Source organism: Accipiter gentilis, chromosome 5 (genome assembly GCF_929443795.1).
Source record: "Accipiter gentilis chromosome 5, bAccGen1.1, whole genome shotgun sequence".
Classification (NCBI taxonomy): Eukaryota; Metazoa; Chordata; class Aves; order Accipitriformes; family Accipitridae; genus Astur; species Astur gentilis.
Window position 1 is genome coordinate 15049214 of NC_064884.1, and position 125287 is coordinate 15174500.

General features: G+C 43.8%; 3 protein-coding genes across 3 annotated transcripts; all 3 read left to right on the forward strand.

The window, feature by feature from the left end:
- The first annotated feature begins 1381 nt into the window (after nucleotides 1-1381).
- LOC126038870 (estradiol 17-beta-dehydrogenase 2-like) lies at nucleotides 1382-14480 on the forward strand. The gene is made up of 3 exons (XM_049801236.1): nucleotides 1382-1774; nucleotides 12520-12639; nucleotides 14036-14480. The coding sequence occupies exons 1-3, from the start codon at nucleotides 1432-1434 to the stop codon at nucleotides 14137-14139; spliced, it is 567 nt and encodes a 188-aa protein (XP_049657193.1). The 5' UTR covers nucleotides 1382-1431; the 3' UTR covers nucleotides 14140-14480.
- Nucleotides 14481-32412: 17932 nt separating this feature from the next.
- LOC126038868 (D-beta-hydroxybutyrate dehydrogenase, mitochondrial-like) lies at nucleotides 32413-54267 on the forward strand. Its single transcript, XM_049801234.1, has 4 exons — nucleotides 32413-32758; nucleotides 41218-41370; nucleotides 44181-44311; nucleotides 47132-54267. The coding sequence occupies exons 1-4, from the start codon at nucleotides 32431-32433 to the stop codon at nucleotides 47477-47479; spliced, it is 960 nt and encodes a 319-aa protein (XP_049657191.1). The 5' UTR covers nucleotides 32413-32430; the 3' UTR covers nucleotides 47480-54267.
- Nucleotides 54268-58396: 4129 nt separating this feature from the next.
- On the forward strand, nucleotides 58397-75107 carry ANKEF1 (ankyrin repeat and EF-hand domain containing 1). The gene is made up of 10 exons (XM_049801216.1): nucleotides 58397-58562; nucleotides 62261-62647; nucleotides 63123-63322; nucleotides 65386-65535; nucleotides 66256-66379; nucleotides 67968-68790; nucleotides 71626-71852; nucleotides 73123-73301; nucleotides 73794-73937; nucleotides 74982-75107. Exons 1-10 carry the CDS (start codon nucleotides 58397-58399, stop codon nucleotides 75105-75107), a joined length of 2526 nt encoding a protein of 841 aa, XP_049657173.1.
- The last annotated feature ends 50180 nt before the right edge of the window (nucleotides 75108-125287 follow it).

The window sequence follows — 125287 nt, forward strand, 5'->3', positions numbered from 1 at the left end:
AGCAACTTCATCTCAGAAGTGCCCGGAGCTGGATTGCTGTGATAGCACAGTGCTACTGATCCACGAGATGGGACCTGCACGTTTGTGCAGAAGACAAACAAGAAGGACTAGTAAAACATGTGGATCATGCTGACAGCCTGTCCCATGCTCCCAATACCTTTCCAGTTAGAGCGGAGAACAAACACAACACCCACCTGCAACACAACACACCCTGCCGCGCACACCTTCTTGGGGGGACCCTTTACATCAATCCACATTAAAAACAAAAATAAAATTAAAAAAAAGGAAGATACTATTTAAAGAGCAGGTTCTGACATTGAGGTTTTAGCGGTGATCAGCAGTACCTCCACCCTGGACAAGAAGGGAAAGGTCTTGCTTCCAACATCAGTGGCTGCTTCAGAGAAAGCAGTAAGAGAGCTGGCAGCCGGGAAGCTTATGTGGGAGCTTCCCTCCTGACCCACTGCTGGAGTTTAGTTGAGCCTTGACGCTGCAGTATTTACCTTTGCCAGTCTTGCTCCCAAGTCTACCAGGCTCTTCCCAATCCTGCAGAGGCTACGACTGTAGCACAGAGCCCTGCTGTGCTCCACATGCAAAGGGCACTGCTGCAGTCGGGGATAAATACGCCCCTGACAGTGGCACTGCTTTGCCTGCCACTTTGGTGGCCTAAGAAATGGCGGGACCCTCCCTAAAATCTCTGTCCTCAAGCAAAAAAGCTCTTTCTCTAGCACCCAGCTCATTTCTCTCATCTCTGACGTGACTTAAATCCTCCTGGACTGATGCAGTCCCTTCAGCCAGGCAGCACAACGCTCCCGGCGTGGCATGTTTTACAGCAGAATAAGAGCTGGTTGCATGGGGCAGGGTTCCCAGTTTTGTGCCTGCTTGGGTCCTTTCCCAGACTTACTGAAACTGCCTGCTTTACAGCAGTAGCTAGAGTGGTAAATTTAAGTCGTAGCATGCCAAGCAGATATGGGGATTATTTCTACTCTGTGGCTTCCCAATGCCACACACACACTACTTAAAGAAATCCCTTAAAAATGGCTGCTTCAAAATAACCTATATGCATCACTGTCCCTAAAGATGACACATGATGAAATGCCCTTACAAAATGAATCCTTACATTTCAGCCTAGCAGAGCATCCAAGTGCACAACAAAGCCAAGACAAATGCAGCACTGCTCTCTCCTGAAAACGTACGTGGTTTGAAAATCTCTGTTGTTGCTCTATCCCAGAAAATGACTCATCCTCCCCACGGGGTTTTGACTTGCCTCTGCATGTTTTGCAACACTTCCTGGCTTTATAACAGCATGGTTGCACACGGTGACTCCTAGCAGTTTTCTCGGCTCGCTTGTAAGCGAGGCAGCGGCTAATCCTTCTAACGATGATATTCTTCTTGCAGTATTTCTTCTTGCTGGCCACAGACTTATTACTCGCGATGACCCTTTCCTGCCTCTTTTATGCCTTTGTATGCTTTTCCATCGCATTTTTGACCTGCTTCATTATAATTTTCTCCTTCGGCATTATGGAGAGGAACATTGATGTGAAAGGGAGAGCAATTGTAATTCTTGTGTCCAACAGCTCCATTGGGAGGATGTTTGCAAGGAATCTGGATAAAGCAGGTTTCAGGGTGTCTGCTGCACACTGGCCTCCTCGAGAGGAGGGGACAGCTACGGAAGAAGAGTGCTCTTCAAGCATGGAGGTAGCCCAGCTCCATATGACTGAAGATGAGTATCAGAAGACAATGAAAACCTTCATAGAAAGCCACTTATCCCTGAAAGGTAATTTTTAAGGCAAACTTGTGGATTGTGCCTACAGTAGAAATCAAAATGCACAAGATTATGAGATCATTGTAGTTCATCAGCAAACAAGGGAGGCAAAAATGCTTTAGGAAATGGGTTATAACACTCTAACTGCATTGCATTTTGCTGTGCAAAACAAAAATTTTGCTTTTTCCAGGGGAAAGTGCCTGCTCTGGTGGCTGTGAAAGGCCCCAGTAGACTCCAGTCCCTGGAGGAAGGCAAGGTAGGCCAAGGAATGAGGAGGAGAAGGTCTCACCAAGGCACAGAGGGCTGGACTTACCCTGGGAGAAATCACAGGGATGAACAAGGGGGAGCAGAGACTCAGACACTGACCTGAGGTGAAGGGATGTATCTGATTTTTAACCTCTTCTGGATTAAAAAACCTGAGGTCCATCTTGGCTTTTTGCCTGCTGTGGCATTCATAAGAAACAGTCAGGTTAGAGCTTTGGCTGGCAGGCTGGGGCTGTCTCTCTGAACCACACTGCCATCATTTCTGTGGGGACTGAGAGCAACCTGCAGAGCTCACCTGGGACAGCACGAGTCAAGTGTCCTACTGAGGGGGCGGCTGTAAGCACTCCTGCTGAGGAATCTCCCCAGTTCTTTCTAGGTGCCAGATGAAGGGTGCCAATGGGCAGGCTGGCTTATGCCCTAGCTGAATTAGCTCTGCTATCCAGGAGTCTCTGTCCTCGCAGCCATAATTTTACACCTCTTGGGAGTGACAGAAAATTCAACCTCAGCCATCAGGGCTGTAACCTCACTGCCTGCCAGGACTATGGGGTTACAAGGGAAGAGGCCAACCCTCCCCTCCACTGTGAGCCTACCTAAGGTACATTTGAGCAGTGAAGCTCTCCCAACTGCTTCCCCACACTGCCTCCTTCCTTCTCCAGCTTCTCCATCCCTCTCCTCCTTGCTCTTCTCTCTGTGGTTTCTCTGAGGCTCCCTTTGAGGTCTCCCCAGGGCAGCCTCTGTGCGTACTCACACTGAGCCAAGATCTCTGAGCATCCACATCTCACCATGACAAATAATGAGACCCTTTGCACTGCTGTCCAGCACTGAAAGCTTTCTTTGCGGTCCCAGGCTCTGCAGAGGAAGGACAGTTTGGAAGTCAGAGCATGCACCACGAAGCCTCCCCTACTGTAGATAGCCTTCAGAGAGGTGGTAGGGAACCCTAGCCAATACCTGCTGCTAGCTGCAGCTATTCAGGACCCAGTGGCACAGGTTATCTCACATTGCTTTTCTCCTCAGAAGCATCCAGCAGACCAGACATGTAAGAGGTCAGATCCTGTACGACTCTGCATGGCCCAGGATACATCCCCCCATTCACTAGCAGCCCGCAGGCTCCAGGAAAGGGTGCCCTGCACACAAACAGAGGGTTTCAGACCAAACACTCAGCTGCCTGCATGAGCATTTAGACTAATTTACACTAGTAAAATTATTCTGGTAAAACTTGCCTGTGCGGACAAGGCCTAAACGCTCACAAAGGTAAGTATCAGCATAGTCCTGCTCTGGAAACAAACAACAGAGACTTTCTTAACAAGTAAAGCTCTGTGGGAGCTGGTGATTTCCGTGGGCCCAGGCTGTTTTAATTAAATGAGGATCTGGCCCAGTGATATCTGAGGCTTTTGCTTTTGAATACTTTGATCACTGGGCTCGTTAAGGGCTTTTGCAGGTTTGGGGGGGTTTTTGGTTTTGTGTGGTGTTTTTTTGGTTTGGGTTTGTTTGGGTTTTTTTGTCAGGGTAGTCTATTGTAGGATCCGTGAAGTTTTACATTTAGGATCTCCTGCACAGTATTCACATCACAGATGGAGATGTTAAAATGTATTTCCCAAGCACTGACCCAATTGCATGGGAGATCAAAGCACTATGTCAGGGAGGGGGGGTGGGGGTGGGGAAGAAACATCACAGTTTTCTTGGATTTCTTTGTTAACAGTTTCGAGTGAGTGCTGGTATTTATTCTCCAAGATCTGCTGTAATATTTTTGGCATGGGTTGGGTGAACATGAACACCAGCCACCAGCTGACTGATAATAAAACAATTTAAACCAAATCAAAAGACTACATTGATAGGTCCCCACATGCAACATGCAGTTTGTTCAGCAGGATCTGGACAAGGAGAAGAAAAGAGAGTTTGTGCTATAGGGACAAGATATGGCAGAACCATTAAACAACTTTCTCCATTTAAAGATTCCTCTTACACACTTCATGTGTATGCAATTTTTGGTTTCCAAAGAAAGGGACTTCTGTGCTAGTTTTTATGAATTTTTTTTTAATAACTTGTCCCCATAGGAAATTTTTACCATTATATCTTTGCAAGTGTAAGTAAAAAGATACTTGTTTGATATAAACACAGCTTTTGAAATGCATCCTAAATGCCTTTCAGAGTAACACAATGGAGACAGAACCCTCTAGTCATGGTTCCTTCTAGAATTAAAAGGTTTATGACAACTAAAATAATCTGGTTTTTATTCTAGTACAGGCTCAGAGACCCAAATTTTCAGGTAGGCTAATGCCTTGATTTTGTGGTGGCAGTCCAAATAATTAAGGTGCTATTAGGTCTAAAGAGATTGTAACACAAAGATACAGAGAAATGCAAGTCAGTTCCCTTCCAAATTCATAGTTTGTATTGTGATAGCTTAACTTGGTTCATGAAAAGTCTTGGGTTCTTCTGGCTTTGAGCTTTTGGTGCCTTTAGATCAGATGTTTAAACTTTCTTTGTGACCAGAAGGTCAAAGAGGTAGAGGGAAAAAGGGGAGAGGAGTCTTGATTGCTCACCTCCAGTAGCTGAGCTTGTACTATCAAGAGCTTGTGCTGCAAGAGCTCTTGGCATCCTGTCCAAGTGCTCTGGGATTGAGCTGCTTGAGAAATTCCTGCACCGTGTTGCTCTCTGGGCACATTGCCTGGTAATGCTGGCAATTGCTTCATGACTTTCAGGATTGACTGCAGGGAGGCTGGGGCAGGGCAAGGAGGAAAAAAGGCAGAGATGGGCAAGACCCAACAGACAGCAACCTGACCTGACTCAAGAAGAGTTCAGACAATCAGAGCACTGGTCTCATTAATTGCTGTAGCCTCTGTTGCTGCAGTACCTTGGGGTTCACCAAATCACACAGGCACAACAGACATGGGGCTAAGTGAAATCAGTATTTACTGTGCCATGCCCAAAGACTGGCTGTCTCTGGCTTTGCCAAGAAGAGCAAGCCCCACAAAGCTGTTAAGTGACCCTGTCCTGCTAGCCTGCACAGAGTTCAGCTCCCTGAATTAAACTGCCAGGACAAGACAGAATGGAGAAACCACTGTTTCGCATCTAGTCTCAGCCTTTCTCATGGCTTAGAGATTATTTGAACTGTGTTTTTTTTTCTTTAGCTGCACCCAAAACACTTCCAGTGTCTTAAGAGATCCTGTCTTCTCCTTTTAGAGTCTTTAATGTCCCTCAGGTCTTTTTGCACTCTATGCTGAGCTCTGCCAAACTTTATAACATCTGTGAGTCTGTAGATCACCTATTGATAGTGCATAGAGCAGCCACGATGGCAGGGCACTCAGGAGACCTGCCACCCTTCCTTCCTACCCTTACTCCAGGGACCAAAGTTGGTTTCCCACTACCCTGTCACACTTTTCTCCACTTTTTCTCTCCCACTCCTCACAGTATTTCATACTGTGCTACCAACCATCATGCATCCCACTTGTTTCCACCTACTTTTTCCTTCCTTGTTTTATTTCCATTCCTCTGTGATGCCTCAGGTTTCTGCAGGGGAGACAATGCTCGATTGAGCAGTGCCTCCAGCTGCACAGCACAGCCTCCCTCTGATCATTCAGATCTCTGCTATGCTGAAGTTGCTTGCAAGAGTCCTGCTCATTTTCATAGGGTCAGGATTTCATTCCTTGTACCTGAATCTCAGCTAAGACATGACCACTGCTGGATTCTTTGGTACTTTATCACCTTCCCTCCATCCCTATCTGTTAAATAGGAAGGACAATACCTTTTTCACAAGCAGAGAAATAACCGATACAAATTAATAGCGTTAATTCCTAAGTTATCTTAGGTCCCATATCCGAAAGACTGTCTCACCCCGCACTTCACCACGGTGTTTCAGACCAGTGGGAAGTGCTTGTTTCCAAACCTTGTTCCTAGGACTCCAAAGGGCCTGGAGAAAGCTCCCCGTGCAGACAGCTAGACCAGTGGAAGTTAAAGGACTGTCATCCTTGGCCATCTGTTCTCATCCCCAGGATGCTGCTGGCAGAGTGGCTCTCATAACCTCTTCCTAAGTTAGTCCAGGCAAGATCACCTGGATCATTTGATCAATTTAAATAGGTAGGTTTAGTTAATCCAGCTGATTACTTTCTTCTATACTTCATGGGACACTCACACAATCTCTTCCTTGAGCAGAGCTGCGAGGGCAGTAACACCAGCAGTGGCAAGTATAGCTAATCCTGGGCAAGGAAGGGTGTCCACAGCTGCGGTTGCTTGCTCAAGGCTGTGTACTGAGGTGCTGGCAGGACTAGAGTGCTGAAATATTAAGGCTTCTAGCGGCCCCATGGCTTCTTGGAGAGCTTCCACCTCTTCTAAATGTCAAGCTGTTTTTACAGTTCTGTTCTGCAGTAGGTAGCAGTGGTAGACGCTCTCCTGGTACATTTACTTAGCTTGCACCTCTCCTTCAGCATCCACCTACTTTGATTAGTCATACAGTTTAGTCCATAGCAGCACAGTTGTGACAGAGATCCGGAAAGTGAGACCTTATGGTGGGCCTGAACCAGACACAGAGATATTTGAAGCGCTCCCTTGTGGGGTGGACGCACCATAGAAATTCTTTTCCTTCCTCAGGATGTCAATGTGGTCAATCAAATTATTTTATTAGAAGGTAACCCTTCCTTACTTTTCCATGCTACACTTATCTTAAGATAAAAGGCTAGGCCACACAGTCATTCCTAAACTCACAACAGAGGGAAAGTTCAGCCTCCTTTTGCAATAGTACAGGTTCGTGCATGGCATGAGCAAGGAAGAATCACAACAATCTGCCATTCCCACTCACTTCAGAGATGGATTAAACAGATGAGATAATCATTAACTGCAATAAACTACAAGGGAGTAGGAATTATGAATGAATAAAGCAAACGCAATCATATACTCATGCAATTTTAAAGAGTACTGCATTATTTAACTTCACTCAGCTACAACAGCTGCAGGCCACCTTGGATAAATCAGGCCATTTTCCAGGCTGTAAATGACCATGCTTGGAGTTACGAGTCAAATGATTAATTTTTTGTAGCTATGCTTTTGTGCCTTTAATATGGGTTATCCAGAAGTCTTCGAAAAACTGGCTTGCAACTATATTGCCTTCCTATCTCTTGGGGATTTATCAAAACTAGACAAGTACTTTCATTCAGCACCCATCAGGGCTATGAAACAACCCAGACAGAGAAAACTGATCACATTCTTAAACTATAGGTTGGGAGGAGTTATTTGTTTTAGGATGAAGGGAAGCTTCCCATTCAAAGTTTCTTTTATAAAATAAGAATCTAAGCGTCATCTATACTCGATGTGCTTTTTAATTTTTCCAAAAGAAGCCATGCATCAACACCTCTGGATTTTTTTTTGGGAGGCCAGTTTTCACTTCCCTGAAGCACTTTTGTAATTTCTTATTTCAACAGACAACTTCTCTGCCAAGAGCCAAGCACCCTGGACATACACATAAAAACACATGATCAGTGAGTTACACAATCCAGAAAAGCTGCAGCAACACTTCTCCTCTGTCCCCATCCCCTTGCTCATGGCCAGCAGGCAGAGCCCACCTGGGTTCAACACCTCCATCCCCCACATCACATTGCTACTGCTGACACTCTTGCCTGCTGCTGCTGGACCGAGCGGGAAAGCTGTGTGCTGGAAGGGGCTGGCACTTCAGACCCTGTCCAGAGTCCTCAGGAATCTGCACGATCATGGTTTTTAATCCTGGCAGGGATCAGTCTGGTCAGCTAGCCTGACCTGTATTTTATAGGCCAGAGAAATTCATCAAGATTTCAAAAGAACAAACCAGACAGCCGTCCATGTGGAAATACGTGGGCAGGGAAAGGGGGAGCTGAGCTGTGAACAGCAAGTTGGTTTGTTGTGAAATGCAGCAGGTAGCCGTGAGACCCACTGTGCACATCAGCACTTCTTTTATCTGTTTGTCGGTGGCTGGAGGATTTTTGTTTGCAAACCAAGATCTTTAAGCAATAATTAAAAATGCATCTTGGTCTGCCATATATTAAAAAATGGTTTATTTTATTTGCATGTATGCAGAACATGTTGCCATGCTCGCCACTAATGCCAGCCATGCATATAATATTATGGAAGGAGAAGGAGGTGAAAGAGCCATATGCTGCCACGACCTTTTTTAGCTTTCTTCCAAATCTTACGGTTGCAGGCAACATGAACAGAAATGGATCATTTCTCAAAAAGAAACCAAACAAGGCCCAGGTAGTTGGATACTTACATTATACTGGCTCCTAAATTCTGCCAGAAGCCTTCTTTAGCATTCTAAAGCAACACCCTCCTCACACTGCCCCCTCTTAGCTCATATGCATTTTACTCCCAGGGTATAAGTTTATCTTACAACAAACCCTAGACAAGAGTTTCATTTCCAAGCTTCATCAATCATTAAACCACACAAGACTGAAGAGTATTTTGAGAGATCACCAGAAAGATATCTGTATTTATGACATGTCATTCTTTAAACAATCAATCAACACATTTTCATGCAATTGCAGTGGTAGGATTAGAGATGCAAGGTAAACTAAAAACAAAAGTATCTGGGAAACTATTTATTTATCACTCATGCATGATGATAAACTAACCTCTGATTCTGTAAGTCATTGGAAATATTCACAGATGTAACCCAACCTTTACACTAATTTAAAAGTGTCCCAAACAAGAGCTTAACTTTGTACCAATTTAGCAACATTGTTTTCCATTAATCAGAGTTGGACAGCTTCCAATCAGACAAATATTTTTGAAAAATACCAGGAGTAGAGTTCGAAGAGTTCTACAGATCTATTTCTCCCTTTGAAATAATGCAGCTTGTCAGACAGGGTATTTGAAGCATGTGTGCACCTCTTATTTTTTTTTTTCCTCCACCCCTCACCTCAAGCCTTCAGGAAAATTTTCCAGAGGACAGTTTTGACAGGGAAAGGGAACCAAGTGAAAGAAAAGGTTTCTCCAACTCTGGCTTCCCATGTTACAGTGTTTGGAGACAGAAACCTTCTGAACACTTCTAAGACATATGCTTAGAGACTTAATTTAAATTATGTAGTAAGACTGAACATGCATAAAAATTGAATAGTTCTATGTATGATTATTAAATACTTTATTGATACATAGAAATAAATTATCTATCTTATTACAGAACTTCCGAGTAGATTATTTATTTATTTTAAATCTACTGTCTTGAAATTTCCCATCCAAACGACAAACTGTTTTCCCAACACTTATTATGCAGCAAACTCCCAGGTAACACAGAACAATTGCTGTGGCATTTTCAGTAGGAAAAGGTAAGCAGAAACAAACTCTTCTACAGAGTTCTCCTTGCTGCAGGACAGAGGACTTGGCCAGGCTTACGGTCAGCTCAGCCCCAGGAGCTTCACTTTGGCACTAAATTGTTCCACTGGTTCTCTGGGGAGGCTCTGGGAGGAAAGGTCCAGCAGGTACAGCCTGTGGTACCAAAGCTCTTAAAAAATCCCAGCACAGAGATGAATTTCACCCCACAGTAGGTTGATTTAGTAACATTGTCTTCAAAAAAATTGCAGCAGTTCAGACGAGGCAACAGTCTGTCACCAGAGGTTTAAAAATCAACCTGTTTTTTCAGGTCTACTGAATTATAAATGCACGTAGTGAAAACTTCTTAGACCTGATGCTTTCCTACAGTTAGTCAAATGATTTGTTATGAAGATATTGTCCAAAAACCAGAGTCTTCCTTCTGTTCTTGGGTGGTTTTCCCTAGTTTCTGGGACTACATTTATTAAGTATTCGCTGCTGTGGTTTGGTCAAACAGTTTGAAACTTATGAGCTATCCAATATGAAATTATCCTGCTAAATAGCTGTGCCAGTTAGCATTCATTTCTAACCCCAGACTACAGGGAGTTAATTTTTTAAAACAGCAGACTGATGAATAACAAACAGTTATTTTCAATAATGAGTAGTAATTGTATTTCCTCCCATAAAATGTTTGTCATCAGAGAACCGTTCCCTGTGGTTAAAACAGACATTTATGCCTGTATATCTAACTGGTGCTACACCTAACTGCTTTCCCCATTTTCACATAGGATTTTCCCCATAGGTCTCAGCATTCTTGTTTAAGTTCCATTCTGCCTTGTCCTAAATGTGGAAACACAACATACACACCGCACAAGTTCACATAAGCCTTAGACCTGTGCCAAGAAAGTTTTGATTTTTCTAGCCCCTGCAAATCTGTTTTGTATTTGAACTGCCCTTTTACTGTAAAAGTCCACGTGCCTGTCCTCCACTAAAGCCTTGATTTCTTCACTCCCATTTTAAGTGGTCATCATTAAATTAATTGATATGTCATCAATATAAAGCTAAAACTCCTTTCAGGTTACTTGCCTTCCACTTCTTCCCCCTGGCCATCTTTACAGTTTCATATTTACGTATATTAAAAATGCATTTTCTATCTTTTCTTGCTACCTGAGACTCGCACAGAATCTGGAAAGCTTTTAGTCCTCATCAGAGGTTTGAATTTCCATCCTGCTTTCAGTTTATGGAGACCACATTTTCCAATGAGTAAACACACTCATGGAAAATTCCTGAGCAGTTCCAATAACCATACCTACAGTGTTGACTAATTCACCAGGTAGCAGACTGTAAAGGGAGGGACTGTGCCCTTCTTATCCATCCATTCAAGAACAGCAGACTTCAGTGTTATTTATATAAGGTCCAGAAAATAAAAATATAGGCAGAAATAGGAGACTAAATTACAGCCTTTAAAAAAAAAAAGTGTACAATACAACAGAAGCAAAGTCCCCAAGTGTTTGGATGCTGGAAAGAGAGGTGGCAAGAGGAATGCTACCGTCATCCATTTGCTCTCTGCATCTCTCTTTAGACCTCTCTAGCAGATTTTTTTATTCATGCCACCAGCTCCAGGGCACAGGTTATGTCTGCTTGTGTCAATCATGTGGATTCACGCTGTCTGATGCAAAACGAGGCAATGCATCGACTCTGCAACTAAAACATGGGAGAAGGTAAAAGAAGACTTCAAGTCTTATCACCATTTTCTGAAAAGCAGAGAGGCAAAGCACTGAAGCAGAGAGGACTAGCGACAAGGCAAGTCTTTCTGCTCACTCCCAGAGGGACGTGCCACAGACCACGTTTAGCCCAAGCATAATTACAATACATCTGGCACTGCACTTTATTAATCAGATATGACAAATGAGACATATGATAAATATCTGATATAGGAGAATGACATAAGGAGTTAAACCATGGGACAGACAGTTGGGTCCAGGATAGATGTGAATCAGAGGTTCAGTCCAAGCCACTTTTCTCTGGGCCCGCATTACAGGTATGAATACACATTTAACAGGAGCTGAGCTCCACCCATGGTGCCTTTTGCTACAGCTTTCAGATATCTTTACAGCTTTCAGCAAACACAGCACAGAGAAGGACAGTTCTTGGCCAGAAAAAATCACCCAGAGCTTTCCTTGGGCTCCCACTGCAACACTAAGGAGATACTTTCCCTAATACTGTATTCCAGCCCTCTTTCCCTAAAGCGAGGCAGGTCTCTTCTTTGGGCGGGAAGTCACCATCTCCTCAACCAGCAGCCACCCTGCCCCTCTCCCTCACATGCACTGTCTGGAGACAACTTGGAGCAGCCACCAGATTTAAAGGAAATACGGTCCCTTCAGTAGACATTGCATTGTTATGGGTCAGAGCCCTTTGGCACCCTGTTTTGAAGCTAGGTAAGCAAACAAACAGATAATATCCCCTCTCGAAGATTATTCACTACACCACAGACAAACAGGCCCCAGTTCTGATTCATTTGCCCTACAGAGCAGAAAACTTTTAAACCTGAATTTGTCCCTGTATGATATTCAGATGCAATGGCTTACCATTACGAAGTGAATAAGTGCCTTAAAGAGAACAAGTCCCAGCAAGTGATGGTTTCTAATAAATGCCATTTGATTTTTCCTCAAGAGTATTTCTTGGAAAAATACTTTGCTTGCTTTGCTTCTAAGAAAACTAATTTTGTAATGTTTGCCTGATGAGAAAATTGATTGGACCTTCAACAAATAATCTGATATCACAGCATGTTGTTAGGCTTTTTCAAGTGCATTAGGTTGTTCATACAGCAGGGCTTTCTCCTATTTATTCTGTACGGCCTCTTCATATAACTGATGGAAACGTTTCTAAAGCTCTCATAAAAATAACTTCAAGCAACCGATTATAAAAAAAAAGATTTGAAATTCCAATAGAATATGTAATAACAAATTTCAATGGGCACACGGAGGAATCACAGTCTTTCAACGAGCTCTACTTCTAATGCTGTAAGTCTTGCAAACTACGGCCTCCCTCCTCCCCAGTGTGGATGGCTGCTATAGACCTCATTGCATTCAGGTTTTTAATTAGAATTATTTTCAAGTGGCAATATTTCACCTGTACCTGTTATGTCTTTGAAGAAACATCATGATGTAATCCAAGAATGAGCTGTACAAATTAACTTAGCTCATACCCTGTTAATCTGGCAGGCATGTATGGGCTGATGAAGAAGCCATCAATCCTGATATGGGAAGAGGAGGAACCAGACACATGCAGGTTTCTTGACAGAAAAACCTCTTATAAATGGAAGAAGGTTTTCAAGGCTCCAGGTAGGAACCACTTGTAGCAGTCAAGTACAATTGAACATATAGCGTTTCTCTGACAATGTCTAGATGAGGGGGAAAATGTCTTGAAAATGTCTTAGCCGGTAAGTTTTTTTTCCTTAACACGGTTTTCAAAACTTCAAAACCAAAGTCATCATTTGTGGCCACTCCTCACTAGGGTTTGCCATTGACAGCTTAAAACGTGTTCAAAGGTGTTAGCTAATATTCTGGAAAACTCTTGCTCTCCCAGGCTGGGCTTGTAATTAAGACTACCTGGGTAGTATAGAGCCAACATGCAGAATCAGCTCTGCAAAGTCCCCACTGTTGCAGCAACCACGTGAGCTTCTTCCTCCTGGCTTGGAAAAAAAATAAAACCTCACAACTCCCATGAACAAAATAGAGCTCAGTAGCTGGCAGCACTGAGCCTTTATCAGGTGGCAGAAATTCTCTTCCTGCTTAGCTCTTCACACAGAAGTTACTGCTGCTTTAGCATTCACTGAAAGAGGTTTGTTGTCAGGGCTAGCTGTTTATAGGAAGAATTCCTGATTAGAAATAACCTGATAATTAAAGCGTGACTTCAATCTATTTATTACATGTGATGTTCATTTATACCTACTTATTTACATTATAAATTTGTTTGCCTTATGAACAATATTATTTAGTTGCATGCTAAGTCTCCTCTGCAAGACTTGTCAGCATTTGAAGGTGTTTCTCAGGCATGTAAGAGCCTTGACAGGGGAAGCAGACTCTGGCCTCGGGGATGTCATGACTCTGGCTGCAGAGTCCCAGTGCACTTTCATTTCTTAGTAGAGAGAAGAATGACCAAAAAAAGCTGTAAGAGCAGGCAGCTAAGCTCTCCTTCATGAAATAGCAGAAAAAGTAGGTATCTTCTTCTCCTTTCCCAGGTGGGAAGTATGGAGTATATCACAAATGTAGATGGGTAAATACCCAAAGATCTGCTACCTAACTCTCTGCATCACCAGCTCTACCATTACTCTCTACAAGCCCCAACTCCAGATCCCAGACAGCCAGCACTGGGGGGATCCAGCATTCATGGCCACCCTGCTAACCACCGACTCCTGGCTACCATTACTTAGTTCGCATTTGAGGGGTACAGTGCTCACTTGCACAGTGTGGAGGGAGCTCAGCTTGTGAGCAGGCCCCTTCCCCACCTGAGCCCTCCTCCTGCTGTCCCCACAGCCCTTGTGCAAAGGACGCTGGGGTAGGAGTGGGATGGGGGAAGTAGTGCCTCTGGGTTGTTTGCTCTGAGAATCCAAAGCCCATAAAGGCTGTGCTGAAAATGCCTTTTTTTTTTTTTTTTTTTTTTTTTTTTTTTTACAGATTAATGTTCTCTTTTGCTATTGAATTAGTGGTTGAAACAGAGGCACTTTTCTGTTTGCAGCCCTCTGTGTCGCAGTCCTCTTTTGCCCACTGAACTGTGCCCTGACTTTCCTGAAGAAAAGAAGTCTGCAGCTCCTTGTGCCACTGCTGAAGTCCAAAAACTGAGGTGAAACAGCATGCTCACAGCTTAGTTACATGCGCCTGACAGAGCTAACCAGCATCTCCTGCAGCAGCAGCTCTTACCTCTGCTGGGAGAAGGAAGGGTGACCCAGCTGGTAGGAAGAGGGCTCGGGAGGGCCAGGAAAGCAGCCCACGAGCAGCCTCCTGCCCCCTCCAGCACTCTGACACCTGAAGGATGCTGCCTTTCTGCACCAATCTGGCCCCAAGGAGTCCAGCCCGGGGCACAACCAGGTGCAACCAGCCACCTGAGGGACAAAGGAATACAAGCAAAATTTGGCCTAACTGGTAAATGCTGTCCTATACTATTCTAATCAGCTGTAAATGCACAGCTGTCAAGAGTGGTGCATGTTCACATATATACAGATCTCATGTCAGATCAAGTGATGTGAACCAAATGTGCATTAAATAACTAACATAAATACTGACATAAAACCTTTTGCAAGGTCTGTCATTGGCTTTGGTGGTGGGTGTTTACCCAGAGCTCAGTTCTGCTTTGCAAGTACTGCCTCCAAAATCACTGGGAGAGCAAAGGGACAGGCTTTCCCAGCAAGGAGGCACAGGTGGTGCTTTAGAGCCTGCTGCTTTGACAGTAAGTATTCCGCTGAGCTCTGCAGCCAGAGCTACAGCACATTTAGATTGGTAGCAAACGCAAGAACAGCCAGCTCAGTCTCCAACACTGGAGGCAGAGTGTTAGCTGCTCTCCGGCATCTCACTGGAATTTTAAGAGGCATGGTAGTTGCTTTTAAAGGGCAAAACCAAAAATATCCTGTAGCTTGTTCATTGCTGGATCATCTCTCCCCCATTCCTGCATTACCACTACTGCAGGCTGTGATGGCTCTTGAATTACATCTACTGGAGCACATGGCTAGGAGAACAACTGAAACGGCAAATTCCCCAACGTCTCTGCTCAAGACAAAGCACTCAGAGCCTGCTGTGATTCATTGATCCAGGCTTTAGAATGGGGGGGGGGGGGGAGTGTCACAAAAAAAAAAGGCAGAAAAAAAAATAGTAAGACAGCAAATGAGATGGATCTCCAGGTGTCCCCACTGGTTGGTCTAATCTTTTCTTGCTAAAGGGGAGAGGGTCCCCAGCTCTCCATCTAGCACTACCTTCAGGTGTCTACTTCTCAGTAGCATCTTTGCTTTGACCTTTCTGAGTTTTGGATCAGGGCCATAAAGTGTGCTGTAGATGTTACGTTGAACATACAGGTGGATATAGTCTGTTCTCCCCACTGCAACGTGTTCACCAGTGGCTGCTGTAACAGCAGTGATACAGTGCAGGTGTGACGAGGGAGTAAAATGGCAGTATGAATGAAGTCAGTTGAAATGACTGAACAGCACTGAAGAGCTAAAACTCTTCCGATGTCTGTCAGCCAGGAAAGAAACCCATGGAGCGCTCACGTTAATACTGGCATGCCACAATGAAAAAATGCTACAGGAAGGAGCATAGCTGGGATCAGAAGTGACAAACTCCGGCAGGAGAGGATTATGAGTGGTGACTTTAATTGCAGAAAAATGAAAAACTGCAGGTGAAGACAGAAAGCACCTCCTGAACCATGAGATAGGTCTCCAACTCCCTTGCAAGTCTGATCTGTAAGGAAAAGAACACCAAGACACTGAAATTTTGGGTTGCATATTACAGTGCTGTACTGTACACACAGGGATATGCACATACAGAGAAAAAACATCTGAGGTGAAAGGAAATAAAGGAAGAACTCTGCTGGGAAGAAAAATGCTAAAGCTTGGTTTTCATTATCTAAAGCCACAACTCGGAACTGTCCGACTGATGATAAGAGATGTCACCCACCCAGGGAGCTGGATCCAGAGAGGAAAAGGAAAGCTTTCAAAACAGCTTCTATAAAACATTAAACCAGCTTAATATCAAGCCAGACTGAAAACAAACAATTTAATTCCAGAACATCAAAGCATGGGGAGAGAACATGCTAAAGCAGAAAATTCCTGAATGAAAAGCTTTGGGTTTTAGTCTTTACATATTTGGCCAGTAACCAGTTACATGAATAATGCCAAAGCCATATATTCTGAAGAATGTCCCAGGAAAGGTTTCCTTTAGCCAGAACCCTGTTTTGAGCCAGAGTTGTCAACTCCCTCAGTGCGTAATCCCATTCTATCCACATAACCTTGTGCAATTTCGGCTGATAACCATTATTTTCTCCTCCAAACTACGGCAGGGGACACATGTGGGCTGCTACATGGCTATTGCTTTTCCCCCAAAGTGACCTTCACTCAAAGGATGATGCCTGCTTTTATACACAGTAGTATTTATGGTCTGAAATTGGAGACATTATATGAGCAAAGCTCCTGAAGACTTCAGTGGAAGTTTTGCTTGCCTGAGGACTTGGGGATGGCCTACATTTGTTTATAAAGCTTTCCAGTCCATTGGGATACAGAGAACTACTGCGTACAAGCATAAAATTATGACTGTGAGGCAATACCACCATGAGATAAATTATAATGTAACTGCACTTAAAAGCGTGTTTAACACAAATCAGCTATATCAAACTAACACTGAAGTTATAGACTGCTGAAGCTGACTAAGGGATCTGAATGCCCAGCTGCTTTTAATTTGAGTGGGAATGAGGGATTTGAATTCCTTAAATAGTCTTTAATGTTTCATCACTAATGTATAACATGAAAAAAAATTAGAGTAACTTGCTCTTAAAGCTTACAAACCTAGCCAAAAGATTGTGCCGGCATCTTTTGGGACACACACACATCTCTCCCCTCCATACTGCCATTAAAACTAGAGATTTTCAGAAATCTCTGAAAATATTCCAAGTTTTTATTAGAATTTTCAGAAAAAAACCAATTCCAACAAATTTTTTTCAATAGATCACTTTGAGCCATTAAAAAAAAGTAATTGGGCTATAAGTCCGTCTAAAGAACACAAACTTTAGCACCAAACCCTTTGCCCTACAACTCAGAACAGAAATAAGTGATCACCCAAGACCTGTTCTTTCTCCCCAAACCCAACTGCAATACTTCCTTTTTTTTTAACCTTTTTAAGAAAGCACAGAATTGGACTTCAAAAATAATAGTTTTGCTTGGGCAACACTGTGGAATTATTTCCCATCAGAACCAAAACGTTAGTGGTGATGGAGAAACAGAGGGAAGCTGGTTACATGAATACATCCTTTCACCATTTGAAAATATGTTAATAATGAATCTACAAGCTGATATGATTCCTTCCTGAATGTCTGTGTGCCTGTCAAAAGATACTAAGACAGAATCCCCCTGGGTTAAACACTCCTTGGCATTGTCATTCTCTCACTAGAAGTCCATCTCAATTTTTTGGGGTACTTTTCTTCAGACTTTCCTCTCCTAAGCAGAGGTTAGCCACACAGACAGCTCCACTGAAGCCAGAGCCCAGTGTGCAGGTACTACTCACCTCCACAGTGGACACCTGGGAGGTGTTTCAGACAGCTAGGGCCCCTGAGGTGAGAAATTTCCCTATATGTGTTTACTGTATTCTAGGAAAAACATTCAGGGGAGGAGAAAGAGTGAGGAGAGGACAGGAAAGCAATATAATAATGATTAGTGTAATGGGATTTGCTATTCTTGTTAATAGTTTAATCAATATAAACATTTACTGAACCCTCTTATGTGCTTGCCACGATCAAGTCGCTTTATATTTAGCCTAACACTCATAAGCCCTGGTTAGCATCATCTGCATCTCTACTACCCATTTACTTCTGCAACAAAAAAAGCCAGGACTGGGATTTCCCATGCCTAAACACCCAGCCATGCACAAGTGACCTCCTCAGCCACGTGCCATGGTGTGTGTCCTGGGTGTGCTAGATACACCAGACACATGATATGGAGATGACGGCTCTCAGGATATGTGAGACTTGGTCTATATGAGCAAGTTAATTGCATAGGTGCCATGCTCCAAGGCACCACTTGCATCACACTCACAGATGGAGCCATGTGTCCTTCTCACCTGTGCTGGAGACAGCCCAACACTTCTAAAGCTTTGTAGATCACACACAGTTGGATCCTACGCTTCTCACACAGTCTTTCTTCGAAGGAATGACTTATTAGCAGCCCCTGTTTTGAGAGTTCATCAATTAGATGCTGAAGATATGTAAAAGATATAAAAATTTACATATATGGAGGGACAAGGCACAACTGGTGGCAGGGTGGGACAGCACCAGTCCCAGAGAGGTCACTGTGGTGAGGGTGGTAGTGCCACAGTGGCTTTGCTGGGTTTTGTCCTAGAGCAGTTGTATTTGCTATTTCATACTATGGCATTTATGATATATTATTGGTATCATACCACAGGCCACAGCATATGTTCTAAGGAGCCACAAGCCTTTCTTACAATCCTTATTCTTTAGCTTGATTTTAGGCAGAGAAAGAAAGATTGCCTTAAGTTTTGCTTTCATCTCTCTAAGCAGATAGCGCTAAAAGCATGTAAAAACATCCTGTTGGTGTATCAGTATAAAGCTAATTTTAAAGCCTTATAACTGGCTTTGAAATAAGCTGAGAAACTCCAAACTGAAAACTGCAAGGGGAGGGGTGGGGAATCTACTAAAGGCAGATTTATCTGCAGAATAGCCCTCCCCATTGCAGAGCTCAAGGGGGGGGGGGGGGGGGGGGAAGGGGGGGGGAGGAGGGAGGGCACTTTCCCCCATCCAAAAGCCTTTCCCCATGACCTCATGACAAGGGAAGTTGTGCCATTTAGAGATGCTAGTATGTGACAAGACACGTGTCACTGTAACAGCAAATGCCACAGGCAGCATCTGTCCAAGGAGCCTAGATACCATGTTCCAGAATACAAGAACTCTGAAAACGCATAGTTGCAAGATTAGTTTGCTGTAATGCGTCTAATTTATTTTAGCATTTCCTAGGGACAAAAAAAAATTAGCAAAAAACCAACTATGGGTAATGCTGTTGTATCAGCTCTGAGAAGCATGAAAAAAATACAACCCCAAGAAACACATCTTTTGGGTGGGTGGATTTTTTTTTTTTAATTTTTTTTTTTTTTTTTAGAAGCAGCAACCAACAACTTTCCATTGTGCCGCTTGGATGCACTTTGCACTGCACAGTATCACAGGTCAACTCATGCCCAAGGCAAAGCCCAAAATACTGTTTCCCATTGGAGCTTCAAAATTGTCACCTTACAAACATATTCAAACAGACACAAATACTGATAACTCAGCAAGACAGAAAAAGCTATATGCTTCTAACTAGGATTTAATAAGAACAATCCTATCCTGCCTAGGGCCACACCAGAGCAACAAACCTCAAACACTGATCAAAACCTTAAATATCCACTGCTATGGCCAAATACTTGTGTTAGGAGTAGAGGTCTCCAACTCCTTTGTCTCTTTTCCAATCGATGCAAGAACCTGCCCCCTGTATAGACAGCACAGTTAAACTAATAGGAGCATTACAGAGCGTGACATAGGGAAGAGAGAAAGCCAAAGGGTTTGGTGTCCTTATCCAGTGTTCTGGGAGCCATTTACATGCCAGACAAGCTTTAGGTAACTCTGCTGACCCATCATCTCACAATATTTGAACTTGAACATCTCCATCAAGGCTTAAACTTACATGCAAACCTGAACCTTTTCAGGAGTCTGGATTTGGGAAACTGAGGTCAAGCCCATCAGATGTGGGTTATTCCACCAATTAGTCAGTTCTAATGAGGAGAATGCAGTGGAACTGCTTTCTTGGGAATTTGTCCCTAAATCTAGTACATATATAAATAAAGCAATGAAGCAAGAAGTAGTAGCTGACTTAAAGTGTTCTGGTAGATTTTAATATCTCTTTTCTTAAAAATAAACAAGTGACTAGATGAAGAGCATTACTGATCCCTGCAGGTAACAGGAACAGTTTTCAAAGAGAACACCATCACAATAGTTACAGTATCAGATGTGAAGTGAAACCTCACCTACTGGTTTCCTACTTGCACATTTAATGGAGTTGTTATGTGCAGACAACTGTGAGGAAGAAATTAGCTTTGAGAAAAATAAAAAGGGAGCTTGAGGATCCAGAAATTAACTGGGGGCGGGGGGGGGGGGGGGAGGCAAAACATTAAGCAGACTCTGTGAAGAAGCACAGATGAAAGGAAAAAGCCCAAATGCTAGCAACACTAGTAGCATTCGGCAGACCATTAAATGCTGAAAATATCTCTATAGTCAACTTGTCTGCAGTATATAAGGCTGTCATCTTCTGCTGTTTGGAAAGCTGTAAGAAGCCTGCTCTGCATTACTTTCCTCTATCAGCCTCTGAAGCCACCAACATTTAGGGGCTGTGGCAAAGTAGGATGAAACCAACTTTTAGCTAACACACTAATTAACAAGTGAGTTTCAAGTTAGATATTGTGATTTATTAGTTGCTTCATGCACTCTCCTACCCTGCTCCTCTCTGTGCTTACACATTTAATACTTCTCAGGGCCAAAGTGAAAAACCTCCGGATATCTATAGCTGTAGTGCTGAGATGACAAGATTCCCTTTCCATCAATATGATTATTGGCACTGACTTAGTTAAATTAACCTTGATTTATGCTGGTAGATTAGTGTAAATTAACCCTAGCAGAACCAGAGGTCTAGAAGGGATTTCCAGAGGACATTTAGTCCATCTACCTGTGTAAGAGAGGACTTACATAGGTCATTCCTGACAGACAGAGGTCTAGCTTATTTTCAAAGCGTCAGAGACTCACCTCTTCCAGGGAATCTGCTTCAGTCCTTCACAATTCCTTAGTATCAGATTAATTACTAAAAATAAAGTGCCCTGCTTTTCTCTTGAAGCAGTTTAGCCTACAGCTTCTTGTCTTAACTGCTCAGGATCAGGAAGACCAAATCATTCCCTTTTTCCTTTGCAGCAGCTGACAATGTTTTGGAAGAGATGTAGTCTCCCCTCAGTCTCCCTCTCCTAAGGATGAAACCCCCTCAAATCTTTCCTGGCACATCAAGTCTTCTAAACCTTTGATCAGTCTTACTGCTTTCCTTTTCATACTCAACCGTTGCCCAGCTCAGTCTTGAAGTACGCTGGCCAAAAGCAAGCGCTGTGCTCCTGTTTGCTGGCACAGAGCTGTCTGCAAGGATTACGGCACTTGCCATAGTGGCAAGAGTCCTGCACATACATTTGATGTGCCTTTTCTGCACCAGCATTGTTTATTCACGATCAGCTTGTGAGCCATCAAAATCTTTCATCCTTATTGATAAATCAACTACACACATAGTATTTGTTCCCCAACCTGTTATAACTATATAATAACCTATATTAAGAGTTTATTACAATACATAAATCTATATTCAGCAGAGGGACAATGCGCCATCCCAGCTGAATGGCAAGCTGTTTGTTTGGGGTTTTTTTTACTGCATCTCTAGCTTGCAAAGATCATGCTGAATTCTAATCCTGGTGTGCTCACAGCCTTTTCCAACATGGTGTCAGCTGCAAATTTAAACTGCATACTCACTCTTCCATCAGCTAGATCACATACAGAAACAAAAGACACGCACACAAAATAGCCCCCTCAGAACCTCACTCAAAAACATCCTTCTATCAGTTTTCCAACCAGTTTTGTACCCCAGTATTTTCATCCATGCCATCCATATAAGAGTGCATATTAAACAGCTCCAAAATTCAAACCAATCTCAGGGTGCTGTCCTATTTTAGTGGGAAATTAGATTGGTTTGAATCTCTTACATCTCAAAAAAATCTACACTGCCTGTTACTCATCCCTTCAGTTTCTTCTAGGTGCTCACAGATTGTTTGTTTGGTTATTTGTTCCAGTGTTTTTCCAGGAACTGAAGCTAAACTGACAGGTCTATAAATCTAGACCTGCTTGTTAGCACCATTTTTGTACCGATGAGCTCAAACCTGTGCACAGTACTCCTGGGCTCTGCTCCAACAGACCACTTTAGCACACATTTAATTGAAAGAGTGAGAGACATCTGTGGCTATAGAGGGGATGAGTCACATGCTTAATGCTACACGTGTGTTTGGAGGTTTTTCTAGTTCCTAAGAATGGATACATTAAAAAAAAAAAAGGCATAACAAAGATGTGTTTTTATACAATGCTTGTGACTTTAAGAATGCAAATGCCAACAAATATTAAATATCAGTCTCCATGGATGACTGAAAAGCAGGAATCATACTCTGTTACCCTGTGGTCATCTCTGGTATGATGACTTCTTTTGCTATTGTGCTGCTTTATTATCTAGTTTTGTTAGATCTTTTTCAAATCTTCCTTATCTTAATATCTGTTACATTATACCTCCGGCAACTTTTTCAGCCTTATTAGTCCTTTCTTCTAGACAGTTAATGAATTGATTAGACATCAGTTAGTCTGTCATGAACTGCCATTGACACCTCTCGTAGCAGGTTTCTGTGCATTTCAAGTGTATTTTTATGCTTCTGAAAGACAGAGTACTGACAGCTCTGGAGAGCTAGACTAATCTCACTCCTAGGTCAACTCTGCCGAGATCAGTTCAAACCCACAAAGCTATTAAACCCCACACTTCCTCTCCCAACTTTACGATTACCTATAGCAACATCCCAGGAGGAAGCAGCATATTGAAAATGGTCCAACATACGATGGGCTCAGCACACAATGGTGGGGCTCAATAGGAGTCTTCTACTGCTCTCCGTGCTCTCCTCTAACTTCAGGAAGCCTTTCCCAATCTCCACGTCAGACATGTAGCTTAAACACAGCCCTGGATCTGACTGATGATGCTTTATCAAATGAACCATTTACACCTGTTGAGTTGCCTGTGGGCTTGACTCTCCACACTGATAGTCACTCAGCTCTACTCGATGGGACTGCCAGTCCACTGGCTAATTGCCATTTGAGCAGAGTCACCTGGCTAATCAGGTGCTGAGCCTCAGCACCTAACACCCCTCTATGCTTCCCTCTGCTCAGTTTCCCCTGTTTCTATTACTGCCTGCTGCTTGCTTCTGAGCCCATGATGGATGTGGCTAGGCTTTCTTCCATACCTCTTCTAGCTAATTCCTTCGTTCTCTCCACACAAGTCATTTCCTCAGACTAGCAAAGGGACCTCAAAGCACGCTGCTTATCCCAGACTAAATTTAGCTTATGCATACAGAATTGGGGAGGAATTCCAGCTACCAGAGCTCTCTTGCAAGTTAATTATTCTTCAAAGAAGTTTTAGGCAGTCCCAGAGAGCATCTAACTATTGATTTTCTACTCTAATTTCCCTGCAAAATGTAATCATTCTCCTCCTGTCTCGCACTGTCACTTGTCTCTCAGAACAACCTGGGAACAATAAAAGAATGGAACAGAAGGCACCAAGAAGGGCACTGTCAAAAAATTTTTTTTAAAAAAAACAAACTCTGTACAAGCAGAGTCTGTAAAAGCAAACCCAAGAAATGCATGTAGACACTGCTTAATATTCATCAGCCAGTGTACTGCATAACTGAAACCCAAATGTAACTGTTATGAAAATTCAGGCTAGAAGGAAATCAAATGGAGACAGCATTCTAGGGTCTTGGCATTTCAGAGTTTCTCATTTCTGGATTTCTAGCATAAACATACCACAGAGGGAAATGGTATTGAATATATTTGTTGCTTACAAATGGCTACATTTGTATATAAATTCACTCCTTAAAAAGAGAGAAGGATTTGGCAATAAGATACTCCAAGGAACTGGCCTAGTATAAATCTTATTGCTAACACATGATTTTACGGAACAACAACAAAATAAAATTGGAATTGTGACCAGCAAGTCTAAAAACCCTGTTGTGCAATATTAAGCTGTTTTTTTTTTCTCCAGCTCCCTGTACAACAAAGCACTTGATGCATGATTAACTTCATGAACATTCAGAATGACTTTTGACTTCAAAAATTTAGCACCTTTAAGTTTACCTGCATTCTGAATACTGAGTATTTAAGCACATGCTGACTTCTATGCTGCTGTTTAATTCCTCTGTGTTTGCTACAAAATCCAGCCTACTTAAGGATACCATCGAACAATTCTTCAACTCTGCCAAGTGAATCTGCCTGCTGAGGGATGGGCCGTCTCTAGAGGGGCCAGAACCACTTTTATTATAATCACACAACACAGCAAGGAAGATAGGGGCTTGTTAGGAGAGACCAGGGGAAGTAGGTTAGGCATACAGCAGTACTACTTTGCCCACATCTGTGCTGACAAAACTCTGTCATGTAACTTAAAGTCACTCCCTGAGTATTTTTAATCAGGAAAGGGCTGCACAAAGCCAGTTCAAGAAGCTGCGTTTGGGTCTCTGTTGACCCCTGCCAAGTCTCTGCTCTTCCCTTGTAGTACAGGCATGACAGGGTAAAGAAATGATTTTGATTTCTTCCATGTCTAGGATTAAAACCCTGCAGGGCTAGGGACAAATGTTGGTTCTGAGGCTGCACTATCCAAACTTGAGCCTGGTTTAATCAGATTTTGCCAGCCCCTTTCCTCTAGATGTCAAATGACAGTTCAGAAGGGGAAATGAAATGGTTTGGAAAGTAGAACACAAAATTACAGTTCATGGTAGGGTTTTTTTCTCATTTTCTTCAGAAATTTTCAAGTCCTTCCTATTTCCCTTAGGAAAATAAATACTTATTAGAAGGTATTTAATGAAAGAAAGGAAAAAGCTTTCCTTGACTTAAAGAAAAAAAGTAGCTGAGAAAATTTAGGTAAACTGTGTCCTGTTGCTGCTGCCAGGCAGAGAAGTTGGCGCTCAGAAGACAGCTCCTTTTGTATGTCAACACTTAGCTATGCATCCTGGCATTCATTATTTAACAGCCTCCATGTGACATATAGCTTTCAGAAACACAATATTCTTCAGCAAGCCAGATAAGAACTCGGCTTCAAAACATTCCCATTGCTAACTGAGCAATGGCTTCGATTCTCACTGATCTGAAACATGACTGTGTGGACGTCCCTGTGTACTGTCAGAGCAATGCCAGTGGGCTCTGCTAGAAAGGAAGCTGGTTTCAGAGATAGAAACATCATCTCAGAACTGAGCCATTCTGTGGCATGTTGTCTGAATTTGCGTCAAATTCCTGTTCCCTGTTCTTCTGGCACCCTTGGAAATCTGCCAAAAACAAAAAACAAATGCCAGAGGAAGGGAATGGCCAAAATCCACATGCAAATTTTATAATTAAAACCTTAAATCCGAACTTCCAAATCCAAGTGCTTAAAGTTATGTTTTGACATCCCCGTAAGGAGCAATAAAAATGACCCAGTTTAGAGTGGCTCTGAGCAGCTGGGGTCCTGTCAGTAGGCCTTGAACATTCACTGCGCTGCTCCAAAGCCTCTCCTTTTCATTTGGGGCCCGTTCAAAAAGTGGGCATTTGCATGATGGCAAGAAGAAAGCAGAAGGACCTAAGCAGAACCCAGCACTTTAGGATTTAAAATACATCTATTTTCACTTTCCCAGCATTAAGAGGACTTTATTCTATACCTTTGGGCACCTGCATGCCAGGAGATGAGGGCAAGATGCACAGATGCTGCAAGCCAAAAGAGAAGATAAGCTGGGAAGAATCCAAGCTTCACCCAGGAGCAGAGTGACAGTTCAGTACATTGTGGTTGGGAGGGTGCCAGTCCAAATGATCTCCTACACACTGCCTAGGCTGGAAAGATGAGCCCCCATATTTCTGTAATAGCGCAGTTCCAGTTTCTTACCAGTACTGCAACCATTAGAGGAGGCAAAGATCTTGAGTCAGGGAAACTGCTCAGCTGAGGGGTATGGGTAAACGCACAGCTTCTGAAAAATGGGTCCTGTATTTTCTCATAAAAGTAGGACTATATGAGGAGGCAGGGAAAAGGGATTAGAAACTGCCCTGAAGAATAACATTTACATCCTGTTACCTACAAAACCTGGTCCTGCCAACCATGTACTCCCCCTCTGGGCCCAGAAACTGGCCTTATGTGCTGTCTCACTTACTGAAGGGCCTTACCAGGAAGGTAGCCCTGTGCAGTTGCTCAGAGACAGAATGCTTGACAGCACTTCTAGCAGCTGGAGATTGAACTATATCAGAGAAGCCAAGCCTTTTTTCCTGTGGGCTTTTACATTCCAGGAGGAAACCAGACCTATTGATTAATTCCTTCTGCTTAATGTGAGGTTTGGGATCAGATGCAGGTGGGTGAGTAGTAGTTGCTCTCTCTCGAACCATTCTCTGCAGGACTCAAATTGCATCAGTGGGCTTAGCAGCAAATTTCAGTATCTGTTTCTTCTATTAAAAGCCCTTTCACTGTCTACAATACCTCTCCCTCTCCTGCACCCCTCCAACTCTACCACGGAGTTGACTTTTGACTTCTATTTTAAAAGATGCAAACCTTCTTGTATTTCCATCCTCTGGGCTTTTCCTTTTTTTTTTTTTTTTTTTTTTTGGGGGGGGAGGGGGGGGAGGTATTAAACTTGTCCTGCACATGAGGCAACTCAGACTTGTAAGCAAAGCAACGAGGCTTCTCTGTCACACTCGGTCTCTGATTTGCTCTGAGCCCTTAGGCTACTTCTCCTCCACTTCCTTACCCATCCTTGTGCCCTCACTACCAGCTAGCACACTGCTAAGGAGAGGCAAATGATACTCAAAGCAAAATCACAGAGTAATTTCCACAGAGCTATTTCTAGTAGAAAACGGTGTCTAGACTCCTCCAGTTTGGACCAACCGGCAAATTACGTGCCATGTTCTGGGTTGTCCTTGAACAATCAAGCACAAGGGCAATAGGACCTTAAAGCACCAGACCTCTGATTTATGCCCTTAGCTAGTAAGTTATGACAGTAAAACTATCCACACCTTCACTTGTACCAGCATTAAGTCCTTAGGACACCATTTTGCAGGCTGACAGACCTGTGTGCTTATCCAGCAGGCTGATGGCTGTGGCTGGTCATCACCTAAAAGCACAATCTGCCATTCATGTGAACGTTACTTTACTCTAGAAAGATGCAGCCATCTGGGGTTATTTGGTTGCTAGCCTCACCTAGGTCTTTGACCAGGATGAACAAACATATGTCCTTCTGGAGCCTGTAAGTTGATGGCACCAAGGAGCAGAGAAGAGAGATAGTGCTTTATGCTAAGTCAGAGAAAGAGCAGCACCCTCCTGTGCTCATGTATATTTATTGCACTGCAAACTCAGAGCTCTTTTGCCAATAATCAGCACAAGTTATTTTTTTTCTGTCTGCCTCCTAGGTCTCTTTCATTGCATCCCCCCTCCAGACTGTTTTCAGGGATGTAACCCTCCTGCTATACCTCTAAAACATCCCAACTGGCCTGGTTTCTCTGTGGCATTTCCATGCTTGTCAGCATCTGACCTGCTTCCCCCCTATCAGATCCTGCAGCACAGGTGAGAGCTGGCACATCTGCATGGCATTATCCGAATGCTTAAATCTTGTGCAGGGTGTGCTGGCCAGGGCTGCAGAGCAGAGGCCACTTTTGCCTGCAGAGGGAAGGTGGCACATGTACAGGGTAATGCTCTTTTCCTGCAGATATAAACAAGGCCCATTTTTCTACTGCACAGGCTGCCATCTCGTGGGCATCGTCTGGCACATGCATTTTCCTGGAAATAACAACTCCCAAGTGCACATAACACGGCACTGTCAATATTCTGCTCTGTTGATCTAAGCAGACCACAAACCTTCAGTTCCCTGGCTTTGGAAGATTATAGAGGAGCAGAGATGACGGAGTTGTTCAGCTTGTAACATGGTTGGTGGGATAGATTTTCCATAAAAATAAGAGCTTTAACAGGCAAATCTATAGGTGCCAGTGCTGAATATTAAGGTCAGGAACAGCAAGCTCAGCATACTTCTCACACAAAAGCTAAAACCCCACTGCTTAGGTTACTGTATGATCTCCAGGCTACTGCTGTTCCATCATTGCATCGATAGAGTGCAGTCAGGCATCCAAAAGTAACAGAAATCTTTGTATTGACTTCAGAAAGTTTTGGCTCTAGTTCAGATTCGCAACAATCAGAGCTAGCTTAAAAATTGCTAATGGACCCTGGTGCTTTCATGAGAACCCTGTCCTTACAGGGGTAAGCTATGCCCTCGGAAAAGAGGGAAGGTCCTGGTATTTTATTACCAATCTTTTAGAATATAGCAACTTGAGTCAGGTTTCACGTTTCCACCCTCTTCCATTTTAAGAATTTGCAGTCAAATCAATGTAAATGTGTTCTCTGCTTTTTCAGGCACTTATTATACAATATTAATCAAAATTTCAGAATTACTGAAAGTTAATTCTGGGCAGATTTGGAGTAGGATATTTAGGGCTTGGGTAAAATTCTTCTAAAATTTGCTAATGCTTATGCTGGATCAGTTTATCACCATTAAATTGATTTTGTACCTACTTTGATGCCACTGGAATTTCCCAACAGTCCAACAGTAAGGGCTTTTCATCATATGGAGATGCTCGGGAAAAGCCACTGTGTTTAAACATATGCTCTTTCTCAAACTGAATTAACTTTTAACCAGAGATAAATCCTAATCTCATAATGTTGTGCCTCTTTTTCAGTAACCCTCAGGTTCAAAACAGTCTACCTGATGAATCTAACTACATCCGCATTGCATGGCTAAAGTGAAAAGAAAACCACTTTGATTTCAGCACTGTCTAGCTCTGGTCACCAGGAAGAAAAGGAAACTTGATCTCCCCCCATTCTTATCCTCCACCTCCAATTGAAACTCTCAATTTGCTACACTACAGTAATCCTTCCATGATAGAAATAGGTATCAGTCTGTGTGGAGAAGCAGTCTAAGCATTTTTACTCCCTTTGGGTCATTTTCCGGTACATTTTCAAGTCAGAATCATCCAACATTTGTCTTGCAAGTTAGAAATGAGACAAAACAGTGTTTAATTTTTTGTTTGTTTGTTTCTGGAATATAGTAATTGGAAGGTATAGGGTGGCTTTTCACTTTCCACACTGCCCATGCACAAGGATACACCAGCTGAACTGTGACATATCTGTCCCTGAGCCAGGGGTGTTCCAGTTTAAAGAGGATCAGTCACTTCAGGTTAGAGGAGAAGGTAGATTTTCCTGCTTCTAAGAGAATTTCCCTCCCATCTCCCTTTGTTTGTTTGCTGCTACTCCAATACTGCCAGAAAGGACTTAATCCTAGGGATTTGATAAAATAACTTCTGACAAATGGAAGACTTCATCTCTGGAATAGACTGGACATTGTACACAGTGACAAGTATTTGAAAATATTTCACAGGTAGAGATATTCCTGCCTTGCCCTTTAAAAGGAAGCCATCTCCCTTTTATGACACACTGAGCAATACACGTGGCATCCTAAATCTGTTTTGTCAACTGAGTCCAGGGTTTTTAAAAATATGCAATAAGATTTTAATACAGCTCATCACATTATACAGAACCAGACATCCTGCTTAGTCTTCAAAGACTTGATATTCCCCATGCACAACCCACGTGCAACTGCTCCTATCTAATTACATGCAATGACAACCTTCAGTTGGCTCCCTTCCTTTGACACCACAGCAGAGCATTCACTGGCTGAGTCCTGAACTAGGACGCACAGCTTGCCAGGTCTAAAAACTGCAAGCATTTCTGTTCAGAATGTCTTTGGCTGTCTAACTGCACCGAAAAGATACTATTTTAATTTTCTTCCTGGAAAGCTAGTTTTCCCAGTCCTGAAATGCTTGCTTGCAGAAGCAGATTCGATTTCAGCTTTTTGGATAGTTGCAGCAAGCAGTGTCATTTGCGTGTTAGCATTAGAAGGCAGGAAAGTATTTTGCTGAAATTCTATCCAGATGGGCTGGTCAAGATGAGTTTCATGTTTCTTTCTGTTAGATAAGCATCATTTTCACTGTACCAGTATTAAAAAGTGCTAGCTAAGGTCAGCAGCATGCTGTGCTATTCACTGTACAATAGCAAGAGGCAAGCTAAATGGTCTGGGGTCTGAGCCAACAAGACACAATGGATGGCAAACTTTTTGCAAACTTTTGCAAAAAGCAAACCTTCCACACTGTGAAACATACTGGGTGACCTAGAGGAAAGGTTTAAGCATAAGTTTCACAGGTTGCTATTCCCAGAAAGGCTCTCAGGAAAAGTAGAAGATCCCTGGGTATGTTCTAGGTGCAGACTTGTTCATATACTCATCATTACCAGCCTCCTCACCTCCTTCCTGAAAACCCAGACGTTTGCTTAAACTTGCTACAGGAAAACCACAGCTGACTTGAATGACATATGAGGTACGTTGACATACATGTATGTATGTGAGTTAGGAATGGAATAATGTAAACCCAGAGGAAAATCATTCCAACAAATAGAGAAATTCTACTGCACATAGTGTGCACTGTAGACCCAAGTGGCCTCATTTTCTGGACTAGGTAGTCATGAAGTTGTTTCTAACTGTGAAGGACACAGTTCTAATGCATAACTTTCAAGCTAAATTATTCTGTTGCTCTGACAACATACTGCTCCTCTTCTCAGATGGGAGTGTGCCACATTTGTGTGCCATATTTTTTAATATCTTTTGAAGTTTATTTGGAATAGAGACAGCATAAGATTCAGAGGTTAGTTGGGTCACCTTTTATTCTTCAGGAGAATGGTTTTGTCACTGCCTGTGATCTTTGTATTATTAACGGGACACGAAAGCTGAGAGAGTAGACTGGCAGACGTGGAGAGGTGGGTAGGAGGCGTGGAGGAGGTGAATCTGGAATCCCTGCCTATCTTTTTATGCTGGAGGGAATGAGACAGGGAAGCTGGCTGGAGGACAGGCTGTTATCAACTCTCATGATTTCGAGGGTTGCATAATATTTTTTAAATGTAAAGACAAAGCTTTGTGACTCATGTAGTTGCAGAAGACTGAGTGATCTTTTGAAGGCTAAAAAAGGGCAGTATCTCCCCGTGTGATGGAGCATGATCAAATAAATCCTACTGAGGACAAGTATCTGGGTATCTTCTTTGGGGTTTAACCATTCCACTTCCTACTTTGTCTCCCAGCAGCAAAGCAAAACCTCCTTTTCCAAGCCACTTGGGGCTTTAAGTCCTATTATGCAATGCCTACAGGAGACCTAAGCAGTGTAGAAGAGAGGGCACTGAAGAATTTAAAGCTAAAGTAAATCTAGACAGATGGGCAGCAGACAAGAATAAAGACACATGAATGCCTCAGCCCATGGAAAAGAGATTTTAAATAATAATTATTCCCTTTCTCCTTAGAATGCCATTCAAAACACTCCTTGTCAGCGCAAAGGGATCCCCACGCAAGTGTGAAACATAGCTGATTCCAGGGTCCAGTGCCATTTCCGGACACTCACGGGCAGCAGGGTACCACCGGTTCTGAAACCTCTCTGCCACAACCAGATACAGGGGCTATTTAAGACAAACTACTAAATGTGCACAAGGCTGACAGTGGAGCTACAGTGATGCAGGTTAAGCAAATATTTAGGACCACCCCTGTGCATGTCAAGTCCTGCTGCTTCCTCTGCTGCTGTGTATATGTCAATGAATGACTCTGGCCCCTTTGTATTTTTCACAAGCCAACTTTAAATCGCAATTAATAAAGGCATCTGGTTCTTTCAACCATTTCATTTTACTCAGAGGAGGCAGATATGACATACTATCCCTTCCAACAGCTGCTTGGAGAGCTTCTCTGATGAAAGAAAGGGCACAGAAAACACCGCCTAATCAAATTTCTCCCGTCATCTTAGCTCTCGGAGATCTTTGCTCAGCAATGTATAACTGTCATTTTAGCCTACAAGAAACAGACATCTTCCTCCACCATGGAGTGTCTATAGGCACCCTCGATACCGCATAGCAGACACAGACCTGGGCCATAAAACCCCCACATCAAGTTAATACCGTAACATAACAATAATGCAGCTGTATTAGCAATGCCCATCCCGCCGATCTAGAAATACTCGCGGTGCTTTCATTTCGTGCCCTGTGGCCAGGCTGTAGCGACGGGACCGTGCGAAACCCGGTTAAGCAGACAGGTCGAGCTGTCCGTGGTTAACTTCACCGCTGGATTCCGGCACCACCCGGCTCCCTTTTTTCCGCGCGGATCCAGCTGACAGGCCGCCGCACGACGCTTACAGCCTGCGCTGTTCTTTTCGAAACCAGCCACGGGAGGCGCGGGGGGAAAGAGGTGTCCCGTCCCGTCCCGTCCCGTCCCCCCGGTGGGCAGAGACCCCCAGCAAGCCCCGGGCTTCACCGGGACGCCGCCCCCCCCCGGCCGAAGCCGGGCCCCGGGTCCCCCGCAAGCCCGCGGGGGGCCGCGGGGCGGGGGCGGCGCCTGCGGGCCGCCGCTGCCCGGGGGCGGGCGGGCAGGTCGCTCGCTCCCTCGGCCTCCCTCCCGCCCAGACGGCGCGGCGGCGGCGCGGGCAGCATGTGGGCCGCGGCCCCTCTCCTCCTGCTGCTGCCGGTGCTGTGGCGGCTGTGGCGGCGCGGGGCGGCGCCGCTGGAGCCGGCCGGCCGGGCCGTGCTCATCACCGGCTGCGACAGCGGCTTCGGGCACCTGCTGGCGCTCCGCCTCCACCGCCTCGGCTTCACCGTCTTCGCCGGCTGCCTCTGCCCCGGCGGCGAGGGGGCGAGGCGGCTGCAGCGGGAGGCCGCCGCCGGCGCCGGCCGCCTGCGCGTCCTGCGGCTCGATGTCACCCGCGCCCGCGACGTGCTGGCCGCCAAGGAGCTGGTGCTCAGCCACCTGCCCGAGCGAGGTGAGGCGAGGCGGGCGCGGCGCGGCGCGGCGGGGCGGCCCTTGGGACCGGCGGGGCGGCCCTTGGGACCGGCGGGGCGAGCCCCGCTCTCCGCTACGGGCCGTTAGCGGCCCCCGGCCCCATCCGCCGCCGCACCTGCCGCGCGGCCCGGGCCGGGCGGCTGACGGGCGGGGCGGGGGGCGGCGGGGCCGGCGGAGCCCCGAAACGGCCCCTCGGTTCGCCCGGGGCTCCTGCCGGGCAGCTGCCCCAGGCGGTCGGCCGCACCGTCGCGGCTTGCGGCTGGGGAGCGCCGTCACTAACGGCGCTAATTGCTGCGACCGCCATCAGTAATAGCAACGCTGTTTTGCGTTAAAAACCCCCCACGCCTCGGTGCTTGGCGAAGCGGTACGCAGGCTGGGGGCCTGTCCAAAGATGCCGACGGCAGAGAGCGGGTGCGCTCTTCAGCGTGCCCGGGTGAGCGTCGCCTTTCTTCCCGAAGAGGAAATCCCCGAGTGCAGGGTCCCCGGGATCCCTCTGCAGGTATCCCACAGGAGGAAACCGCAGGGAAAGCGGAGAAGAGCAAGCGTGCACGCATCGGAGGCGGTGGGAAGGTGAGGTATTTCCGGGCATGATTTGAGAAAGGGTGAATAAACAAGAAAATGCAGAGAGGGCAGCTGCCGCACTGAACCAGCTGCTTCTCGGTACAACTTGAGGTTTGTCAAGCTAGTCCCTGGAAGGGTTACTTAAAAAGAAATCTGTCAATTACACACCCTATGGGGAGCATACACCCAGGGGAGTGAACAGACTTTAGCTTGCAGAATAATTGCAGACAACCTAAATCCTGGGTTATCCCCTCAGAACGCGTGGCACGGCACAGGTAATAGGACCGCAGTTACCTCCTTCCCCACTGTGGCTGCAGGGCGAGAGTCACCCAGTGTCATACTGGGGGAGACGCTTACTGGCTCAGAGCGGGCTTACTCAAGCTTAGAAGTAGGATTCCCTCAGAATTACGGACAAACAGTTCCTGCTCACAGAGGGAATATAAACGGAGAATAAAGCATGCAGAATGACAATGAAATGCAAGGCCTCTGCCTGCCTGGTTCATTAGCATGCTGGGAAGGGGATGAAACGAGAAGCGAAGTAAGAAAAAGCCTAGACGCTGCTCATTAAGTACATGTATTTATGGTTGATGTTGACCTTATCTGATTAAAAGGCAGAGCGTTCCCCTCTCAGGCTCTTTCCCAAGCTGCAGAGACAGCGCAGACGGCTCACACAAGCCCTTATAGGCTCGATGGGGACTGGGTCACCTGAAACTCTGGGTTACAGATAATTTATCCTGTAATTCTGGCAGCTTGGGCAAAGTGCTGTCTTGTAGACTCTGGAGTTCACAGTTCAGCGCTAACTTGCTGGTTGTCCTTCCTGCTCATAGGCATGTGGACATGCCTCGCGATCAAGGCACATCACGCTAAAGATGTCAGGGCTTGCTGGAGGGGCCAGGAAAGACACTTGACCACAGCTGGTGTTGAAATGTGGCATGCACACATGTGCACAGTGGTTTTCCTGGCTTCTCAGTCAGGCCTTCATACCCATGACACAGGGCTGGGCATGCACAGACAGAGCACACGTTTTATGCAGCCTTTTTCATTGTTGGTCAGCTCTTCTGCTGCAGCATTTTGAGGGTATTCTGCACAGGCAGAAAAGAAAAAGTAATTTTTATAGAGCCAGATAGCACATATGCCATTTGGGAAAACTTCCAATTATCAAGTAATCTTCCTCCTAAGTTTACGAAATAAAAAGGAGTAAAGGAGTTATATTAATGTCTGACGTTAATGGAGTAAATGCCACAAGTCTTCTTCATAATTTATAAAATACAGGGGCATAAATATTTTTATCTCAGGTGTAAAGAAACTGTGAGGATACTCTACTTATGTAGAGTCTTTAAGCAAAAGACTTCAGTAGGAGTGTTCCTTCTTGGCACCTCTGAAAATAGAAGCAGTGTTTTCTTCAGTATTTTAACTTTATAAAAACAGTTTCAATATAACAATTCAACTGAGGGTTAGCTCTCATATTAACCAATTTATTTGTTAAAGATGGGGATTGTAATTCTTTTACATTTGGGTCAAAGATTGTTTTTAATGAAATTCTTTTTCATTAGGAAAGAGAATTCTGAACCATTTGTAATTGCATTTATGTTCTGAAAGTGCCTAGAAGATGAAAAAAGTATGTCACTACACAGAACATTTAATCTGCTACCCAAAGGTTCCCAGGGCTGGGCAGTGGAGCATGTGCCTCGATGTCCCACCAGTTAAGGAACTCTCCATGGTGAAACCTTAGGACATTTTCCCTAGTGGATCACAGATGGCAGCATCCAGGGCCTACAGCAGAGGACTAACCAAACTGAAAATCAAGTACATGTTGGGACATTTGTAGTAAGGAGAACAAAGAGCAGGTGGTGAGTCCAGTAGCCTGTTTTACAAAAGCACTGGGCAGAAAAAAAATCTGCTTTTGCACAAACAATTCAAACTGATGTAGGAAGCCAGTGGATTATGCTGAAAGGTTATAGTAGATCATAGATTATCTTACTTAAAAGCTGTGAAAACATCCACCTTTAAATAGTTACTGGCAGTGTTCTGTATGTCATTTTTAGCTTGTAAGTACTGTTGGACAGTTCTGTCTCTGTCTATCGCTCCATCCCCCTCCCTCGGAACAGGATAATTCTATTCAGCAACTCCCTGTGGAAACAGAGAAGAGGCATCTATCTCTGGGAATCGCTAGGTATTTGCTTAGGGATTATTCCCTCTCTTCTCTTGTGCCATTTTTACTATAATCAGTTTCACTCAGGTACCAATGATTTTAAGTACGTCACATCAGTATGCTGGACTTTTAAATTCAGATCACTAAAACACTCCCGTATCATTCCAAAAATAGTCACAAGGAAACCATTTCAGCAATCTCCAGGTTTAATGGTAAGCGTGCAAAGGCTATGGATTCCAAATTAAACCTCAGAAGATGTACCAAAAGAGAGAGAAAGCAGTTAATCAACAATTGCTTTTTGCAAGCTGTGTTTAAAGACCTCAGGGTAAATCCTGGTAAAGATTAAATATTTATTCTTTACAGTTACAGTATCATCCTTTCAATGGACTGTGCATCTCAGACAAGTATGGCTTTTTGGCAGATGTGCTGTCTTCCTAGTCATCTTAACCTGACTGATAAGCCAAAATTTTGACCTTTATCTTCAGTCTTTTCTCGTAGTTGATGAAAATACATGTTTTCTTACATTTATTGCATCTCTATACACTGTTTTCCTCCTTTCAAACTTGCAGAACGCTTGTTTCTGCTTGTATTTCCATAAAGCCTGTTGATCCCGGTCAGCATCACACACTGTTGCTTTAGGCGTGGTATACAGACAAAGTAAGAGAGCTTCTGTCCTGAAGAATGTACAATCTACAACAGAGGGCTCTCCAGACAAGAAGCCGGCGATGAACAGAGGCTCAGAGAGCTCAGGTCCCTCCTGAATCTCATTCTTTGGCAGATTTTCGTTGCTTCAAACCTAGACCCAAGTTTGAAGAGGCTGCAGTTCTACACTTGTAAAGCCTGTATTTTTTGCCTAGAGACCCAGTGAAAAACCTAACCACTTAATTGTGGACTCCACTGGATACGAGAGTCACATTCTCCCACTGACTCAGTTCAGTGCATGGAAAGGCATGAGAATTTCCTGGTTCTGGGGAGAATGAGTCCAAGAAGCCTCACTCAGCAGTTGCTGGTGGCAAGGGAAGTAAAGGAGCAATACTGTGCTCTGGCATTTTTCTGGGCCCAGGATAAGTAAACTTATAGAAGACAAGAAGATAAAAGACTTGTTGCTTTAAGTAGACTATTCAGCATAAAAGTACTCCCCTCACCTTCTAGTTATGCCATAACCATGAAGTAACTAACCCAAACTCCACCTTGTCTTCTCTCTCTGTTATGCAGGAGTAGAAATCCAAACTACTGGTGACACACTTAGCTGGATATTCTGCCACTTCACAGTTTGTTTCCTTGTAAATGTTTGTTTTATTCTAGACTGTGAAATTATGTCAATCTGAAAAGGATGGCAAATCCATTTCCATGGTATGTAGCTCATTATCTAGAGCTAGCTAACTATTCCTCCCTGAAAATCTGCTGGCTCTGATGCCTTTCTTTTTATTTGTGTTTACAGCTTGTGCACCCATTAAGATGACTTTCTAAAATATTTAGAGTCCTTTCTTGGTTAGAAAGAAGAAACTTCTTGCACTTGCACATTAAAGCCAATATGAAGTAGACCAGAACTTTGGAGCATGTTGATTTGCAACTCTTTTAGGCTCTATGGCAAACCTCAGTATTTTTCTGATTCTGTTCTGTTTAAAACAGGAATTTCTCTTCCTTTCCTTGCCTGTTGTGAATGGGTGACATGTAGCTAGCTGGAACGGAGGGATATTAGTTTTAGTCCTACCTCCTACTCGAAGGACTGTCCTCCACTTAATTAAGATTTCCTATTGATTGAATCCACCCAGTAGGCCCATGGTACCATATTTTAGCCCAGACTTCCTATACAAATGGACTCATCCTTGCAGTGGAGACAACTACAGCATAATATTCCAAGCAAAGGGTGGTGACTCATGGATGTACATATCTAAAACTCAAGAGTTTCAGCTGGCCTGCTACCAATGGACACGCTGCGTTGCCACAGACAGATTAGTTTGTTCCCTTTCTTCATTTTTCAATAGGAATATGGCAAATCACACTCTCTCTCCTTTGGCTAGTTTCCTTTAGTATTGGATTGTAATCTTTCAGAAAAGAGCCTGTAATTTTTGCATGGGGTCAGGTTTAGATGAGAAACTCCAAAGATCAGTGACACCAAGAATATATGTTCAAGTTTAGAAAATCTGGCTGAATTCAGATATTATCTATGTACGCACCTACATAGAAACGGACTGATTTTCAAAAGGTTTTGCAAGCACACAGCTTGATTGACTTGAATAGGAGGAGGACTTTTAAGTGTTGCTGGAAAAACATCAGGCATCTTTTGGGCCTAAATAAGGATTTTGGATATGTGCCTTTTGGTCAACATGTCTTGCGGTAGAAATTAACTGGGAGGTTATGCAAGAGCTAGTGTTCTTCTGAAAACCTCCCTAATCTTAAGTTAGGTTTCCTGAAGTGATTCTTTAGATCCCTGGCTATATTTTTTAATCTTTGTCCTTGGGATCCATTTTCCCAACACAGGGATCAGTGAAAATCTCTTTGACGTCCAGTTCTGCTTCCAGTTTACTTATTCCCTGCCTGCTATAGCATAGTCTAACACCCCTCTTCCTAAACTGTGCTGGGAGTGAGTTTTGTTTTGACAGTCTGAGTAATTTTTCCCTTACAGATCAAACAGCTGCTTTTTCCTAATGTGTCTGTGCATGGACACTCTGAGGAAATGCGATGTCTCTCTCCTTCAGCTGTTTGATTCTTAATTGTGCCTTGTCCTTCTAGATTTCCATCTAAGGACTATATTTCTCAGGCTACCTGAGCTGCATTTGTCTAAGCAAATATACAATATATTTTGTATACATGTTTATAGCATTAATTTTTACCACAAACATTTCAGGAAAGGAAGACCAAAGCAGATTCAAAGTACCCTAAATACATAGCTGGCCAGGTTGTTTCTCAGGAGGTAGGAAATTTTCTGAAAAAGTGGCATAAAGAAATAATGAACTGTTTGTTATTTGGGTAGAATTTTGCAAATAGATTCAACTAAACAAAGTGGCAAGAAAATTTTGGGAAAATATCAGAACATTTCCCATTTGGGAATACCAAAATATTCTAAGACACAGTATGTTTCACTTAAGGGCAAAAAAATGTTTTGAGCTGACCCTGAGCAAAATCTCTTTTTATGTTTTACTTAATCTTCTTCAGAAAAGTCAGTTTCAGTTTAACTCAAGCCAGTTTTTTCTCCTCTTGACTTTTGATTTGGCCACTGCACAGAAAGAAGGAGCCATTATTCTGTGAACTCTGCCTGTTTATACACACAGGCTGCCCTCACCACTAACCACCTGGAGTCTTTCAAGTGCATGAGGTAAATGGCTGGAGAGAAAACTTAAGCCTTGCAAGCTAAATTCTTTGTTTCACAATTTAGAGAAAGAGGAAGAAAATAAACTGTCTGAAGTTTAATGGCTGCATTTCTGAAGTCCTAATGAATTCAGGGATATGTAGGTCAAGTGTTCTTGCTGTGCTGTGCAGGATGCAGTAGTAGAAGCAAAATGACTTTTTTTGGTTTTGTTTTTAATTAGAAAAGGTAAAACTGAGAAGATAAGGGAACAGCTTTTACAGTGATTCCAGGGTTTGGTTTGTGTTATATTAGAGTTAGCTTATGTGAAAACAAACCTGAATAGAGAGACCTCCAGCCTTAAGTAGAAACAGATGGGGTATGCAGTTACTTAGTCCATCTGCAGATCAGATCACGTGCAAATACAAAAATGTTGATAATTAGCTTTTACAGAGGACTCTAATCCATTGATCTTGAAGCATTTTACTGGGAGGTCAGTCCCATGGGGCTAGTTCTATTTTAAGAAGGAGAAATAAAGCCACAGAATGATGGAAAGGCCTGGAACAACAGGGTAATGACAGGGGGAAGAAGGAAGTCTGGGATGCCCAATTCCACTTGCCAATTTTCTGGTCCATTTCCTCTCCTTTGTCTGCTAACATTTGGGGCAGTGAAAAAGATGTGAGTACACAGGAAACTGCTGCATTACTAGAAGAGCAGTCAGTCTGTATCTAGAGTTATAAGAGAGGTCCAGCATCAAGGATTGCTGTGTGACAGACTGCTGAATAATGATTTATTCCCTTTGGAGGACAGAATTATCCAAGTTCTGTGTGGTAAATTCCTATTTTGAGTGTTTTGCTCTGCAGATGAGACATTCACTGAAAGAACTTTGTTTCTTTCTCTGTTTAAGCACCAATTTCATTACATAATACAAGTAGTGTGTATCTATATATATGTTAGGAAAGCTTTACAAACTAATTCAAAAAATGGTCTATTTCAGCTTTAACTATTGTTGTGAATGAAATCCTGTATTAGAAGTTCTTGGCAGGGCTCTGGAAGGACCAAGATACCATGAAATCATTGCAGTAGCTTTGTCAGAGAAGATCAGAAAGAAAAGAGTTCAGCCCAAGGGTTTCTGCAGCACCTTCACCATGGTGACCAAAGGTCCCCTGGGAATATCTTTGCCATCATGGGTACAGGAGGCTACAGCTGGGTTGGCATCACAGCCATGCCCCAGACTGTGTCCAGAGGAAGGAGGAGAGGCACTGTTACCCACTCTGCCTCACCAGAAACCTAGGCTTGGAGATCCTGTAGAAGGCATGACAAAACAATCATTTGTGTCAGACACATACAAGAATCCTTTAAAAAAAAAAAGCATAAGCAGAATTGTCAAGGCTGGCAGAACTAGGCTGCGAACTTAGCTATTTCAGTGCAAGTCAGGCTACCCCTATCTACTTCTTAGTTACACTGCTGGTCACCCTAGAAATACTCTCAGTCAGGATTTGAGGTCAGAAACAGAAATGTTTTCAAAAGTGCTATGCCACTCACTGCTTTACTGTATATCTACAGATATGCATTATGAAAGCCAGAACAAGTCAGCATGGCTTAATCAGCATTTAGTCAGCATGTCAGCTCCAAACTGAGCTCTCTACACTTCAGTGAAAAAGCATTTTGAACAGTTGAGGTTATTAGCACTGTGAAGTGCTCACACAAAGTGTTCTGTGGCTTTGGGCTAAAGGGTTTGCACATTCTGGCAGAGAGTTGTGTCAGAACAAGCTTTGCTGCTGATAAATTTCCACTTGTCAACGCTGGAATCTTACTGCATTTCAGGGGGCTGGGCTCCTTAGCACCAAAACCTGTTGTTATGCGGGGAGTAGAGTTGTCAAAGAGTACAAAATATATAAAAAAATACTGTAGCCACTAACCTTACTTGGTTACTTTACCCAATGCTGCACCCATATACCTGATTCTGGCTGATTTCAGGAGGAATTGAAGCTCAAATCCTGGAAAAGGAGCCAAGACTTAGGCTCCTAAATTAGTCAGGCATTTTGAAAATATTACCCCTCAGCCTTTAGACTGCTTAATATAATTTTCACAAAGCTGCTCATAGCACACAGTGGGATTAAAGTAATTAAAATATCATGGTACACCACATCAGCAGTAAGATGTAGTCTCCCTGATCATGTTATTCATAAATAACTTAAGACAACTATAAAGTGAGTGATTATTAAATAGCTCTGAGACTTATATAGTCCAGATAATGGCCATGGTTACATTCCTTCATTAAACAAACCATGCCTGCACTTACAAGCAGAAAAGACAAAAAGATAACACAACAAAAATGTTGTTTCTGACGGTCCAAATCACTGGTATTGTTCTGTCACCTAATGGTGGTTGTTTTGCAGTGAAAGATGCTTGTTGAGATATTTCTTTTCCATAGGTTTCTGGGGACTTGTCAACAATGCAGGAATATCAACATTTGGTGAGACAGGGTGGCTGTCTATGGAGAAATATGAAAAATTTGCAGATGTGAATCTCCTTGGGAGCATCAGGACAACCCTGGCATTTCTGCCCCTTCTAAGGAAATACAAGGGTAATGCTAATCCACTGTTATTTAGAGTTGTATAATAATTAGCTTACTATAATCAGGGTAATGTAGCATCTATAAAAGAAGCTTTAATTGTGTCTCATTGAACTGAAATGACAGCCTCCTTCTGTGTGGCCTGAAAGAGCAACTTGATCCTGAAAAGAGGGTAAAGTCGTAAGGGGAAAAAAATACCCTTAGAGATTCTGTCTTTACAATACATAGAAAAAACTATTTACAAATAATTAATTATCTCAGTGTTTGACTCAAAAAAGAGAGGAAAAAATGCTTACAGGATCATTAAGCCCAGGCAAGAATTTCTAAGGACTGACAATCAGAAAACACAAAGATCCAATAAATTCCTGCTTAACTTATTATTTAGGCTTTACTATTTTACTGTTTGGCAATTAGGAGAGGAAGGATGACCCTACAGAGGTGAACTAGAGACATCCAGCTTCCAGTTCCAGGCGTAGCAAGATCCTCTCTATGACCTTGGGCAAGAAACTTCAAGTATGTGAAACAGTGCCATACAGAGCCGTGGGTATCCAATAGGATAAATGCATTTGCATGGACTTCCATAAATGTGGGCTTTATCCTTTCTTCTGAGAAGAAATGGTTCAAATAGCTCTCTACAGCATTGCAGCATGTCTCAATTGCATTGCAGTTTGTTCCCTACCTGTCCCCATCTGTATCTGGGAAAAAAAAATACCCTTTTCCTTTCTCCCTGTTTTGCTTAGCTTGTCTATTTAAGTTGTAAGCTCTTTAAGGTGAGGATTTGTTCTGTATGTATACAGCATCAAGCACAGTAAGGGCTAGGTTTCATCTGGAAGCCCCAGATGTCACTGTTACACAAAATGTTGGTAAGATAAAAGCGTCCCCTTTTTGGCTACTCTGCTTCTTTCTGCTTGGTTGCCTTCGGTTGATGATATTTTGATGCAAGAAGAAAGAAACTTTTAAATACTGCAAGCTGGATGTGTTTTTGTGAAAGAATGTGCTATTGCATATAGTCAGTGAAACAATGGATGTGTTATGTGGCCATTACATGGGAAGGCATCGCTTTTTTTCTGTGATGTCCTACTTACTACTAAAACTGTGATGCTGATTCACCAGAAGCACTTGTCTGACTTCAGGAATTGCAAGGGGTTACTTTGAAGTGAAAGGGACTAATTGTGTGTATGATATTAAGCACATACATAAACTTTTAGAAGATTTTGGTCTGGATGGCTGCACATATGTAGCACCTTATCTCAAAAGAATGCTCTGCAGCTTACTCCTGGCTGTCAATGCTACCTTGCCTACACTCCATTTTCAAGTCCCATCTATGTAGGAGAGGAGGCCAGGGACCTTCTAGGAAGAATCCTAGGTTTTCTGTCTCCTTCCTTGCAGGAACAGTCAGGACAGCTAAAGCTTATGGTTTTGGGGGCAGCAAGTGGCTTCTCCAAATGAAAAGCTTGAATTATGGATGTTAGAGCATTCATCTGGGAAAGCTGGGTTTAAATTACCTTAGGCAAAGAGAGAAGTTAGATGATGTGTCCCACATGCTGGGCATGTGCCCCAAATCACTTAGGCACTGGATAAAGGAGGCAGAGGTTATCCTACCATCACTTACCCAGTAGCTATGTTCTGAAGGAAGGGGCTTACTGCCATTTTAGGATGAGCACCTGTTCCAAGAAAAACTTCAAGATTCTTAATACTTGTAAAGGGAAGTATTGCCCTCCAGCCTAGAATTTAAGCATCCTACTTTGGGAGGAGCAACATTTCCCCATAACTTTTCCAGCTGGCCAGCTGATGTAGCATCTTGATCAGCAAGCTGGTAGTAGTTCTCCTGTTATTGTATATACAGTTATATTCCAGATGCTGTGTAGGAAGGCAGGGAACCTAATTCAGAATGACAGATTTCACTGCATTCCCGTGATACTCTTTTGATACCATACAAGCCTATCCCATTTAGTCAGATCTGGGGCCCAGACGTTATCTGCATCTGGGCAGCAATAGGAGTGCAATTATGTTCTCTGTATTGTTAGTGACGAGGCCACTCTCTTACCTCTGGTATTTATATATCCACATTCACACATTTCTTACTCTATGGTATGACTATGTGATAGAAGTTTACAGGTAACCAATGGAAATGAATGACAGCCCAGTGCCTCAAATCAGAAATCTCTGCTACTTAAGGCGTGCCTGCTTTCTGCAAGAGTTATAAAGGGCAAGAAAGCAGCACAGATCAGGGAGATCACAGCAAGGCAGTGTAAGGCTGCACACATTTTGTCAAGTCACCTTTCTCTGGTGAATTTTATGACTGTACAGTCTGATTTTGAATTTAGATGCACAGTTGTAAGCCAGGTCTCAGTGCAGAGACATCATCAGCGCAGAAAAAAATGCTATTAGTAGTCATATATCCACTGCAGGGAAAATCATCTTCTCCTCTCCTCTGCAGTCCTTCTCCTATTACTAGCATAGTCTTTTATTACTATTTTTCAGTCTAAAGTTTTTAGGGAACTGCTTTGTTTCCATCTCTTTCATCCTGTCTCAGACTCAGAAGGAATAAGCAGCACATTGGGAGTGTGTTATGCTTTGTACAGTCCAGTATCTGTCACTAGATGGAAGGAATAGTTTTCTGTGAAGTTCTATGCTTAACAGAGCTGAGTGCACTTCTGTGCTGGGACTGCATACTTACACAGCCCACCTTTGGCATACTATGTAGTAAAACAGCATTATGCTAAATACCATGTTATTAGCAGTTCAGAAGACTCAGATAAATCTGTTCTATGTTAAAGACTGAGAGTGAAGTTATGTTATTTGCACTATTTTCTTTCCAGGACGTATTGTTTTCATGTCCAGCATTATTGCCTATTTTTCTCTGGGAAATGGCATTTATTCCATGACCAAGGCAGCTATTGAAAAATTCTGTGATGCTCTAAGACTGGAAATGAAGAAGTTCGGTGTCCGGGTAAGTGATGTAACAAGTAGCTGTTGTATGAAACTTCCTGCTATTTCTAACATTGATCTTCATATGAGAAAGAGAGAAGTTTCACTCCTGAAATGCAGATTTTTGTGGGGAAAGAAGAAAGTGACTTGCACAATGAATACCAGACAACAGTGTGGGGGTGGAAGTTTTGGCCAAGGGAAGACGAACAAGTGTTTACAAAATAATATCTACTCTTGTGCAAAGTAAGCTCCATGCATCCAAATGACAAAGGTAAAGATCAGAGATGAATCCATGGGTGCAGCTTCCCCTTGGAAGGAGGTGGTTTCTCTGTGGCTAATCAGTCAGCTGGAAGTCACTGGGAACAGCAGACCTGGGTGATGTTTGCCGTTCTGAGAAGCTGTAGGATAGCATGTCTTCTCTTTATGCCAACACTGCAACTTCCACCCTTTCTCCACATTCTCTACAGTGGAGAAACTTCCTGAGACAGGCGTGCCTGAGCAGTGCCATGCTCTGTGAAGAGCTCATCACAGTACCCAGTAACTGAAACTTTCTCTGGTGTGGCTGCGGGAGCAAAGAGCCCAGACGCTGAGTGCTATGCAGCAAGAAGGAAGGCTTGTCACCTACCTGAGAGGTTCTTTCTTCCTCTTATATCACAACATCAGTGCTTAAAAGCTCCTTTCTTTTTGTGGGAACAGCTACACTGCAAGAGACAGTAACTTGCAGAGTAATTATGTTTTTATTCCCTTAACCTAAGAGGCTCTAAGAGTGCTCTTAGTGCCCTGTCTAAGCAACACTGATAGTCAAACCTGAAGCTTAGATCACTAAGTGGCTTCACTAGGTTTTTTTCTTGGAGTCACTCCACTGCTGAAACACTCAAACACTAAAAGTCTTCCCTAGAGGATTTACATTGGTGTACTCTTTACATACACAGATGTACAGCATTGTTTGTAAGCTTTGTGTTGGAAGAAATTACAGCTATGCATCTATTAACTACCCCTCTTGGATAAATATAAAATGATATAAAATGCAAGTGATTTTACACATCCTAATACCACACAGCATGATGAGGATTTCAACCGATTAGCTGAGGATAATCTCAAATGCATGGAAGAGCTTAGTTTAACAGGTTAGCTACTCTGGTCATTTTGGGATTTTTCCCCCACCCCTGGAATAGTCCCAGCACAAAATACAGTGAGCCAGGCTGACAAATATTTCCAGACTATCTGTAAGAGTTATTTTTCTGTTTCTCACTGTATGCAAGACACTGGCTGGCATTTGCCTGAGAACCTACCCTGCAGAGAGCCTGCAGAATACATAGTCCCTCTTCCCTGTGCTCCCTTTCCCTGCTCTGTTGTTCCCTTTGTCCTTTCAGCAGAAAGTCATCCAGAGGTGGCAAGAAACAGATGGAGCTATGGCTCTTTCTCACTGAACTCTGGCCAGGCAAGCTGGCTGCCTAAAGGAAACAAAGTATGTGTCTTCCATTAGAAAGGCTACAGAAAATCAAGGAAGGAAAGAAAAAAAGTATTATCTCTCCTTCTTTCCTAGCCAACTCCAAAACCCGAAGTTTTCAAAACCCCTTTGTTTAAAATAATTGTGGGAAGTTTACTATTGGCATTAGTTTGGCTAATACTAAACACTTTTGAAAATAGCACCCAAAGGGAGGGCTCCCAAAGATGCTCTGTGACAAAGCTACCTGAGGTAGCATAAGATGCCCCCAGCTATGCATGCCGTTTCTCTGCTGGAGCTTAGCTGCATCCCTTCCTGCTCCCCACGTGTAGTGCCTGCACCTCAACCCCTTCGGTATGCAGTGTGCTGATCGCCATGCAGGCCAAGAGGCAAGCATGTACTGGTACTGACACACAGGCGGTAGCGTCTGGTAGATGGGCTGGGTGGCAGATTGGAGACATTAAGGTTTTGTATTACCACAGACTTTGCAGAGAACACCTCTCAGATCCGCAGGTCTCTTACACAGCACTGTTTTTCCTCACCTTGTGTTGTAGTCTTTAGAAATCAGGGCAGTTAAATGCTGTAGAGTTTTTGATGTTGCATATCTACAAATAGTTTTAATGATCCCGCTGCTAACTGAGGAAAAGCGTGCATACTGCGAGTGCTCAGCCTGCTCTGAAATTCCCCAGAAGCCTCAGAAGTTAGCAGAACAGCAGCAACAACACATGCAAAGAAGAACAGGCAGAGCAGCAAAACATTTGCATGCTTTCAATTTAAATCTACATGCGCAGAAGCCTGTGGAAATTTGCTAATGACTTCAGCGAGCGCTAAACCAGAACCTTTGGTCCCCTCTGTACTTAGCTGACAACACCTATTTTCCTTTTAATTACACCTACTTGGGGAAAACTGCACTTCTTTCCCCAGGACCTTCTAATTTTCTTTGACATCCTCTTTTTGTCCCAAATTAAGGCAAAAAATTACCAGGTGCAAGATTCACCACTGAGTGAAAAATCCAAAGAACTCCACTTTGGAGACATCAAAGTCATAGTGAAATGCTTTGTCTCAGTATTGTCAAAACATTTATATCATTAAGCATTCTATAAAAATCAAAGATGCACTATTGCATTCTATGAAGGTATGCTGAGTAGTCAAAACATGAACATTATCATCAGAGCAAAATGAGGAAGTCAGAATAAAGCACCTCTGCAATCTTAAACATTTCACGGGAATATATTTCATTTCAGTCAAGTTTTCAAGGTTAGAATTTCAACAAAGCAGCATTTTCTGGAAGAAATCTGTCTGCAGAAAGCTTTTGATCTGTTTTACTGACTATAGTATTTAATTGAATTCAGAATGACTGATTGCATCTTGATAAGTTTTACATCTTGCTTTTAGGTCTGTATTATTCAGCCAGGAAATTATGCACGCTCTACAAAAATTCAGCCACCAGTCAGTGCCGAAGAGATTTGGAATGAACTCAGTGAAGAGGAAAAGGCAGTTTACAATAAAGAATATGTTCAAGAGCGGGCAAACTTTTTCAACAGCATACTCAGTGAGGGAAGCACAAATGGCAATGAAGTTGTAGATGCTATGGTAGATGCTTTAACATCTCCTGCACCCAAGGCACGTTACATGGTAGCAAAGCTGAAGGAAAAAGCACTGGTGTTTGTGTGTGCTTTATTCCCAACCGTTGTGATGGATTCCGTTTTGTCTTACGCTCTGAGTAAAGTAAAACTTGCATAGCCTATGTTGGTACTGTTCAGTGACTCAAGCTGGGCAGTTTTTTACACTGTGAAAGCCAGGGCTCAGTCTAATGCCCCTAAGAAATACCAAGTTACTGTGTCAGAGACATGATGGAGACAAAATGGAGCATATCCCACAGGGCAACCACACACCTGAAATCATTACAGCAGAGATGAAAATACCTTATTTGTAGGAACCTGAGTAGTAATTTATTAGGGGGTGATGGGAAGAGGTTAATTGAAAAGTTAGGAATGAGGGATAGACCTTGAAATACTTTGAAGTTAAGTGGCTGTAAAAAGTTAGGAAGAGTCAAATAATAAAGTTGTAATATGGAAACAGTGTCTTGGCTAACTACAGTTCAGCACTTTTTCAGGTGTTCTGGATACTTCTGTAACAAAGCCAATATGTCATGGACTTTAGAAAATAAGTAGCATATTCCATTTACAAATGAGTATTCAATCCTAAATAAACTCTATCTTTTATCTAATGTCTGGATTAATCAATGTGTTAACCTGAAGTGTAGTCAGAGAGCTAAACACCAGGGTGACAGATACCAGTATGCAGTAGCAACCTGTAGCTTTAAAAGAACATATTCAGCCTGGAGCCCTGGTTTTGCTACTATTACAGGGAATAAGGTCTGATGAAAAAAAATCTATTCACAGGAAAACTTTAGTAACATGTATCTATGAGAGTAATTGAGCACAGTGGCTTCATTAGCAGTCTCCTACTAACTGTTGTGGAAAAGATTGCTGGTTTACACATACACAGTTTTAAATTTGGCTTGGTTGTGGCATGGCACAAAATCCAAGAACTCTGGGATCAAAAGATCCCAGAATAGCCGAGATCAGCTGTTGTGACACTGGTAGATACAGGGCAGCAGCATGGAGCATTAGCCTCCCCCATGCCAGCTCTCCCATATCAAACCGAAGACCCTGCTGTAAGTTGACCTAGTTAACTTTTTGGTCAGAACCAGAAATTCCATCCTATACCTTGGAAGTCTTTACTAATATATTTAGTTAATTACTGAGAAGAGTTAGTTTCTCTTGTGGTGGGTAATTGGGCAGTCTTGAGTCAGAAACATAGGTGAGATGACCAAACAGACTGACTACTCCAGGTCCTCTCCTCATCTGTTCAGCAGTAGAACAGCCATCTTAGTGCACCTTTTTTAGATTTTAGATTTTCCCAAATGGTGGACCCATCCCTGGAGCTGGCATTGGTAAGAGGACAAGCCAGGGCTCCCACCTGTTCCCGTGCCCATCAACAAGATTATCAGATGATTATCATCCACTCTCCTCATTTAACCACAACTGAGCAGGGCCAAGCAAGGGAATAGGAACAAGGCTTATTCCAACTAAACCAACTGATTTCTTGTATAGGAATTCCCCCTGCTTGACCTCAGGGATTTCAGCAGCCTTACATTGCTGTGGAAGAGTTGCTTTCATGCTCTTAGCTGTTCTTTGTGCAGATTACCCTTCCTTACAGTAAGTAGGCACTGAACTCAACAAGCAGCTTTGAAAGCCAGATGTTTCTACATCAGGCCCAGGATGCATGTGCTTCTCTCTGCCTCAGAGACAATGTCGCTTTCCATTGCATCATCTCCCTTGTATTTAGATTTCTAAAAGCTACAGCAATAAGTTCTTGCTGAGAGCCAGGACCACCAGATACCTCTGCCTCCCAGATACCAATGATATGAAATACTTGCAACTGAAAATACCTCATTTATTTGCTGTGTATGTAGTGAAGCACGTGATCAATATTTCAGTAGCCTCACGTAACATCAGATGAGCAACACTCCAGAACATTTATTCCTTGATCTTGAAAACTAAGAACTTGCAGTATGTAGTATCTCACATGGGATACAGTGACAGGCTGGATGAGAACAGATGGGACAAATGAAGGCAGTTCGTATTTTTATTGCTGTCTAACCTGTCAGCATGGAAGCTAACTGAAAAATAGCTACAAAATTATTATCTTTCGTCTTCCCCCTCAGCTTTTTAATATTATGATATGCATATAAAGAACTAACCAAGAGAGAGTCAGAATTTCAGTTATTAACAGGCCTGATGCACTCCCACTGAAAGTCATCTGGAATCCTCCCACTGAGTTGGGCTCCAAGGCACAGCGTTAGACAAGTGAACCAAAAAAAAGGAGCAGGAATGGTTTCAAAGTCCCTGGTTTTAATAGGAAAGAGAGCCTCATAAGAAATTATGATGAAAGGGGTGCAGCTCTCCCTCCTCCACAGGTCTCATAGGGTACGGAAGTTTCGGGATTAGTAACAGAAGCTTTTAGTGAACAAATATTGCTAAACAAGTCAATGACAAACTCCAAGGACCCCCAGAGCTGTCAGCTCTTCAGCCGAACTCCTTCCCACCTATGTGTCACATCACTGGAAATCTCACCTGACCCAGCCCTCATCCTGGCCCACACAGTACCTGGGGAGCATATGCTGGGAAGTGCACAATTGCTGGACTGCCCCATCATCCCTTTTGCTACTTTGCCACATCATTGGTTAAGGAGTGCCTCCCTTTTACCCAGTAACCCTGAAATCACCTTTACCTCAAGTCAAGTTAAAGTGCAGATGCATACAAGAAGCCTGTATTTACAACATCCAAAATAAGCAACAGTTACGGTGTTTTAGGACAAACTTAGGTGACAAAATTAAAAGAGAAAAAAAAATACTGACATTACTCAAATCTGAAATGCTGCTCTCCTAATACCCAGCTAACCTGCTGCAGATGCTTTACTGGGATTGTTTTTCTGTATAGCATTCATCTCAGATTGCATTCAACAGAGAACTTCTTGGCAGAACACATTAGCTTTTATCACTACTCGTCTTTTATAAGCCCTGCTGACAGTTTGGGTAAACTTTAATTTTTCCCTTGGAAACAACCACCATAAAAAAGACGCAGGTTTCCTCCCAAGCCTCTTCTCCAGGGACACAGTATCAGGGACCTAACATAAGCAGAGGTGATACCATTGTGGGTTATGAGCACTCTACTAACTGTATGAATGTGCACATGGATTTTACAGAGCTTTGGTCAGGAGGTAAATTCCAGACATTGTGGAGCTTTCTCACTAAGCACTTCCATCAGTTACTTCATGGGTTTTTTCTTCTATGCAAGATTTTATTCCTAAGAGCACATATTAATTGGCAGAAAGAACAAGCAAGGTTTTTGACGGTAAGCAATTACAGAAAGACTATAAAGCAGAGCAAAAAAGTTAAGCCAAATCAGTTTAGTAAGTTGTGCATTGATCTGAGTGATATTAACAGCTTCATACAGTGTCATCAAAAAAAGATACGGAGAGGAGCCCAGGAAATACACCTGTAACACAAGAAGCTGCAGAGATTACCTACCAGCATAGTTTTGAGGTGGTTGTGCTGCTGCATGAAACAAAGATCATCTCCAGAAGTTCATTGTTCCTTCCAGAAAGAGACTATTTCCCTAAATTGAGAGGGTGCAGTTCGAGAAACACCTCCATGACAACTCCCCAGCCTGGGCCGCAGGCTGTTCCAGCAGGTAGAAGAGCTGTACCTCTGCACTCAATGGTCAATGTTGCTGTGGACATCACCACCAGTTACACACACACACCCTGAGCAGCTGCAGCAGCACTTCACTCCCACTGCAGTGCTATGGATGGGCTAGGCAGAGAGTTTTATTGACACTTAGCAGTATTAACACCCTCATTTCATCTCAAGTTCACTCAGTGTAACTCATAGCTAGCTGAAACAGTCTGGACAACCTTCAGAATAAGCCAAGTGTGTAAGTTTGTGTCATTCTCCCAAGCTGGCAAATCTGAGCAAGGAGATTTTGGGTGTAATGCACCATACAGCAGATTGTTTGCAGTAGCATCAGAATCCGGAGAGATGAGTAACAGTAATAATTACTTGCCCAGTTAAAAGCTTAAGTAAACCCCATGCAATCCCCAAGCCTGAAGTCAGGCTATCATCTAGCCCAGCTGCCTCCAATGTCAGCAGGACTCTAGTGCCAACCAGCACGAGAGTCCTTACCATGCACAGCCTCCTTCCGGAGGTCGGCTGTGGGACGTTTGTAGCACCCTTGTGCTTTTACATCAACAGATAAAAACCAGCACAACACAAAGACAGCAAGTGATACTGAGGATGACAGCTATATTATTCCACTTGTTCTGTACCAGGACTGTGCACTGCTGTCACTCTGGCACCTTCTGCTAGCACCAAACAAAACTTCACAGCCTTTATATTTCAAACACTTTGAAGCAGCTGTTCAGCAGTGAAATCTTTTCATGTGTAATTAGACCATTTTGGAGCTTTAAAGTGAGCATATCAATAATGAGGGCTTTACCTGTCATGATGAAGCATGTATGTTGTAGAAGCAATTGAGGATAATGTTAAGAGTGTGTAAAACAAGGGGAAAACATATATGCTCCTCAGTAATAAATGTTCTTTGGAATAGTCCTGGTTAGGAAATGATTTACCACTGATTATCTCATTATCAGATGCCGACACGGTGGACAAAACCTATCTGCTAAGGGCTCCACAGATTGCATTCATCAGGTAACTGTGAAGCCAGTGGAACACGTCCAGGATTGTCCCAGGAGCAGACCTTGCTCCTTCCCGATCATGAGCTGCTAGAGATGTCCCTGTGTGGGAGGGGAGGGTGCATGCTTAGAGCATCCAGGACAGAGCAGCCTCTAGGCCACCCTAATTTATACTGTGACAAACCTCTGGACAGCACTGCCCTCAGATGAAGACTTAGGTGGTGTACAGACACCCTGGTCTGTACCAAACTGTGTCTTTATTTGTGCTGTGACGTGTTTCCCAGCTTCAGCTCTGGGAGCTGTAATCTCCAGCTACAAGGCTGTAGGGTGTGTTCAAAGCTCTGGGCAGTTTACACCTTTCTTTCCTTAGTGCAGTCAGTTACAATTTTAACACCACCATCCTACTTGAATTCCTGCATTAGCCTGGCACTCCCCCAAAACTGAGCTGTCAGCCAGAAAGAGCCCAACAGCTTGAGGCTTCAGACCTTGGAATGATTTTCTCTGGTGAGTTTTATTTATCTCTAAAGACAGGGAATACTGTAAGTTTCTCTAATAGGATATTGATCCTATTTATTTTGGAGTTGCTGCAGCACCCTAATACCAGAGCAGCAGCCAGCAAGGCAGAGATGCTCTGCTTTTGAAGCCACAGTACTTTGAAACACCCAGTATGATGTTCAGCTGTTGAAAAGGTATGTTTTGCTTCTCGAATCATGAGTCCTCATTATCACTCTCAACAAGCTCACAGAAAGATGATCACCTTGAGAAAATAAGTCAAGCATAAAAATCTAAATATCCTCCCCAAACACACATGTGCATGCATCCACACTTGGGGTGAAATACCAAGTACCCACACGTGTTATGGTCTGGTTCCAGAGTTTCCACAATTTCCAGAGTCAAGCCATGCAGATGTTTCAGACAGGGTCTTCAGTAATTTTCATATTGGACTAAATTTCAAGATACATGTGCTAGCTTTTCTAATGTGCATTTAATATGTGCTAGCTTTTCTAATGTGCATTTAATGTGTGCTATGCTACAAAGTGAAAAAAGGAGAATTCACCTGGGCCTTAGACCAGGACACATGCGTCTCCTTGTATGTGGCAATAGCAAAAAATCTTAAATATTACACAAAACAGGCAGGGAAACATCTGCTGTGCCATGTCTGCAGCATCTATTTAGTGTGACCAAGGAGGAAAAGAAGAGCATGCACAAGATATTTTCCAAAGAGGAAAGCAATCAACCAAAGCAGAACAGCGCAAGACTAATAATCCAGCCAACTCACACTACAAAGCGCTAGCACAAAATAGCTACTATACAAATGACAGTCCTTGCAGGGAAAATAATGAAATGTTTTATGCTAAAATGATGTTATCTGTTGCTGTGACTCACCACACAGTCCCATGCCTTGCAGCGCTCACCTTTCCATGCTGTTGGACATGCATCCAGTTGCGCATCACCACTTGCCTGGCAAAAGATATTTCCTGTCAAAAAACGACTTTACTCTTAAACTTCCTAATGCTAGAGGTGTTTTGCAAATAGCAACAGCCAGTCTTGGCTAGGTACAAGACAAACAATCTCCCTGTAGCAGCCGGCCATCATCCCATACATGATTACTGAGCTCAACAGGAGCACCAATGGCCAGTTGGTCTGCAGCGCTCAGAGGCTGAAATCAGACACTGTGGTAGGTTGACCCTGGCTGGATGCCAGGTGCCCACCAAAGCTGCCCTATTGCTCCCCTCCTCAACTGGACAGGGGAGAGAAAATATAATGAAAGGTTCATGGGCCAAGATAAGGACAGGGAGAGATCACTCACCAGTTACCCTCACAAGCAAAACAGACCCGACTTGGGGAAATTAGTTTAATTAATTACCAATCAAATCAGAGTAGGGTAATGAGAAATAAAAAACTAAATCTTAAAACACCTTCCCCCCACCTCTCTCTTCTTCCTGGGCTCAACTTCACTCCTGATTTTCTCTATCTCCTCCCCCTCAGTAGCACAGGGGGACAGGGAATGGGGGTTGTGGTCAGTTCATCACACGTCGTTTCTGCTGCTCCTTGCTTCTCAGAGGGAGGACTCCTCACACTCTTCCCCTGCTCCAGCATAGGGTCCCTCCCACGGGAGACAGTCTTCCACGAGCTTTTTCAACATGAGTCCTTCCCACAGGCTGCAGTTCTTGCATTGCTTCAGCGTGGGTCCCTTACACGGGGTGCAGTCCTTCAGCAACAGACTGCTCCAGCATGGGTCCCCTGCACGGTCACAAGTCCTGCCAGCAAACCTGCTCCAGCATGGGCTCCTCTCTCCACGGGGCCACAGGTCCTGCTGGGAGCCTGCTCCAGCACAGGCTTCCCACAGGGTCACAGCCTCCTTCAGGCATCCACCTGCCCCGGCGCGGGGTCTTCCATGGGCTGCAGGTGGATATCTGCTCCACTGTGGACCTCCATGGGCTGCAGGGGGACAGCCTGCCTCACCAGGGTCTTCCCCACGGGCTGCAGGGGAATCTTCGCTCCGGCGCCTGGAGCATCTCCTCCCCCTCTTTCTTCACTGACCTTGGTGTCTGCAGGGTTGTTCCTCTCACATGTTCTCACTCTTCTCTCTGGCTGCAGTTGCACAGGGTTTTTTTTTTTCTCCCCCTTCTTAAATCTGTTATCTCAGAGGCACTACCACTGTCACTGATGGGCTCAGCCTTGGCCAGTGGTGGGTCCGTCTTGGAGCCGGCTGGCATTGGCTCTGTGGCACATAGGGGAAGCTTCTAGCAGCTTCTCACAGAAGCCACCCTGTAGCCCACCCCACTACCAAAACCTTACCACGCAAACCCAATACAGACACTAAAGGAAATGGACAGAAAAGAAGCACAGAGAGCTTGGGAATTCCCAGTGTTAGTGCTGTTTGCCTTCTAGAATTACATGCTTCAACTCGCTTAAACAGTTTCAAGTGTTTTCCCCTGTTTGTTGGCACCAATTTCTTTTTTCTTTTCTGTTAATAAATAGGTTTCTCCTTCCAGTTAGGCCTATGAGCAATTATGTTTCAGCTTAAGTCTAACATGCCTTATTTATATTTTAGCACTACACGAACCCTCTGGGGATGGCTATGAAGTTGGTTTATACACAGACCTTGTAATTCCATTTTTGTGGCCAGTGATTCTAGTAAAATTCAGAGGTGAAACAACTATACTGCACTGCTTTCCGTGGGAGGGAAAAGAGGTTTGGCAAGAAAGTAACTCAACAGTAAGAAAAAGTCAAAGGCCGTGACATCCGACTCCCTCCCCCTGACACCGCAATAAGGACACCGAATGCTTTTTCCCCCACGAAGGCAAGGGACTACAGGGGGAAGTCGGCGCACCCAGCGTTGCCGACGCAGCCCGGCGACCCTCGGCACGGGCCAGGCTCCCGCACCCGCTCCGGGGATCGCTATACCGAGCCCGGCGGCCGCTCTCTCCCTCCCCGCTGGCACTCATCATCAACCTCCGCCCGCAAACCAGCGGCCTGGCTGCGTGCCCCGTCTCCCCCAGCCATGCAGCGGGCGGCAAGGCGCTCGTCCGTACCCAGCACCCCGCCGCTCTCCGGTCCCTGAGGGGAGCCGCCGCCTCACGCCTCTCCCCTCTCCCCTCTTCCCCCGCCCAACCGCCCGCCCGCGCGACGCCGTTGCCAGGACAGGCGCGCGGCGGCGCCCCGTTGCCACGGAGGCGGCGGGCGGCAACGGCGGGCGGCAACGGCGGGCGCGGCGCGAGCCGGCGCTGAGGCGGGAGGCGGGGGGAGGGAAGAGAAGAAGAGAAGCGGGGGGGAGTCCGGCCGCCCGCCGGGCTTTCGGGGCCCGTGCTTCTGCAGGTGAGTCCCTGACGGGTCCGGGTGCGGTCGCCGGACAGCCGCAGGCCGCCGCCGCCGCCGCTGGGGCGGGTGAGGCGAGGCGGGGCGGGGCGGGACGGGGCGCCGCTTCCCCAGCTGCTGCTGAGGGGTTGGGGTAGAGCCGGCGGGTTGTGGAGGGTGAATCCAGCCTCGCAGCACGCCTGGGCAAGGAACGCAAGTGTAGGGCACTGCGTGTGATGCGGGCCCACCTGAGGGCGGCGGGGTGGGGTGGGGTGGGGTGGGGTGGGGGGCACGGCGGGAGCGGCACCGCAGGGCTGCTGTGCTTCAGATTTCTAAAAGAAACACTCCGCTCTAGACATCAGCACACATTCCCCCCCCGCCCCCCCCGCCCCTTATGCCTGGCACCTCTCTCAGGAGGGCGGACTGGAAGTTACCTCAGTTTGCCTTTCTGCATGGTCAGACAAGCAAGTCCTCACCACATGAGTACTGTGCGGATCGACATCAGCCCTTCAACATATTCCCTTTCCAGCAGTTTCTCTCCTGTTAAAGCCAGTCTCCTCTACAGGCCACCCATTCCTCTCTTACAACCCCAGAAAAAGTCAACTAACACCAGATTTATCCCGTACCTGGCTTCCCCAGGGCCCTGAGCACTTCAGGCTCTGTGGGAGTTTTTGCTCACCCTGTTCCTTGCTCCTGGGTGCAGCAGCACCTTATCACCAACTCCCCAGCAGTCCAGAGGCTTGCAGGGAGCCTGAGCTCTCCTCCTAGCTGAGGAGCCACCTCCTCTCAGCCTCTGTTCCCCCAGGTGTTGGCTGGCCCCGAGGGCTGCCTGCTGCTGGCTGCTTGGGCTCTATTACATTCCAGTTTGGATGAATGCTAAAGTGATTGGAAGTTGCCAGGCAAACCTAAGACAAAAGAATGCACATCTTTTGATCTAATCCAGCCATAACCTTGGGACTGTCTTTACAGCACTCAGAACTGGGCCCAGTTTCCTGGAGGGCTGTTTCTGGGCCGAGATCTCAACACTAGATTGAAACCTGCTCAGTTCAGACAGGAAGTGCCAGGGAAGTGAACATCACTCAGCATTAAGCTATGGCCTCAGCCCAAGGCAAAGCATTTCTTGAGAGTTAGCATCAAGAAGGACTGAAAGAGACAACCCAGCATTATAAGCTATTCATTATACTGGAATTCAGTATTAGGAGGATTTTGCTGCATCATTGCTATTAAACATTAGTCACAGACAACAAGCCAGTGCAATTATTGGTATAAAGCTGTAAATACAGTGTAGCACTGTTACTATATTGGTTTCTTTTATACCGGCATATAGGGCTCATGCTTATCTCTATGGCCAGTGTGCAAATGGATTAGATTTAGGAAGTGCTAAGCTATTTTCTCCCACTAAAGATAAAATACATGAAAATTTTGTTTACTGGTTTGTGAATAGTGATAAAAGGATGTTTTCAACTTGAAATGTTGAAACTGAAAAATGTTGAAAACTTTAAAAAAAGGAGTCACAAGTGCTTCCAGCAGCAATCAGGCACCAGGCTTTGACAGAGTCAGGGAGTGAGAGCACTGGCCACCAGACCTTCCCCCTCTATCCAATGTACTTCAATCACAGCTTGGAAAGCTTTCTGAGAAAACAAGAATCTGATTAAAATTATTTTCTTAATACTAGGTGTACTGGGAAAAGGATTAATCTGAATTTGAAACGAGTTCATGCTCTCAACCAAAACAATGATACAGGCTGGCAGAATGAAGGTCGCGATTTTGTTGATGTTTGTCAACAGATAAAATTGTTCCTAAGAAGATGTTACAAGCTTGGGATTTATGATTATAGCTTCATGAAGTCCTCCCCAGAGCATGACTGTCTCAAAGCCATGTTAACAATACCTCATTTTCCATTAAAAGATCTGTTACAGGTTGTGATAGTTACTTAATGAAAATTTGCAGGATGCTGTAGTTATATTTTCATTATAGAAGCCAGTTCCACTTGCTTGTAACTATACCCGACTCTGGGTAGGGTTTTCTATCCCACCTGTCTTACTTTGATTGTGTTACTGTAGAAACTTCTAATAAAACTTGATCCAGTCACTTTCAAGAAATTCTGCAAAGAAATATTAACTGCCACAGTTAAAATGTTATGGTTGTTTTCATGTAAATTGTTGGTTCTTAATGCTTTGAAGCAAAGGCTTTAAACTTGGTAGGATCTCATTGGTGGTTGAATTGAGATAACAGCATACTTCACCATTGTGATGAAAATAATTTCACTTATGTTTACGGAAATAATTTTGTTACAGTGTGTGAAGTATTAAAAGAATATCATGATAAGCATCTCAAAAGCACCAGGAAAAACTGATCAGGCTAAATTGGGGCTAAAATTCTAATGTAGTGTAACACATTACCCTGTGAGCAAAAAGGAAAGTGTGCAGTAAGTGTAAGATATGCTGTCAATCTCATGTCCTGCATGATGCAAAGGTTGTAGGGAGTAAATAACACCTAATTGTGTAGTTAAAATGACCATTGGACATATATACAGGGACATCGCAAGAATATTATGTGGTTTGTTGTTTTTCAACTCTGTTCTGTGGTGTCTAACACATGCAGTGTGCATCCGCCTTTTCCACCAGAGCTGCTGATTCTCCTGTTGCCTCTCAAAGCTGCTGCTGTCCCTGCAACAGCCTGTGCCAGTGCCACTTGCACTCCTGCCCCTTTGCTGTGTCACTGCTGTGGACGCTGGCAGGAACAAGGACATCAGTGATGGCAGGTGTTTACTTACAACTAGTAGTTGCTTGGGTGTTTAAGACGCTCTTTAGATTCAGACGTGCTTTCCAAGTGTGTCATCTTACTCGCTGGAAAACACAGCATTCTGGGGCATGCTTATTCTGCATGCTTGTACTTCAGAGACTGAGTGTAATGTTTGCGCAAGAGATAGCACTCTCACTGTTCTGAATCTCAAGGATAATCCATAAAATAAATCCAAATCCATATGCATTGAATATGATATCCATTTGTGCCTTCATCGATGTTACTAACAGGTTTCTACCAACTGCAATGCTGCTCACGTTCTGTAGCATTACTAACCTGTTTCCATGGAGAATGTAATTTCTTCAGTGTTTGCAGCTTCAGGAGGGGAGAAAGAAGGGAAGAAAAGGCAAGTTTTGATCCTAAGTGAGTTCCTGAAAAAATGCTGTGCAAAATCCAGATGCAAATAATGAATAACATTGGGAAGAAAGGGTGCAGTTTTTGGAAGTAAACCCAAGTTCCTTACTACTGCAGAGTGGTGGGAAACAGAACAAGACTATGAGAGAACATTTAAGCTTGTCAGCTCCATCTAAGTATCTTTAAAAACATTTCTTTTGCTGAATTCCAGTGGTATAAGTACTGTAAGAGCCTTCCCTGTTGTACCTTCTTGCTGCTCCTCACCACAGCCCCTGCAGAGTTTACACCACTTCTTTTCCTGTGCTCAGAAGCTAGGAAAAACTTCCTGTATTGAGGATTTGCTCAGAAATTACTTCCTAACATTTCAGGCTCTAAAAGCTAGACTCCATAGGGGTCTCTAGTTTTTGCTTTTACCAGAGCATTACCCAGAAGTAGCCTTATTTCTCAATTTTAAACTTTAGGACTAGAGTGCCACTATAGTTTAAACCTTGTCACTAGAAAAAAAAAATCTGTGCATTTATTCTCTTTCATAGGACAATATGCCACAAGAAGCACAATGTGGTAGGGATGAGAATAAACATACCACAGGCGACAGATTTAAGTTTCTGCTACTTAATGATTTCATCATGCAATGTAAGAATATACTTTGTGTATGATCAGAATGAGGGTTGTGCAAGACCTAAACAGAAGAGAATTTAGCATTTAAGCAATGTCATATTTAAATGGAGAAAGCCCCCAAACTCTGGGAGCAGCTGACCTATTCTGACCACTTTTCATTGCAAAGAGAAAGTCTTTGCATTTTAGTGCCCACTTAAACAATTCTGCAAGTGAGCAGCTTCTAATAATAATGCCAGTGAAATAAAAGATGGTGTAGAGCTGGTCAAAACTGTTAAAACAACAGTTTTTCTACCAAAACGTGATAATTTTACAACATTTTTGCAATGCTCCGTAGACTAGAAAGGGCAGCTTTTAAGTGGCTCCGGGCATTGTATGGCCCTTCCCTACCTTTTCCTTACTCCTCTGCTGAAACACCTCTGCTATTTTAACTGTTATAGGAGAGGAGCAATCAGCGGCAGTCAGATGTGTCAGATGGTGTAACGGGGTTGTTTTGCACATAGCACCCCTCTCAGGGCTGCAGGTATCTTCAGGCAGCCTGGCCAGATGCACAGGGAGAGTCCTAAGGAGCTTGTTTATTGGGGAAAACACAAGAGGGATGGACAGTTCTCAGAAATCTGTCAACAGTAAACTTGACCCCTGTGTCTGTTGTTTCAAAAATAGGCTGGCCACAGAATTCCAAAAGGAATGAAAGACAGTAGTTACAGAAATTACAACTGGCATGTTGTACCTGTGGTACAAAAGTTACTGCTCTTTATCTATTCCAAACGTGATTAGCCTTCATTCATTTTTTTTCTACTTTTCCTGCAGTTTTCTTTCAGGTTTCCTTTCCAGAACGGGAGATGTTGCCTCAAAAAGTCTGTTGGAATCGTGAATGTTTCTGCATCTCTCTTAAAACTCATATTTTCTTGGACATCCACAAACCACCCAGCAGTAGCCAGGCAGATTGCTGAGTGGTGCCATTTTGCTAATAAAAAAACCAACCAGAAAGCCCAAATATTCCCTAACGGGATGCTGTTCCTCCACATTTTTTTATTGCATAACCTCTAAGCACACTGTTGTTTTTGGAGTACAGGCTGACCCAAGGCTGGCTGAAGCTGATAGGAAGCTTCCCATCCACTTAAGTGAGCTTCAGAAATGGTCCTTATAATGTCTGATGCTTGCTTGACCCTCCAGCCACAAGTGCTGAGACTAGCTAAAAGAGGCTAGAAAGCCTAAAAAAAAAAAAATCAGAATTGAGGCAGAGGCAAAGCTGGTTTTCTGCATGTCAGGACCCAGACTGGACAGACCAGGGAGTCGTGTTTAATTCGAAATTCCCTCAGGCTAAATTAAGGTGAAAGGACACCAAATGATCAGTTAAAGATTTTATTCATGACAGAAGCAAACTGAACTAGGGAGGTGTGGTAGTAGGTGGCAGGGTTTCTCACAACAGGAATTGGCATAGGACTACTTCTGTAAACTGTGTAACCATATACATCAATTCAGAGAATAAGGAGATCCCTCCTGTTGAATCACAAGGTTCAGAGCAGACCCCCTTGCTTTCCAGACTCCTCCGCAGAGAAGGGTCTATGGGTGGCTGGATCTACTCTTAGTCTCAGACTTGGTCAACGGTTTATATCTTGAAAAGGATGAGGTGTAGGGATTGTGGAAAAGGAAAGAGAGAGGAAAAGGAAGAGAGAAAGATTTCACCAGTCCTGGGTCCAGCGTTGGTTCAGTCAGCCAAGGTGGCCAGTCCCAGTGGGCTTGCACGCCTGGGGCTTCAGTTGGTGTCCTTTTATCATCCTTGCCCCTCCTTTGGGCAGGCACCTGAACTCGTCAGGTTAATGAGCAGTTTGTGAGCCTTTGGGCTTGGGGGTCGTTTGTGGAGTAACTTCTTCCCTGCAGACATGGCCATCAGAACAGCTTATCAGAACAGGGAGCTGCGCACCCTCCAGCATGCCTTCCCTCTCCTGTTGCTGATGTCTGAGCTGATGGGCTTTTCACCTTGGTTCCTTGGTGTGCAGGGTTTGTCTTTAAGCAGAACTTGCCCCACCACAATGTTTGAGACATTAACTCTTTCAGTCTCTCACACTGCACTGCACTTTTCTCAGGAAGCATGTGTTGCAGGACCTGGGGGAACCTTTTTCCATGCCAGTGCCCCACTGTCTGCACCATTTTTTCCCCAAGGGTTTTGCTGCAGAGAAATGCAATTTACTCCTCCAGCAGGAAGTTCATGCATCAGCTACCAAAAAAAAGAATGTGTTCAGGTACTGATGAGGTGATGCTAGTATCAATTTTATGTTTCAGCAAGTGCAGAGGACACCGTGACTTGTTGGTTTTTTTCCTTTTGAAGTACAAAAATGACAGATGATCAGCCTCCCCCTTATGCTTCCAAGTAATTGTAGATTATAACAGTTCCTTGAATGGAAAGCAGTTACCTTACAGTTTCTTAACTGTTTTCATCTTGAATGAGACTTCTTCAGAACAGCTTGAAGACTAGAAAGAACAATTTTTCATGGTGCTACATATGTTTATATAGTTTCTATATATGCTGTGTATACTAAATGAGATAAATTCATTCAAAGCTTATGCTCCGTCAAGTTAAAGTGGATATTTTCATGCCCTGAACATAGTTAGATTCCTGTTCTTATTGGCATGTAATTGTAATCTCATCTCTGAGTTTACATGCTTTCTTCTCTCCCTATACAGAAATTACTTCCTTGAAAGAAGCCATTTTTTATTATTCCAGGATGTTACCGGTAGATAACAGACTTCTAAACTTACAGATCTACAAACTTCTTCAGTGCATTCACCAGAAAGATAAGAAGCAAATAGAAAAGCTGGTCCAGAATGGATTCCCAAATCTCATTAATTTCACAGAGCCTATGGAAGGATATAGTGCCCTTCATTTGGCCTGCATTAAAAATGACACCGACATGTGCAGCTTCTTGCTGGAACAGGGAGCTCATCCAGATGTCCAGGACAAAATGGGACATACTCCAGCAATGAAGGCAGCTGAGCTAGGCCATGAGATGGTTTTAGATTTATTAGCAAAAGCTAAAGCAGACATGACTGCTGTGGATAATGAAGGGAAAGGTAAGTAAAAGAACCTTATCAGACCAGAAATACCATAAAACGACCCCTTGCTGTGTTACACACTTGCTACACATGTTGTGTCCAATCTGTAGAGAAGAACCATGGTTGAGGGTAATCCTTACAGCTCAAGAGAAGCTATTGGCCATAAGAGCTTTGATGAAAATGAAAATAATTCTCCCTGAACAGTCTAGAGCTTTAAATCATAGGTCTCTCCAGTACATAGCTGAAAGATAACTTGTGATTGAGAATCGTGTTCCTCCTCCCATGACCTGTCACATATTAAATTCTTGTTTACTCCCCAAGTTCAAATGCCCTAAACTAGAAGTCTTTTTTTGCATGTATATAGATATACCCTAAGAGAAGTTAATGGGTCTCTATTGAAGGAGTTTGTCCATTCAGCTGTGAAGCTTACAGCCCAAGTAACCTTTCTAATAATTCAGTATTGCACCATATTCCCTGCTGGTTTTCTTTGCAGGTGTTTTGTTTTACTGCATTTTACCTACAAGGCGGCACCACCACTGCACACAAATTGCCTTGGATTATGGTGCAGATGTTAACAACTGTACTACTGATGGGAAGCCTGTATTTCTACAAGCCTGTGAGCAAGCTCATGATATTAAAGAAATATGTCTGAATTTCTTGGAAAGAGGAGCAAATCCCAATGCAAGAAACCCAGTATGAATATTTCTGTAACTAAAAACATTTATACAGGAGTTTAGAATAGTTACCAGATGACTAGAGTATTTGTCTGTCGTGGTTTAACCCCAGCCAGCAACTAAGCACCACGCAGCCGCTCACTCACTCCCCCACCCACCCACTGGGATGGGGGAGAAAATCGGGAAAAGAAGTAAAACTCGTGGGTTGAGATAAGAACAGTTTAATAGAACAGAAAAGAAGAAACTACTAATGATAATGATAACACTAATAAAATGACAACGGCAATAATAAAAGGATTGGAATGTACAAATGATGCGCAATACAATTGCTCACCACCCGCTGATCAACACCCAGCTATTCCCCGAGCGGCGATTCCCTGCCCCCACTCCCCAGTTCCTAAACTAGACATGACATCACATGGTATGGAATACACCATTGGCTGGTTTGGGTCAGCTGCCTTGGCTGTATCCTGTGCCAACTTCTTGTGCCCCTCCAGCTTTCTCGCTGGCAGGGCTTGAGAAACTGAAAAATCCTTGACTTTAGACTAAACGCTACTGAGCAACAACTGAAAACATCAGTGTTATCAACGTTCTTATACTGAACTCAAAACACAGCACTGTACCAGCTACTAGGAAGACTGTTAACTCTATCCCAGCTGAAACCAGGACAATGACCTTAAATCCTCACATTAAAATAATAAAGCAGTGGCAAGTGCTTAACTCTGTGGCCATGCCTAGTCCTTTTTCTGTACCACCCTTTTTTGCAGGAGCAGGGATTTAAGTCTTCTGCTTGAACCACGTATCCTGATTTAGATTTTTGTAGATTAGAGTGAAAGTATTTTACAAAACCAAAATGTATCTGGGCCATCTCTTAGGATTTGTTGTTCACTGTACTTCAGTGGACCAATGCCGATTTGTACTTTGCCTGGATGTGCCCTAAAGTTTTCAGAGTTGAAATAATATTCACTAAAAGGTGGATCCAGCATGGAAAACCTGATGGAGAACGAAGGCAGGAACAAGGCATAAGAAACTCTTTTCTCTCTTTTGTATGCCTTAGTAATTTATTTCTTTACTTCCTCAATTTAATAAAGACCTGAAGGACTGAAGCTCTGTGCTGTTGATCAAGTCAAGGAGCTCAAGCTTTCCCTTAAAGCTACCCACGGCTCTTGCTTTGGTCCTAGTTTTGCAGTATCCTTCCTGGTTTGTAGTTATAGCAAAAACAATGTTTGGAAATCCTTATCTCATCTTCTCAGGCACGTGTCTGCTTCATGCACTCAGTGTACCTGCAGTATGAGAAACCCGTATTTTTTTTGTAATATGATGGGCACATACCTGGTCACGTAATGGGAATGCTTTGCTAGACCCAGAGAAAGACAGATACCAGGGAAGAACATATGGTTCAGTGGAACAGATCCACAGCTCACTGCTCTCTTTACCCCTGTGTAGAGTGGCAAGTCAGATATTCTAAGTGTTGCTGTGGGCCAACATGTTAATAGCAGGTGATCCCTGATCCAAGATATGCTCTGTTCTTGGGAAGGTCACCAGATCTACCAAAGTCAGCCATTATAAAGAAAATAGGTAATGCTAATCACAAACATACACTATTATGTAGAAAAAGAGGCAGCACTAATGTAGTTGAATGTGAGTTTTTCCTCTCAGAACAGTAGTGAAACTCCCCAGTTGCTCTGCCTTCTCCGTAGCACTTCTCCAGCCATAGCTCCTTATGCTCTTTCATGGTAGAGGTGGTATTGTGTTAAATTTTGTAAACATGCATGACAGCATGCACACAGAATAAGGAATTCCTTAACTAAGGAATTGATTTTCATGGGGACTATTCAGGGGATTCAAGTTACTAATGTACTTGAGTTGCTGGGATTTGACAACACATTTTAGTAGCATTACAACTGGATTCTTAAAGTTTACCTACAAGTGTCTTTGAAACTATTAGACTTGTCTCCTTTTTTTGATAATACCTAAAAAGGAGACCTTCAGTTTTATGCCACCTTGCAAAAATCAGATCATATTGTTCCAACCTGAATTACTGTACGAAACATTCTGAATTGCTTTCTTGCTACCTTGCAGGCTACGGGTCGCACAGCCTTAATGGAAGCAGCAAGAGAAGGTGTTCTCGAGCTGGTGCGTGGTCTACTTGAGAGAGGAGTCAATGTTAACCTATTAGACCTTGAAAGACACAGCGCTGCACATTTTGCAGCCAAAGGTGGCTTTTTTGAGGTATTATCATTTGTGGTGCTAAAGCATTGTTGCAAAGCCAAGCCTGTGTTATTTTTTGTTGTTATTAGGGTTTGTTGTTGTTGCCGTATTTTTATTTTGAGTCCAGTATCTCAGCTGATCAAAGCATAATAATCAGCAGTCAAGAAGAGCTTCTTTTTAAGTATCAAATGGAATCCACTAGTGATAGAATGTCTCTCATACTTGCAGAGCCTTTTTTGCCAAGGTACCTCTGAGTGTGTGTGCTAGTGTGGCTGGCTGGTGTGAACAGCTCCATGGAGACCTTGTTTCTCTCAACAAGTAGCATGTCACTGCTGTGTAACATGGATGAAACATTACCCTTATAAAAAGGGCAGATGCAAACAGCTGCAGATAGGCACTTCCTTCCTTTTTCCCCATATCATCTTCAAAGTATATAAAATGATGCAGTTTTGATTGTGAATGCAATGTTAGTTACTTTAAGACAGTGGCCTGCAGGAGGCTGGCAGGAGTGAAGATTGTCCTTGATGTCTACAACGGAACAAAGTTTCTATTTCCTGAGTTAAATAAGCACAGTACTACAGAAAACTTGAACGTTAGTACACATTGATCAGCTGGGCATGGGAGAGAAGTTCACTATATAAACTGGGAATATATGATATTACATTTCTTTGTAAATCATCCTCACACTTCCCCTCCTTAAGAAACAGACAAGATTTTTGGTGGTACCTTGTTTTTTTGTAGATTCTGAGGATTATTTCAGCTTACAATGGAGACTTGGGCCTGGTTGCTATGAATGGTAACACGCCACTTCATTACGCTGCAGAGGGAGGATTTACAAATTGCTGCAAGTTTATAGGACAAAGAGGTACATTAAAAATGTTACTTTGCAACTATCATGTATATTCTATTTCGGTGCTAAAGGAAAGATTTCATCTGGGCATCTATAGAATCATAGAATCATTTAGGTTGGAAAAGACCTTTAAGATCATTGAGTCCAACCGTCAACCATGCCCACTAAACCATGTTCTGAAAGTGCCTTGTCTACATGCTTTTTCAATACCTCCAGGGATGGTGACTCAACCGCTTCCATGGGCAGCCTGTTCCAATGCCTGACAACCCTTTCAGTAAAGAAATTTTTCTTAATATCCAATCTAAACCTCCTTTGCTGCAACTTGAGGCCATTTCCTCTCATTGTATCACCAGTCACCTGACAGAAGAGACCAGTACCCACCCCACTACCACCCCCTTTCAGGGAGTTGTAGGGAGCGATAAGGTCTCCCCTCAGCCTCCTTTTCTCCAGACTAAACAACCCCAGTTCCCCCAGCCACGCCTCATAAGTCTTGTGCTCCAGGCCCCTCACCAGCTTTGTTGCCCTTCTCTGGACATGCTCCAGCACCTCAAGGCCTTTCCTGTAGGGAGGGGCCCAAAACTGAACACAGTACTCGAGGTGCGGCCTCACCAGTGCCAAGTACAGGGGAACAATCACTTCCCTGCTCCTGCTGGCCAACACTATTTCTAATAGAGGCCAGGATACTGTTGGCCACCTTGGCCACCTGGGCACACCGCTGGCACATATTCAGCTGGCTGTCAACCAGCACCCCCAGGTCTTTTTCTGCTGGGCAATTTTCCAGCTACTTTTCCCTATGAAGGATTTGACTCTTGGATATCATGTGGCAAATGTAATTCTCATTAATAAGTGCCTAACATAGGGCATTATGACTTATTTCTACTCATGTGGCCGAGATAAAACATTTCTCAAAGAAAGCAGCAGAAACATCATAAGTTTGTATAACTTAGAATTGGACTGTACTAAGTGGTTCTGGTTTTAGATGTATAGTATTGAAACTTCCAATTGAAAGTTAATTTTTGGTTTGCTGATATTTTTTTAAAAAAGATCTCTATATAGTCATGGGGAAAACTGCATGCCTATGGGTATTGAAACATACTCCAAAGCAGCTGTGATCATTTTTTAACTTAGTCAGATGATCATAACACTTCAAGCTTTGATTCAAGAGGACCATGCAAAATCCTATGTTCTGTTCTTGTGATTCAAACATTTAACTAGTGATCCATCACCAAACTGCAAGGTTAGGGTATAGAACATTGAGGGATATTTTAATCTTAGTTTGTTTCTTCTTAACCTTGCTCATCACTTCAAGTAAAAATGTAAAGTTTCTACTGAACTTCTGCCTTTCTATACATATTCATGACTGGACAGATAAGTAAAGCATGGGTTGCCCAATGAATCTCCCTTTGGGAAACAAATATGGACACATGACTAACCTTCCAGTCTGGGATCAATGATGCGGTTCCATCTAGTATCACTATTTCTAGTTAAGACAGTATAGAATTGTGGACCTGTGGCGATTAGTTACATGTATATTACAAGTCTCTTCTATTACATAATTAGGAATTCCACTGCATTATCAGTGAAATTGTGTCTATATTTTTAGGCTGTGATCCTACATGGACAAACTTGTTAACAAAGACCCCAAGAGCCATTGCCAAGGAAGGCGGTTTTAAAGCAGCAGCAGCAGAATTGCGTAAAATTGAAAATGTCTTTATAAAACAGTCCAAGCCTGGGGCTAAGGAGGACAACCCCCGCTGGGCACTGAGGCTGTACGACTGGTCCTTAGAGCACCAGGCTGCCCTCCGCAACGAGTTTCAGGCCATTGACCAAGGAGATGGGACAGTGGCTAAAGATGATTTTATATCAGTTATTCAGAAGCAGTGTGCCTTTGTGGACATTGAACAAATACAAACTATTGCTGAAATGCATGAAGGATCTCACCCTGAGGGAATCAACACTGAAGAATTTTTTAAAGGCTCTAAATACCTGCAGAAAAGCTGTCTTATAACGTCCTTTGGACCGAAAGGGAAGAAGGGGAAGAAAGGAAAGAAACGAAGAGGCAAAAGAGGCATCGCCATCCCTGTGCCGATCTGTGTTATCCCAAAGAGCGCATGTCCGCGTAGGGAAGATGGCTTCCCTGTGTACATGATTGAGGCTATTCAGAACATTGCTGAGAGCTACCTTTTTAACCGAGACCACCCATCTGCTCATCCTGTGCATGACGACCGTGCCTGGTATATAGATGAACCAAGGAAAATGTACATGAATATTAACTACCTTGTCAGAGCAGGAGACATTCTGTCTCTACAGAAAGCATTTGAGGAGGGTGTGCCAGTAGACGTAAAAGATAAGTATTACAAAACACCTTTGATGGCTGCATGTGCAAGTGGGAACATAGATGTTGTGCAGTATCTTCTGGAAAAGGGGTAAGATCATTTCAGAGATTTGTTTTTAAATTGCTATTTTAGAAGGGCTTTGAAAAGCATAAATTTCCAGTAAACATTTGGATGCAACAGACTATGGTTTGTTTTTTATTTACATAACATTTAGTATTAAATTTAGTTCCATAAGACCCTGAGTTACAGAGGGTTAATTTATTATTTTTCACATTTTAGTAATGGAGAAATAGAACCCAAGAGGTTCTCCATGTGTGAAATTTTTGGTTTCTGGGCTGCATACATCTTGGTCAGATGCAGAGTACCTACACATCCAGTCTGTTGGAACTGCAGTTTGTTCATACCCATGTCTCAGATAGTGCCTCTTCAAAACTGAACTCTCAAAATCAGATAAATGGTTTTGGGGAAATCAGGCTCAAGTGACTTGCCTGAAATCATCAAAGCAATCCTGGACTTCCCTGTTCCACATGCCAGGGCCTTTGCATGCAAATGTTTTAAGGGGATAAGCTTTCTAATCATTTTTCTCTGCAGCCTCAGTAGGCTGAGGCAGCAGGATTTATACCAGAAGCGTGTGCTGCTATTTAGTCTGTTCCTCACTTCAGAAGTGCTTCAGCAATTTTGTAGCCTACAGACACTCTTGTGAAAAATCTCAATGGTAGCTTAAAAATGAAAGCAATTTAAGAAAGATTAAGTCATACTTGTGTAATAGCATAATCTCTTCTTTTTTATTGTCAGACTGCTGTAGTCCTACAGCCATTCACATAAACGCTTAAATGAACATTTTTCAAATATATTCACATTAGCTTTGTTCTCTATCTGTAGCTAGAATTCATTTTAACATTCATTTCTCAGGATAAGTGGCTGTAGTCGTTGCTCCCGTTCCTGCAAAGACTTAACAGCACACGGATATTTACACACTCTGGTAATTACAAGGACATTCCTAGAGCATATGGAAAGCTGTGTAAATGTGTACATTCAAGTCTTCCAAAGATAAGGAAGGATGCAAGAGTTAGCAAATTAATCTCTACTGCTTTCTCCAAGCCTCACTAGACAGCACTGGAATCACATCTCGTCATATTTAACAGTTAGACCTAGAAATGGAATAACTTAGTTTAAAAAAAATAGTACAAATTTTGAGATTTTTGAATTGACAGAAATCAGGAAATGGAGAGGAAAGTTATCAGTACAGTGTTTAGCTTTGCATCTTTCAACAGTATGGACTTTCAGACACTTTCAGTTTGGCATGGGAGTTCAAATACTTTTTACAATATAACCTTTTCAGTATGGTATCACAAATCCATATCGAATAGAAAACAAAACATTTATCCAGAGTTATGGAAAATGTTGGGGTTTAAACATAAACTGGTGGTATCTACTTTCTATCTTGTTCCAGAAAGACTCAGAAGTAAAGTAAATTTGGGCTAAAGGCAAATTCAGTGCTTGATCAGGAGAAAATGCTGAAGAATTTTTAAGTCAGTGCTGTGTTGTCCCTGTTCCCTTAGATCAGTTTGTTTCTGATAGAATGAAGTTAGCAAAAAGGATTCAGGGGCAGGCAGACTATCAGTACAGGCATGGAGGCTGGGTTGAGAGTGAAAGCGGAATAGCTGGACCCACTTATTTTAATGAGAAATATAAAGGAAATTAAAACTGCATACGAATAAACCATAGTGGCTAAGCAACTGAACAGTAACAAAGTTAAAACTGGTAGGCTGGGGGAATTTACTGTATTAACATCTCACCAAAGGCAGAATTCTGAAAAGATTAAAAATTTAAACAGGAAAAGAAAAACAGATAAATCTGTTCTTTTGATCGAGTTAAATATTAACCATCTGATCTGAAGAGCAAAAAAGCTATCCCTGGAAGCAGCTTCCTTCATAATCTTTCTTCCTTCTCCCTCCCTCCATGTCTTTTGGGAAGACACCAGCTCTTTGTCCCTAGAGTAAGTGGGACAGTGACCTCTAGGCTGTCTTAAATACACTGCAAAGTAGTTCACTCTGCTTGAATACTAGGGAATCCCCTCATGAGGTTTTGACCCCTTCTGAACCCGTGCATGGCACACGTGGGAGATGGCAGATCTGGGCATGGTCTGTGCTTTCTTCAAAGATATGAGGGAACCATATTTCTTCCCTTTTAACACCATCAAGGGGCTCTAGTGGCTCTTGTTCCCCAAGCCTTGCTTTTGCATCACCCCAGCCCAAAAGCTCCTGAGGCAGCCAGTTGCTAAAGGGCTGATGATGCTTTTCCCCTCAGCTTCATCTGAAGGCAGTGTATTGCAAATATCTCCCTCAAACTAGCCCTTGCATCCTCCAGAACATGCCAGTTTTAACCTGGGAGCAGAAATGGATCTAGTCCAGTGACACAGTGGCTGAAGAAGTTTTAAGTGCTCAGATTTTATGAGGTAGACCTTCTCTAACTAATTTGTAAATTGGACAGTAGGCAATTTTGTCATGGGTTTTAGAGCACCTGTTCTTGGCCCAGAAGCATTCTTTTTTCAATTCCTTAATCTGCTTCTTGCCATTCTCAGTGAAGCTGGAGCACAAACGCTGGCAGCATTTTACAGGACTTACCTGTTTGAATGCCTATTTTTCTCTGTACTTGTGAAAAACTCCATGTAGAAAACACTGTGTTGGCTTAGAGGGGGATATGATCACCACCCAGGCACACCCTTACAATTAATATATAGCTTGTCATGGAATATCAGATACTAAAATGGTTTCAGAGTAGCAGTAGCAATATGAAAATATTTATTTACATTGACTATGCCATTGCAGCGAGCAGTTAATGTTGATTGTCCTTGGAGCTGTGGGTGTTACCACATCTAGTAGCTAGCTTCATCTGCCACGGCTCCTCTTAACTCTTTTGTAGGGCTGATGTAAACGCAACAGACAATTTCATGTGGACTCCTCTCCACCACGCTTGCTATAACGGACACATAGATGTTGCTGAACTGATAGTGAAGGCTGGAGCGGCAGTGGATGCACCTGCAATAGGCAATGCAACCCCACTAATGAGAGCCATTGAGATCTGCAGATTGGATATAGTCTGTTTTTTAATCAGTGCGGGTGCTGACATCCAAACAACAAACAGCAATGGTAAATATCAATGTCTCCCCAAAAGGAGAGGCCTGTTTCCTTAGGAGTATACCTGTTTTATTAAAAAACCTAAGCTCTTGGAACACTTTGAGAAGTGTTCTGAATTTATGATTGCTGTCAGGATCAGGATGAAGGTAAGAGTTAGGTTCAATTAGTTTTCTACAGTATGGAGTCACTATTCTAAGAACTCAGCTTTCCTGGGGTTTATGCATCTAGAAAATAAAGTAACATGATTAATTACATGATTAAGGAGGCTATTGCCCCTCACAGGATAAATACAGAGTTATAAGTGTCTTTAATGAAAAAAAATTCTAGCTACCTACAAATATTATTTAATGGAAAATTAGATTTTAGTTGTGGCCAGTGTGTACTCTGCTACCATTTAAATCCCTTATTTTTATGTACAGGCAGCACTGGTTAAAAAAAAATTTCTTGCTGCTTAGCACATAAATATTACTCACTAAGAAAAAAAAAAAGATTAACAGAAAAACAAATCTGAACTGATATTGAAGTGTTACTTCCTTGCAGCAGATCCCTCATTCAGTATTATTTCCTCTATATTCAGAGTAATTTAAATAGTTGACATTTATCACATTTTAAGCCCTTGCTGTAACATAGGAAGCAATATTGCTGTGTAACAAGACTTTCCTTCCCAAAATACCTTACAGGTGAAACCCTGCTTGTAGAAGGGATATGTATTCTCCATTTCTGTTGCCACGTGAAGTTCCAATTCACACAGCAGTTTAGTCTTGCAACTACTTTACAGCCACAGGGTCTCATCTTGTAAGATCGAGGGGAGTTTTTCCTTTCTTAGGCACTGAAGGTGTTCATCACTATTTAACCATGGGGCTTTCCCTTGATTCCTTGCCAGCCACAGAGCAGGCACTGGAAGAGGTAGATACCTACAATAACTTGCCCTACATTCCTAACCTTGTACTATGCTGGCCATCTCCTAGTGCTAAATGCTTGCAGCTCTCAAAGATCAAAATTACAACCTGCATGACCAGTATATTAAGCTGCAAATGTCAGGACATTAAGAGCAAAGCAGCCACTCCAAGAATTCCTGCAATATTTGGTGTCAAGGCTTGTTTCTGCAAGCAGTGCTGATGACTGCCAGTTGTCACACCAATGTCAGCCACACTGCTGGCACACTGAATGGTTAATAAAAGAGAGGCCTAATTAAATTCAGTTGACTGTAGTGTCATTGTCCAGTTGCAATAACAATTGCCATTTTCATGGCTTATAAAGGTATTTGTTTTTTTAATTACAGGAAGGAATGCTCTTGATATTGCTAAAGTATTTGCAGATTCTAGAATAATTGATCTGCTCCAAAATAAACTGGAAAATTTGCCAAAATCACCAGAAAAAAAAGCAGAAAAAGAAAAAGTTGTGAAGCCAAAGTCACCTTCTACACTGATGCCTGTAGAGGTACAAGCCATGAAAAAAGAGGTATGAGAGATGCTAACAAGAGATTGACTTGCAAATAGTTAGTAGAGTGCTTGCTTCTTTCATTTATTTGCCATCCATGTCTCTTTACAGCTATAAATCAGGCAGTTTTGTTAAAGTGAGTCTTTTCAGAAGCCAGTACTAGTACTTGTTCATCGGATGAAATTTTAGCTTGTTAATTATATGAACTTCATGTCTTCCCCGGTCCCACTTAAGAATTATGTCCTATATCCCTGACAGGGCACAGGAAAATATTTCCTCCTCTTAGCGTCCAAGGAGAGTTATCCTCTACCTTTTAAAAGGTTTCCCCTCACAATTTTTGGTTATAAAAAAAACCCCGCAAACAACCAGCTTTAATAAAAACAGATTCTGAACAGAAAAAGAAAAACACACTGACAGTAAATAGATAGGAAAAGAAGTATCAGAAAGTGCAGGATGTGTGCCTTGCTTCTGAATGTGATATATTTGTATACCTGATAACGTCTTCTCTTTCAGACTTCACAGGTATCTCTGCCAGCTGTAGAAAAATCCATTCTTGAAAAGACAACACATTCTCTTAAGGACAGTGTTATTTATCTGAACTCTTTGATAACCAGTGGTGCTACCAAGAAAGATGACATCGCATTTAAACCCAGAAAAGTACGTACAGTAGTAAAACATGAGCTCAGTGTCACGTTCATTTAAAGCTAGATCTTGCTGTAGATCAAAAACCAGAACAATCTGATGAAATGACTTCACAATTCAACTAGCTTATAGATGATGTGACACAGGCTAGAGAGATTGCCACAAAACAACAGTAAAGAGCTCATATATATGTGTATATGTATTATATATAGTATATACACATATATTTATATAAAACAAATTGTCATGGAAATCAAGTTCTCATCAGGTTTTAAAATAGGATTAAAGTGGACCTGCAGCAAAATACAAATGCAACTATGTTGATGGTATGGATTTTTACATTCTCACAGTTAAAGGAGTCCTTGTGCACGGGACCAGCACCAACTTCTAACTTGCCTTCTCAGTTAGTTATCACATGATTACTTACGTCAGTGGCAGTTACTGAACTAAATGTATCACAGTACACTAAATATCTACTTTCTAGAGTTAGAATACTGGAAATACAATTTTTGTATTAGGGACTTGTTAATACTCATTCACAAATAACTGAGAAACAGAAAAAGATTATCACAGAGAAGTAATTTTTTAATTTTTTTTTTTCTTCTTAAAAAGGAAAAGAAAACCATTGCTGACAGGGAAGTTTTATTTGGAGTTTGTTTACCATTTCCCTAACCCTGATTTGTGCTAGTTTCTGCCGTGGTCTCAGGGGAATAAGGCTACATTGCCAGTGACTCTACAGCTAATTACTATTTTCCACTCTGAGGATCTTGGGCCCGAGTCACTCATTCTAAACAATCAGCTTTGGATCTTCTTTCCCACATTATCCCTAATCTGAGCCCATGGCATGTTATAGATTGGAAGCGACAATAAGAGAATGCTCTGCTTATATGTACATAAATCATTGTGGTATCTTCCACTGGGAGGCTGCACTAGTGTTTGTCTGTGTCTCAGGATGGAAAGGAGTGCTAGAACATAGCTGTGTTTGGCTAACAGTATCTTCTTAATGCTTCAGTTGTGGAAGTCATGTCCAAATTAACTTCAAATACCTTTGTTTTGTAGATTTGGGCCCCTGAAGCTGCAATAGAGGCGCTAATAAGAAAGCAAGAATTGCTCCGTGAACGCTTTACTCTTGATGACCACTCAGAAAGCTTCACGAGCCCCTTTAATAGAAAAGTTACGGAATAAGACCACCAGCTGGAAGAAGCTACTTCAGCACATATTTTGAGGGGACAAAGATCAAAAAGGCTACTTCTCTGTAAGGAAGGAATCATGCAGTGCTCGGTAAATGTAACTCAGTTGTGACAAAAAAAAAAAAAAAAGTAGCAAGCTTTTCCTCTGTAGATTATGTTGCTTACACACAATCTTTTGTTATGGACTTTGTCTGGAAAAAGTTTTCCAAGTCTTGGTGCTGGCTCAGTGTGCTTCATGGATTGGCTGCTGTTGTGACACATACATCCTTTGTCTTTGGAAAGGTATGGTTTTATGAGGCTATTTTTCACCCCAGCAAAAAACTTCTTCCTGGAAGATATGTTACCCTTTCTACTAAAAGGGTGTTAAATATAAAGAAATTAAGATAGCATTCAGTAATTAAGACAAGAGAAAGTACAGAATTTACAACCAGGACTACTACTGTCTAGTGTACTGCTTTCACGTTCTGCCACACACTTGCAAGAGTGCACAAGCCTTTCTCCTCACTTACTGAGGATGTATTCTGCAACTGTGTTGTTGCAAAGTTGTTATCAAGACCTTCAGATATTTTAAGCAAACTTGGAAAACATTCAGAGATTTTGTGAGTGCAGGTTCTTGTATTAACAGCTTCATCCACAGCTAGTCCAAATCAGTGCTTGCCCCTACAACAGTGAAGTCAACAGATATTGCCCCTGCTATTTTAATGAGTTCTTTAGTCAGGAAGGATTTGGTGTCTTAGAATTAAATTGACCAGGCTGTGGTAATGAATAAAAGTTCATTTTAGGAAGTGTATAACGTCAAGATTCAGCATGGGTTCTGCTGAGGGACTCTGCTCCTCTGGAATCCTGTTGAGTATGTCTGCAAAATAGTTGGCAGCACAAAAGTGAGTCCAATTCGGAGCTTCAAAAAGGCAGTTACAGGTGAGAAGTTTTGGGTAAGCAGAGGCTGGAAATGCTGGGAGTGTTTAGCTTAGAGAGGAAATAAGTGGGAGGGAATGCCATAAAATATATCTAAAGCAGCAAAAATTGTGGAGAAGTGAATTGAAACCTATCTGTTTTTTCACAGGATACAAGAACACTCAGACTACAGGAAAAAAATCCACAAAAAACCAGCACACATTAAATACTGTACAATGTGTAAATAGCCTGTGGAACCCTCTAGCCCAATTATCCTTGGAAACTTAAAGAAATATTTACATAGATTGTGAGAAGAGTCTAGTTAACTAACACATAAGGGATAAAAATCCCTTGTGTTTCAGGACCTCAGCTAATTACTGTTGGCATATGATAGTTTTCTAGCAATGCAGTTCACTTCCTGATTGTCCACTGTGGTGATGTGTGTGTCCCTTAGGAGAGAAGATGACACTAGCCTAGACAGACACTGTAAATTAGATCAGCTTCTGGTTTGATAGTACCCATTCTTCAAATTTATTTTAATGTTGTGAGACTTCAAGAGCTGTCTGGCTCCAGAGTACAGCTACTTTTGAAAATTTGTTTTCAAACATATTCTTTTTTTTTTTTTTAACTGCAAGTCTTGAACTCTGGAATCTGAGCTTCAGACTGGGTTCTTTCCTTCTAGTTCATCATTTCTTGTAATGAGAACCAAGTTTTGCCCATGCTGATGTGTGTGATACAGCATTTCCATGCCTGGATTTGCCTAGGTATGAAGAGAGCAAGAGTAGAAGATTGTTGGGGAAAGCCTGCATGGTCACATTCTTAAAGACACCACCACTGCCTGCATAACGCTGCATGCAGTGATCCCTTTATAACTCTAGCTGCACATCTAAATGCAAATGTGATATTTAGTAGAAACCAAGACAAATGCAAAGTAGATATATCTAGTGAGATATAACTTTAAGATACCACTACTGAACGTATTGTTTGTATGAATGTGGTTGTGCATGAGTAGTTTATGACAAGTTGCTTAGATTGAGAAAATATCCTGATATGTTTAGCATTTTAATAGTTCCGTATAAAGAAAGACTTTACAGGCAAGTGAGATACCACTTCAAATATCAGCTGTCTTGGAATTCTTAATATCAGCATATCATCTTTGCCTGTCAGCATAAAACTTCTGCTGGCTGCAGATGATTGTAAATAACAAAAATAACAGTGTTAAAGTTAGTCATAGAAGGCAGTGCAGGCAAGGAGCAGGAAACCCATGAACAATTGTAAGTAAAACTGCACCCCTAAAAGGAGAGGCATGGGGTCAATTTGCTAAACAGTAGCCATCAGAATAAAATCAAGCAGCACTGTCAGAAACTCCTAACTTATCCTGTTACACAAAACTGTGTTTCTGGCAGAGTTATATCATGGGGATTAGCTAGGCGAGTTCTCCACTGTTAGAGCCAGTTGCTCAGCTCTCCTCTCTGGAAGTACCACAGACGTACTTCTTGCTTGGGTAAATACCGCCACGTTAAAATGTGGACCATTTTCTGCTGGCTGTGTTCATTAGGGTAACTGTAACCAAATTGACAAGAACTTGAATGCAAAGGGAACAAGTTAACCTGGCCAGCAGAAGGGGCTGTCTCCTGTATCAGTTTGGATCACATTTTAGAATTAGGGTTGTTGGCAAGTAACCTCTGAAGAGGTTTTTCAGAAAAGAGTGCACTGAGAGGGGGCCATTTTCTGTTCCCCTAGGAAATCCTTATGGCCACCATCCATGTGCTTTGTCATCACAGCCAAGATGGGCTGCAGACTCTCACAGTCTTCACATGTTGTCCCACAAGAAAAGGGGGCAAAAGTTGTCCCTCAGCTGTATGCAACACGATGGTTGACTAGAGAGAAATATTTGTGCTCCTTTGGCCTGCTGGCTTTCCTGTAGCCCCCTTGTCTTCTCCGTAGCAGGCTGCCCAAAGAGTTGGCAGTCTTGTCTCACAAGCTACCACCCCATCTCTCATCCAGCTCTCGTTCTGGGACTGACTGGCTTTCTGCAGGAGCTCAGTGCAACAGAAGAGGTGAGGCAAAACGTCATCACACACAACGCAAGGTTAGCCATGCAACCACATGCAGTTGTGAAGAGAGCTCACTTTGTGCAAGAGAAGAAATTTACCAAACATACATGAGGGACATTATACAGGACTACCTGTCCCAGGGATTTCTGTCCCCCCCCCAAATTTTTTCCTCAGGCTAGCTTGGTTAGTGCTTTTTGCTGCTATTACAGGGCTGTGGTATTGTTTAGGGCTTTCCAAGTCAGTCTCAACATTAAGATCTTATTAACTGAGTGGCCTCAGTGCTGTCTGTTGAGGGTACCAAATGGTAAATGGTGTCACTATTGTATGTCTGAGCCTTCCCTACAGTCCCTTTTAAAGAGGGAAAGGCAGCGATATTTTTGTGTTAATTTACATATTGAAAAAATAACTACCTTGTGGCATTTTCAGAGAATAGAGTATAATAAGCACCTAACACTGACTTTAATAGTGTTTTGATAACTAACACCCAATCAAAAAATCCAGTGCTCAGAAAACATTTGTGCACGAATAGTCAATTCATTCAGGTCCCAGTAGCACAGAGTCAGAGAGCAGAGCAGACTGAAGGGTTTGGCTAGAGTCAAGAAGCACCTTTCAAGACTGTCCTTCTCAAGTGTGGTGATGAGTGTGTGTTCAGAGACACCCCCCCGCCTTGTACACCAGAAGTCGAGTAGGAAAGTCTGTTGCATGAAGCAACAATAGCAGTGTAGGAAGTTTTTAGGGATGTGAAAGCAGATATCACAAGGGGAATCAAGGGATAAAGCTCCAGAACTTAAAATTGGCATCAGCAGAAGGAGGGGTATTGAGTCAAGAGCTGGGAGCAAGCTGTGAGGGAGGGGAAGAGACTGTGCTAATGGACTGGTCACAGAAAAACTGAGTGATGATTAGGTAGATGGTGTTAAAGGGTACCAAGTGACAGTCAGAGAGAGACAGACCTCGGTAATAGAGAGCAAAGCACCACTCTCCCAAGTGAGAGCGCCTTCTGGAAAGTTGAATCTGTTGTGTGTCAGAAAATGTACTGAGAACAAGGAAATTTGCAGGTGGGAATTAAAAAAAGATTATGACTGTGAGTCAATCTCTTGAGACAGGTAGCACAAGTGAAAAATAAATCAAAGGGAGAAACCAGCGCAGAAGAATTAAGCAGAGGGCAACAACACTGGAAGGAAAAGGAAAGATGAACTCTGCACATCTACACAACCTAAGACTAGATGAGTTGTATACCAGCTTTGGTTCACAATCAGACTGTAATCTAACCTTAGTCACCCTTTGTGTGTTGCCTTTAAAGTTCAAGACAGTTGCAAAGTCTCCAAGTATTGTTTCAAACCAGTGTGAGTACCTCAGGCTAGCTGCTGTTGACGCCCAGAAGTGCTTCACATACCACTCCATTGCAGAACACAGGCCATTCCATTTCTCATCCCCCGATTGCCAACATGTGCTATTTTAAGTTCACTTGCAAAACACATGAAATTAGTTACAACTGGGTATTGCAGTTGTAGATACCATTGACACACATTTGTGTGCTCAAAACTCAGTTATTTAACTCCAGAGTGTTTTTTCAAAGGCTCCTCCTAATGTAGGAAGCCTCAGCGCAGAATAAGACTCTAAATTCATCAGATACTACAGGACATGATAGTAACTGTGCACCAAGAGATATCTGATGGATAAGACCTCAATGAATGATCAACTGCTTCAGGCCTACCTTGAACTGATTTTTTATTTTTATTTTTTCCCAAAAGGCACCTCACTGTTGTGCTCCTTTCTTCTCACATATGGGGACAACTGGATTCTCGCACACCTAATTTCCCATTTCATCCCCACCCCCACCCCAACAACCCACACATTTCTACCCAAAATGCAAACGGGCACAGTGTGTCCCTTTGTGCAGTCCCTCTGTCCCGGAGACTTCTCTAAGCCACCATATAGTTTCATCAGCTTGCCTCTACTGTTAATCTAGGAGGAAGACATGATCAGAACTATCTTATGCTAAGCAAACGGTACAATAAATTATCACTTCGATATGACGACAGCTTTGGTAAAAGCTACAAAATAAGATACATTTGACAAGAAGTCCTCTCACCTGTGACCTCAGATTATTTTACAGGCTTCCTACATCCAGTACACGTATTTTTTCCCAATTTACCATATGTTTCACGAAATACACATTTATGACTGAAATACAAGAACATGCTTTTTTCTCCCCATTTTTAATGCATTTACCATTCACAATGGAGGGGTTTTTTTGGAAGGCAAATTGCAACACAAATATTGTTCTAGTCACAGCAATCTATGTTCTTATGCTAATGCAGAATAGACAATACAAAGTGGAATTCTTGAGCTGCTGTAAGTGCCGTGGAAGTAATAAATATAGTTACAGCTTAGGACCTTCAAACGGCTCCTGAATAGCCCAGCTTATAATTTGTTTGAATTGAACCCCAGGAAATTTAATTTGGCCTTACTACTGCTACAAATCCAAGCCATAGCTCCGAGGAATATCTCATTTGTAATAAGAAAATATCAGGGAAGAGTTCCAGCAAGAGGAACTGAATTGGCTTTAAAGGGCTGGAGGAAAGAGGATTTCCTTATGAGTAAGGGCTCCACTTCCTCCTGCCCCAGACAGACTTGACTGGGACAAGGCTAAGTCATGGTATGTATTGTTGTAAGCCTTGGAGACTCCCTGAAAGGGTGAAAAAAAATAAAAAGAAGTAAAATAAAACAAAAAGAGTATTGCTGAGTGTGATCTTACTGAAAGGGTGGAGTGAACGACTCCTCTCCTACTACCAGCAGGGCTTGTACAGCGCAACAGCTCTTCCCCTGTAGCACAGGGCTTGAGGGGAAATCAAACGCTGTGGAGCTGCTACATCTGTCCAATTCCTACAGCCTATGACATACTGCTTCCAGGAGAAATGGAGTCCAGGTACCCCGAAAGGAAAAGATAGGAGAGCTGTAGAAAGATAAAGAACAGACTATAAAAATGGGAACCTGCTGGTTTTGCACAATCCAGGTCCTACCTGGTAACTAAAGGAGACAAAAGAAGCCTAGCACATCACAGGGAAACGCTGTGGAGGGATAACCAGAAACATTCACATGAGCCAAAAGTAGTTTCAAATTGCCTATTAATTCTGAATGTCTGTCAGCAGTTATTATCTGATGGGCCAGAGTGACCTGGCATCTACTAAACAGAAAAAAGAAAAAAAATCAAACGTAGACATTACTTAAAAGAAATAGCTAAAGAACCATTTCATCCCCTCGTGCCTTTTAGCCCCCCTTCGCAATACCTTATTCCTTCCAACAGCGCTCCCCTCTCAGCTTGCCAGAGCTGCTTGTCCCTTTACTTCTCCCACCATTTTCTCCTATGCCAGCTGAGGGGATCATATTTATCAAAGTGCACGGCCCTCCCTCTTCCAGCTGACTTGAATTGGCTGTTAGTTGCCAACAGCCGGGGTATTCCCTTACCAGCCTGATAGTTCAATGATTTCTTCTAGTCACCGTATGACTCTTAAAGCCTACCTGGGTGAAGAGAGTTTAATTTCTCAGTAAACAAGGAATATCCGCCTTCTGACAGTCCAACCTCTTTCTGTGTACTGAAAGGCACCACCTGCATTTGAAACACTGATTTGCATCTTTTTAAAAATGAATTTGCTGAGGTCAGGCTCCTAACCTTGTGCAGTGTGCTTTTGGTGAACAACTGTGGGAGGGAACTTTTCCTGAATATAAAAAATATTCAGCGAAAATGAGTTTCAGCGATGCATGTTACTTTGCTTACAGAAACCAATTTTAAAATGAGCCTTGAGCATTCACAGCAAGATCTGCTAGGGGAACATTGAAAAGTGTTGAAATATTTTCCTCTTAAATAAAATTTTGATGAAGCTTATAACCAAAACTTCAAAACTGACCGTTTTCTTTCAAGCTCCAGATAAGGTTGTAAATATAAAATAAAGAAAAGAAACTCCATCCTTAATGCCTCTGCTCTAAGACTTTCCAGAATTGCCACTAATAGTTTTCACTAAAATAAATAACAAAAAACCCATGAGCTTTGGACAGTCCTGTTTACTTGACTTTATTTGCATGCTCATCCAGTCGGGGAAGACAAACAATTGCTCATGACGTGTCTGACCCATCACCATCAAACGCCTCAGTTGCAAAGCTGAATGTTAACTACAGACTGTTTACGGGCAGTGTTTGCAGCAGTCTCGGGTGCTTGGGAGAGGTCGGATCACCCCCAGAGATGACTGAGCCCTCGGCAGGAGACTGGGTTTGTGCATAATGCAGCACTGATGAGCTCTGTTGGTTTTGGTGCCCGTGCTAGCTAGGGAGGCTTGGTGTACAATTACACCACTTACACGTGCGGGAGGAGTACAGCAAGATCCTTGCTAGATGCCTAGATTTAAAAACCTGCCCCGAATCTTCAAAAGATTTTCTAAGATTTCAGTAAGCGCCATTCAACCCCATGTGCCTTCCCGCCTAGCAGAGCAGGTCATTCATCTCACACTCCGCACCTTGGGGTCCAGCTTGGTAACCACGTACAGAACTTGCCTAAGAAACTTTCCAGCACCCCTGTCTTCAGTATATCTTCGGCCGCTGACATTTTCAGTCTGAAACTCAGCTGCAGCAAGAAACTGTGGTAAAGACGGTGCTGAGCCCACTTCTCGTATGGAGGTCCGTATCTAGGCACTGCTTGTGAATCTTGCATTAAAAAGGCACTAGAAAAAAAAAATTAAAATCACGCAGGTAAGGATTTGGACCACGCCAGCATGCATTAGCGCCACATCTAATCACCCGACTTTCCTTCATGCTTCAACAGGCTGTCCCTTCCCTCCCCACATAAAGTGTGTTCTCGTCTAGACAGGACCAGTGCAAAGGCCTCCTGGTGAGCGTGGGAGAAGGAGGAGGAAGGATGCTACCCTGGTACACACCATTGCAGCACAGGGAGGCGAGAAACACCCTGCTCCTTCCATTCGTAGTAAGGCTTACAACAGCTGACACATCAGTACTTTTTCACTGGGTTTTCTGCCTGGGGTACTGACAACAGTCGGAAACGTGCCTGGAAGCAATAGACTAAGCCAAAAAAATAAAGCACAAGTGAAAGGCACAATTGAAAGTCACATCTGAACAGGCAAGACACCGTGCCAAAGCAGCCAGCAGCCCAGTGGATATTTTAGACTGTTTAATCCTTCAAATATATGCTAAATATATACCTGCAAGTCCTCAGCAGACAGCTTTGCTTCAGTGAGAGATTCACTCCAAAGAAAAGCAAATGTAGGTGCCTTCCTTCCACTGGAGCTTCTGATAATAAGAAGTTATAATTATTTAAGTTAACGGTAATAATTGCAATATAACACAAATAATTGGATCCCTAATAATCCCGTTTTGGGGAGCTACAGTGCAGCAAGTAGCTTTCCCCATCTGTAAAGCTGAATTACATTACGAGGAAATCCCCCGTGTCTGCAGTAGCAGGCAGCTAGTGGAGCGGAGCTGGGGGCAATCTCTACCCAGCGCCTTCATTTTGGTTTCTGGTAAAATCGGACTGTTTTGCTGGGCGATGCCCCCAGAAAGCATGGTACAGAGTCTAATTCTCTGCAGCAGCCTGAGAAATGGGATGATGGTGATGTGCTGTGGCACTCACCATTGCTGTGTGTTTATCCCTGCTGTGAATAGTTGGCCCTCGATCCCAAATTTGCCCAAGATCAATCTAAGGAGACAACGTGAAGCTTCCTGGCACCATCTTGGTCAGGTGTTTGCCGCTGATGTTCATCCCTGGGTGGGCAGAAGAGCACAGGGCCAGGGCTTGGCAGGAACCTGGTGCGTGAGTGGGCTCACACTGTCCCTTTGCTGGTTTTGTAACCTGCAGACTTTAATCGTGGCAGGGAAGGCGTGAAGAGAGTGAAGGCTGCGGAGAGAAAGCTGCTGGTAATGTCAGAGGCGGAAAGACAAGTCTGCTGGTATAAGGGAAGCAAAGGTGTGCTCCTGGGGGCTGGGGGCACGGCAGCAGCCGTGGCAGAAGGAGGGAAAGGGGCAGCTTGCCGACACACCACGAATAAAAGTTGCTGTCAGGGGAAAGGTCCCTCCGTGAGGCTTTTGCCTCGGCTGGGCAAGAGGGACCGAGCATTTTGCATGCTCTATTTTCTTCGCAGCCCAGCGCAAGACCTGGGGCTCAGACGTCATTCTGAACTGCTTTTTGCCTGCCTTGCAAATATCTAACCACTCCATTTTTCCTCCTGCCAGCCAGCTGACAGGAGTGAGATCCTGGCGCACAGCATAGGCCAGAAGGACAGAAATACACTTGCATTCCTTCCAAGTGCATCAGCGGTGCAGGAGCGAGCCCTCGACGGGGCTTCTCGGCTGGCGAGGGAAAAGGGGGATGCGCACCCACGTCTGCCCCCACCTAGCACACTCACGTTGCTCATGCAAACACATAAGAGGGAGATTTTTCTCCACCTTTCTGGCCGCTGCTGCAGCATTGTCATAGCACCGTTTTCTTCCAATCTCTGCTGCCCTCTGCTGATGCAAAACCACGGCAGAGAGGATGAGCCAAAACCTCGGGGGTTTTTTCTGCAAAAGCTTACCCTCATCCTCATTAAAACACCAGTATAGTCACAGCCTGTGGTTTCCTCTTCTTTGCTTCCAACACAAACTCTGAAGCCATAAGGTATGTCACTCGAGGAAGGATTTCTTGTTTAATTACACCACAATGATTTAGAAGTTAATTCGTCCTCATTACCTCACATCAGGCAAACACTGGTTTAATCAATTTACAGACTTCAATATTAAAAAAAAAAAAAAAAAAAAAAAAAGGGTAAGATGAGGGTTAAAGGCTCTGGCTTGTAACTGGGTCCCTGCACTTAAGATTTTCCACTCGAATTTCTCCCTGCACCAGAAGTCGTTCTGGGAAACTTAGCCCTGACCCATCCACTGCTGCTTACAACCCCACATTTAGATCAGGCATGTTTCCCATCAGTAACCCAGGGAAGAGACTGCCTTTTGCAGGGGCTCAGCAGGATCCTGTGCGGGGCTCTGGGGGAATAGTGAAGGGGGAGATATTCCCTAATCCCTGCCTGGTCTTTTAACTTTTTAAATAAGTTAAGGAAAAAAGCTGCCTTTTTAATTGAGATTAACACAGTGACAAGTGAGCAGGGACAGAGTCAGACTGCTGCATGTGTATAATGGGCATGATTTTTTTTCCTAAGCTCTGCTGTTCCCATCACCTGCTGCAAAACAGATCTTTAAACCATGCATAGACTGCTCTGCTTCTCCTGCATGCGCAGGGACCAGTGTAGAGGAGACAAAACCCATTAGGCAGGCTCCTGGCTGAACTGTGAACCCTGTGTCGAACCTGCTCCTCCAGTGCCGCTCAGCATCATCCTGGGTGGCCTCCACAGCCCAGTGCTGCTCAGCAGGGCCCAGAGGGAAATGCTTCCCTAAAGCACATGCCAGAGAGACAAAAATTACCGGCAGGCTATTCCCATGCCAGTTTGCTTGGTCATGGGAAGGAGGTGATGTAGCCCTGTAGATAACACACCGACCCAGAAATCCAGACCCGTTTTTTGATCCTGCATCTATAGGAATGATTGCTTCATTCCTCGATGCTTGAATTTCCACCTCCACAAAGTAAAGGCATCATTTCCACTGCAAAGCAGCTTGTGAGCTGTTAGTAACAAGATTTATGATTATTGAGGAATTATTTAGTACAGCTTTTAGATCCTGCTCTATTGATTTTGCTTCACAGACTCTGTGGCTCCTGGTGCTGTTACAGGTTAACCAACAACGGCTCTTCAGTAGATTCTGGATGTCGTGTTTCTGGAGGAGGACCCCAGCACTCAGAGCTGCACAGAGAGAGGAGCATCAGCCATGATCACTAGAGGATTTACAGTCTAAATGAGATCTTGCATATAAGTTTGTTTCTTTCTTTTTGTACTATACTCTCAGACTGGTGCTTGCAACAAGTAAAAAACAACCACCAATGCCATATTTAACTCATGTGATACTTCAGAGGATGAAATATCCTTCTCTGATGAGCTCTATGAAAATTAACAGGTGATGGTAGCCCCTAAAGCAGGTCATTCCTCATCAGTCCTGTTACTTGTATGACTTGCAGCCAGTTCAACACCCATTGCAGAGCTCTGCCGCCCTGGGCTTCTCCACCCTGCTCTGCAGTCACCGGGGAAGGGTTTATGGGTTGTGCAGTGGAGGTTTCTCCAAGCTGATGAATGTTTTGATCCTCGAGGAGGAGTTGTTTTAATCATCTGGGCTTCAGGGCAGAGAGGTGTCTTGTTCAGGGTTTAGGTGAGGAGGTGGGTTAATAGCTGGTAAATACACCTTCTGACTCTGAGACTTTATTAGGTTGCGTTACTTGGATAGCAACAAGCAATTTTTCTCCTTTGGTAAAATCCATACCATTTGGCTTAGTGGAATGAATAACAAATAACAAATAACAAAAAAAAAAAAAAAAAAAAAAAGGCAAATTTGCCACAAGCAGATTGCCTGAACATCCTTTGTGTGCATGTGTTTCTGAGCGTGTGAAGGACAAGAGCCTGAGTCACCGAAGAAAAAGATCTCAGGAAGCCCAGATAAAACATCAAACTGTTCAGCAGCATTTCTGCTTCATTTATGCAGTTGTCATTTGGCCACAGATACAAACCCAAGTCTCCCTTCAAGTAGCCGAGCTGCCAGTTCATGGCCTGGTGTGAAACAGCACAAATTCAGGGTCAGCACTGCCTGTGCTTCGCCTCCCTGCTCCTCCATATCTGAATTAAACCGGTCAGGCTGGGAGGCAATGCTGCAGGATCCTCCATTTCCTAATCCCAGCAGAGCTGGCAAGCTGCCCCCAAACACATCATCCTACCCTATGGTTGCTTTTAAACCCAAATCAAATCCCAAACAGGAGGTCAGCACTCCACTTCCAGACCCCAAAGCTGGGTTTTCATTCCAGCACATTTGTTTTACTCCAAATCCGATTCACAAAGCGACACTGGACAGACAGTGTGTGCAGACAGGAGACATCATGGCAGGAAGCATGAAAACACCCTTGTTGTGATGGGAGTTTGGCTACATTGGAACATCTCAGCAGCAACGCTGGCCCCTTTGCTTTTCAGGATGCAAGAAATCATCATTGAACTGCACTGAAAGATTTTGATTTTTATGTACTGGGAGAGAATGGTCAATTCTTAATAAGGTAATTAAAGTTCCTCTTTAATAAACCAGCACAAAACATTTTCTGGCTCCCAGCTAGTGCCCAGCGTAACTGAAGTTCAGATAAACACATTGCCAAAGAAACATCCATTTCATCTAATGTCTATTGACCAGATTTAAAAAGCAGTAGGCTGTTGCAGGAATTCTCTGGAGAGCTCGCTGCTGCTGCTCTGCTGGGGGATGTCTCCACATTTTGGCTCACTCCACTTTGCCAGCATGCAGGCAGCACCTTTAAAGCCTCCTGCCTCTCCACCAAGACATCAGAGCTGCTCTGGTTTTCCACCATCCGCTTTCATCCCTTATTGCAACAGTGGCTGAAAGCTCAGTACGAGGCAGCCTGCCTTGAAACAAACAGAAAGGCTCAGCTTATCACCACTGTAACACGATTCTCTGCGTTCCTTGTTAGGGTGCCGCACTAATTAATATATCAGAAGGGGCTGTCGGGAGCACGTGCTGATTTACTGCGAGCCCAGCGGAGAGGGGCTGGGTGGAAGTGTGATGCTGGAGCTGGTTTCTTTATTTAACTCCAGATTTCTTTGCATCCCTACAGCAGCAGCCTTCTGCCTGCAATTCTCTAATGCTCTCTCTCTCACAGCCCCAGGCATCACAACAACTTTGATTTCTTAAAGACCGACACAACTACATTTGTACTGAATTATTTTTACCCATAAATATCACAGATGTGAAGACAGTACAAGAAGCGAGAGTCTTAACAAAACCACCCCACCACCACCCCCCTCAGCCCCAGCATTTTAAGATACTTGTGAATAAGCTGAAGCTTTGAGGTCAACCAAAAGGCTCTTAAATTACACCCACAAGGATGTCTTTCTGAATTTCCTAGCATAGCTGGATGGCAAAAGCACAGCTGCCTGCTCCTGCTGTCATTTTCGCTGGAGAACAGACTTTCTCAGTTTCTGCTACCTGCTTTTATCCTTCCCTTGGAATTGCTTTATCCCTCATGGCAACAGCTGAAACCCATTGGGCCTGCCTTGTTTCACCTCTCTGCTGCACCCATCCCTCTCCCCGTCCTGGGCTGCACCTCGTGCTGGCTTCCCGTTCCTTTCCCAGGACAGACACTGTTCTGGTTTTCTCCTCCGCTCGCAGTGGTGTTCCCACTACATCACTTCCAGCACCGTATGCTTCTCCCTCTTGCATCTGCTTCTTCCTCCTCATGGTTGTCTTTTTTCGGCCCTCCTTTCACTAAAACAGGCAGCCAGTTGGTATTCCCACACTGGAGGAAGAGCACTCAGCACAGTTCTTGGGTACGGTTTCAAATTCCCATTGCTAACAGCCAGTCTCCTTCGGTTACCCGAAAGGGAGCTCAGCAGACAAGTTTTCAGCTGCCAGCTCGCAAGCACGCTCAGGAATATTCTCCGTTTCTGTCAATAGCTCCCCCATTGCTACCACCATATACCGAGATCATATATCCTAGTATTTTTCCATGGGAAAAGACAAATCAGCCAGAACCTTGTGACTTTCCAAAAGCGATCATTGATTATCTCGCAGTTGCAACCAGGAATGTCTTGAGGAAACTTGTACTTTTGAATGCACCAGGGCGCACACAAAGATTTGTCTTATTGGCAGGATTACAGTTTGCATTTGTGCTGCCAAAATGCAAACTGGCAGCTGGGCCAGCCGAAAACACACCAGTAACTCCAACTCTTTAAATAAGCCAGATGCGTGACTGAGTGGTGTTGCCCACTTCATACATTGTAATGGGAGTCCGGTGGGTTTGCATCTTCAGATCAGACCGGCAGGATGTACCTGGAGGTTGTGTCAACACCAGCTAACCCAAAGCAACTGAATTCCCCTGGGCTGGCTTTAAGGAGCGCTGCCTGGGCTGGCCGACACTCTGCTGGGGAGGCGAGGGCAGGTATGGGGGGGCACAGGCAGCACAAGAGACCCTGCAGACACATCCCTACCAGAGCTGTCAGCCCCTTCCCCTCCCTGCGTCCCTGCACGCAGACAACCCCGTACCCTGTCCACACGCCCTGCCCCAAGGTTGCAGGACAGCCCCGGCCGCTCGCCTCCAGCTCTGCGGAGGCCTGCCTGCGGCACTCCGGTTGCGGCATTCGGCCGCTCTCCAGTGCTCGCTTTCTGTTTCACCATCTGCTTCTAAATATATTCTGCTAACATGTTATTTTGCAGGGGCCGTTGGGGCATGAAAGGAACCAGGTTTAACAATCGCCACCCCACTGTATTTCTGAAAAGTCGAATAATACGTACTGTGTTTCCTTTGGTGAGTTTAAATGCTCTGACCTTTACAGCTCCACGAAGTGTTGGGAGGTAGGGAAGGGAAAGCGTGGAGAGCAGCAAAACCACCCACCACTGCTTGTGCTGGTGCTACATCTGTTTCACCCCGGGCAGCTCCTCTTTCCTGCTCTGGGCTTGACCGTGCTCTGCAGACGTGCTGGATGCACCATGCTCCAAAGGCCAGACCCTGGGGCTGTACCCCCCAGGGTAGTGAAGAAATAAGTACAGAAGGAGTGAGATGATCGCGGTCTCCTACTTCCAAGGAAGCTCAATACTCCCTCCTTGGTGGGGGTGGTGACTCCCCAAGGTCAGGCCAGGTCCACCGCGGCGGCTCAAAGCTGGCCAGGTTTGGCCCCCCCTGCTCTCACCGGATGGCATTGCCAAGATACGTCTCCACTCTGTTCCCACCATGAGAGGGCCCACAGCTCTGGGAGCTCAAGTGAGCCCCGCGGCCGGCACGGTGCAGTTGAGAAGCTGGGGGGCACACATCCCTTTGCCGTGCGGCACTGAGAACACAGAGTACGGCAAACTGCTCACGAGGACTTAGCAAGCCACAAAAGCCCAGTAACTTTAGCTGAAAGTTGCAACACTCATTAATCCCGCTAAGCCAAATGGTATGGATTTTACCGAAGGAGAAAAATTGCTTGTTGCTATCCAAGTAACGCAACCTAATAAAGTCTCAGAGTCAGAAGGTGTATTTACCGTAGTGGAAAATATATGCTACGTACATTTATCAGAGTCCTGGATCGCTGGATTCCTCTGTACTAACACCCTTTCCAGTATGCGTGATAAAATAATAAATGTTACCGTAGATGAAGGTGCATCTCTGCAATCACCACCCATATGCCCGAGCTTCACTTCCCTTTAGTGAAGGTGTGATCCAAAGGCTGATGAAGATAACAGACATCTCAAAACTCCCTGGGTTAGATCAGGCTCTGTTTGCCCAGCTACACATCACAAAAAGGTAAGAAGAAAATCCTTCTCAAGATTGGCTGTAAACTGCCATATATGCATAAGCTACATTTACATATATGTATGTGAGTTATATATATATGTAAACTATATTTACATACATATGTTAAAGCCTTTGGTAGGGTTGAATGATCCCTACAGGCTGAGCTATTTGAATTTCTCAAGATAAGACTTAGGCACCTAATTTTATTCACTGCACTGGGGATATTAATCTAAGATATTTATATGAAAAACCTCATATTTTTCAATAGTTGAAATTCTTAAGGCCTTAATCAGGTTACGGGGATTTAGAAGCTAGATTGAGATCTGCATCACATGGGAAATAGAATTGCTTTTTCTCTAACTGCCTACAATAATGATTGAAAAAGGAAGGAAAATCCTACCATTTCAGCAGACTTCTCTTCTCCAAGTCCACACAAGACACGCTCCGGCAGCCAGGTGCCACCCTTCTGGTTTCCAAGAGCCCTGTAGCATTTCAAGGCATTACTGCAGAAAACAGATGTATTTTTATGGTAATCATTTTAACACCTTTGACATTGTTTTGTAACTACCTTGGATCCCGTTACGCTTCACAAAGCTGCGGAGAGAGATGAGGGCTGACAAGTCTAAATTTAAGGAGCAGAGGAGACCTGACTCACTTTCTGGCACTGCCACTGCCTCCCTGCATGAGCGGGTAAATCACCCAGTGTCTGTGCAACACCTCAGCCTCACCCAGGAGCCCTTCTTGCTTCAGCCGTGTTTCAGGAGAAATTTTCAGGGTGCAGGTCAGCACGAGGAAGTCAGTGGCACCCAGGCACGTCTCCATCCGTCACATGCTGCAGCATGGCACCGAGTCTGCACCCACATTTTGTGGCCACATGAGAGGCTACGGATGGTCGGGGCTAATAGAAGATCAGCATGTTAATACGTTGTGAGGACAGGCTAAGCCTAAACTTTGTGCTTTGCTTTGGGCAACTGTTTCTAAATAATAATGAAAACTAACCCTTCAAAACAAACAAATGGCCTTTTCAACCACAATTTAAAATCTAGTGGTATTTCTAGTTTCTGTCCCAAGTATTCTGCATTTCTAACGGGAACCTAGGAAATGGGGTAGATGATAAAGATACCTGAGTTTTGACAAAAAAATGTATTTCATTTTCCAGAGATGCGTATATTGTTTGGTGAGCTCTGAAAACGTGTTGCTATAGAAAATGGAAAAATTTTGATGACTGTATTTTGGGGGAAAAAAAATAATTAAATAAATTTAAAAGGCCATGAGAAATCTAGGGCGATGCCCTTCCCCTGGCCCTGACCTCAGCCGTAACAACCCCTTGGCTTGTCTTTAACCACCTCCAACTCCATGCTGGCCCACAAGGGCTGTGGACAATGACTCTGCAAACACCTGCAAAAGCCTCCGGGTCAACGTGTGCCTCAATGGCAGTGTTTGTATTTGACAAATTCTCTGCTTATGAGATCCATGTATTATGGTCTCTCTTTCTTATGCTGTAAGCATTAATCAGGGAGGCCTTTCTGGAGAGAGGAAATTGATGGTGAGTTAAGGATAACATCTGCAATGTGATTTTGCTGCTAATATTTCTGCACTGTGCCTTCTGTCACATCCAATGTCAGCAGCGCTCCTTGGAGACGGTCTCCTCCAAAGCCATCTGCTTGTGCGGGTGATACCTCACGTACCTCAGAGAAAATGAGCAGAAATCCACTCCCGTTCCCCTTCCCCCCCATCCAACAACCCGGAGCCAATAAAGGCTAAGCCAAGCTAAGGAAATAAATATCATGCTGGAATACCAAAGCCCTCACTCCCTTGAAACAGAAGGTAAATATCTCTAGTATTTACAGTACCAAAGTTATATTGGAGAATGTTCCCACAGAGACACTGACTCAAAGGGAAGTGTTATTGGTGTTTCAGCTAGCATATGGATTTAAGTCCCAGCTGCAAAGCCTGCTGCCCTCTCCTAAGGACAGGAGGGCCTGGGACAGCCAGGGTCATGCAGCCCTCGGCCGCCTGGATGAGAAGCAGCAGAGCATTACTGAGACCTGGGGAAAAGAATAAAAAAAAAAAAAACCCCAACAAAAAAAATCCCCTCAACCTCCATTTTGTCCTTACTATAACTAAGGATCAGGTTCTAATTCAGGGGTACGCGCCTGCTCCATCGACCCCACCTCTCTCCCGCTCATCACGCTGCCAAATCCCTCATACTGCAACAGCCCTGAGGCATGGGGCCTTGCTGCCCCAGTGCAGGGATTTCCCTGCGAACATCAGCAGCTTTGCTCCAGACATAGGGTGAGGTCTGTTTCGGATTCACGCTTCCCTTGCTGCCAGGAGGCCAGCTCTGCCCCACGGCGTGGCTGAACGTAAGACCTGGCAGCAGGAAAAATCTGAAGCTGAACAACCGATGCTGCTGGAAACAGAGGGGAAGGCAAGGGTTTACCTCTCACTAGCTACACGCTTAGTCCTCTGCTACCGTGTTTTGCTGCTGCTGCTTCAGACCCTCTGATGGCTTGAATCCCTGTGGAGCACCATGGAGCTGCAGGCACTCGCCGCAGCACCAGATCACCATTTCCCAGTGTGCTCCTGACTCAGTCTCGGGGTGCAGCATGTAGCAGACAGAAGCTGGCATGCCTGGCTCTGCAAGCTGCTTTCCCCAGGAAGCTTTTCCTAAACTACATGATTCCTGAATCCCTTCAAATAGTCACATTGCAGGAGGAAGGCAAGAAAAAAAAAAAGCCTTATAGGATTCACTTCGTTTCTGGGGAAATCAAAGACGGCGAGGCACCAACGAGATAAATATCTTTAGTGTGAGCACAGAGTGGCTGCTTTGTACGTGGCACCCTTTCCATAACACTGCTTACCCTCAGTGAATTGCACCGAGCAACTGAGGACGTGCAATCCCGTCCCGAGAGTCTAATGTCTCTCTCTCTCTCTCTCACAGAGGAACCATCCTGCCCGCCCCAACGTCTCAGTCTCAGCCTTCTCTTTCACCTCTTACGATGTACCTGGATATTTTCAGTTGCCTGTTTCACTGCAGTTCTCCAAAATCCTCCTTCCTCAGATCACAAGTCCACCATCCTCTGGGTAGAAATTGGCCTCTGTTCCAAGCACCGTAGCTGCACTTTCTAGATCTTGGCTTTGGAAGACACACAGGGCAGTCTGAGAGGTGACGCAGGGCAGTCCCCCACCAAAAAACGGAGCAGCAGCAAAGCCCAAACTCTGGTTTTAGCCCCAGTTCCCATGTCTGGGGCAGAAAGCCAGCCCTCCTCCATCCCATTTTGCCCTGGGTGATGTTGGCAGGGGGAGCAGGGCTGCAGGGTGGCAGTGAAGTAGCATGGCGAGAGGAGGTCTTCAGGATAGCCACCAGAGCAGCATTCCCACAAGTGTAGGCAGAGAAAGAAAGGAAAAGTATCCATTTCATTCTGACGTAAAAGCAAAACCTTCCTGGATTTAGAGCTTCTTGACTCATTTCACTCCTCAGACCCACTGCAGCGCTTTCAGCCCGTCTTTGAGAGCTGGCGTCCAGCTCAACCTATCTCCAATATCCCTAATTTTTTATAGCTTCTAATCATGTCCCAGCTACCAGTTCATCCCACTTTGGATGGAAGTCATGGATCCCTCGACATACTCCTCCCACTCCCCCTCTTCTGCCTTCCTATTCTGCTACTCAGCACATCTGGTCGGCAAAGGAACCCTTTGAGTTTCCCCACTTGGTGAGAAAGCATTTGATCTGTGTCTCATTTTGCTGCAGAACTGAGTGTAGGTGTTTTCTCATTGCCAACCACCCCCTCAGCCCTCCCAAGGGGACACTCATGTCCCCTAAGCTCGCTCTGTACAGTGAATCTTCAGACACTATCGGCAGTCTGAGCATTTATCACTAATAACATGATTTCCTGGGGAGTGGAGAGGGAAGGTAACACAGACCACCGTATGAATAAAGACAGATCTGAAATGATGAATCAGAAAAACACCAGGTCTCATGGTAACAACCTCCTTTAAAACAGAAAACCACCCTTGGAGTCTATGCCTGGCATTCCTCCCCCTCCATGGAGAGCAGAAGAGCCTACAAGTACTGACCAGGGGTGGTTTCAGAGTAACTGTAGGATTTGTCCTAAAACGGGCAGCTTTTACGGCCTTCAGTTATATTTTAGCCTACAGTATTTTGGCCCAGAGCTGGCTGCCCACCAAGACTGCTGCAGTGTCTGAACGTGAGCTCCCTTTCCGAGTCTGCACGCATGCATCGTGCAGATGGAGATGCTGAGAGGATAGCAGTTGCAGCAAAAGCAGAAAGGTTGCACTGCTTGAAACTCATTTGACTTACAAAAACTAACTTACCAAAAGCAGCAAACCTGTGGCTAAAGAAGTTCATCTCCCTTGCTCTTCCATAAGTGTAACAGTTAATAGCTGTATTTTATTTTTTTATTTGCTCCCAATCTGAAACTCCACTTTCCAAATTCCAGCCCAGACAGAACTTCCACTGCTGAGTTACAAACCCTGAAATTGGACAAGGAGACGTATGCGACTGCAATAGAAACAATGGCACAGCCTTGACTCAAGAGGGACAGGATCACAGCTTATAAATATCTTCAAGGTGACAGTACACGAGAAGGCTGGGAGCTATTCATAATTTTAACAGATAGCTGGAGAGAGAGCATTCACTTACAGATATTAAGGAAGCAAAATATCTACCGCTGGGGGAAGTTCTTGGTAGGAAAGTTGTAAAGCTGGGAAGAGCTCAGCAATAAGAGAAACTCATTGCTAGCAGTGCTCTGCCCAGCCCAGCTATGGTACTGCACCACTGGCCCCGTTTCCCCTTGCTCAGCTGATATAAAGGTTGCCCGTGGGCAATGAGGTCGGATCCCTCATGGCCACACTGCTGCCCAGACTTATAACCCAACAGGGCTAAAGTACAGAAGAAGAGCAGGCCACAAGCTGCCAAAGTGTTGGCACAAATACCATTAACTTTGTTCAGCTTCTGACAAAAGGTATCCAATACATACGACAAGTAAAAATTTGCTTCTACTCCTCCATATAGAGTAGCCAAATGCACCTCACCTCCAGCCATTTCCAACACATGAAGAAACTGCAGGTGCATGTCTGCTGCTAATTTATTAAATCAGTTAAGTAAACAGCAACCCCAGTCAACCTGGCATTGCATTTGGAGGCTGATGAAAGACTACAAAAATAAGGGGACTGACTTCGGGGTGAGGGTTATCACACACTTCCTTGAGAAGCTCCTCAATGCCTCACTGCTGCCGCTGGACATTTCAACCTCCACAAATCTTCTGCAACATATTTGACTGGGTGCGCGCTTGCACGTAAATGTGCGACCCGCAATTACACGTGTTGCATAAGTAGCAGAGTGCTGGCATCTCCCAGCCTCTAGGAAAATATAAAAGATTACATTTTCTTTTAGTGACTTAACAGGTTCCTTGTATTTCTGCAGCTTTTCCAGCTTACAGCTGCAACACAACAGCCTTTGGCAGCAGCACAACAGCCTCCAGGCCCAGTCCAAATCTATGATTTCCTTCAAAATTTTCCACGGCAATGCTTCACGCTGTCAGTTTATGTCTGCATCCCCATCATGATGCAACGAGCAGGAGGGAATTGTTGGGGCACTATTTCTAGCCGCCCTCAGCTTTCCAAGCAGCTTTGAGGCTGCTTATTTCACTACTGCTTCAACGTTTCTCTTCTGTTTGAGAGTCTCAGCACACGATGCTCTACTTTGGCTAATTAATTTTTAAAGAAGCTGTGTATATTAATGCAAATTCTATTAGTGATGCCTCTTGGCAGCCCATGTATTAAATACAATGCCAGTAGCATGACAACACTTGACAGTCTCCACAGTGGTAAATTACATATATTATTATTTTATGCCCCTTTTAATGCTTTTAAGACACATCCTTAAAATAAGCCAGAATTGTTAGTATGCTTGTACTAAAGCACAAAAATATTCCTTCTTAATTTAGCAAAGCGTATGTTCCTATTAGAGTATAGATGCCAGATAAAGACTGGCACACACCATGTGTGGTGTGAAATGGCGTAGCTGTGTTGCCTTCAGTGGGATTGCAGAGGCTGATATCAACAGAAGCTCTGACTCGCTATTCCTTTGCGGCCATAACTTGATATTCCTCGTTGGATGATTATCATCAAGGAGCAATAAGAACATTTGATAGCAAGTCCAACTACTCTGCAAACTGTTTTTGTGATAGAAGTTCATAAATCTCTGCTCACGTACCAGCCACTAGAGAGGGAGAAAGGGAGATACTTTGCAAGTGCAAATCACTGCTTGGAAGAGTTTATAGGGCAAAGTTTAGTGGCAGTGCTGTCTGCTTTAGATTCAGGCTTTTCGTGTTAAAGGAGAAAAGCCTGCTGACAAGTTATGTTCTGCAGCAAATAAGTTGTGCTGACTGCTCATGATCGAGCAGGAGTTGGCCACAGGAAGGGCACTGTGCAAGATCCAAGCATAGATGTTCAGAAGCATGAGGTATTACACAGAGAAAAAAAACCCCAAACAGGGACAGAGCATAAATGAAGGGAACCATTTCAGGGCCACCTTTGTGGGACCAGCAGGACTGAAAGCCTGAGATGGGACAAGCAGCCAGAGGGGAGAGGAAAGGAAGGGGTGAAAGAAGCAGTCCTGGAACAGACAGGGACACAGCTGGTCCCGGAGGGATCAAATATGAAAGACCCTTTAATCTGCAGGATCGGATTAGATCCTGGAGTGGAAACAGAGGCTGGCAAAAATCACCCTGTAGCCACAAAACCCGCTAGTAAAGACTCTCTGCCCTTGCGTGTCTGGCCCAGATATTCAATGGTTTACTGCTCTGCTAGTCCATAAAAGCAAATAAAGCTAATCAAAAGGTCTCAGCCCTCCTGTGGGTGTTAAATGCTATACCACACAATGAGACTTACTGATTTCTAGTTCCCTCCCATACTTTTTTTTTAAAGCAGCACACAGAGAAGACATGGAAACCTAGCACGTAAACTCTCGGAAGCTGGGATGCACCAGAAGCAAGGCTGCACAGATAACCTTAACTCAGCCCTCAACGTTATAACGAAACTTTGAGTTGTAAGTTGCACCCTTGTCTTTGTCACGGCTCCCTGCTTCACTTTGCTGTGCAGGAGGAGCAATGTGGCAGGAGCTGATGTTTTGCTGCAGCAAATGCTGTTTATCATCTCCTACCTTTGACTTAGTAACCTTAGCATCCTTCAAAGAAAAGGGGCAGATCCACTGGTAAGGTCAAGCTGCTCTCTGCCCCTGAGGTATTTACCGCTGCTCAGAGGAGTTCACCTGAGTAGACTGCAGAGCAGAAGGGAAAAAGGGCTGGCTGACAAAACCCAGCCAAAAGACACTGAGTGCCCTCATGAAAATAATTTGTGACTGGATAACATTTTGCCCATGTCAGGAGCCAGCAAAGTAAAATAGGTCAGCTCAGCTTTATGGCTGAGTTCTGCTACAGATGGAATCTTCTGAAGATGTTGCTGCCTGCAGACATCTTGGTTTTTGCACACAATATTTTTGCTTCCCTCCGCAGTGTGTCAGCTATGACGAATAATGTTTGCAAACACCATGATGTGCCAGCTAGTGCACGTACACTGTGCCACCGAGGAGGTAGCTGATTTTCCAGCGGGCAAGCTTCTAGGAGCAGCCACTTCTGCCCATCTTCACCTGCACCTACTCCATCCCCTTCTTCATTGAGAAAGTAAAACAAAACACATCCTTGGACATGTAATTACACGACAACACGGCATGCCCTTCTCTCATGTTGACTCACAGAAGATGAGCACCAAGAGGCCTAGTCACTGCTTGGTGGATCACGTCCTTGAAAAGCCCTAATACTGCCTGTAAGTCATGCCAGAGACTCCTCTCATACGAGCTATGCAAGAGGTACTGTGCATCTGTTGGAGTAAATCTAACACAGCACCACCAGCGCTGCAGGGATGTTGGAAGAGGCCCCTGGCCGCAGACAGCTGTCTGTGCTCCCCTTAAAATAAGAGTCTTTTCAGACCCCTATTTCCATCAGCTAAAGACTCAAAGCAGCTTGGGGGCAAGTGGCAGCTAAGGAAAGGGCGGGGAAGGTACAGGGGAGCCAGTCATCACTTAGGGCTTGTGAGTGGCTCTCCCAATTTCTTTAAACCTCAGTTCCCCATTTGATAAATGCAGATATTTTGTTTCAGGTCAGATGTCTTGTTCAACCCCAAAGCACTTTCCTGAAGTCCTCCTTCGCCCATGCCTTCCTTCATCCAGAAAACAGAAGGGAGGGAGGGGAAAAAAATGCATTGGCGCAGCTCTGCCTCGGACTACCATGTGCTACTCTGATCTCCTCTCTTGTCCTTCGAATAACCAATTTCTGTTCTCTGCTCTCTCACATGCAGAGACCTAAATACTGGAGGAAAAAAGCCATACTTTTCTCAGCCATAAGATCTGACATTTCAAACACCAGCACCCTGGCCTTCCCTCACCCTACCAGTTTTGAAGCAGACCACGTTTCTTTCCCCACTTACTTAGATTTGATTGGTGGCGAGAGACACTTTGGCAAAACATCCTATTCTGAAGCACATGGCACATATGAGAGATCAATGGCAATCATCCCATCCATAATGTCAGAACTTAAAGAGAGATTTAATCCTATGATATTTGAAGACTTCACAAGAACAAGTTTCCTTTTTTTAATTCAGCTTTGGGATTTCCTGTAACCGAAATAATGATCTTCAAATTATCCTTTCCTGTTGGAAGGAAAGTTTGCTGTACAAAACGTAGAGCGATGCCTCAAAGTAGTTCCTACCTACCTCCTAGGAACAAAAGGTCACCACAAGAAAAAGCGCAGGAAGCAGAACTTGCATGTTGCAAGGATCAAATGTAGGTCAAGCCTGGCCTCCTTTGAATTTTTTTCCTCTGCACTGAACAAAGAGGTTAATTCCACCCCAGGCCAGACCTCTCCGGGAGAAAGAACGGCTCTCCCCCACCTCTAGGCTCCTTCCTAGGCTGCAGTTCAAACCAGTTCCAAGAACCTGCAGTCAGCAGTGTAACACTAGTATTAAAAAGTTCCCAGCCTAAACTGTCTGGCTTCTCCTCATCCGAGGGAGTATTGCTGGGTTTTCTGTAGGATGCAGGGTAGGTTTATCCTAGATAATAGTACCACCATTCTCATACATTAACTGGAGCTAACTGGGACACCAGACCTCCAGTTGCAGCCCACACGTTACGCGACAAGACACCGCACGTATTGATTCCCCACGGGTCCCAGCAAAGCCAGCTATAACATCAGTTCAGTGAACTTGCCTTCTGCACTTTGCTCCATTCCTGTGATGAACCAAGCTTTTGACGCTGCAGCAAGAAACCGTAGGGAGTCATTGAAGGCAACTTCTGTATCTCCATACAGAGAGAGATTAAGGCTTTAGCAGCTGTAGTCGGGAACGCTTGCCAACAGCTCATTCACAAAGACCAAGAAGTGGGGGGAAAGCATCCATCAGTGTAGAAGTAAACTGGTGTCAGCTCTGGTTTGCTAAAAAGCAGGTGAGCCTTGAAGTTGGTGTATGGGGGGGAGCCTTCAAAAGGCCTGATCCAATCCTCCAGCATCCGAAAGCATCTCGTACAAAGAGAGCACAGTAAACTGCAGCTCCAATGGTGCAGGGAAAAGCGATTTGCTCTTTAGCAGAAGGCAGAAAAAGAGAAGAAGGTTCCTGTCAAATGCTGGAGGGGGAGGGAAAGAACATGAGAATTCAACAAATCCAGCTTTAAATCCCAAGAGAGTTACAGGAAACTGCTTAGAAATTAAGTCAAAGGAAAAAGCAACTTTCCTGGATGCCAGCTGTGACTTCAGGGCAAGAGGACTCATAATTTTCCAGGAAGGAGAGGATTTTGCCCAGGAGGGACAGATCTAAGGACAAACCAAGCCAGCTTAATGCAAAATCTCACCTGCCATTGGTTACATCTTGCAGGTGTCTAACGTGCTCTGTGCAGTTAATCTTGGTGCCAAGTCACTCCAGGGGGATGAGCCTGCTCATGCCAGCCCTCAGCTGACTGCAGCAGCAGGTGGGAAGGTCTCCACACACCATTGTTCATCACCAGAGATGGTACAAGAAGCAGAGAGAGGAAGCAACTTATTCTTCAGGTCAAAACTTGAGCTTGTAATGCCAAAATTATCTCCTAACTTGTAAAATGAGCAAACGTGGAACAGGACTTACTGAAAAACAAATGAAGTTGGGGTAGTCTGTATGACCAAGTTATTTTTCAAGGTGCTATCCCCTGACACCCTGTTTCACACACTTCAGCCGGGTGTGCTGGCGTGTGTCTGCTCTGGGCACCAGCCATCCCACAAGGCCACTACCTTTTCCTGCTCCTCCTGCACTCGCTTCTTTCTGGCTCAACGCTGAACACAAGCCACGGACAACAGTGGCCCAATACAACGGCAGAACCGTTCACTTGCAAAGCGTTGATGGCCAGACAGGGAAAACCCATTACCGCTAGACCCCTCCTCCAGTTGCTTTGAATTTAATGCATCAAGGAGTATGAGGCAAGTTTCCTCATTCTGCCAGTGCCCTCTTTGCTCAGCCCTCACTGAGCCTTCCTAAGTGTCTGTCAGCAGATGAGGAAATGTTTCTTGAAGCACAGCTCACAGATTGCTGCACAAAAATAGTTTATTTGCTTACAGTGCCAGAGATGCAGCATTACAGATGCTTTCAAGTCACTCCAAGTATAGTGTGACTACAATATAAGCTACTGGAGCAGAAAGCCTAAAAGGGTGAAGGGAGACAAAGGGAAAAAATATTTTTCAGGCTGTCTTTAATGCCAAGTTTTGCTTTTTTTGTTTCCTAATGTGACACAGTAAGCTGCTTAGGACCACAGAGTAACAAATGGTTCCTGCTTGGATCACATTATTAATGAAGTATTGATAAAGCCAAAATTAAAACTGCGTTTGTAATGCCCGAATAATAAATGCTACTTTTCATTTATAGAGGAACCTTATGTCCAAGGACCTTTCATGACTTAGTCACTTGCAAATTGGCTTTTGAGGAAGGTTCTGGATACTCTGTGAAACCCCAGAAGACCACAAATAAGGGCTGCCTACATCACAAAATTATGCTCATCAACTGAGTCAGCACTGGAACAAGGTTAGCATTAACAAGACTTGATAGAGAATAACAAGACAAATTTAAGGTACCGCAAAAGTTTATTACAGTGCAGACGTACTGTGCAATGGTTGCCACTAGAAAAATTACTACAGTGTATAGTTAATAGCTAATTTTCAAAAATACATTTTGCAGCAACTTTGAACACTCAAATGAAAAGTGGGTGTTGCAGAAGTGAAAGAGTTCTGAGCCAAATTTTGCCCTCAGCTAGATGTGCTGTTATTGCAGCTCCTAATGAGATTTGGTCTTATAGCTGAGAATCAGAGGAGTAGCATGCAATTTTTTTTAAAAAAAAACTGAAATAATGTTGATTCAGAGCTTGGTGGAGGAGTCTAGCTATATAAAGAGTTCTACAATTTTTTTTATTTTTTTTTTTTTTTTTACACCTGTATCTTTACAGCTGTCAAGCTTTCATAAACTAAAACTCAGAGGTCAAATTCAGCAGTGCCTACTTCCCAAAGCAACCCACTGCATCACTCCCTCCTGTACCTGCTATTCAGCCTCCTTTCTCCAAAGCAGTTCTGTGCTTTGGTAGCTTCTTACTCCAATTTTAGCCATAGCCTACATGGCCACTGAGAATCAGATCCCCAGACTCGCCTGGCAGAGCTAAATATGTTGGTGCTATAAGAAAAACAGCACCATATGGCAGTTGTTTGATCTCTAAGCAGAAGCTACAGTTTTTTGAAAGCTGATGAGCTCCACCTGTCTAGAAAGTTTCCTTTCCTTCCCAGACACTGCAAACTTGTCTGTGCATTGCACATGTCCCCAAGATCCAGGATAAGGAAACTTTGGAGCTATGTTCTAAACTGTCACTGATTCCTGACACATTACCTAGAATCTGCAGTGTCACTATTGTCTTGAAAGATGACCAGGGATTGAATTTTCCCTACCAGGTACATTACCCATCTTTGATACTCTGACATCAGTAGCTGATGGGATTTTCTTGTCCATGTCCTGGGCTATTATCCCCAACTGCAGCCCCTGTATTTGCACATAACCTCAGATGCATATATAGATAACATAGCTCAACATCCAATTATGTGAGCCTGACATATTAACAATCTGCTTTTAATAGCCTCTGACATTATCTTGGACTAATTCCACAGGCCAGTAATTCTTATAAGTGTCATAAATACACTGAACATCTACATTAAAGCCACTTAAGGACATAAGAAGGGTTCAGCCTTTCATGGGACAGACCAAAGTGTTCACTCTGACCTACTGCATGATGCCAGCAAGAGACCAACTGATACCTAGTTTGGTAAGCTCCATGCATAGCACCATGATGTGGACTGGATGCATCTGTAGCAAAAAAAAAAAAAGAAAGAAAAAAGAGACTAGAAAAGAAGCATTAGAACAGGGAGACTAAGCCTGATTTCCCTGTGCAAGATGCTGGCTCTGCTTTCTTTCTTCATGCTGTGCAACTATTTGCTAAAGGAAATAATTTCACTAAGATGCTCCGCTTCCTTTGTGAAATTACTCTTTAAATGCTGATTCTCCATCTGGTGCACAGCTCCAGATTTTGAAAGATATTTAGGGACCTAGCTCCCAATTTCAAATAGATGTCTGACATGTTTTAAAAATTAAATCCCTCTCTCTTCACATGTAACGATACATGAATTTAACCCTTGATTTTTTTTAGGCAGGGGGCAAAGCATTATAAGAGTAATCTGAGAGTGATTTAAGAAAAACCAGACAGATTTGACCTTGAAACAAGATGCAAACCTTGATGTGAAAGGGAGGTTATTGACCACATCTGTGTCACACACATTACGATAACAACCATGTGTTACACCGAAGAATTTACTGGTTTATAATAGGCTCTCAAGTGTGAAAGCAAGCAAAAGTTAGTTTCCTCACATGTGCTTCAGTAAAGGGCTTACTTTAGATAAACTTGCTTGCCACTAACATCTGGCTGCCAGGAAGCTCAGCAGGGAACCCTACAAGAGCTGCCTACTTCCACACCATCTAACCAATGCCTGCTTTATTGAGTGGATATAGAAAACAGCCTCAGTAAGGAATTTTTTCCTATAGGAAACTGCCTGCCAAAGCTCCAGAGATAGAGCTATCGTGTCATGGGGATAAGGCATAGCACCGTGAGGGTAGGGCAGAAAGGGCTATACAGACCAACACAGGCAGCACTCTCTGATCTCACTAAGGCTCCTAGACCTCCACCACTCATCATCACCTTCACTTCAGTCCCCTGAAAAGTCTGCAAGTCACAGATTAGAAAGATGTCTTTACAATAAATAGTTCTCTTGTTAAGGCTGAGCTGCTGGCTACTTGCACATTTTCTCCTTGTCAAAATATTGCACCTTTGCTATAGAAACTCTAAGAGTTTAATTTTCCTGGATTGTTAATTTTTAAATTGGCCTTTTTCAAATCCATACATTTTCACACTCACCCCGTACTTATATACACATTTACATTTTTATAGAATCCTTCAGATTCTATAATTCGAATGAATTTATTTTTAAAGACACTCTAAAAAGGAAACACTTCTTGAGTCATCTATCCATAAAGTGCTTTCGTTATCATGAGTCTATCCACTGAGGACTCCAAGGGATACCAAACCCAAAATGAATAGCTATCTTAAAGACCTTTTGAGATATAAGGAATAATTGAAGACCAACCCGTAAGAATCTTTCAGGGCTAGGAAGAAATTCTGTACGATTTATTTGAAATTTGAGCCCAGTCTCCCAATAAGTAAAGATCCCAAACAGCTTTCTGGGTTTTTAAATAAAGCCTAAACTCAGATGTCATAGCAAAGATACATAATACATTTAATACAAGGCATGTAACAAATCACTTTAAGGCAGTCATATATTCTACTTTTCTGTCACCATGGGATCTTCCAGAAAATTGGAATCTAGCTGCAAAACCTTGCTTAGTCTTTCATTTCTCCTTGCAGTTCCAACAAATTGCCATGGAGCTAATATGTGACTTGTAAATTCTCTGTTGAAGTCAATGGCATCACACCAACTAAAAGCAACTGTAATTCAAGCTCATCTTTCACCCTCTGTGTTTAAAAATTAAGGCTCAGCACACTGCCAAGTTTTCTTCTTAGATGCACAAAGGTGTAAAGAGTCTGCTTCAAGAAACAATTAGCTCTTCCATTCATCCTGTGATCTGTTCATTCAGAAACCAAATTATGACTGTCCTCCTCCATATTACCCGAGATTCATGCTCTCTCATATCTCAGGATAGCACTCCGTAGCGGACTGAAGAACCATTTAAAATGATGCATTCATTATTAATTTCCAGAGTTCATTAAAAAAGAATCTTACATTTGTTTTCTTTATAGCTTTGTATTTTTGCCACAACTGGGTGCAAATAAGCTAACTGCTGGGTCTCAGCGGAGAAGATCAAGGATGCCAATTACTTCAACATACAGCCTGTGTTCTGCTCGAGTTTACAGAACAGAGTGTTTCTGCTCCTGAAAGCCCCACAAAACACCTGGTGTAAGCAGCAGTCACTGCCTGCAGTCCACATCAGCAGACAGCTTGGGAAGGACTCTGCAACAGTCCTCACCAGGTCTTTGGCAACAGTGGGGCATAATCCAGCTTTTCCCCTTGAAAGCAGGCATTCAGGGAAGAAAACAAGCAGCAGGCAAAGGCCATCCTTAGGGAAGCAGGGAAACCAATACTCTGTCCCAGGGGAAACCATCCCCAGAGCAAAAAGTACAACTCCCATCAAAAGCACCAGGAAGAAGATGTCTTCTTCCTGTAGACAAGGTGTGCAGTAGAGTACTGATTGATGGAGAAATCCTAGTGAGGAAGAACCACTGCCATGGAGAATAGCCAACGGAGACCTAGGTTAAAGCTATCTCTATCCGGGTTGTTTTTCAGTCAGAAAGAGATCCCTGGTCTTTTCCTCATATCCCCTTCCTTCACAAGACAGATGCGTTTCTCCTGGCCTTTCCTGATTTGCAAAATTCATCTCCCCTATGCTGGCAGTTGATGCAGGACCAGGCAGTTTCTAACCAAACTGAAGCCCATTGACGACTGCATGAGCTGCTTTTACGCTGCTGCCTTCAGAGTCCTTTATATAGTCGTTGCATCTGCTCCCTTGGACCCTGGGGGAGTGATAAGCAGCACTGGTGGCCTGAGGGAGTAGCACAGTTGTTTTGCAGAAGCTCAGACTGCTATTAAACTACTACAGTCTCAGATGATAGACTTAGGTTATGTCAAGCAGTAGAGATTCACAGCTGCCAGCAGAACAGTGCTGCAGGAAAAGCAGCCTTGACTTTGACAGGGTGGAAGGGGAGGGAGAGAGGGCTGAGGCTCTGGTGAACCATGCTGTGCTGCTGGCCTCAAAACATGCTCACACATGTCAGTGTGTTGGTGGCCCTTGATGTCTGTCAGGATTAGCTCCTTCCTGAGGAAGTGCTGCACTTTGGAGAGAATAAGAAAAGCCCTAAGGACACGTAGCAATCCTTTGGAGCTTCTCTCAGGAAAGCCACACCTCTCCCCATATCTGGCATCTAAGGCAAGCTCTTCCTCCCCCTCTGGCTGTCTTCCTCCAGCTGCACTCATTTTCCTCAGCACTAGGAGGAAGAAAAAAAAAAAAAGCCTGCTGTTGAACACTGCTGGAACAAAGGAAAGACAGTGCAAAGGAGCACTGGCACATGTGCTGAGCCAGGACCACAGCAAATCGATGCTACCACGTGGCAGCGATGTGTTGATCCCAGTGCTGTGTGGGTTTCCCATCCATAGCAGCACCAGGTCTGCCGATAGGTATTTTGTTTTTCCATGGAGCTCTGGTTAATACAGCTTTAAATATTTTTCTTCCTTCTTAACACAGTTGCTCAGAATGAGGAAGCTGGAAGGAAACGCAGAGGTCCTGTATGTATGGATTCAGACAAGTTATTTTGTTAGCAACGTACATCACTCCTCTCATCAGCTGCCTCCCACCTCCTTTTCCTTCCCCCACATGACATCCCCTGTTGTTTAGGCACTAATGAAGACAGCAAAATGGTTATAGGACTCTGGGGATCACTTATCAGAAATTCTGTATCTATTTTAAAGGTCTGTTTCATTCACAAATGTTAGGATTTCTCTCCTAAGGATACTCCTCAGTAACTAATTCGCTTGAGAGAAGGGATGCAATTCAGGTGAAAAGTAGAGAAATGTCTTTTTTGCTGAATTACTACAAAGAAAGAGATGATCAATATTTACCTGCATGCTTTCTCACCACCCTACAGGACAGCTGCTCCAACACAGGGAAAGAGATGAGTAAGAGTACAAAAGAAGGAAAAAACCATACCCACTACCACCCCCTTTACCGGGCAAATACAACTATTAAAAAGGCAAAAGAGAAAGACTGTTAGATAAGTGCACTTGTAGACTGGTGTTTTCACCTGCCACACTCATTTTACCTGTGCCCAGATGAGCACTGCTGTGCTTCACCCTCAAACCACCACTTGAAGCAGGATGAGGTTGCTTTTGGTAAGGGGTCTTGTAGCTAACTTAAGGAATTTGTTATCAGAGTAGCTTTTGGTACCCTGTTTTCTACAGGAGAATCACAGACCCTCAAAATCTGGATAACTTCAGAAGAGGAGACAGCAGTTACCATCACATACCTATACTAACACTTTGAGATCCTCTATCAAACTAGACCCAAGAATAGATTCAGTCAACTTGAAGGTTTAAACCTCCAGGCCAGTTGGAAAGCACAGTCTCACTGGCCTGCCATGCACAGGGATTTGGGTTGCCTCAGGTCCAGGCTAGCCCCAGCTTTAATAATCTTGTCCTCTGAAAGAGACAGATGTCAAACCTTGATACTATCACTCTGCTGGTAGCCAAGACTGGTTTTGGTCTTCCAGATGATCTGGCCTGTAAGATAAGATCTGGCTCAGCAAAAGCAGACTCAGCCAGTTCACCTAACCTGTGTGTAAGCAAATACACAGCCCTGGTACCCTACACAGCACAGGGGCTTTCAAGATTGCTTCTGACACAGATGAGGAGCCAATCCATCAAGTCTTTCCCCAGAGGGCACAATATAGCCCACCTCCAATACCACCTGTGCAGCTCCTTTTAAGCCAGCAGAGAAACTATCCTAACATCTTCATTATTCTTGTTCAGCAGGACAACAATATTGTATGTAGTTGGAATATGGGGGTGTTCTGTAAAGGAAACAGCTACTGAAGGAAGTTGGTAATGGGACTGGGATCTTTCACCTGTGGCAACACTTCAATCTGTCCAAGGTCATTGATGTCTATTCAGTAACTGATGAAATTATCTGGAAATAATTGAGAGGAAAGACATTCACACCACAGAAACATGCATTACCAGCCTTGGTTACCTCCTTGGCTGTCTGTGGGAGAGGCCAAATACTAAATGGGTGTAAGAAGTGAACTCTCCTCCTCACTTTATGGATTAAGAACAAGGATAAGACATGTTGGCAGAGAATGAGGACAAAGGAACCAATATCATATCCCTCTCTCAAGAGACAGGTTATTCCCTTCCTGGGCATCTTTTTACCAGTCTGTCTATATACCATCCCTTGTCAATACTCTGCGTCCTTTGGAACAGCTTCTGAAGGATTGAAGGACTTCTCCTGCTCCAAGAGGGAAGCAATGGGCTTGTTCAAACCATGCTGCTTTCGAGGACTCTGCAAGTGAGGTAGTCTGTGTGATCTGCTCCACTGAACCACAGGAGACAAAGACACCTTCATTAGCTAGACTGAGAACACTTCAGAGATGAACAGAAGCAAGTAGAAAACTGCCAAAAATAGGGGTCACAGAAATAGGTGCTGTCATGATGGGTTTTCCCCAGAAAGTAAGCTAAACAGTAATCCTGCTCCAGCACCAGTTATTAACTGCTGGTAGGTTTTCCCAAAAGCTGATTTAAACTGTTTCCAGCAGAACTTTACACAAACCTGTTGTGGGTACAAGGAGAGCATGAAGCCCTTTTTTCCCTGTGCATCACCCTCCTACAGCTGGTGTGGGATTACAGCTAAGAACTGCAGAGCCCTTAAAAAGAGAGACAAAAGACAAATATATATGCAGCATCTCATGTAGTCTACTATAGCCAGCCCAACCAATGCAGTTGGGTTTGCACACAGCAAGCAGCCACCTGCCCCTCATTAAAAGCCTTGCTGTCGCCCACTCTTCCTGGGAAAGCTAGCTGTCACCATTACAAAGAACTGGCATTACAAGCTGGTGCCAGTACTGGTGCTTCTCCCTTCCTGGCTAAATAAATAACAACAGCAGTCCCCTTCATACTAGACTGAAGCCTGCAATTAAGAAATCATTCAGGGTCAGATCTCTAACTGGCTTCTCCCAGGGGAAGGGGAGACTCAGCAACATGTTGTGTACACCGAGATCCAAAGAGGACTCCAGAAAAATGGTGCTGTAGAAAGAGTCATTTGGGTTCTTTCCTGTTGGGGCAGGAAGTACAAGGGGAGAGAAAGAGGAAAAAACACATGCTCCACCATCAGAAGATGCTATCTTAAAGGTTTTCACGTAATATTGATTGGTTTAGCTTTTTGAAATTGTTGTCTTTTCCTCTGAATACTTGGAAGACTTTATAAGAATAGGCTTTCTGGAGCAGCCAGATGCTGCCTCCCATCTCTGCCACACCTATAGAAAAGCAATACAGAGAGTGGGCTAAGTTGCTGCAGCACCTTCCCTTGCTTTGTGGGGTGGGTTGGTGTTTATTTTTAGCTCTCTGTTTCCTCCAGTTCTCAGAACAACTCCTGCACACCCCTGTCATTTCAGAATCATTTCCCCCAGTGGATTTCAGATTCTTATCATATTTCAAGTATCCCTAGATGAAAATGTCAGGACAGATTATTTTTTTTAATCTCAGTACCACTTTATTTTCACCAGGCTTCTGAAAAGTACTTCCTTCTGAACAAAATGACAAGGACAGCAGGGCCACGTTGTACACACAGTCCTATTTCTTCTGACTAGAGTTTTGATGCTGGTTAGGCCACGCTGCTACAGCACAGGTTACGCTAAAGTAATCCTTCCCTCAGCACAAGTCAACAAAGTAGGCTTGGACCATGTGCTCCAAGAATGGCAAACATAATGCACTGGCACTCCTTCCGTCAGATAAATTATGCCTTGGAAGCAAAGAGAGGGTAATTGGGCACATTAGATTTTGTTTAGTTCATTTCCACCTCGGATTTTTATCCTATTATCTACAGTTGATATTGTTTCTCATTAGACCACCCTTGTATCTTATGAAGAAGTCAGCACGTTCCCCGCAGCAGGCTTCAAGATATTTTCAATCTAATAATCCTAGCTGGTTTTGACTCATGGAAGAGCAAGCTACACCACCTAAAAACAAGAAACCAGCCACCAAGCAACCTCTGGTCTTGTAACCATCACTGTTGTCTCTCCTACTTTTGACTGAAGCACTGTAGGAAATACGCTATAGTCTCTATCAAACACCATGCATCAAAGCCTTCTGCATGGAAAGGCAACAACAGTACCCACAAGTACCAGGCTATGCAGTATTTTGCTCTTTAACCATGCTGTGTCTCACAGTAGAGAAGCAGCTGTAACAATTCACCACAAATACATCCTTGTGACTCCATCCAGCCTCCCACCAAGGTGACCCAAGACCATTATCCTGCAACTTCTCCTCTGCAAGGGGCACATTGCAACCTCTGCCCAAGCAGGACAGGTCCCATCAGTGTGTGGCCTGATAGGGCAACTCAGCCAACTCCTCTCTTACTGGCTTCTCTTTGTCTCAGAAGTTCAGTGAACTGGGGAAAGATGAAGGCTCAAGTTAATCCCAGGTTGCACTTGAAATAAGTAGCTAGTCCAGATGGCAAAAAACCCCTTCATTGTGTTTTTGGCCCTTCCTCTGGAGGCCAACGCAGTGATTTTACTTACTTTTTAATGTACCACTATCACCAAGCAAACCTAGCAGCCACTTGTCCTAGCTGATCTCTGCCTCCATCTTTGAGGGATAATATCTGAGTACTCCCCCATCCCTCAGTCTTTCCCTCCATGCATGCATCCTTGGTGTTGTTTCTTTAGATCTGAAGATGATTCCGCAATATCTCGATACATTTTTTGCTTGACTTCTGGTGATGGCTAAGCAGACAAAATTGAGTGTTCTCACTTCACCTGTTCTCCCCTCCCCCAGTATTTTCCTGTACAAAAATAACCATTGAGGAGAATATCCAGCTTCATACTCAGAGAAACTAGAGGATACTCTGTCACAAATGTAACTAGCTCTCCCCACCCAAAATTTCACTTAACATTTCACCTTCTGTGACACACTTTTGTTCTCCACCTTGCTTTACCCTGCCTAATATCTTGGGATATCCTCAAGAGCCCTCACCCTTCACTGCATGAAATGGAAACTGACCAAGCAGAGGAACTAGCTCAACCCTTTTAAAAATTAAAGGCAAAAATAATTACTGTGGCTACTGAGTCATAACCAGTAGTTCTGGGAGAACAAAACTGGGAACTTTGCAGTACATAAGTGGATTCCCCAAAACAGATCTTTGAATTTCACTTGCACACAACGATCAGGTATTTCATCTTCCAGCCAAGATGTGCAGCATGATAAAAGCAAAGACTTTAGGTCTCAACAGGGAAATCTAATCCCCATCTCTCAGATGAGAAAAGGTATTTCACAGGTAGACAGATTTACCTGCAAAGCTTATTGCAGCAGAACGGGAATATAATGATCTCCTTCCTCTCATTTTCTCACAGCTTCCAGAGAATCACAGAATCAGTTAGGTTGAAAAAGACTGAAGATCAAGTCCAACCATTAACCTGACACTGCCAAGTCCACCACTAAACCATGTCCCTAAGCACCACATGTCTTTTAAATACCTCCAGGGATGGTGATTCAACCACTTCCCTGAGCAGCCTGTTCCAGTGCTTGACAACCCTTTCAGTAAAGTAACTTTTCCTAATATCCAATCTAAACTTCCCCTGGTGCAACTTGAGGCCATTTCTTCTTGTCCTATCGCTTGTTACTTGAGATCAACACCCACCTCATTACAACCTCCTTTCTGGTAGCTGTAGAGAGCAATAAGGTCTCCCCTCAGCCTCATTTTCTCCAGGCTAAACAACTCCAGTTCCCTCAGCTGCTCTTCATAAGACTTGTGCTCTAGACCCTTCACCAGCTTAGTTGCCCTTCTTTGGATACGCTCCAGCACCTCAATGTCTTTCTTGTAGTGAGGGGCAGATGAAAGTAGTTTTGAACCCAATTTTGATCTGATGCACTGCCCCAGGAAGGGAGACATCAGAATTTGCACTTTGTTGGCCTCAATAAGCATTGAGAGTTCAGGGTTTCATTAACATTGCTTGACTACGGGTACCTAAGTAGGGTCATGTGAAATGTGCCAGACCTAACAATGAAAAATATTTTAAGATTAGAAAAGAATGTTACATTAACGAATCACAGGCTTTGTCCTGCCAAACCAGGTTCCTGCAAATAGTTTGAGAACTGTGAATGAAGCTCATGCCTTCATGAATATATGAGTATGGACTTTTCCTACATAAAAAGCTCACCTAGTTTGGAAATTGTCTTTCCTTCCTTTCATCTAAAATAAGCTATTGATACTTCACTTGCATATACATATATACAGAGAGCCAAAACCCAATGATCCACATCAGCAGCCTTTTGTAGCACCAAAGTTAAAATTGATAATGACTCTTGCATCAGGCCTCCAAGCCTGCACATTGGCTCAGAGTTGCCACAGCAAAGTACTAGCACTCCAAAGGTTCAGGTCCTGAAGCCATTGGCTCAGTCTTCCTTAAATCTGACATTTTAGATTCAACGGCCATTGGGAGTTTCCTCAATGTTTCTGACCACTTACCAAACGAGTCCTCAGGTTTTTATTATGTGGTATGGACTAGTGTCCACCACAAAACTTCTTCTAACATGAGGAGATTTTACTATTTGAAGTCTTATTCTTATGTGCAGTTGCATTTTGCGTAGAGCATACAGCTTGCAATGAGATGCCAGGAGCCCACTGAATACTGGTAAACATCTTTACCTAATGGGCTGCCCAGTTTCTGGTTTGTGTTTGCATGACCATTTAGCAATGCAATGACTACATTGTTCTCCCAAGCATTACTATCACAGAACGCTTTCTATGCAGTCTGTATACAGCAACATACGTACACAGGAAAGCTATGCTGTACCACACTGGTGGCAGTCTAGCCTAATATGTCCAGTAGGAACTTTAATGAGGAGACACGCTGAACCGGTTTATCTTCCCATCATCATCTCCCCAGTTATGCACTTACAAGACTATCTCTAGAAAAAAAAAAAAAAAAAAGAAGTCAAGATCAGGAAACAATTTCTTCCTCAGAGAGAGGTTATGACTTGATGCATATCAGTTTAAGTACCTCCCAGGTCTCTTGGGTTAAAAATAATAACGATTACCTTGTACACCCTTGGAGTTCTCAGCATACAGAGAAAGCCTACTAAAAGCAGAAAAGCATAGACCAGAAATGGCTATTTTCTACTGCCTTTTGCCAGTCTCACCTATGAGACTGCAAACTCATTGAGGCATGGAGTATCTCAGTCATTATATTTGCATATGGCACAAGAGAAGCTGTGCTTAGTCTTGTTTTAAGTACTACTGTCATATTAATTATAATGGCAGTGTTATATTCAAATTATGATACGCCTACCCGTCTTGGCAAGTGCTATATCTCAGGAAATAAAAACATAGGATTCCTATAGAGTGTTTAAAAAAAATCAACTTGTAAAACTCAATAGCTGAACTGTAACTCCAAGATTCAGATTACAGCCTGCTGAATGCTCCTGCACTGAAAGAGGGACAACTGCTTCACACACTGTTTTTCTGTTACTCTTCAGATGCTGTCCCATAAGCACTTACTGTTGCAAAACTGCGGTTTAGCTCTACAGGATGGTTTGCAACAAAAAAATCCCCAGTCTGCTGGAAGCCTCTCGTTCCTCCCTGCATTCTGATTTTTAGTGCAGGCAGGTGGAGCTGAGGGCTTCAGCCAGCACGCAGCATTTTGCTGGCTAGGGATGCAGCAGTCTGCACAGTGATTGCTCAGAGACCGCAGAGAGGGTTGCTAGCAGATTGGTTTTGAAAGATCTTTAATACAAGCAAAAGGATAGAATTCATTTACCCAGAAAAGACCTTTTGCAATAATATCAATAGAATCTTTCAGTCTTTAACCCCCAAATCCCCACTACAAATTTAGCAGTGATTTGTGATTAGCTGGCTGAGATGAGCAATTAAAATAGAAGATACTTAGGTGAATTCAGCACCTTGTGTGGATACGTGGCAATAAATCCGTTCTCTGGCAGTGTGTGGGAGAATTCCTCCCTACAGCGGATTCATACCCAGTATCAGGCAAGGCTTCGCTAGCTTATTGCCAAAGAAGCAGTGCGACTGGTGCATAGGATGGCAGCAGTCCCAATCTCTATGCAGGAAGAAAACCATGCCAGTGCTAATTCTTCATACAGGTAAACTAGAGGCATCTCCTTTTCTACAAGGAAACGTCATGCGACGTTAATACACACAGACTGCTTCTCCCTTCAGCCTATGCTACGTTGTTTTCTGTTTGTTATCGAGGAAGATCAAAACAGTAAATTATACAGAGCCTTGACACCCCCCCCCCCCAACCAATCAATATCACCTACCAGATCAATTTAAAGAGTGAAATTCCAATACCTTTACTCACACCCAGAAGTTTCTCCAGCTTTTAATATGACTAAGGCTGTGCAAGGAACGATGACCTATGCAACAAAGTAGTACAGGTGGACCCTGTGCCAACACAAGGGGGCACAGCAATGCTGCCCTATTCGTGCAAGGTCACATCCTGGCTCCTACTGGAAGCACAGTTACATTTGGAGTAGGGAAAGAAATGGAGAAGCCAAGAAAAAAATCCTGGGAGGAGCCCACAAAGCTAATCAGGCAGAAAGCCTAGCATATGATCCAGCTCCTCCAACACAGGTAGGGCAGCTCCTACTCTGGCAAGCTCTGTACCATTGCAATCTTTGGTCCATTTTCTACCCCCTGTGGCTGGAGGTGTAAGTGCTGGAAGCACAGCTTTTAAATAGCTGAAAGCTAGAAAGCAAGTGGAGTGTGCTCCAAAGGGATCATTTTTAATTTCTTTGAGTACTGTGTATTTGGGGCTGGATTCCCAATGAATTCAAATAGGTGAGATTACTAACAAGCCCAGTGCTGCTGAAATCTCCCAAATGAATGTTTCCTGCCTTGAAAGGACCTTGGCTCCAGTGCAAAGCTATTTCTCCCTCTAGCATGATCGATTCTGCAAACCTGCCGGGTTCTTTTGTGCAGAAGATCTCGGATCAGCTGAAGGGTACGTTCTGCAGAGAGACTCCAGCGCTGAGGCAGAAAGCAATGCACGTAGCAAGGCACCAGGGCCACGTGCCAGGTGACTCACAGGAACAAGGGGACACTCAGAAACGAAATAAAAGAGCTTAACTACTTCGTCTGGGCCTTCCCTGCAGGTCTTTCATACTCAGCAAAGGCTCACTGGCTTTGAAGGGTCCTGCCCGCTGGGAACAAGAGCAGCTCAGCTGGCTGCTGCAGCACAACAGCCACAGTCCTGCTGGCCCCAGGGGCTCTGCACCACATTGGGTATGGCTGGAGAGACAGGAGGAGCATCCTGGCATAAGAGAGGAGAAAGACAAGCTGCAACAAGGCTGTTTTCATGTCCAGACTCTTCTTGCAAGAAAGCAGAGATATGACTTTGGGCACTGCTCAGCTGAATGTCTTACCTGCTTTGGGGACAGGCAGAGGCTTCTGCTGTTCTCGTCCTTGCACTGTTACAAACAAGAGTCAGATATAAACCACACCACATTTTAATCTTGTTTGCATGGGTGCTATGTGATTGAAAACCCCACAGGAATAAATCACTCCCACAAACAACACAGGTGTCTACTTTGGATCCCCTGATGGGTAAGTGCTCACAAAGTTTGGGGTAAGGACAAGACAAAAGTCAACACTGAAGCATATCAGGTACTGAGTGACAGTCCCACAATGGCTTATGGGCAGTGCTAAGAAGTGGAGGTAGAATTAGCACTCTAGGGTTAAGCCCCCGAGCAGACAACACCTGCTCCGCCAAACCACCGTGCCATTGCGAAGACCAAAATAATTTGTCTCTCATTAGCTGTCCTTTTACAATCAGACAGACCTCACTGCTTCAACTCACTGTTGCTTGTTCAGGGCTCTCTTCCATCCTCTGTTCTTCGTCTCTTCCTGCCTTTTCTTAAATGCTCCCCTGCACACCAAATCTCACCCTCAGCCTGTTATGCTGAACAGACGAGTCACAGACAGCAGCAGAGAGGCAGCCTATCACCCAGCAGTTAAGAGTCAGCCTATGTATTAAGCCCTTAATTTTTGGCCTTCCTTTAGGAGTGGAAAAAATAACCGGCCAACAGACATACCACAAAGGCTTAACATCCACCCTCCGGATGTAGGAAAAGTCAAATAGCAAACCATAAACCATGATCCAGTCAGGTGCGGGAAAGGAGCTGCTCTGCATCTCACTGTGCCTTGGAGGTGCTCACTTCCCAGGTGACCAGCAGCAAAGTGCCATGGTCCCATTGCTAAGCAAGCTACTTACAGAGGGGATATCAGCTCCATTTGTCTCGCAGTTTCTCCGCCACCAAGACTCACATTGCCTGCAGAGAGGCATGCGAGGAGTCCCCATCTCCTCTACTCAGCTGCAGAGTCAAAGTAACAGCCTAGCTCCTAGCAGAACAGTCCCCAGCATCCCTTGAGCCCATAACAGCAAGAACAGGCCATTGCCTCTGGCGCTTTTTTGATCTCCCTGTTATCTGGATCATCCTGGTCATGAGGAACATATTACTCATGAGCCACGGCTCAGGAATCATTGCTTCAGCTGCAGTAGCAACACTAAAGTAACAAGGCAAATACATAATTAAAACACATTATTATTTCTCTAGTCACCTTTTAACTTATCCCTTTGCTTGGGAAATGAGTGAGGAAGCCCAAGTCCGTAGATATTTTTCACAAGCGTTTTTGACAAGTCAGAGACAGAAATGCCACAGGCCTGCTCCGAGGCCAACAGTAAGAGAGGCAGCACTACTGTAGCCACTGATAGGAGCTGGGAAGGCAGCTGAGCCTGATAAGGGCTGTAATGGGCTTAATAGGGGTCATGTGGCAGGCATCATGTTCACCTGGGGGTGTTCATTTGTGGTCTGTGCAGGCTCTGAGACACTCCTCTTAATAAAGGGTCTCTTTTTGGCAAGCAAGAGAGCTGCAGTCTGACTTGTGGGTGGTTGCTCAGACAGTCTTCAAGTAATGAGGATTTTTCCTGCTTAGGAAACAATCTCTGAGGAACTATTTTTAAGTGATCTGACAGCAATCCATATCATCCCTCAATCCAAAGCTCTCCACAGACCTGCATTGAAGTCTATAGGAAAACTCCTTTGGATTTTGGATCAGGATTTTCTCCAGTCCTTTCTTGTTTTCTTACACTGCAAGAGCACACCTTGGTCAGGCAACATGAAAGCTTTCTGCTCAGCATGCCAACACACCTAAGCCAGACCCTTAACACCCCCTGCCAAGCCAGGGCTGGGCTTCACAGTAGTGCAGGTTGTCAAGCGCTATCACACTCAAGTGGCTGGTACTCACATGAAAAATGTAGATGAGGCAGTAAGCTGGCATACTCAGATTCAGCTTCATATTATTCATATAGCTCATGTGAGACCAAGGCTTACTAATTACTCAAGAGGAGTCCATATTGTGCATATTCTAGAAACATGCAGGTCAAAGAACACTCCTTAAAAACACCAGGGGCAAGAATTAGGTTGAGAGAAGTAGAGTTTTCCTCAGCTGAGCTCTGGTTCCTCCAAATATTTTGAATGTGTATTAGTTTTTTCAGGAGAGGAAAAAATATTCCACATTCAGAAGTTGGAGTTCTTGACAGATTAGCTTCCCTCACTTGAAATTTTCAGCAAGTTTCTCCATTAAAAAAAATCAATTATTTGCAGAACACTAGGAGTGAGGAGAAATTGAAATAACTCTCAGGAAGTTTCCAGGACAGTTTTCACTTCATTTAAGAGATATATTAAGACATTGACCCATAAATCCACAGAGATATTCTTCCTGTTTGACTGATACTGCACAAGAGTCCTTTTTGCCTCAAACCTGGCTGTGGAATACTGCCAAGAGTAATTTTAAACCTACTGCTATGTATATGGAAGCTGAGAAACACAAGGGTTAACACCTTCGGCTAAGTATCTGGCTGGTCCATCTTAAAACTGAATCCTTCTATTGTATAGAGTAAACCTGGCCTCCTTTGAGTCACCTGAATTATTCCAGATGCATATCCACATGATGGAAAGTTGACATCATTGCCCAGAGGAACACTTGCCATTTCCCCTCGAGTAGGTTCCCTGTCTGACGTAGTCCCCTTTTAGGCAGAGATTAAACAGACACATCAGGCTTTCCCAGGAGCCCTCAGTGACAGAAGTGAGTCTCCAAAAGGATCAGCAAGTTTATGTCTTCCCTTCACCTAACAAAGGGAAATCTCCTCTCCAGGCAGTTGCCCTACTGGCTTTCTGGGCTCTGCTTGGAGATGTAAATTACAGAGGCAGCACCAAGTCCCACTGGGCTGAGCACTGGGCAGATATATAGTAAACAATAGGTGAGGATGAAAGCATTTACAGCCTGAATGGAGGTTGGGGGGGACAGGGACCAACAGGAACAAAGACTGAGATGGATTCAGCCTCAATTTAAATAGGGGAAGAAAAACATGTAACTGCATCAGTGCAGCATGTTCTGTAAAACACCATCAAGGACTGTGCCAGCCAGTGCTCACAGGGAGGATGACACTTTCATACCCCAGCCCAGAGCACTAACTTTCAAGGTGGAAGTGACTTTTTGCAATAGCCAGGCTAGTAGCAAAACCCAGGTCCCTGCCCTTCTTCTAGAGCATGGTCTCTTCCACCACTCTGCACAGCAAATAGCAAGAGAATTTTCCAAGAAGAACAAACCATTTCTTGCATAGGACAGTGAATATTGGAACAAGATGAGTTACCTGAAAGTCACAACTGAGCATGTACAATAAGCTTGTTCTGATGAGCAGTGAACACTTGTGGGCTCTATAAGGAACAGTAAACCAGCCTGCCTGACATATATAACAGAGCTAATTCATCTGGAGTAACAGCTGATGATGATCAGTACAATCCTAGGATCTATAAACCCTGGATCTCAAAAAAAAAAAAGATTATGTCCATCTGTCAAAGGCATCACCCTCAGCTTTTGAATCTCCTAACCCCGGAAGTTCTCTAACGTTACACCTGAAGCCAGACTCCAACTCTCTCCTCAGAGAGGGACTCAGCTTAATAGTAAATTTTTCAGTGAAAGCAGCAGATAATGGCTGAGCTAGCCCTGACACAGAAAGGCCTCAGGGGCAAAAGAATCCCTGGGACTGTGCCTACCTAAAAAAAAAAAAATCCACATGCTTGTGTGTTTGGCTGGACTGCACATCTCTCTTGCTGTTTAGTCTAACTGAGGATGATCTGAAGTCCTGTTGTGTGGCAAACAGCTCCCACATAAAGACTGTTAGTGAGGGAAGAAGTCTTGCCTTTATTTTCTGGATCATTTCTATGGGTGCCTGAGATTATTGCAAACTATTGCATCAACACTGAATCACTCCCTCCTTTGCATATCTAAGTACAACCTATCCCCTTTGAAAAATGTTGTTATTCCATGGAACCAAAAAAATATAAAAAGGAGAGAAAAAATATCCAACAACCTCACTTTCAGCTTCCTAAGTCACTTAACCTTAACTTGAATTTTAACTACACAGTCAGACAGCAGCACTAGCTGTTACATCAGGGGTTTGGAAGCAAAGGGAAAGGAGGAGGTGAAGCAAGCCCAGGAGACAGCCAAGAGGAAAACATCTTTAAAGCTCCCTGGAATTGGTGACACTTACCTGTTTATTCTCTTTTATGCCTCTGGGTTTCTCTGAAACAGAGAAGAGCAATTATGAAGTGACCCACTTTCCTCCTGTTTAGTGTAAGGAGGAAACAGGGAGAAGGAGAAGAAGGGGAGGAGAGGGAGAGTTGCAGAAGGATAATATCAAAGGGGAGACAGAAAGAAAAAAAAAAAAACAAACCCACAAACCAAAAAACACACCAACAAAACCCCCAAAACCTTACAGAAGGTAGGAGGACAAATTGCAATGACCCAGTTTAAAGGAAGAGCAAGAACTAGACCTACTAACAGTCAACACCTTCCCACACACTCTAAGGAAAGGAAACAGCAAGAGAGGAACAAACTCTGCTCACAGCACTTCTTTGTGCTACAAACTCATTCCTCCAGGACAAAGTCTGTGCAAGGAACGCTCCACAACAAAAGACAGCACCTCTCTCATCAACCCTTTTACCTGTGTAAGGGAGGGGCAGAGCAGCAGAAGGCATCCTGGTGGGGTGGAGCAAATCAGGGCCAGGTGCTAAAAATTAAGGTCCAAAGACCTCAGCCAGTTCACACTAGCTGAGGCTCCCTCACAAGTGAGGGGTGGGAGCCACATCAAGAAATGGCCGATCTTTCTCCTTGTAAAGGACCAACAAGTGGCATCACATGTGCTAATGTAGAGGAAATCACTCGACCTGATGGCATGATTTGACATGGCAGCTCTAGCTTTCATACTGGTTTGAGCTGGCATCTTCAGGAGATCTTCATCTGCTGTGGCTTTTACCATTTGCTGTGACAACTGATGGCCCTGAACCGATTACCGTGTAGGCAAGCCCAAGAGGTGCCTATCTTCTAGACAGAAACCAATATCTGGGAGAAGAAGAGGTGTTCTGGTTTGCTTTAGATTTTTGTCTTTTGCTTCAGGATTCGTGAGGCTCCTATTTCCTTCCTTAAATCATATTTACCTCACTCGGTATAATCAGGCGCAACTCCTGTACCACTTAACACCATTCAAAAATCGTGAAATAAAGAATGTAATAAATATATGTAACATGTGGCTGGCAAGTATAACCATAAAGGAAGGACTAGCAATACTCTCATCTCCAGGTGGATTATTAAAAATCACAAGCCAGCTTGTTGAACTCATCACAGCTCCACTGATTTCAAAGCCTGCAAACAAAGAGAATTTCACTTCTCAGTTCCGAAAGTCTGATCGCAGTTTTAAATAGCCTGTGTTTCCTGTAAACAAGCACTGTCCCCCAGAAGCATAACCTCATTCTAAGCGTGGATTAAACGAGCACGTTCATTTGCACTCACTTAAAGCTTAGCGGTTAAACGGTGTATATGTTCAAAATTACATGGGGAACTGCAAATATGTTACATTGTGTGCTAATATACTGGTGTGAACTACTATGTTTTCATGCTCACAGAAAAGTTAGGCAGAAGAAAGTGAAGTGGAGACTGCAGCAGCAAACAATGATTGATTTTACTCATTACACTGTAAAATTTAGCAGTGATGGGACATTAGAGAAGCCTTAAAAGGACAAATTTGAAGATGCATTTTTCAAACTATTCTCCGAAATCTCTGTTGTTGTTCTTGTTTTTCCAGGCAGAAAACGCCTGCGACGCTCCTTCGCGGAACACTGTGTGTGCAAGAGGCACCAACTCACTGCGGCTGGCAGGAGCTCGGGAGTCCCTGCTCCAGCCGCCTGCTCGGTTGCAGTGGAGCTTGCTGAGTTTTGAGAGTCTAGCTCTGCAGCCCATGGCCTGAGGCAGTCTGAGCTGGGCTCCATGGGCCTGCCATCTCCCTCCTTTTCTCAGGCTTGAACGTAACTCCTAGTTGGCAACAGCTTTACCCAAACAGGCCTTACCCTGCCAGTGCCAGCAATGCCCAGAAATGAAGGAGCATTGGGTATTTTAAGATCAAACAGAAAGGCCTGGTGCCTTTAGGTTTGCACAGCAGCCAAAAGGAGTTTTACAGCTCTCAGTTCAGCCCGTGTCCTGCTTTGTGGGATTTCTGTCCATTCTTCATCCTTTAGACAAGTTTTTGAAATGGTTCCCAAGTTAAGGTCACATGGGCAGGAGGAGAATTCAAGTCTGATGATGGTTTATTCTATTAAAGCAGAGATTGTTTTCAGTGAAAAATGGAGTTTAACCTTTACCGGCTGTCTTTCTTACAGGCGCACAGACATACCTGTGTCTATATCCCCTTTTCTCCATAAAATATAGACCAAATGGTCCTATTCCTCCTTCCTCTGTGTCCAATACTTTTGTGACTTTCTCTGTGCCTAGTGGGACTTGTGCAGAGCCTTATTCTCAGGGCAGTTGAGCTTGGCCTAAAACTGCCAGTGGCAAGGCTCCTGGAGACCTCAGACCAGTCACACCTCCATGCCGGATTATAATCCCTGGAGATTTGACTGTGTTGTGACTACTTCTCCTTTACACATGAGATAATAGATGTTAAAGTCTGGCATTGCTGAAAAAGACACAGTCAAACGGGACTGTATAGCTGTGGGAAGGCACCCAGGCAAGGCAGGGGGACGTGGGGTCAGCAGTGGAGACCCAGATTCACTCAATATTTAAGTCTCAGTTGCCCTTTAAGCAGCTAGTTGGGAATCAGGTACCAAAACACCTTTGGGATCTGGCTCTGCACATCTAAGAGAATAATCAGGAAATTGGTGGGGACTCATCTCTGAGGGTTTATGTTAAAATTGTATATTAAATCTCTCTATTTTTGAACATAAGCCTCAGAGGAATCTTGGCTTGGCTTGAATTGGAGCACCTTATCATAGACAGGTCCTTAAATAAGCCCACAGCTTAACTGTGTATCTAGAGATCCTGCAAACGCAGGGAAAAAAATAAAACTTAGGCCTAACTATTCCCTCAAATTTAATCAGAAGCAGCCTGAGGCACATAGATGTGAGTGCTGCTGATGGTCAAAATTCAGTAGTTACATAAACAGCAGTGAATGACACAAAATAATTAGGAGTTTGGCATAAAGGGCTCAATCCTCAAATTGTTCTGATCGCCCAGCCCTTAACAGACTGGGGCATGCCTTGGCATCTAAGTCTGGGAAAATGCAGAAATCAGAAAGGCTGTGAAATGTTCAGTGCCAAAGCAGGTACATTTTTCCTCTCTCTTTTTTTTTTCTCTCTCTGCTCTAGTTCAATTTATTTCCCAGCCACATACTTGAGGCATAGATGAGCAGCACTTGGATAAACAAGGTATTTCCCCCTCTCTTGAAAAAAAAAAAAAAAAATATGGAAATGTCTGAAGAAGGTGGAGGGAATCGAGGCGGTCTTTGTGTTACAACTGACTCCAGGAGAGCCCAGGAATTAACATCCAGGACCTGGTGGCACTGCTCAGCATTTTGGCATTTCGCTCGCTTAGCTGCCTCACAGCCCAGCTTTGCAGCATGCAGGCGTGCGTGTTGGAGGCTGAAGGTGATTCTGTGAGCAGCCAGAAAGCTTCCACTGCCCGCGATCAGACCTCGAATTATGGACAAAACGGGGGCTGTTGTTTCCTCCCTGTTAACCTGCTGCAGGCTCTGCCTGCTCTGCCCTTCACTAGCTCCTGGCCGGTAACGTGGGAACCCACATCACATACAGGAAAGCATGTTCCCTGTCTCATGATTCATGGGCTGTGCCCACAGGTACTCGTTGCTCAGCTTGTTGAATATTTGCCTGAATAATTAGGAGGCAGCTGAATCATTCTTAGACCCAATGCCGGTTTTCTCTGTCCTTGTACTTCATTTTTAGGTTTCACTTCTCACAGCTGTCCTGTACGCAGTGTGAAATGACTGTTTAAATACTATCAGATGGAGTCAATAAACTCCCCATGTGTGTTTTTTTAAAAAAAAAGCATCCTCAAAAGATGCTAGAGGATCAGCTAAAATTGCTTAGTAGCACTTACTGCGACAGAAATCGTAGTGCTGTGGTGCAAAAGGCTGCCCCCCTCTGCAACTCCCGGGGTAGAGGCATCCGCGTTCCAGAATGTATCCCTTCCCTTGTTCGTTTTAAGAATAACTGTAGGAATGGTAGTTGTTCCTACTAAGCTTAACGGGCAATGTTTATGATCTATTTAATGACTCTGCCCTACGTTGTTTTATTAAAATACGCGATCTCTGCTGCAGCAGAGCTTGAAAATTAATCTTAAATTGAATCCAGTTTTCTCACTGAAAACCTACCTTTCATCCTCCTCCCACTCCCTCCCTCCTCTCTCTTCCTTTTACCATCCCTTATCCCTCTTTCCCTAAGTTATGATGCATTTTACTTTGCCTTCACTGCATTTCCCTCACTGGCTTTCGATACAAGGAGCCAAATTCATCCCTGCTGGTATCCAATGGAGTGAAATTCTTCTCAGAGGCATTACTGGGCTGAATCCAAACCCAGCCAGCATTTTGCAGTGCTGGTGGCTTAGTCAAAACAACAGTTTATAATTTCTCTTTTGCTTCCCTTATCTACCGTTAATATGAATTATTAATAAGTACTAGTATTGCTTTCTTGAAAATCATACTTCATTTCAAAACCACCTATCAGAGAAGCTGTCTGACTGAAAATTTCTTTTTAACTTTCTGTGTGTGCTAGGAACTTGCAAAGCACAATGCATGTGCACAGACAGCCTGGATTTCAGACCAAGGCTCACTCTGGGATTCCTCTCGCCATCTGCAGTGCATACCTAACTGAAGTGCTGGGTACTATTAAGCCGTGCATAAGCTGGCCAGAAAAGGTTTGCTTTCCCAAACTGCCATTTAGGATGCTAAATCTGTTTCCTAAGCAGGCTGCTGTTCCAGATCCCTCACCTCACCTTGGGGCGGGGGGTGGGGGGGAGGGTGGGGGGAAGTGTCTGCGCAGTGTTAATCTTATACTGTTAGTCTGTATTTACAGCCCTTAAACTTGACAGGTTCCCTCCTTCCCTGCAGCTTTCATGTGCACAGCTCATTAGATACTCTAATGCAGCAAGGAGCCCCTCTTGCCTGAGAATTCCTTTGTCATATATTTAGCAAACTTTTGACTGCTTCCTTTCAAACGAGACTGAAGGACATATTTTCACAGGAGAGGGTGAGAATCACAAAGCACGATCTACAGTCACGTTTTTCTGTGGGGAACTACAGAGCAGGGGAGGAAGAATCACCCGCAGTTCTCTCTCCTTCTCCCCCGCGCCTTCCCCTCCCTCCCCTTCCCTCCCCCACCCCTGTACAACCACAACACGAGATGAACGTGCTCCAAAATACAGCTGCATAGTCTTCCCTCTCTTCCGGTTTTCCTTGCTGTGGCAAAAGGGAGGGGGGGAAAATATGATGAGGATAGAATTATCGCTAATGTGGGACTGATGTTTTGACTCTGTCATCTGCAGACTATTTAGAAAAGTCTGTACGTGTGATGTCAGAGTTAAACATAGCCAGTGCTCGGTTATTGCTCACAAGAGAGGCTCAGACAGGAAAGAGGGAGGCATCGCCACTCGTCTCTAGGTCTGGATGGTTCCATAAATGAACGCACAAAGGCTCGTGGAATGAAAAGGACGGGATGACTGAGGTTATGAAAGAGAGCGTCGCACTTCAGATGCAATCCCCATCCTGCATTAAAATCCCCATTAAGAGATAAATTTTACAAAAATACAATGTTCCGTATGAAATGAAAGGATTTCCTCCCCACTAGAAATCACACAGGAGACAGCTCCATTTGCTCCAAATTAGGTACGCTCTGAATGAATATTTTAATTAATCCACGATAAATAAGCCAGGCTCTTTCCTGGAACCAAGTTACCGTTTTCCTCCTTGGCAGCAGTGGGATGTGCTCACTC

Coding starts and splice junctions, on each gene's coding strand:
- LOC126038868 (XM_049801234.1), top strand. CDS start 32,431: ATGTGGGCCGCGGCCCCTCTCCTCCTGCTGCTGCCGGTGCTGTGGCGG. Junction 41,371..44,180: donor CCTTCTAAGGAAATACAAGG/GTAATGCTAATC, acceptor TTTTCTTTCCAG/GACGTATTGTTTTCATGTCC. Junction 44,312..47,131: donor TGAAGAAGTTCGGTGTCCGG/GTAAGTGATGTA, acceptor TCTTGCTTTTAG/GTCTGTATTATTCAGCCAGG.
- LOC126038870 (XM_049801236.1), top strand. CDS start 1,432: ATGACCCTTTCCTGCCTCTTTTATGCCTTTGTATGCTTTTCCATCGCA. Junction 1,775..12,519: donor AAGCCACTTATCCCTGAAAG/GTAATTTTTAAG, acceptor TTAATCTGGCAG/GCATGTATGGGCTGATGAAG. Junction 12,640..14,035: donor GAAGGTTTTCAAGGCTCCAG/GTAGGAACCACT, acceptor TTCTGTTTGCAG/CCCTCTGTGTCGCAGTCCTC.
- ANKEF1 (XM_049801216.1), top strand. CDS start 58,397: ATGCAGTGTGCATCCGCCTTTTCCACCAGAGCTGCTGATTCTCCTGTT. Junction 66,380..67,967: donor CAAGTTTATAGGACAAAGAG/GTACATTAAAAA, acceptor CTATATTTTTAG/GCTGTGATCCTACATGGACA. Junction 68,791..71,625: donor CAGTATCTTCTGGAAAAGGG/GTAAGATCATTT, acceptor ACTCTTTTGTAG/GGCTGATGTAAACGCAACAG.